Below are 144,179 nucleotides of genomic sequence, written 5' to 3' on the forward strand. Positions count from 1 at the left end.
CAGATCCTTCTGATATTCCGATCATATCAGTAAGGTTTTTAACAGTCCACCGACGATTTTTGAGCACTAACTCCTTCACTTTATTGACGTTTTGGTCATCTGTTGACGTCGATGGTCGTCCGGAGCGCTCCAAGTCATCAACACGTTCTCGACCCTCTTTGAAGTCTTTGTACCACTTATAAACATTTTTCTGCGACATGGTCGAATAACCAAATGCCTTCTGCAACTTGCTAAACGTTTCCGCAGCCGGAATTTCATTCCGCAAACAAAATTTGATGGCACTTCTCTGCTCAATCAAATCAGACATTGTAAAAATCGAAAAATGCACTCTTGGTCGTTTGGTAAACACAAGCGTAAATATATTACTGATAATGACATTCACATGAAAGTTGGCCCAGATGTTATTAACAGTGCTGCCAACTCATGAAAAAAATAACTAGAGCAAAATTTTAATTCCGCTAAGTTTGACAAATAAATTCACCTTACTTTTTGCCCACAGTAGTATATAAATATTATAAAGTTAAGTGTCTAGAATGAAAACGCACTCAATTTTGCATTATATTTTATTTTATTCAACACTGAAATAAAGAAATTTTTCTTGTATAATGGAATTTAATAAATACACATGTATACGAACAGTTCTCCATTTAACGCTTAACTTGCTAACAGTTTTGAATTCCCTTATCTGGCATGAGTAAAGCGGACACTAGAATTACAGAATTATTTCAGCCCTTCAGATTTTAGCCTCAAGTCTCAAGTTCTCGAGCAACCTTTTGCTTAGCATCTTTCTGTGCAAGACTTGTGTGTTGTTGTCAATTTATATTTTCAATATGCACATATTTTTAGAAACCCTAATAAAAGCCAACTAATACTAAAAAATGTTCTCTATACAATTACTATATATAGTATGTATGTAGGTAGTAGTTTTAATGATTTTGCAATCAACAATTAATTTCTTTGGATAAATATATCAGGGTATATGCCATTAAGCTTCGTAATAGGTATCGTAATTCCAATTAAATTTCGATTCGGCTGCTTCGAAAATTCGTTAGTTATTATATTTTAGCATTTTTTCTCACAATATTTATGCTTATAAATGTGTTTTCATCGATTCTTAGTCCACTTTAACATATTATTATTGTCATTTATTAAAAAGTCAACATTCATTCATTTTGATCGTTAATGCAAACTACAACGACGGTTTATTTGACCAGTTGATATAAAATAAATAATTATTTGTATCATATTGGAAAATAATAAAACTGAAGCTCGTGGAGCGCATAAAGTTTCTGCATGAAGCATTTTTTCGTTAATTATTTAATTTTATTTTTTCATTATAATACTCGCATATAATCATTTAGTGCTAAACGAAAATATGAACAATAAATTACCATACAATTTTAACATGAAATTATGCTCTTTCTTACATTCATTAATCTAAAACAAATTGGAGAAGTCGGTATTCAGCTTTCGCCAACACTTCACATCTGTTTTGATGTCATTCAGTGCATTTGTTAAACATTTTTTCCCCAGTAAATAGCAATTTAAATTGTAAATAAGTGCATTTACATTAAAGAGGTGGTAAAGATACGTTACATTTGATTTAACTATAATAGATATTCGTAAAAGTAAAATTTGAGGCATTTTCGTATGAATGTATGCAGCAGAAATCATTTCACATACAATAAAACAATTACATACACACATTCGGAGAGGAGATTCTTAGATTTAACGTGCTGTGAACATTAAAAATAATAAAACTAATACGAGCATTTTCTTAAAGCGCTAAGAGGTACATTGCATACGTTAGCATATTTTCTTAATTATAATACGGTATATGTATGTATGTAGGTCAAGGGCAAAACCACAAAACATGTCTTATATAAGTAAATACTCAAACTAGATAAATCAACTTAGTTAAATAAAAATAGTGACGAGATGTTTGGTTTTTTGAATTTTCGAGCAGCTACATACACATGGAAATTTACATATACTGTGCATGCGTGTATGTATTATAGGTACTTATGCACCTGTATGTATGTTTGTTCGCAGGAATAACGAAGCGTTGCGAGTGAGCGTAAATTACAGCCAACATACTCGTACATTTTGTTTGCTGGGGTAAGCAAATCTGTAGATGCATGCAGGAAATGACGATTTCATCACGGCACCCATTTACCTCAATCACACATACACATTTACAGTTTTGTATATTATTTTGTTATAAATGTTCAAATTTGCATGTTTTTACTGTCGAAAATTCCATTCAAGTTTTAGGTAAGTCTCAAAAGTGTTTTTTCTTTGTATATCAGTAGTTTCACATTTATTATTAATATAAATATTTATATCGTAATATCATTTTAATTGTGTTTTAATTCGAGATTTATTTGTATAAATAAAATTTAACACGTTCTTGATTTTTTTTCTTGTATTATTCCTCATTTTTGTTTCAGCCATGATATTTTGCATTTGTGTTCGACGTTTAGTGATTCCCAGGTATACTAATTTCGTATTGGAAATCACCATACTCCGTTGTATCTATACATATGTATGTAATATGTTTGTAATTTGTTTTTGTTTTTGTGTAATGGACTTCTTTAAATGACGCTAGTTTATATGGGCACATATTTTCCATTAGGTTTGTAGAACATTTTACCAGTAAAAAATCTACGACGGATTTCGGAAAGTAGTAAACGTTTCTCCTTTTGGATTTTCTTTAGGACTCCTTTGTTCTCCTGTGCTCGCCGCGACAAATATGGCAAAACTTCATTCACTGGTCCGTAAGGGATATACTTGTAAGCGGAATACCCAGCTTGACCTGAAATACAAATAGTCAGGAAAAAAAAATATACATTACACATTTTTTAACAAGTTATTCATTTTAAATAATAATCTAAGAGTTGAGATTATGACAATTTTAAGGACAAATAGTCGCCACTGATCTAACACCCCTTTTCCTCTGGTTGCACTCTTACGAAAGAGCCTGTTTCATGGGCCTAACGCTGGATGAGATAGACGACGACAACCGGTGACTTAACTGCTACAACAATAACAACAAGTGCTCACCACTAAATCGTAAACAATTTATAGACCAAGAACTCCATCAACCCTTCATTACTCGAAAATTATCAAGAATTGTTTAAATTGTTTGTCTTAGTAAATACTTTTAGCTCAGGGTGGTTAAGGAAATATCCAAGCTGGGATTAAAACCAATTGCTTCAATATCTAAAGAAATCTATTTTTCATTAATTTGCTTCAGAATGTTTTTTGCAAAAATGTGGCACTATTTTAATTACACATCAGTGAGTAGATTCTTCAAAGTATTTCCCTATGAAATCTCTATGATACCTGTAACTGCATGAAACCTTTCATCTTTTGGCACCAAGAAAGATTCGGTGCCATTATAGAGAATTACATACTCGTGTCTAGACGCACACTCTGGTCGTTTTTGTACAAATTATGTCTTAAAATAAATTAATTGCTTACGAAACAATTAATCAGTTATAGTGGTGTATTCGACTTCGAATACCATTCGATATATGATTTCCACCATTTTCTTATAGTGTTACCATAAGGATGCGTTTCAATTTCACAGTTAGTACTAGATGCAGAAGTTAATTTTATTTTGGCGTTCAAGAAGCATTTCTGGCATGACCACATTTTACTAGTTTCCTTGCATTTACCTGAATTTCAATGCTTTCAGATGCTTGGAAATCGCTATTTCTGATACTCCCAATGATTCTGCAAGTACTTAAATTATAACTCTAAAATAAGCGTTCCAGACGTTATGGGGTTTTAGCGCTATTGCGTCTGACATGAGCCTTCATTAAGTCTCCACTGCCTCCAAATCTTGACGATCCTCAGCAGCTCTAAAGCTAGAACTTTATAATTAACACAATGACGTCTAAACTTGGTGTGGAGTTTCCGTTTAAGGCCACACAACGACCAATTCACAAATATAAAGACGGAGGTTTGATTGTATAGTAGGAGAAATTGCTAAACAGTCTGAAATTGGGACACGATTCATGCTTTAAGAAGCAATAGGACTGAGGCTCTCTTTTTCTGATATGTTGGTTCCAACTTATTCACAAAACCCTTACTGGTCTGAGTAAGTTAAACTATTTTACATAGTAAGTTTGCTTTTAAATTCTTTATATGAGCCAGGAATTCTAACTCGATAGAAATTTGTCTGGAACCTTAAATAAATAAATTAATGAAAGTAAACAACTTCGTAAGGAAAGTCTATTTTCCGACAGAACCCAACGCGAGTGAATTCTCTGGCCAACCGCACAGAGGGACGCATCCGCAACAGAATAATGAGTCTTTGGAAGGTTTCGCCCTATTTCTCACTAGATTTCACCATTCGCAAATATGGCAGAAAAAATCACTTCAACTCTTCAATTTACCTAAGTGTTGTTCATACATATATAAGAATACATACCTAATGGGAACGTGATGTAGTCACACATTCCCAATAACTGGCCAAAGCAGATAACCTTATCCTCAGGTGATATTCCGATTTCCTTCATTCTTTCGATGGCAAAACGTACAGTATCCTCGTTGTGCGAAGCGACCATAATACCAATCTTTTTGGCATCTTCTCCATTATCCTTCAGTAACTTTAAACATATTTTAAAATTTAGTTTCATTTGCTTTTACATTTGTATTCAGCCGCATACCTTTATTCGCCTCAGGCATTCAGTTAATGTTTTGTGATACATATCAGTGGTCGCCTCATAATTGGGACATATCGGATCTGGGTAATTCATACTAGCAGCGCGTTCTCGCTCTTGCTCCATATAAGCACCGCGCACCAATTTAGCACCAAAATAAAAATTCTGACGTTTTGCTTGTTCGAGATCAGTGACCACCTGCAAGAGTTAAAAAATTGAGCAACATTTATTAAATTGCTGAGAGGCTAATATTGTGGAAAGGTCTGAATAAATTATACCTCTCCGAACGTTTCGCGCAAGTAACATTGGTAAGTATTGAATACGATCGCCTTTTCTTTATTGTACTTCCGCATCATTTCTAGAGTAATGCGCGAAATGGCAGGTTGGAAGTAAGTCTGTTCAGCGTCAATCATTATACGGACATCCAGCTCAGCTGCAGCCTAAAAGTGCATAAAGAGGTGTTAAATATTAACTCAAAAACATTATATTATTTTTTTAAATCAATTTAGAGGAAAATTACCTTAACAATTGTATTGACACGGCGAATCATATTCCTGAACATTTCCTCTTCCTTGGGCGGAATTTGTGAGATCAATCGACGCATTTGTCCAGTTTGTGGGTCCGGCACTCGGAAAGTATCACTTAATTGAGAATCTTCATCCACAATACCCGACCAGGGGAATAAGTGTAGAATACTAAAAAGCAAAATGCGATTTTATATAAAAAAAATTTACTTGAATATATATATATATATATCTACATAGACTTTTAACAAAACAATTTATATGACTTTAAGAGATTGTGCTTTAAATTCTGATGTAGTACAGGTTAGGTTAGGTTAAATGGTTACTCTTGCGAGAAGCGCATTTAGACAAAAATTTAAAACTTGTCCGTTGTGATACCATACAGGAGGAGGGGAGGGGAACAAGGAGAGGGGGAGGAACCAGACAGAATCCAGGGCTTGGTTTAGAGGATTTGAGGACGACGACCAACGAGTGGCGATTTGCGTTAACCGCTTCAAACTGCTGATGAATTTCACCAGATGTGTGATATTAAAACCCGCAATATCCGCTGGTGTACTGAAAAAGTGAGACGAGAGCAGGGCTGCTGAGAAGAAGGTGCTGAGATGATTCCATCTCGTCCTTCAGACAGCTTATGCAGAAAGGGCATGAAGCAATGCAAAGCCTCACCGCGTGGATACCTAATGGACAGTGCCTGGTGAGGATACCTACCAAATTCGATAGCTGTGGCTTTGTTAAACTTAGAAGTTCTCTCGAGCGGCCCCGATCTACCCGCGGCCAGAGGGATACCGCGACTTCGCAGGTTTGCGCACTAGCCAAGTGCTCGCTGAGTTGATGCGAGGCCCATCTTTCCATTAGCAGACCACAGATTCTTAAGGGAACTCCAATCCTGTCATATTGCGATGAAACTATCTGAAGGGTCCCCTGTCTGGCCCACTTATCGGCCCAGCAGTTTCCCTCCATGCTGCTGTGACCGGGAACCCAATTAATTATTAAGGCCATATCGAAGTATTCCGATGCAATCGAGAGGGAAGCCAGGTATTCCCCGACTAATTTCGAACGCACAAACAGCGAGCCCAAGGCCCTAATTGCCGCTTGGCTGTAATTACAGAAGCGAGCACCCAATCCACTGCTTCCTTAATTGCGGCTACTTCTGCTTGGAAAACACTACAGGAAACCTAAATTTGAGCTTGATGGGGAGCTCCTCGCAGTGTACTCCCCCACCAACTCTTCCGTCTAAATTCGAGCAATCTGTAAACATATTTGCCATGTCCTGTTTCCAAATGTTACACCCCGCCCACTCTTCCTTTGAAGGAATATGAATGGCCTAGCGAGGGTGTACAATGATCCAGCACTATAGGGATGAACTCAAACAGTACTACAGAAAAATTCAGTATTTTATTGAACTTTTATTAATGTGGATACTAAAGCTGCGGCTGTGAGTGATTAATTGATTAAACATTTCGAGAAAATCAAGCAATTCAGTGCTTGACAGCAAAAAAGTGGTTGGTCGCCTTAAGTTGTTTCATCAAATATATGCAGGCATATTAAACATACCCTTCCTTGTCCGAGGTAACATTCTTCAAGAAATCTTGTACATTTTTACTGTCGCCAAAACTGGAGTAGTACTTTTCCAGATCTTTGATCGTCTTGTGATGAGTCAGAACATTACCTTGTCCGCCAACAAGATCTTCCATGTATTGGCGAGTGCGCATAATCACCTCAGACACTTGTAACTGAGAGGATAATTTCGGATTAGAAACTATTAGAAGATAATTTTTTCAAAGTTAGTTCTTATAAACTCACCAATAATTGCGGTCGGCCAAGGGCCGTGAGCTTAATTGCCGTGATTCCTGTACCAAATGTAGCACCTAAATGGATTGAAATGAATAAGGATTAATTAATTAAGCAAAGTTGTGCTTTGTCTTAGTATAGGTGTATTCGTATATACTATACATACATACACATGTGGAAATGTTTTATTTTTACAAGTTATGACGAACGATTACTATACTAAAATATATGTAGTGGAAACCAACGTTACTCATTGGGCTTACATATGTATGTACAAACATTTATTCATATGCACAGAGTTACGACAATTTTCTGCAATTTCAATAATTTAAAGTTTAGCTTACCCAGCGCAATGGGTCGGGGGACGGTTCTATGATCGTCATCTTTGTTAATAAGTACATAAGTGGATTTTGTTAGTTTTTTGATTGATGCGAGATTGCATTGTTTCATTATTAGTAATTCAGTTTTTGAGTGGATTCATTGGCGGGAATAAAAAATGAATAATAAATTTAAAATAAAATTTGAATCATATAAAATAATCAAAGTACCAATTTGATAAAGCTTGAATAAAACTTATCTGGTTTATTCGATTAGGAATTGGTTTCGTGAGCTGTTCTATTTCTCTGTATAAAAATGTTTCACCTTTTCGGAAGTTATGGTACAAATACCTGTTTTTCATATTACGAAATATAGCAAAACAGGTAGAAAATTAAAAAAAAAAATAGCACTAAACGAAAAAATATTCTATTCAATTTCGGAATAAGATTAAATAATGCAATAAAAAAAGTGTGATTGTACAATAAAAAATAACAATTCGACGGGTCGTTAAGTAATGTTTCATTTCCTATAAAACTACTCAAAAACAAAAAACTGCTTCATTACATACACTGACATGGAACAAAATCAGTCGAAAGGGAATCTATACAAATTTATCGAAGTTTATTATTCTTAGTTAAACAGACTTTTGAGGTTTTTCTGGCACTTTATTTTACTTACAATTGTTTTTTTTTTATAAAAATATAGCGACAATAATGGATTCAAGAGGACTGAGTTAAATAGTTCATTACGACTCAGTGCTCGTTTTATTGGAACAGTAAAGGCTAAATTTATTGTCATTCATTTATACTTGTAGATAAAATATGTACAGTGAATGCCATTAATATTCGGTATCCAGTTTCTACAAAGTGTTTTTTATGTCATATTTTCTTTCGCGCTACATAAATATATGCATTAGGGCGTGTCACCAAAATAATTTGCCGTTCTTTCCCCGGAATTATACAGCCTTTCAAAAGCGTTGACTAGATGTCAGTCGTGAATAATTCGTAGATGGTGCCTTTATGCCATATTTGATATTTGTTAAGTAGACAGATGTACAATTTTACACGATAGAACAACCCGATAAAATTATTGAAACTTGCTATGAAAATGACTGAACTATATATAAAAACCCATTCCAAAATTCATGATTTTTATGGTGGAAATAATCGTCCGTATGACAAAAAATGGTGAAAAGATTTCAAGAAACTGGTTCTGTCGAGGATAGAAAAAGGACTGGCAGATCAAAGACTAGACGTTTTGTTCAAATTATTACTGCTGTAGAGCAAAGTGTTGCTGAATAACCTTCATCATCGATATCTTTACGTTTTCAACAATTAGGGGGTTCATGAATCAACTGTTTGGCGGATTTTACCTGTCAACATCCTCTTCGTCGATATTTAAATGATGTCATTATTCACTTATAAAAGGTATACTTGATAAGAGCTGTATTTTGATTAAGAATAGTGATAGTTTTCAAAAATATATTTTCCAAAAAATTATCAACGACAGCATTTTTAGGTATATCTTTTAAAATTAACTCTTCTATCATCTGAGTTGGATTTTTGGAAAAAAATACTTTTGAAAACTAATTCTATTTTATTTTTAAAATAATTTTTCAAAAAAAAAAATTCGATGCCAAATCGGTTTAGTTAACGTTAAACTTAATATTTTTTCTGAAATTTTAGTTTGCGGAAAACGAGATCCATTATTTTTGCTTAAAATTTTTGCGCAATTGATTTGAAACTGTTTTATATTCGATCTGTATCTCCCCGGCGATGCTACGACTATTAAAATTCTTGACAACTTTGATTATTTCTGTGATTTTATCGACATTTTCTATAACATAAAAAAAGCCTGTGCGGAAACGATGAAACTAAAATTGTACGTAATTAACTGTTACAGTATCGGCACCATAAACACCATAAACACTATTCACAACTGAATGGAACATACAAAAAACACCAAAAGATTTTTTAGAGTGAAATGTCATCTTGACAACGAGCAGAGACTTTAAATTATTTAATTGATACTTTACGAGATATCGATCGCTACAACCATCTACCAAGAAAATAATGGGTTTCTTTCTCCCCAAGCAATATTTGGCGTGTCTAACCCGTTGGAAGAAGAATATCGATTTTTCTTTTGGGGAGAATGATCCATGCTAATATATGTATATTATTTTTAAAAGGTATTGGGAATGGATCCCGTCTGGTCAGATAGTAAATAAAGAATATCATAAATTCAACACTAGTGTTATCCCTAAGAATATTTTTTTATTTCTCTTCTTCTTAATTGGCGCTTTAACCGCTTACGCGATTTTGGCCGAGTTTAACAAAGCGCGCCAGTCGTTTCTTTCTCGTGCTAACCGGCGCCAGTTGGGCACACCAAGTGAAGCCAAGTCCTTCTCCACCTGATCTTTCCAACGCAGAGGAGGCCGCCCTCTTCCTCTGCTACCACCAGCTGGTACCGCATCGAATACTTTCAAAGCCGGAGCGTTTGTATCCATTCGGACGACATGACCCAGCCAACGTAGCCGCTGGATCTTTATTCGCTGCGCTATGCCCATGTCGTCGTAAAGCTCATACAGCTCATCGTTCCATCGTCTGCGATATTCGCCGTTGCCAACGTGCAAAGGTCCAAAAATCTTACGCAGAATCTTTCTCTCGAACACTCCAAGCGTCGCTTCATCGGATGTTGTCATCGTCCAAGCTTCTGCGCCATACGTTAGGACGGGCATGATGAGAGTCTTGTAGAGTGTTAGTTTTGTTCGTCGAGAGAGGACTTTACTACTCAATTGCCTACTTAGTCCAAAGTAGCACTTGTTGGCAAGAGAGATTCTACGTTGGATTTCAAGGCTGACATTGTTATCGGTGTTAATGCTGGTTCCTAAATAAACGAAGTCTTTTACAACCTCGAAATTATAACTGTCTACAGTGACGTGGGTGCCGATACGCGAGTGCGCCGACTGTTTGTTTGAAGACAACTTCGTTTTGTCCTCGTTCACCACCAGACCCATTCGCTTTGCCTCTTTATCCAGTTTGGAGAAGGCAGCGCGGTTGTTAAGGGCGATGATGTCAATATCATCGGCATACGCCAACAATTGTACGCTCTTATAAAAAATTGTGCCTGAGCGATTAAGTTCTGCGGCTCGTACGATGCTCTCCAACATCGGGTTAAAGAAGTCACACGACAGCGAGCCACCCTGTCTGAAACCTCGTTTGGTATCAAACGGCTCGGAGAGGTCCTTCCCAATTCTGATGGCGTTGCTGATGTTGAGCAACGTCATCTTACATAGCCGTATTAGTTTTGCAGGAATACCAAATTCAGACATCGCGGCATACAGGTAACTCCATTCCGTACTGTCGAATGCAGCTTTGAAGTCGACGAAAAGATGGTGTGTGTCGATTCTCCTTTCATGGGTCTTTTCCAAGATTTGGCGTATTGAGAATATTTGGTCGATGGTAGACTTTCCAGGTCTGAAGCCACACTGATAAGGTCCAATCAGTTGGTTGACGGTGGGCTTCAGCCTTTCACACAATACGCTCGCTAGAACCTTATAGGCGATATTTAGAAGACTAATCCCGCGGTAATTGGCACAAATTGCAGGATCGCCCTTCTTATGGATTGGGCAGAGCACACTTAAATTCCAATCGGCAGGCATGCTTTCATCCGACCATATTTTGCATAGAAGCTGATGCATGCACCTTACCAGCTCCTCGCCGCCATGTTTGAATATTTCACCCGGCAGTCCGTCGGCGCCCGCGGCTTTGTTGTTCTTTAGCCACGTTATCGCTATTCTCACCTCGTCATGATCGGGTAGCGGAACGACAATTCCGTCGTCAACGATTGGGGTATCGGGATCTTCACTTTCTCGGTGACATGCGCAGCTGTCACTGTTTAATAGGTTCGAGAAGTGTTCCCTCCATAATTTAAGATTGCTCTGTACGTCAGTCACCAGTTCGCCGTCTTTGTTCTTACAGGAAAACGCCCCGGTCTTAAAACCTTCTGTAAGAATTTTTACCTTTCTGGTAGAATTTTCGGGCGTTGTTCCTGTTGGCCAGCATCTCAAGCTCTTCGCACTCACGTATTTCGGCCTCTCGTTTCTTCTTTCGGATAATACGTCTCTCTTCCTTTTTCAGCACCCTGTAGAGATTCCACATGGTTCGTGTTGCGCCCGATCGCAGCTTGGTTTTATGGAGAGCGTCCTCCTTTCTGCGTCAGCATAACATTCCTCGTCGTACCTGTTTTTTCGGGCTCGCCGGAATCCGATTTCTTCTTCGGCGGCGGTACGTAGAGAACGAGAAATGTTGCTCCATTGTTCGTGGATGCCGGTTTGTTGGGCAGTGCTCTCTGAGAGCAGGAGTGAGAGTCGAGTGGCGAATCTTCTTGCTGTCTGTTGTGATTGCAGCTTTTCGATGTCGAACATTCTTTGCGTAGGTAGATGCACGTTTTTTGCTGCACAGAGGCGTGTGCGCAGTTTGGCTGCAACAAGGTAGTGATCCGAGTCGATGTTGGGTCCTCGGATCGTACGTACATCTAATACACTAGAAGCGTGTCTTCCATCTATCACAACATGATCGATCTGGTTTCGTGTTTTTCGATCAGGAGACAGCCAGGTGGCTTGGTGAATCTTCTTATGCTGGAATCTGGTGCTGCAGACTACCATGTTTCGGGACCCGGCGAAGTCGATCAGCCTCTGTCCGTTACCGGATGTTTCGTTGTGCAGGCTGAATTTTCCGACTGTGGGACCAAAAATTCCCTCCTTGCCCACCCTGGCGTTGAAGTCGCCAAGCACGATTTTTATGTCGTGGCGGGGGCAGCGCTCATAGGAACGTTCCAAGCGCTCATAGAAAGAATCTTTGGTCGCATCGTCCTTCTCTTCCATCGGGGCGTGGGCGCAAATTAGCGATATGTTAAAAAAACGGGCTTTGATGCGGATTGTTGCGAGACGCTCGTCCACCGGAGTGAATGACAGTACTTGGCGACGAAGTCTCTCTCCCACAACAAATCCGACACCGAATTTGCGCTCCTTTACATGGCAGCTGTAGTAGACGTCGCAAGGTCCTATGGTTTTCTTTCCTTGCCCCGTCCATCGCATCTCTTGGAAGGCAGTGATGTCAGCCTTTACTCTCACGAGGACATCAACCAGCCGGGCAGAGGCACCTTCCCCATTAAGGGACCGGACATTCCAGGTGCATGCCCTCAAATCATAGTCCTTATTTCGTTTGCAGGGGTCGTCATCAGTATAGGGAGGTCTCATCCGAGGCTTTTTTAAAGTTTTCATTGGGGGGGATTTTTAAGTGGCGGGTCCCAAACCCAACGCACAACCAGCTATCCTGGAATGTTTCGCCTTCTCACTTTAGCTCACTCCCGAACGGGTGTTCGGAAGCTACCCAGAGGATACGTGGGCTAATCCCGGCCGTTGTGAGCTGCTTGAACCATATGCAGAAGAATCGTCCTGGCCATTCCCAAGTGAATGGCGATCAGTAACTTTCCCCACTTGCGTGGACTTCTACACATGGAACCATATTTTTTTATTTACTTATTTATTTATGGGTCTATGAATTGTTGCAGACTACTAACACAAATTCAATAAGATTATATACAAGATTTCAGAAGGTTAATGAAAACATCATTACACAAAGAAAAATCAAGTTCCATTAGAAATGAGATCTGGTTGAACTCATTAAGAGCGCGAGTAATTGGCGCGGTTCGGACATAATTTGTTTTCGAATTTCGGAGTTCTCTTCTTGGAACATTAAAGTTGTTTCATGTAACGGCAGCACAGCCAAATCTCCCTAATACCAAAGGTTAAGGGTAAAACTGATAGTAGTAGAGGAAGAGGAACGCCTCCTCAGCGTTGGAAAGATCAGGCGGAGAAAAACTTGACTTCGCTTGGTGTATGCAACTGGTGCCGGTTAACACGAGAAATAAACGACTGGCGCGCTTTGTTAAACTCAGCTAAAGTCGCTTAAGCGATTTGATAATAAAGAAGAGGGAGAAATGCTGTTTTGGTTTAATATAATATTATATAAATAAATAAATAAATTTCTGGATCTGGTAGGCTCCAAACCTTTTGCTGACATAATGAGAAGTAAGTGAGTACAATTGAAATTACCACTAATGAAAAGGGATCGTTCGGCTATCACCCAACTACAAATATTTTAACAAAATTGTAACAGCCCTGTTTCACACAATCTATTTTATATATGTACTTAATATATTTTCCAAGTTGTAGTACTTATAGTATTTTAGTATTTTTATATATTTTGTTTCGCAACCTTACTATTGTATATACATTAGGGCGGGTCTATTTAAAAGTCGCTCATTGCTCTGTGAAAATCGTATTCTAGGGATCAAAATAAGAAACTTTGCCGAAGGAGCCATACCTCTAAAACGAATTCTGATGTCCCCCAATTTGGGTCGAACGAAAAATCCCACTTTGACCCATTTAGAGTGCTCCAATCGAGTCCAAATGTATGACCGACCCCCACTAACTTTGGACGTCCGATCCACCCATACCAGTGGCACACCCCCTGGAACTCCCCTGGGGGGTTCCACATACAATCATTTCAAAATATCACCATTTTTGGCCTTTACATGAGAAAAGAAACTAAAAAGTTCGACCCAAATTGGGGGACATCATAATTCGTTTTAGAGGTATGGTTCCTTCTTCAAAGTTTCTTATTTTGATCCCTAGAATATGATTTTCACAGAGTAATGGGCGATTTTTTTGCCTCCCCACAAGTCGACCCGGCCTAATATACATACACTTAAAATGCAACATTACGACGTTCGCTTGCTTTTCGCTTCATTAACTTTCGCTGATCATTTTGCAAATTCAATTGGTTTCAAGCTTGTGCCAAGTGCGGTATTCGTCAGGTATCGCTTCGGACAGTGTCTTGCCTTGTAGCGAACCGAAGGTTATTATTTGCATGTTTTGTATTATTATTATAATTTTTTTCATATCAAACCGCATGAATTACTTTTTTCGAAGCGCAACGAGATCGATACAAAATTTAATAAAACCACATATTATTATTTTATTTACAACTGAATATGTCTTAATATAAAATTAAATCAATTTTTAATGCGAGGAATCTTTAACCTAAGCCCTTGTCATACATCACAAATAGATTTGAGGCCCATATACATACATACATAAATTGCTAGAGTACTTTTAAGCTGAATAAATTATTTTAGCGCCATTAGTATGCACACCTCCCATACGTAGATATATACATATGAATGTATTGTAACTGCTAGCATCTGTCAACAAAGAATTTTTTGCCTTCCTAATAAACAAAATCATGCAAACAACACAAAACTATTTTTAGCGAAATTTTCGACACATAACGAAATATGTATCCACTTTTAAGATTTTGGCAAGCATACATACATATTTTTGTGTGCTAAAAAAATTATGAGTTTTCAATAGGAACACGCGAGTATGCAAATTTTGTATATTTATTTGTAAAATAAACAATTTGTTTAAAGTTTTATACTCGTGCTCACATAAACAGGATGAGTAGGGAGGGAAGGAACGAAAAAACTTCAAAAGTGAAAATAAGTAATAAAAACATTTCTCTTTTTTACCTGTTTTCTGTTTTCAAGTTATACCGAAATTAAAGAACAAAATTCTTAGTTGTCGAAATTTACCGAAAAGAGCCAGATTTGTAGTGGGCTAATTAATGACTTTTGCAGCATGATAATTTTCGTATATAAGAGTTTTTTTCTTTGCAAAAAACACACCAAATGCGTTTGGCAAAGTACAGTACTTGCTTAATAACACCCTGCCGCTTGACTGTTCCCTCTTCTACAAACAATAATGTAGAGTATTTTTGTTTTTAAATTATGCGCCATACCCCAACAACCTACGCAGCTGCATAGAATATAACAAATATGGATAAATAATTTTTGAGTTTTTTATAAATGGACAAACAGGGACTTAAATTTTCAAAATGCATTGCCTAATGGTGAGAATTTTACAGTTATGGTTCAAAAATATCTTTACGTCGCACGGCAGCGACTTGAAGTAGTCACTAAGAACACGAAATTTGATGCCGTTGAATATTTTCTTTCGCTTTTATTTCTGAAAGAGGTGTATGCAAAAAATCAAAGCGCATTTCTGAACTGAAAGCCAAGATTCGATGTGCCATTGATGTAATTGAGTCGGCATTATGCTGTGATCGAAAATTACAAACAGACAAGTAATGGAGCACTAAAGGGCAAAATAAAGATAGCCGTCACTTAAAATTATATTTCTTTCATTGGTAAGAAAAAAATTAAAAAAAAAAAAAATTTAAAATTGGATGATTAATTTTGCGCCACCTGTATACTGAATTTAAAACATCCATTGTTTATTAATAGAACATTGAACAGAGCAGTACTTTTTGCTAAATTTAATAATAGGCGGTTCGTATGAATCAGATTTGCTTTTTTGTTGAGGTCGAACTTAGCAAAAGACTAATTGGCACTGTAAATTTATTTTTATCAATCAACAACGCATTTGGCGAATGGTTTTTTGTAATAAAAGTTATAATAAAACTACTGTATTAAATGTTTATTTTCGGAGTAGTGCAAGTTAATTTTTTCATCTATTGGGATATTTGCTTCTTAATCGATTAAAAAATACTGGGTGTGCCGTGGCAAAATTAGGTTTTAAATTTAAACTTTCTTCTCCGACGCCCGAGCATTAGCTGTCTGTTAGTTAACTAAACGGCAATCCAGAGTATTGTTTACAAGCGCACGGAAGTATTTTGTCGAAATTAAACGCGAAAAAAGAAAATCAGCAATGGATTTCCAACATAAAAGTGTGATTGCGTTATATTTAAAGCAAATAAAGTTTTTGTTTATCGCACCATTACTCGTTACTGGCAGCATCGCGAAACATCATGGAGTTGGTCATCAAAGACTGCAAAGTCATGGTTCAAAAAGTGAAGAAGCGACTTGAACGAAATCCCCGACGAAGTGCTAATCAAATGGCGAAAGAACTGAAAATATCTGACGGTAGCATCCGCCGCAAACTGAAAAATGATCTCAAAGTCATGCCTTACAAGATCTAACAGGCGCATGATCTCACACCGAAGCAGCAACAAGTCAGATTTAAGAGAGCGAAGGAGTTGCTTCGCTTGGCCAAAAGCGGTCAATTTCCGAACATTGTGTTTTCTGGTGAGAAAATATTTGAAATTCAGCAACTAAACTTCCAAAACAATAGGGTTTATTTGAGCGACAGTTCATACGAGAATTTTAGTAATCGATTGGCCACCAGGAGGCAGCACCCGCCACAGGTAATGGTTTGGGCCACTGTAACCCCAGAAGGGTTTTTACAATCGCTTTCTTCGAGCCTGGCGTCAAGGTAAATGCGAAATATTATCAGGAAAGTATTCTGGAGTTTGCTTTGAATCCGTGGGCAGACAAACATTTCGGTGGCAGGCCATGGACGTTTCAACAGGATTCGAGTCATGGCTAAAAAACTACGTTCCGAACTTCACAACGTCAACACAATGGATCTCAAATTCACCAGACGCGAATCCGATGGCTTATTCTCTTTGGGTCATTGTGGAGTGTAGGTTTGAACTAAAAAATTCTCCAGTCCCGAGGCGCTGAAAAAACTCATTGTCCGCGAGTGCGCCACTTGTCTCTTATTCGGGCTGCTTGCGATTCGGTTCTGGACCGTCTCAAGGCCATCGCCAAGGCAAAAGGTGCTCTTATTTAGCAAAAGAAAATTGATTCTTAATTTTGTATTATTTTCACAGATTTTTTACTTTAAATTGCATAAAAGTGGCTTTATAAACTAAATTGATTGCCTTTTTAATTGGTTACAATTCGAGTGCCGGACCCTGAATGCATTTAAAGCCAAATATGAAGCAAAATATTACTATACTTAAGATGTTAAGAACTTTCTAATGCATTTCAATATATACAAGGACTTACAGACTTTTATTGCATTTCATCTTTCTTTTAACTAGCATTTACTTTTCTACTTTTAGTATTTCTCATTGTTTAAAAATTGGGGTATTACACAAAAATTATAGTCCGGTTATAATCGATTGCTATATTCCCCATTAATCATTAACGAACATACTTATGCATATACTTATATTTACATACATACATATAAAATACTAATCTCTATGCAACTTTGGCGCAACACTAAAAACTTTCCATTGAAGTTCATTCAATACCCCAATTATTTGTTTGATTGACTTCTGATGAAGGGGAATGAAGCCGTTAAACTGTTAACATATTGCACGTCTGTGTTCGGATCTATTCACACATTATATGGCAATTAATGAATTAGAACGAAGAGAGTATAGAGAGCATAAAGGCAGTATCAGATATAAACATATATAAAATATATATGTATGTATAATTTATATTATAAGTAAAAGCCTATAGAAGAAAGTTTATCATAACCAACAACAAATCATATGTGTGCTAAATCAGTACCACTACTAAGGCAGATATGCATATGAACTTGCCCATAAGATTGCATTTAATTTAGATAATGCACAATTTAGCCATTTTGGCACTTATGCATACATTTTTATTATATATTACATTGAGAGACTCAGGAAAAAATACGATAACTATGATCGATTTTAAAAATAATTAACCCATGACCCATTTGAATTAAACTTCGACCTCTGTCTAGTGCACAAATACGTTTACTTCTGGACAAATATAACTTCCTATTCAGTGATACGGAACGAATACTTTTTACTCAAAATTCTTCCCTATATATTCACGATAAAAATGATTTTTTTGCAGGAAGATTTATAATTTTTTTAAATGGCGTCATGTGTCAATCATTTTTAACACTTGAGAACTAGACAGCTGCAGTATACAAATAGGTAAGCAATGATGTGCGCAAATGTCAAAATAAAGATTTCCATTACTCAAAATAATTGTTTTTTAATTTAGTAAAATAGTTTTTCAAAAATAAAATGGATGATTGGTTTTGTGAAACCTTTTTGTTAAATTAGAAGGACTCAAGAAGTACATCAAATTAAATGCAGTCTCTTCTAAACTCGATATCCTGAATTACCTTTCAGAAAGTCGGAACAGATTTCAAAAACTTTTTTCCCGAAAAATATGCACACATAAACTTTTTATTAAATTTTCGTGAGGTAATATAATATTTTTAATTTTTCTGAATAAGTAGTAACACAAAATTTTTTAAAGGGCAGAATATCTCTACTCAAGGAAAAAATATACTGATTGTTTCAATTTACAAACCGAAAGAAATACTTTCGAAAGGAGTTCAACATTTTAGACTGGGTCTGTGAAATTATTGTTGAAAACTTAAAATATACATCATTTATATCCTTTCATGGACTATTGGAGTAAATTTCGATGCAATGTTTTCATTAAAATTTGGATGAAATATTAAAGGCGAAGTATTGTGAGTAGAAAATATTTGTCTAAAAGTGACCAAAATATTTAAAATTCACCGAAATGCACACTAATATATTTTTATATAATATTTATTGTTTTATTGTGAAGGATGATGTTTATTTATCATTTAGTGTACAAATTTATTTCTGTGTTTCTAGTTTGCCTTCAATATGCAGCTTTTGCGACACAATCAAGGCGAATCTATTAAAGGTTGTATCGGTAAATCAGCTGATTTGTTTTTTTATTTCGTCATATCCATGTGCCTGTCAGCCGAGAATGAAGAAAGGCGAATTCATTTTTTTTTCTACATTGCCAATACTTTTCTTTGACAATCAAACGTACAAAATATTGTTATTGGTCTAGTGCCACCACCTTCAATGAATGCGCCTAGGTCGCGGCAAAAACATATAGTCGCCTTTGGAGAAAAAATCAAAAACATAATATTGGGAGAAGAAAACGTAAAAAGAAAAGCATCTAAACACATTTTACTCTAAAAAAAAAAAATCATAATATTAACATTAAATTCTGTAATATTGGTGTAATTATTATCCAATTGGTCACATCGCATGACAGGTTCATTCATTGAATAATTTTGGTTTTGTTAGTTGAATGAACAAACAAGCGATTATCTGCAAGATTATGGAGGGAGGTATGAGCTTCGAAGGGATGGGTCAACTCATTGCAGTTATTGCTGCCATTCATACAATTGTAAATAAAAGTTAATGAGAAGTAAATTCTTCTATCAGATAATGACTGTAGGCCTAACAATTTCGTTTATCGATATAATGAGGAGGACTATTTGGTCAATCAAACTTATTCAAAACGAAATTGGTAAATAAATATTTTTTATGCTCTTTCGATGTTTTTAGAATGGACTTCGTACTATGAGTTCTATATTAATGAGCAATACTCGAGATGGATTCTCACTAAGGTAATATAAGGCGACTTCAATACCTGAGGATTCTTTTAATGAAACCGATGATTACGAATGCTTTAATGAAATGAAATCACTATAATTGGAAAATGATAGCTTGACATCAGAAATAACACCTATATATTTCATTTCTTAACGGCGATTTAGTTCGCAGTAATTTAATTGCAATTTGACTTTAGAAAAAGTGGTAATATTTTTAAAATAGACACAAAGAAGACCCGAAAGAGTCATTCGGCAATTACAACAATCGATCTGGTATAAGTGGAATATTTACATATAATTTATGGAATTTTTCAGCACATGGAACTGAGGTCCTTCGTGATTCCGTTATACCATATACATAGTTAGTAGAAATGTATGCATGTAAAAGTAACTTCTACTGTGCAGAACTGTTTTTATTTCCTCATAAAGGTAGACAACTTCTTGGGATATCACAACTATGATAAACTAAATATACAAGTAGTATCTCTCAGTCTTATGGGGTGTTACTGAAATCTATAGCACAAAATAAAAGCGGCTTAAAATTATTCGATTTTGTCCGTCCGTCAACACTGAAATCACAAAGATTGCAGTGGCCCATAAAAAAATAATAATAAATGAATGAAGAACAATATAGGGTTATTCAATAGGTGCGCTTCAATTTTTTTTCGATAGGGAGGGCGAACGATGCAATATTTTTTATTTTTCGCTTGTCATTTGTAAACTTCATTAGTATACATCATGGAACGCTACACACTTGAGCAACGATTGCAAATCGTGCAAATTTTTATGAAAATAATCGTTCTGTTGCTGCTACTTTAAGAGCATTACGGCCATTTTACGGTCCATTTAACAAGCCGTCCCGTTTTGGGGTTATGTGAAGTCATTGGTCTACAGTAACAAGCCGGCGACGATTTGTGAGCTCAGAGCCAATATTGAACGCGAAATTGCTGGAATTTCGGCCGATTTATGCAAAAGAGTGGTCGAAAATTGGGTTCAACGATTGGACTTCATAAAACGTGCACGCGGTGGTCATGCAAAAGAAATCGAATTTCATACTTAAATGTATATGTTCAAACTCGATAATAAAAAAAAAAATAGTTAAAAAAGTCAAACCGTTTGTGTTTTATTCAAAAAAGTTCAAAAGTTGAAGCGCTCTTACTGAAAAACCCTATATAATTTAATTGAAACCGACGGATTAATACGAAGGTTCAGACTAAACCTAGCGATCTCATACTTCGATAAAAAATCTTTATGTAGAGTGAAAATTGTATAATGTTGTGATATTTAAGTTGCTTGTTAGTCATTTGTAACTATTTTTGAAGTAGCCGCAATAAAAAAAAATGTTTCTTTTTTTTTGTGTCGTACTGAAATCTGTGGGAAGGGTTTGTTTGCATTGCATAAAAATAGAATATTGAGACTAATAGTGTAATTACTCCGGATATAAACTTAGTGTTAATATGCTCAAACTATCAGATCAGCTTCCGTATGCAGCTGCATGGCAAATATTGGTTGGAAACTAAGTAATTGCGGATTTCACTCATAGATGGCTTCACTTGAATTTTTAGGTTTGCAGACGTAGTACAAATGTAAAACACATTTTGTTATTTGGTAGTTGGCAATTCAGCTATCAATCAGTTAAACAAGTTTTTTGATCGGTTGCGTAGTTTTTGTTTGGCGTTCTTTGAAAAATGGAAAATCAAAAGGAACATTTTCGTCTTATTTTGCTTTTTTATTTCCGCAAAGGGAAAACCGCATCGTAAGCTCATAAAAAGTTATGTGCTGTTTATGGTGACAAAGCCTTAAAAGAACGGCAGTGTCAAAATTGGTTTGCCAAATTTCGTTCTGGTGGTTTTTCACTCAAAAATGAAAAACACCCTGGCCGTCTAGTTGAAGTTGATGACGCCCTAATCAAAGGTCGTCACAGTATAATACGTGAGATTGCAGAAAAGCTTCATGTATCATATACATACATTGAAAATCTGTTAAAACAACTTGGCTATGTTCAAAAACTCGATACATGGGTTCCTCATGAACTGAAAGAAACGCATTTAACGCAACGCATTAACAGCTGCGATTTGCTAAAAAAACGTAATCATAATGATTCATTTTTAAAACGTCTGATAACTGACGATGAAAAAAGGATTCTTTACAATTACTACAATATCAAGCAGAAAAGATCGTGGGACAGGCCAGGTGAACCAGTTCAAAAAACATCAAAATCTGATATTCATCAAAAGAAGGTTTTGTTATCAGTTTGGTGGGATTACAAAGGAATTGTCTACTTTGAACTCTTGCCACCCAACCGAAGGATCAATTCTGATGTCTACATTGAAGAACTAACGAGATTAAACAATTCAGTTGAAGAAAAGCGGCCCGAATTGACAAATCGAAAGAGTATTGTATTCTATCATGGCAATGCAAGGCCACAACCATCTTTGGCCACTCGGCAAAAATTATTGGAGCTTTTAAGTTTTATGAACGTGATATTATGATGCTGCCTGAAAAATGCCAAAAGGTCATTGATCAAAATGAGCAATACATTACAGAACAACGTTATTTGGTTCTATGAAAAAATTGTCTTTGATTTTCTAAAAAAAAATCCGCAATTACTTAGTTGCCAACCCAATAAATAAGAGAACGCAATTTTTTCATATGTTTTTCTTTTCAGTTTCGTTGAGTTCGATAAATACTCCTAAAAACAAAAAAAAGTAATCCCTACCTCCTGTAATTCGATCTTAACTCTAAGCTTGGCCTTCTGATCTCCTTCTGCTAAACAATACTTTTATTAATATATGTAAAAATATATCGTAAATATTTTGTTCATAATTAGTCTGGACCAAATAACTTTACAATATGCAGTTGTGGCAGCAGTTTTTAAAGATACCACAACAAATAAAATTATACAAAAAATGTATATGACAAAAAATATATTGAATTTAAAAAAATTAATTACATGGTAGCATAACTCTTTCACTGCTCTCAATTTACGAAACTTAAGAATTCAAAATCAACAACTCATGTTTCCTATTTCGCAGGCTGCTCTTAAGTTTGTAAAGTAACGTTTAAGTACATACAAATATACAACGGTGTTCAAACTAATAGGAGCCCGACGAATTATTTGTTTTAACCGCAGATTTAAAAGATGATCAATGCAGTTGCAATAAGTTTTCATGTGGAGGTCAACAAGGGGCAAAGATGGGATTAGACCAGCTATTTGCCCATTTTATCATGTGTTTGCCATTTGGGGTTTTACTCTTTTCTCATCTCTAATCATGGGTTAATTGTGATATGGATCAGGAAAAAGCGTCCAACTCTCCAGCCAAAATTTGGTGCTTTCCAACTAATTCGCTCTCCCACAGGTTTTATGATCGTACTCCTCTGATCAATGCGGGGATGTCCGGTTTAAATCTTGTCCTCCAATTGAGATCTTTCTTTCGATTGATGCTACAATAAACAACAACCTGGATAAATCGAGTTTTTTTTAGCAAAGCGGATGTCTGACGCAAGCTACTTTTGTAATACAACCACCGCCATATGATTTTCTTTACCATTCCACTCCATGTTAATCTCGCGAAGTTTTAAATCAAACTTAATTAAATAAAGTGTTCGCGAATATTAAATTTAAAATCCTACAGAATTAAAGCTAGAACTTTAAATAAAGCGTTCCAGGTAATATAGCTTTCTGCCCTTTTTTCAGGTACAAGACTTGCTAGAAGCCATAGTACCTGCAACGCGAGGTATGGAGTTCTAGTTTTAGGACAGTGCTATGGAATTTTTTTCCACATCTTCGAAATCCATCTACCTTACATTGGGCAGCTAAGAAGCTTTGCGAGTTTGACAGTCTCACATAACTTATCAAAATTTGTCTTATGCGTCTTGGGTATTCAGCGTCGAACTGGATCTGCTAGATACAGGTGTCTGTCGTCTGTTGCAAGCTGGACGTAAATATGCCGTCAAATGATAGATAGGGTATGCCTTAATGTATCCGAAATATGGTATAAGACTTCAAAAAGCCATCACATAAGTATATGACGAAGAGCCAATCGCCAGGGACTACACAAGAGGTTGCAGTGTTCTACGACCCCTACAAAAATTGATAAATCTGTATGTACTATGTATGTACAGTCGGTCAAAGAAGTTTTAGCACAGTGTTTTTTTTTTTAATATTTCCTGTTCATTTTTAATATCTTTTCTGAGGACGGTCTCTGTGTTTTGCACGTATAAGACCGTCACCAAAAAAACAAAAGAAAATATTAAAAATCGACCGGAATTTTGAGCAACATTAATTCTTAATTTTTTTTTACACGAAAATTAAGTAAACTATAAATCTGCATACCAGAAAAAAATTTGAAATTTCGGAGTAAAAAGTTCAAGAATTTGTGGAAAACTTTATGAATTTTTTAATATTATGCAATATAATGTTTGAAATTTTAAAATATGTTACTCTTTTATATATTAGTATAAATGATATTTTTAATAAAAAAAAATGAAAAACTTCGCATGAAAAACATTGTGAATAAAGGAATGGATTTTAAGAAACTCGTTGTGCGAAAACTTTTCTGACTCAGTCTATGCATTTATCAAAACTGCTAACCATTCAGTTACTTAATATCTTGTGCACTGCGACGTACCGATTTTGCAAGTAATTGTGTTTCAATTGTTATTGTTAAAAACAGGCACTCAGACAATTATGGACACGTTTTAGAGAATAATATTACATATTTTTAAAACTCATATCCTCAGACCACTTTATTCATTTACCTGAGACGGCCTCCAAGCATTTCATGAAGATTTCCATATTACGCTCACATGTAGCTTCATTCAAGTAGAAATAGGTCCTAGCACTGCTCACTTTGTAACGACGGTCGGCGAATGACTTATCCACGTGGTATTGCGCTATCGCACCATCATCTTTAATGTCCCCAGCACTCGAAACTGAAGATCTATGATAAAATATAGAAAGAAAACAAAATGGCAATGAAAAATTCATAACATCGAAATCGTCACTTACTCAACTTCACGCTTCTCAGCCTCCTCCTGTGAGAGATCCTCCTCCACGGAATAATCAAGAATTGGTTTGACGCCAAAGGAACGTAATCTGGAAATTTTTTTATATAACAGTAATTGTAAAATTTTGATTTAAATACATACATACATAAATGGACAGGTGCGCAAATGTGCGTGTTGGTTGAATCGATTATTGTGTGAGAGAACATTTTTGTTTTTTCTTTCATTTTACTACTTAGCTATGAATGAAATGATCATCATTACATGGCATTTGTTTGCAAATTACTCACTGTGGCATACTTGCATGAATGGATTAGTTGCGGGTGGTCTGATTGAGCTTGGCACACATTCTACTTTCTATGTACGAGTATATGTTTGTACGACTAGAGGTAGGTATTTATGTGCATACATTGTGCGCTTCGCAAATGTACCCTCAATAGATTTGTGTCATTAAAATGGGAATAATGACTGAGTTAATGGTAACCATTCAGCAATAAAACATGCAATTGTGGTAAGAGGTAGGCGATTTTATAAAACGTACATATGTATGTGTATAAACATGAATGCACACATATTTTCATGGTTGCTATTAGTTATTTTTTGTTTTTTTTTTCCTTCTTTTTTTTCTTGTTAAATTACACCCCTTTAGGGTGTCATATGTTTGGTTTTGTATATACATATGCGCTACGTACATACGTATGAGTGTAAAATATCCAATGCAAAGATTAAATAATTTTTAAATGTCAATTACAAAGTTTTAGTTAAGTTGTCTTTTTTTGATTGCTCAAATCATGCCACATGCTTTGTTATTATTAGGCACACTTTCAGTACACCTTAAATTATTGATTATTCATATGAACCTTTCTAGAGTTGGAACAATAGTACGTCGGGTTTCACCCGCTACAAAGTGCCCATAAAAGGTGGATTTCATCAGTAACCCAAAGAGACGGTCACCTATTAAAGCGCGTGTAATTTTCATTATCTACGAAAAGCAGCAGCGCAGCACAAAAGTTTGAAGCAAAAGGTAGAAGGAAGCATGATGTGGCACAACAATCGTATGTACGAGTATTAAGGCGTATGCACAGGATTACGTTGAAATCGTTGTAGCGGTGTGTGGATTTGGCACATATGAAAAAATAATAAAAAAAAGAGTTTTGTTAGTTTTTTCTGGTTTAAAAATTTACCTTTCTAGTGTTGGGATGATTTTGACTTGATCTTCACCGGCTACGAAATGACCATAGAATGTAGCTTTCATTAGCATTGTAAACAACTTGTCACCGAGCAATGTATTGGCGATCTTCATTAGCTGTGGATATACATATATTTGGATTAAAATCAAATGTGCGATTAAAATTGCAAACGAAATGTATTTTAATAACTTTAAATCGATTTATTAATATATCTCTTGAAGTAGTTAAATCCATTACATAAAGGGTGATCAATTTAGGGGTACCGAATTTTAAAATAAAATAAATAAAACAACGAAAATTCAAATTGATTGCACAAACTTTATTATTTTTGCGTGGAACCATGCTCGAAATTTATTTTTTAAAGATAATTCCTTTTAAATGTTTGTCGCAACTACGCCGTAATTCGGCTATCCGTAAACGTCTATTTTGAATGACTCGCTGGAGGACTTTGGTCAGTATCTCGTGAATAACTTTAGTAATGTTGGATTCGAATGCCTCAACCGCAGAATGCCACAAAGCCTTTAGACTTTACATACCCCCACAAACAAAAGTCCAAAGTTGTGATATATTACACGATTTTGGTGGCCAATCCACTGGCCCGAGACGAAAAATAAATTGCTCAGCGGCACGACGAGGTAGTAAATCCAATGTTTTAGGGGCTGTGTGGCAAGTAGCTCCGTAATTTTCCGGCATTAAAAGTTAGTTTATCATGGCGCGATAGCGTTCGCCATTCACTGCTACATTGGCGCCAGCCTGTCTTTGCAGGAATAAGGGCCGATGATTTCTCCAGTCCATAGGCCGCACGAAACGGTTGTTTGCAATGGATGTAATGGCTTTTTTTGAATGGCTTTGGGTTGCTTTTCAGTCCAAATACGGCAATTTGGCTTATTGGCGTAGCCATTAAGTCAATAATGGGCCTCATCGCTGAACACCATAAGTTGGCCTGAGCGCGCGATTAACACTTTTTGCAGAGCGTTGATTTTCATACTACAATTGTACGATTTGTAAACGTTGTTGAGGCGTAAGTCTTTGCATGGTGGAATGTCAATGAATACGTGTGATCTGTCAAAAAGTCCTATTGAAAAATATGCATCCAATCTGATCACCCTTTATTATATATAAGTGACCCTACACCCTTTATTGCGTCTTTGACTAAGCTCCTCCTCCTATTTGTGGCCATTTGGTGTTGCTCCACAAATGGAGGCACCTACAGTTTTAAACGGACTCCAAACGGCAAATGGTTTCTTATGAGAAGTTTTTTCTTGGTAACAATACTTGAGAAAAACTATTATTAGCAATACTATTTTAAAAGAACTTTTTTTTTCATACGGTGTTTCATGTCCGGCGATTCGAACCCGAATGTTACCGACTTGCTCTCTAATAGTAATGGAAAAACTAACTTTCCCCTCCTGAACAAACAACATTCCTCCCAACCGAGCAATTGGGAGATTTGTTAAAATCTATATGTCCTCTTACCCGAGCACTGTTGGATTCCGGGACATGAAGGACATGAGGGAAATGAAATGGCTGACGACCTTGCAAAACAAGGAGCAAATATGCAACTTACTGGTCCTGAGCCTTTCTGTGGACTGACAAAAGGCCACATTAATGAATTCCTTAGGAAATGGGAGGAAAGAAAACTTGCCGCACAGTGGCTAAATTGTGCCGGTCAGCGTCAAGCCAAACTATTCCTAAGTCCCAACAAAGGAATATCTGACAAACTTCTCTCACTAAACAGAGTAGATCTGCGTCTTTTAACAGGATACCTTACAGGTCACTGCAGCCTGAGGTACCATCTAAACAATATTGGTCTATCCGAGACCAATGTCTGCCGCTTTTGCGAAATGGACATAGAAAGCTCAGAACATGTGCTTTGTGAGTGTCCTGCGTTGGGCAGACAAAGACTTCACCACCTTGGTGGTATCGTAGTATCTCCATGCAATCTTTGGAACAACAAACCCAAAACTGTGCTAAAATTTCTAAAAAGCCTAAAACTCTAGGGTTACAAAATAGGCCTTTCACAATAGATCAGCTCTGGTCGCAGTGCGTAATGGCCTTCTAATAATAATAATAATACCCGAGCACTGAGGGGGTAGAGAACAGAGCTCACGCTAATGAACTTTGCTTTTCTCGTTCATTAGACTATTGCTTTGTTCAAGATTTGTAGACAAAATTTTGCACTTACCGAAGGTGTATCACATGAAAAACATATCGCACTCATCTGCCCGTCCTCTAGCATTATTAAGGTAAAAGGCAAGTGAGTTAAGAAGAAAATCGTGTGCACTTTTGCTTTTTATATCTATTTTCGTTTTAAATATTTTGCTTTTTTCACTGCACAGAATTAGCGTCGGAATGTGTGCAAAGATGCGGGCGAACATAAGTACATAAACCTGTAGTAGTAGTACCTAAGGTATACAGATGGTGGGATGAATAAATTAACTGTTTATCTGTCGGTACGTGCGACTGCCGGAACGTCAAGGCTGCAGTCGTTCACCTAAATTCAACCCATGCCAATTCGCAAACAACAAATTGTCTTTAAACGTCATGTCGCCGAATTTAATTTTTCAGGTTTTCAGATATTTTTTTCATATGAACGTTTGCTGTTAATATATCTTTTTCCCGTGCTAAGGCGTAAATGTTGACTTATTTCAAAGTTAATTCTACTATTGTCTGCGTCAGCATATGCGCAGAGATTTTTAATTCACGTGAGCCAATATATACAACATGGCAGGTTTCTGCATTGACAAAGTGAATAATGATATCCAGCTGTGAATATTCATTGCAATATTATTTTATTTCATTTTAGATACAAGAAAACCTATCACTTTTTTTTAATGAATGCGGGTGTAGGAAATGAGGCAAACTCATTTTATTTGAATTTCCAGTTTCGATTATCCCGCTTTAAAAAAAGTAGCATTACATTTAAAAGCGGTTAATACAAGGTGAAGTCCAAAATAAACAAGACTGAGCTAAAATAAAAACGACAGGCGCTTTGATCTGATAACTTTGAGTTTATTTATTCAAAATAGTCCCCTCTGGCCTCGATAAACTGTTGTGCGCGATCTAAAAGCTTTTCGAGAGGATGGTTTAGGTCATTGCCCGAAATCCGGAATGTCCTTCAGGTACAAGCCTTTTCAATGGCCTCTAGGGACTCAAAACGTTTTCTTTTCATGGCCAAATGCAATTTTCCGAATAGGCAGAAGTCACAGGGAGCCATATTAGGCGAATATGGTGGGTGATTGATGGTTAAAATGCGATTTCTAGTCAAAAAATAACTCACAAGAGTAGATCGATGAGATGGTGCATTACCATGCAATAAGCACCAGCTTCCTCCTTCGCGATAAAACGCCAAGATAGAAAATTGCATTGATGGTTTGGCCCGTTGGCATGAACTCCTTGTGGATAATTCTCTTGGAATCGTAAAAACAAATGAGCATCGACTTGATTTTTGACATCTCCAAACGCGATTTCTGGGTGGCGGCTCGTCTGGTTCCTTCTATTCGGCACTTTGATGCTTAGTTTCAGGTTCATATTGGAAATAGCACGTTTCATCACCAGTTAAAGGAAGTTCCCGTCATTTCTCGCCTCTTTAATGAGGTCTTTCAAATGTTGAATTCCGACCAATTTTTGGTCCTCAGTTTGGTTCCTTCTGCGGAAAAAAACGTGCACAGACCTTTCGTAAACCCAAATGATCAGTTAAAGTGCGATAAATCGATATTTTGGAGATATTCATGAGTTTCAACGATGATTTCGGTTAATTATTGATAAATTTATGAACAATTTCGATGGAGCTTTCGGTCATTACTGATTTTGGGCGGCCTGTATGTTCATTGTCATTTACGTCCTCACAACCATCTCTGAAACGTGTAAACCGTTCCTGAACTCTCGCACAAGATAGACAATCATCGCCATAAACTTTTTTCCTAAATTCAAATGTTTCGGTAAACGTTTTAGCGATTTTAAAACAAAATTGGATACAAACATACTGACACTTTGGACGCAATAACTTCGCATCTACTGAACCCAATATCACCAAGCTTTCACTGGAAGCCAGCTGATGTAACTTCCAGCAGATTTAACTTTCAACGCACTAACTCATTAAAAAGATGGCGCTTTCAAAAACATTTTGATGACGCCAGTTTTGTTTATTTTGGACTTCACCTTGTATTACTTTTTTAATGTATGTGTGTAGGAAATGAAACAAACTCGGTTTAAGTTAATTTCGAGTTTGGATTATCCCGCTTAAAAAAATTGGCGGTACATTTAAGAGCGGTTAGTATTCCGATTATATTATAGTCCTCCATGTCCCACTACTGAGAAATATGTAGGTAAAAACTTTGTTCTGTCTGAATGTATTATAGTAAATATATTAGTTTACAATTTTACTATAAATCCCTATTTGAATTGCTTTCTTTTATTCTTTGAGCTTATTTAAGTGTTTGCAAGCGTTTTATTATGTCTCAGCCGCGACAGCCACTTGTCGCGGCTAAGACAATTGAACAGGGTGGTACTGCTAGCGTACCTATATATACTACATATGTATATACTTAGTCTTGCTATAAGTTCTGAGACAAATTTTACAATGCATACGGCGAGAACGAATTCGCAGAAAAAAGTTCGGTTATTTTTTCTTTTGTTCGTATGCATTGTCTACTCATAAATTGTACTCAGTTTTGTGGCAAATTTCACTTGTTAACAATGGATTGGGGAGCTAAGGATAATCCCATTGCAGTGATTGCATTATCTAGGTGTGGTAAAAGTGCAAGTAAGATTTACGAATTGCTGAAAAAACTTAATATTTCGAGAATGTTTGCTCACCGCACGATTAAAAGACAGACAAAAAAATTAGTGGTCGTCCTCGCGTGGTTCGAACCAGTGCAGCCATAAAAGCAGAAATTCGCAGATTTCCCTTAGAAAGCAGAAAATCATGTCCAGGGAAATGAATGTATCGATCATATCCATGCCAAGACTAATTAGAGATGATCCCCACATGAAAGTTTTCCGTCGCTCAACTGGTCATCTTTTGAGAACGGGCTTGAAGAAAATTAGACTGGACAGTTGCAAGCAACTACTTCGGTGGCACGCGGTCAACGGCCATGAAAATATTCTTTTCACAGATGAGAAAATTTTCATTGTTGAAGGTTTTTAATAAGCAAAACAACAAAATCTATGCTAAAACTTCTAAAGAAGCAAAAAATATTGTTCCAAGTGTTCAGAGTGGCCACCATCCAGCCTCCGTAAAGGTTTTGTGGAGAGTGTCTTATAAAGGCGTTACATCTCTTCATTTCTGCGAAAAAGGGGATAAGACCGGGACAAAAGTGTACCAGGAGGAAGTCTTAGAAGGCGTGGTGAAGCAGTTGAACAATACTCTTTTCAATGTAGGGCGTTGGATTTTCCAGCAAGATTCCGCTCCAGCGCAAAAGGCAAAAACCACCCAACTGTGGCTGAAAAACAATATTCCTGGGTTCATACCCGCAGAAGATTGGCCGTCTGAAGGTCCAAATGTGAATCCATTGCATTACAGGTTGTCGTCAGAAAAGGAGAACATGGGAACAGAAATTTAAAGAGTCTCAAACAGTCTTTGGTTCGAGTATCGACGTCAGTATCCATGGATGGCCTAATGGTGTGAAGGTTTGTGCAAAAAGTATTTTAATTTCATATCTAGAACGGACTTAATTTGTAACAGAACTTATGGTAGGACTAAGTATATATATATATAAGTATATACTAATGTGTATAGACTCCTTCTATTTTTGGTGTGCGCCTTGTTGTGCACAAATGGAGGGTCTTGCAGTTTCACAGTGCAATGCCTTCCAAAGGCACATGGTTTTTTACGAGGATCTGTTTTTGGGATTCAGTTCTGCTAAAAGTAAAGCACGCATGGATTTTTGTAGGTTATAAATAGTTAATAGCGCGGCCGTCGTAGCTGAATGGGTTGGTGCGTGACTACCATTCGGAATTCAGAGAGAAGGATAGGGTGCCAATAGCACAGTGACGCGCTATAACACCTATGAGGACGCTGGTAGTTGATCTGTTGAATTCAAGCAGAAATTTTGTCCTTTTAAGATACAGTTTTGGCCACACGCTTTGGATACCATGTCAGAGACCATCTCTTATTGGTTTCCGCGAAGTGTATAGTTCGCTTAGAAGAAGGCTTATGCCCTCTACCATTCGTTGAAGGTCGAGCTCTGACCATTTCCTTGCACACTCATCCGATCTTGCATTTACCTCCACTCCAAAGTGGCTGGGGCCCCAAATTTTATAACAATCAATAAATTCTCAATAGCACTGAAATGTTCTCAGCATAAGCTTTAAATGCAGGAGGGACATTTTTTAGCATTTTGTTTTTTAATTATAAACATGTTTAACTTACAGTTAAGGTAGCTTTAAGTAAAAAAATAAAAAAATAAAAAAACAAAAAAGAGTAGGTGTAGCGTGGTACACATAACAGAAGTGAAACCTTTAAGGCAGACAAAGAAAGATGGAGAGACCCGAGAGAGAATGAGAAAGAGAGAGAGAGAGAGAGAGAGAAAGAATATATATCTAAATAAATTAACAACAATTGCAGAGAATACAAATAGACAAAATTTACAAAAAACGGAGAAGGGTCGATCGGTGTAGGTAAACGCCGGACACAAACCGTGGCAAGAACGCGCACTACTCCGAGCGTTTATCAGCCGCTCAAAGGCAGCGATTCCAGGACCACAGCAACGGCACAAATTATCGCAAGGCAATACCAATAAATCCGACGCCGGAATGGATAGCACTTTATAGTACGCACAAAACGTAGGCACCAAAAAAACGCCAAAAAAATTGGGAACAAAAACCGTCTCAAACAGTAGGCACCAAGGAAATATAACACCAAAAAGTAGGCACCAAAAATATATTTCCTACAAGTTTGCACCAATAAATAAGCGCTAAAAAGTAGGCAGTGTTATTTCTCACAAGAAATTAGCAACCACAAGGAACAACTCAGGATAAATAACCTAAAGTGTATCTAAGATAAAAATAAGGTATTGTTTTCTCTTTCCTTTTCCTCTGCATTATATCTTTTTTCTCTCGCGCGGAACGAAAATGCCCAAAACGTTGCATGACCTTGAAATTTTACTCTCCATTCCCGCTGGTCCATCGACGCCTACGAAGTTTCAGCATTGAAGGATTCCGAAGGATTCCAATGTGAAAAACCACAATGAAATACCTCAATATATAATGATTTATAATAATGTATGCATAGATATGTGAATGTATTCAATTACTTAACTCTTCACGCTTCAGCTAAAATTAATGAAACGGAGAGTTATACGGTTTGTATCGCCAATTATACCGTGTGCAGCTTTACATTTCAAGTAAATACAAATTTTTTTCCTTTACATTGATTGATTACATACAAATATCATCAATCGACATCAGACAACCACTAAATAACTTTTGGCCGATGACTGATTAGCTGATCTCATAGAATAATAAGCAGGTGCAATCAAGTGGACAGATTCGTAAATTTTCTTAAAAATAAATTTGCACTGAAGAATTTGCAGTATCATCGTCTATATGATTTTTTACTAGAATTTTAGGAGAGGTTTTACAGTTCATAACCGAATTTGCTTATTTCAATGCTATCAGCGCAGTAATATCAGTGTTTTTTAACGTGCATATGCATCTACGTCCATATGCGCTTATGAAATTGTTGCGGATGAAATCAACTTTTTCATCGCTTGAAAATGAGTGTTGTTTGCTCTTTCATTTTAAACACATATAAAAAAGCACGTAAAAAACGAGGTTAGTGCCTATCCGTTTCGTAAATGCCCAGCCACAAAATAAATTTCTGACATATCACGAGCTGTATTTTAACTGTTGAAGTCAAAAAAATCGATAGTTCAAAATCCAAACGCCAGATTGACCACACTTTTTCAGTTAAATATTCATATGCATCTGTTCATGTGGCTACACCGGTCTTATTATTACATACATGAACTTGCCGGTTCTTCGTGTGGTTACAAAATTTCTTAAGAGAACAAAAGGGCGAAACACAAGTTACATAAGCTCGATTACGTGAAAGACTAGTAGTGAATCATGCATTGAATGAGCGCGTCAACGTTCTGGCAAACAAAATAGTTTGTGATAGACATTGAATCTACCCTGTAGGAAAAACGGCAATCAGTGAAAAAAAATCAAAATGTTTTTCATAAAAATCGTTTACTGTTCAAAAATGGCATAAAATTGCAATGGCCTTCATTTATAGGAGGAGAAGTATGATCCGAACGGCTACTCAAGAATGTGTGCGTCGTATGCGAAAATGCAAGCCAGGAAATGTCGATAATTTTGATAAAATCACAGAAATAATCGATGCTCACCGGCATATGAGGAGTCGCAGCATCCCCCAGCAGTTAAAAATCGACTCTAAAACAGTTTTACACAATTTGCGCAAAATTTTACGCAAAAAAAAATCGATTTGTTTTTTCACCCAAATGAATGAATAATTAATGAAAGCAATAGTCAGATTGAAAAGTAAACTCCACTGACACATAAGTGCCACAGTTCTGTGACCCTGCTTTAATGATAATATTTTCCCAGCCTAGGTAGGTAGGTGAAATGGTTGAATTGCCGCTTTGATACCATTATGAGACCTCCAACTGGCAAATATCTACATCTAGTCAGAGCTGTTGATATAGTGGAGAAGATTGAAGGGATTTAGGTTGGCGCACTGTCCCAGGCTGTCGAAGAAAGGAGTACCCAGTAACCTTAATCGTCTAGCTGCCAAGCCCTGACATTTACAGAAAAAGTGCTCTACAGTCTCCTTCTCTGAAAGGTCTCCACAGCATCTGCAATAGGGGTTAAATGGTAACCCTAGCTTTTCCACGTGTGTGCCGATTGTCCAGTGACCGGTAAACACAACTACGAGTTTGAAAATTAAATGGCGAGGAGCCCAAAGAACTTTCTGAGTCCTTCTTATATTGTACTGGGGCTGAAGGGTTTTCGAAATAGCACATGAAGAAATGGAGATCCATCGTTTCTGTGCTTTCCTTCACGGCCCAAATACGATCGGAAATTTTCAAATGTGAAACCGATATTTTAGAAATAAGGGTTATGAATATGGGAGATACGGATTTCCGTTAAAGATATTTTTAGAATTTGAGGATATGAGTATTTCCTTTGATTTTAAATGCATAAATAAAAGGTGTTGATTTGTTTTTAGAAATGAAAAAGAAATAATTGCACTCTTAATATTCCAGAATTTGCAATTAGTTTGGAGACTATATACTTTCCTACAGGGTACAAACACTTATTTTTACAAAACCGCTTCAGCTTTAAAAATATGCATGACGATGACTAAGCATTTTACTCTAAAGCTTTTATATGAAAAATTATTCACGTGATTTTGTGAACTGTTACGATCAACCGCACCAACTACTTACACACAGATATACAAAAAAACAAAGAGAAAAAAAAAACTAATCACTGTTGCCAATATTTAAATCAGACATTGTGGCGAATTTCTATTGATGTGGCGTCATTACACTATAACTTTATAATGTAAAATATCTAATAGCCAGAATGCCAACTAGGCTTTCCCACCCTTTTATATTATATATAATATTATATCCCGGGTGCCATAAATTTTTCCATGTTTAAATTGTTTTCACATTAGCAGCTACGCTTCTGCCACCACGCGACTGCAGTGACGTCTTTTGCTTGTGGGCGTTTATGAGCTTATGCTCTCCATTGTCGGTTGATGCTTAACCCCGTTCGTTCGTTCGTTCGGTTATTACAAATTTATATTTACTCGTTCAGTGTTCGTATTCTCTCGCCAAAGCCCGTTGAGTTTTGTATGTGCCTATGTATGTCTCACCATTGGCTAGTTTTTAGGGGGCTTGTCTTTTGATGGCGTCACCACTATCAAACCTCTGGCACCGGTATCGTCCGCAGCGCTAGTATTTAAGAGAAAATACATACATACATACATATGTACGCTAATTTCCCCATATGACGAGATATAACCTTTACATACGTATATGAATGTACGATAAACTTAGTGTACATAACGAGTATGAAAGTATTTATGTATGAATGTAAGTATGTTTTTATTCACGTTTCACTCTCTGTTGAACTAACATCACACGACCACTAGTCATTACAGACGTAAATCGCTAGGGGCCATGCAAGTGTTACAAATGTGTTTACCTGCCAAATGGCGAAACATCTGACTTATATAGTATATACATTATAATGGCAACAGAAGTGTCATTATATATATACGTATTATATAATATCATATATCGCATATATGTATGTGCATAGATGTACATACATACGTACACCCTATAGGCAAATCTACCATCTCGCATTCATTATCTTCTAAATATGAAAAGCAGTTGTGTTTACATGGCGCTGAGCTAGGATGTATGTATGTATTAATTGCACGATATTTATAATATTATAATTCTTTAACTGTTATGAGTTACATAAATATATTATATTTTTAGTTTCGCCTATTTTAAAGTTCCGCATTATTTGATTCTTTGTCAAGTGGACTCCTCGCGTGGGCAGCGCTTTATCCTATCGTAACCTAAATACTTTGCTTGTTGAGGTAATTTTTAGCCCTCTATATTTTTAACCCTACTTAAATGTCTACGCAAATAAATACGAACGTGCAATACTTGGTGTGAAGTCGATATCTTAATATTGATTCAAGACGCATACTCGATACTCAAAATGCAACTTTGTCTCAGACAGTGAAGAGTTAGAAAGCTTTTCAAGCTTTTTTGCATTTAAAAAGAAGTGTATCGGAATGCAAGAATGCATTCTTACAAATAGAATGCGCCATCGGTGGCACTAATTTTTTCGCAAAAGAAATTGTCTATTTTTTATATCTTCATATTAGCATTTACGTATGGTTTGTAAAGCTTATTACGACATATTATATCTAAATACATTGTTGGGAAAAAAATTAATTTTTTTCCAAATATTCCTATTAGTTGCTTACATACAAAACTCAATTACGGATTCGGTTCTTATACGTTAATAAATAAATAAATAAATAAAATAAAGTGGCTACATAACATAACCTATTTCAAATGCCTACATTCGAATCTACAGGCATGAGACATCAAATAGAAAACTTTTTTTTTTAATGGCGGTCGTTCCTCGGCAGACAATGGCAAACCTCCGAGTGTATTTCTGCCATGAAAAGGCTCATAAAAAAAAGCATCCGGCGTTCGGAGTCGGTTTAAGAGTGTGGGCCCTCCGTTTGTGGGAAAACATCAATACTCAGCATATCTGTGTCAGCAGAACAATCATCTGCACAAAAATTAACATCGAAAAAAGAGCAAATATTAAATTCATTTTAGTCTTAGTACAGATTTTACCGAAACATTTCATTTAAATATTTACCGCATACCAGAGATCAAGAGTGGTTTACGAATGGTCGTGAGGATATAAATGATGATGAGCTTGCTGACCTACTGTAAAAGATATTGAGCAGACATATCGTGCAGTAAGTCTTTCAAAACAGGAAGCTACTCAGTATTTTTTCGCACCTTTTCCATTTTTCTTTTGACGCGCTGCAATTTTATTCGCCAGTTACAGCCTTTCGTTTCCCTACAGCGATTTATTAAGAATATTTATTGTTTTCCATTTCATTGTTAGGAGCTACCTGTTCAATCGACAGTTTGGGTACCCCTGCTCTAAATATAATATTCCTGTTATAGTTTAGAAGCTAAGTGAGCTATTTCGAAGGGTGCCGCGTGCTAACCCACATAAATTAATTTTTTTTCTACTGGCTAATATTGAATTATGAAAACTTGTATTTTTATTGAGAGTACGTCTGAATTATTCACTCTATTCGACTATTAGAAATATATTTTTTGATTTCTATAACAGCTTTGGAAGTTTCTTTAATAAGTAGTGGCAACTGGTTTTGCTTGGAGCACGCTATTGATATGAAGAAAATCCGTAAAATAAAATGTATACAAAAAAATTATTTATTTTCTTTGACAATTTTTAATTAAAATAAAGTTTATGAATTTCTATTTCATAAGGCAGAAAAGTGCCACAATGAAACTACAGCAATGTTGGCTTATTTTATTACCTATAACCTGTTTAGGAATTGTTTTTGTTAACTTAACTAGATGCAGCTCATTTAGCATGGAAATTTTAAGCTACATTTTAAATTTATACATCTTTTATTGCTAGCTTAGAATACAATCAGGTTAAAACACTTTGCCGCGTTTTTACTTCTCAAACGTAGATTTTATTTAAATTTGCTTATTTTATAAAACAAACCTCTTCATACAATATGGGAGGTGGGGAGTTGGGTAAAGCTGTGAGAAAAACTAAGAAAAAAGTGTAGTCGCGGCAATAGCATAAACTATCAAATAGACAGCTGATCTATGCATTTGAAAATGTTTTGAAAATATTTTTTGTAATATTTTACAATTTGTAAGCTAAACAAATGTGAGGAAAACGGGTAATTAAGGGGACCCGGTGGTCTAGAAATTTCAAAAAATCGATTTTTGTTTTTTCGATATTTCGAAAGTATAGTATCTGGAGAATATACTGTGAAATTTTCTTGCGGAAGTTCCCAATATTATAGCTTCCACAGTCCATTAACTAGGTAGAGAGCGGTCCGCGCGCTCCTGTACCTCAAACTTAAAACTCATTTATTACGAAACGACTTTTTTCGGCCTGGTGTTGTAAAAAAAAACTTTTCAACCGGATCGTCTGAAATCTTAATATGTTGTTCACAACATCAATGGCTATCGTCCGTACTATAATCACATTATTATTTCAATTATTTCGTATTTTTTTTATGCAAAAACGGGGAAGAAACCGATTTTTAGAGTGTCAAATTCAAAACCGCGCCATTTTGTCAATGTTTTTTTTATTCTAGTACGAGACATAGCTACAGTCATACTGATTAATATTTTTTTGGTTTTTGCATTTTAGATAAATAGAAGAGCTAAAATGGACAACACCGTCCAGGTCCAATTTTCCGGGAGAGTCAACTTCAGCGTCATTTTTAAAATTATTAAAATTAAAAACAAATTTTTTTTTCACTTTTGTTTAAAAAAAATCTTTTTTTTTTTATTTTTGTATGTAAAAGAAGTTAAATGAAAAGCGTAAAAATTTAAATATCGTTTTTCATATTTTTTATTGTAAAAAAAAAATTACAATAAATACCCTAAATTTTCGAGCTCTAGACCACCGGAACCCCTTAATAAATACAAGGAAATACTGTTTAAAATTATTAAAATAAAATAAAAATTTAATATTTGTATATAAAAGAAGTTAAATAAAAAGTCTAAATACTTAAATATCGTTTTTCATTTTTTTATTGAAAAAAAAAAATTTCCTGAAAATACCCTAAATTTTCGAGCTCTATACCACCGCGATCCCTTAATAAATACAAGCAAATACCTGCCAATTTGAAGTTTAAACTAACTATGGGGTGAATAAAAGATTCAGTTAATGCCAATGCTTTTTGCTGACTAGTGGAGGCTGGTTTTTGCAGCGTTGGCTTGAAAAATGTGAATAAAAACTAGTGAAAACTTACGAGGGTCGTTTGAAAAGTCAGTGCAAAGTCAAGAACACGCACCAAAATTTAGCCAGAGCGGACTATTTCTTTGTGTTTGACAATCATGCAAATCGAGGAAGTCGAGTGATCTTCCTTTTCCTACACGAGAACACAACTGATCACGATTCAGCAATTGCGGTCGCAAAATTTTTGGAAATAGGGTTAGAACTCGTTTCACCTTTTCCCTATTCTCCAGACTTGGCTCTCTTGGATCCCTTAAGCTATATGTTCCCCAATTTGAAGAAATGGCTGGCGGGAAATAGATGTTATTCAAACGAGAAAGTGATTGCAGAAACAAATGGTTATTTTCAGTCTTGGGCAAATTATATTGATCGGAAGGGATCACCAAACTAGAACAACGTTGGAAGAAGAGTATAATCACAAAAGAAGACTATGCCGAGAAAAAAGGTCTACAACTAAGTTGTTTTTATTTTTGCTCGGACTTTTCAAACGGCCCTCGTAAAATTACTACTTTAAACTTTGACTTTTGCAAGCATGTGATTGAGGTACTTAAACTTTTTTTGCAGCTTTATTCGTAAAAATATGCGTTAGCGTTTGTTTTCATTTATATATTAATATGGCTACTTTTATGAAGTTTCGTCAAAGGGAATACCACCGCATGATAAAACTTTTTCGTCCTGCCAATTATTTAGTTCTATATATAGAAGGTAACGCAAAATTAATCATCCAATTGTGTTTTTAATCACTTTTTACTACTGATCGATGTCTTTGCGAATGCCAATTCTGTAGTCTTTGCTATAGCATAGACTTCTGCTTGAAAGATACAACAGTGATCAGACAGTTTGGACGGCTGTCTGATGCCTAGCTCTGCGCAATAGATGCCTGCACCTACTCCGTCCAACATTTTCGAGCCGTCAGTAAATATATTAAGCGTATTAAAGCGAGTGCCGACTTAGTACTTTACATACTATATAGATAACCTACGATTTTATTCACTCGGGTGAATATATTAAAAACGAAATCGTCACAACAAATAAAAGTAAAATTATCGCCAAGAACTATTTAGCGCGTGCAAGCTGATATACTTATATAATTATTTAATTAATTCCCTAATTAGGAATTTCGTGGTATATTTGTTTATATTTCTAACATCTGTTTTTTGTATTTACAGCTGCTAATTTTAGCTAATAATAATTTTTAACTGCAACTAACAGCTCTTTCCCGCTTTTTTGTGCTCTATTTACTCTCGGCTACTAGTTTTTTTGGTGCTAACCGAAAAAAAAATATTACAATTTTTTAAATTTTAATAAAATTTGTATAGGAGAAATTGTTCTTTAGTATACAACACTTGGAGAGCGTTTCGATAAAAAATGAGGGGTGCCTAAATATATTTATTTTCAGCATCGGTTTTTTTCTAACTAGATGAACCAGAAATAATTACAAAATGCGATGTACGACTATTAGATTACGAGACTGACAGGAATATAAAAGTAGGAAAAGTAGAAAAAGCATGTTAGCACTAGCGAACCTTTCTCTTTCTCCCAGTACCTCCGGTTAATGTAAAAAAACAGATAGTCTATCTTTCGTTAGGTTTGAGTTGTTTTTTACGCCGGAAAAATTTAAAATGTGCAAGGGGCAAAACAATATGCCGACTCATTCCATAGTGCCTGACAAGAGGTTTCTAGCCAAGTACCACCAAATCTTGCGCCATGTGACTTTTGGCTATTTCCTAAGCAAAATCAACATGCAGAGAGACAATAAATGGGTCGGTTGAATCTTTGAAACAGCAAGCGGTACTCGTGCTGAAAGTCTTTCGGCACTGTTTTTGTGCACACGAAATAATAGTTTTTAGAACGTCAGTCTTCGTAATTAATAATAGCATCTTGCAGAACAGAAAATAAAATAATAATGATAATAAAATCAACAACAGGACAATATTCATTTCTTACTTAAAGTTATTTTCAAATGTGAGATTTTCCTTCTTAGTAGATTGGGATTCTACTTGAAATTCTAAGAAAAATGCGCCTTAGCCGCCGAATGGGTTGATGCGTGACTACCATTCGCTTCTCAGTAGGCAGTAGAAAACCTCCGAGAGTATTTCTCCCTTGAGAAAGCTCCTCATATTAAAAATATCTGCCGCTCGGAGGCGGCTTAGAACTGAGTGTCTCATCAAGACGCACGCACAAAGCTCGACCAAGCACCCAAAAAGGGTGTAAGCGTAAATTCTATTGTACATCAACTGCATGATAGAAAGAATAATGATATGGCGCCTATCGGGGTACCGTTACTTTGCTCTCAGCAAATTTGAGAATGAGAGACGTCGTATTAGCCAGATTACCATTTTCGTAACTTGATTTGGTACTTGTTTTGTTATTTAGTCTCGAAGTTTTAATTCTTTCTTAATGACATTTTTCTAATCTGTTCTAATTACAATGTAATGTTTATAATTTTGTAAAATATACTTTTTTTTTTAATTAGTTCAATAATTCACTCAGTTTTATTTAGCGATTGCCCGCAATTGCTGTTATGGTTGGTGTTCTTCTCCTTTCAGCAGTCAAATCTCTCTTTCGCTACTGCAGTGTTGCCTAGATTTGGATATAAAAACGCACTAAAATGCCCATTTAAAGAAAATAAAATACCAAATTTTTATAGAATTATGTACTTAAAAAACTTTGCATGTGTGACAAATTGCCTTTAAAATGTGCGTTTATTAAATTTATGAGTTCTTTGTTAAGATAAACTGTTTTGTTTCGAGAACGAAATTTTTGCTATATTTCAGGTTAGGTAACAAGATAAGGTACTCTTTTTGTAAAAATGTCGTTATGTTTTCTTCAAAATTTTCTGGTATTTTGTTGCTCATTTTTACTAATGAATACACCTCTTGATGCCCTATGCCTCACTAAGAACGAACAAATTTTCATTAACACTAAAATCTTCTCTAAGTGACCTTTTTTAACATTCTTTTGTTTAATAATACAGTTTTTTTAACTTACAGTTTCGGTGGCTTTAAATTAAAAAAAAGAAACAAACTTAAAAATTTTCGCGTTTTGGGTATATACCTAAAAGCACTAAATTTATTGCGAAGAGCAAATAGTTGGCAACACTGTACAACTCAGCTAATGCGACGTCACGCACTCTCTTATGGGCGCAATTTTGTTCCTATCATTCTTGCATTATATGTATGTATATATGTATATATTTATTTATCTTTAGTTAATACGAATTGATGCATTAAAGAGAGAGGACGTTACTATGAAAGTAGGAAAATAACGCCGCGTAAATATGTATGTAAATAATAGTAAAAAATGTTAGTGAATAAAAAAAAAAAATGTTGAAAATAAATTTTTTAAACGTCAAATTTAATTGGTTTTAAATTTTTTGCGAGTTTTTGTTTCATTAATATATATATATATTATATAATTGGCGCGTACACCCGTTACGGGTGTTTGGCCGAGCTCCTCCTCCTAAAGGAAAAAATTATATAGAATTGCGTTGTAGCCTCATTTTACTATTCCTTAAATAAACGAAAAGATATCGAAAATAAATTGTTCGTACAGGAGAAGTATCTTTTTGAAGTAAGTTAAGTATAAATTAAACTTCATTTAATCCCGTATTATTTAAAAATAGCTTCCTTTAAAATATAGGAGCTCGAAAGTGACTTCAGAGCTTTATTCTAATGTACTTTTTTTTCTTAGAATTCTATATCAACGAAAAAAAGGGGCAAAAAGCTAAATGAAGTGACATCATTCTCTTATGCAAAAACACTTCCCATACATACTCGCACATCTTCATAGACGTTCATATGAAACCCACATAGGTAAATTTTTGTCGGGATATGTTTATATAATAATTTAGGATGTTTAAGTTGTGATTATTGAAAGCACTTCGGCTATTTACAAATCTACTTATAACATATTTTAACATACACAACACATATAAATCAATGCATATGCATATAAGTATGTAGATGTATTTAAAGAATTTACCTTGAGATTATTCTCCACTACAGGTTCAATGGAACAAACGGTATACACCAAATAGGCGCGTATCAACTCCCATGTTGTTTTGCTCTTGAATGCCGCGAGAGGATCATTGAAACTGACATCCAATGGATCACGTTGAGGATTAACTGGAACATCTGGTTGTTGTGGTGGAGCCTTGTGAGAACGTGATCGTTTTACTTCAGGCTCAGCCTCTTGTCGTGCGGTAACTACAGAGCGACTTAAATTGTTGTTTGTGTATAGCGTATGCCGTGATGTATGAGCTGGCGAAAAAATGATACTGCTGAGAAGTTGACGTTGCTGCTGCTGCTGGCGCCGATGTAATTGACACTTTGATGTTGATGAGTATGTTAGATCGTCTTGATCACGATCAATGATGACATGATGCACGTCCTGCTGGTTTGTTGTCCCTGCTGATGCCGATAGCGGTGCTGCTGTTGTTGTCTTTCCCCTCACTCTCCAACCGGAGGTTGTGTTTCTATTGCTTTTATTACGACTATAAACTAAACTTGATGTGGCACGTTGAGCACAAATGGAACGCAAAAACGCCATTACATACACACACACACTGATATTAAGTTTAAAGTTGTACGATTTGATCGATGTGAAGCAATTAACTGATTATTGCAAATTGGTTGAGCACTAAAATTCGTATTTCAGCTCCGGTTTCGATACACTTGTGCAAATATTGAATAATTTTGTTCAGAAATTGTTCCTCACTTCCGTGGCTAGATAATTATTTAAGAACAATGTGTTGGTACAAGTGATTTAACTGTATCCAAGCACCCCGCAACAACCAGATATAAATAAAAATATGAAATAAGCAACAACAATTTGAGGCTCCAGTAGCACGACAGCTTTATTTATGTTACACGCACGAATTGAGTTCTGCTCTAATTTAAAGCACTTGACAGGCGCATGCGCTTAAACGCCCGCTCGCAAATTCGCGCGACACGTTTTAGCCTCAATAGACTCCGATTCGAAACACTTGCCTCTCGTTTGGACTCAACGCAATAAATAAGTACACATATTTGCCGCGCGGAACTCTAATGTATGTATATGTATATGCTTGATTTTCTATGCTTTCTGCGGATTTCGTAAGTTTTAGAATAGTAAATTTTTCGGTTTTGATTTGGAATAGCAAATGTTTCGTAAAAAAACAACTGAAAAACAAAAAAGAAAAAAAAAAACAATTATTGTCAATCAAGTCGAATCTGTACAAGGTGAAGTCACTAGAGCAACAACAATATTTACGGGCTAAATCAAGCAGAATCTAAATAAACAAGCAAAACCTGTAAATCAGATCGCCTTGACTTTCAAACTACCAAATCGCAAGGAAATCCAAAACCAAATCAGCTGCTCTAGTAACAACACCCTGTATACTTCACCTTGTTATCAATAATTTAGTTTGCTTTTTCGACCTACCTTTTCTATCCTAGCTCAAACTAGAGAGAATAAATTTTGACACTACTTTTTGGCATTTATTCACCGAAAATTATTCCAATTTAAGCACATGCATACATACATACACATATACATACATACAAATGTTCATAGTATTAAAATGAAGCATATTCGTACTTTTAGCGAAAAAAATTTGTGCACACATACATATGTGTGTGTGTGCAAATATATCTACATGGCCGTATGTGCACATTATATTCGTATACGAGAATATGCACATTTATAAATGTGAAGCAAGTACCCACCAAACAAAATTATCAGGTTCCCTGTACCCATATATTAATATCACCAAAGAGCTCTGCGCTCAATAATTGCAGGTGCTAGCTTTTGAAAGGTTTGAGAAAAAAACAGTTAATGCAATAACAACAACAAGTAAATTTGTTCATATGTGATTCAAGAACGTACTCGAGCAATTTCACTCTGTACGTTTTATGAATTAAAAGTGTTGTGATAATAAAAACATCAACATTTTGCTTATGATCGATCTAAATATATCAAAGCGATTAAAATAAAGTTATAGCAGTTGGTTTATTGCGTGGTGAATTTTCTGGGGTGAGTTTTAGTAGAGAAATGAAACGGGGTTGCTACTCTACCGTCTGGTAGCAGAGCAAGCCAAACAAGGCGCAAGGAGCCTAGACAGACGGCGGCGTTAATCGGAATCACCGGGCAGCTAATTCTGATTAAAAAAGTAGTGGACTGACAGACGGTTTTTACGTGTATTAGTGAACAGTTGATTTGCTTATTGGATAGTTTTGTCCGTAAAAGATGGGCATGTAACAAATACGGGTATTAGCTGAGATATATTTACTTATTTAAAAAAAATCTTAAATTGCAATTTCTCAAACAGCTTCGAAATATTAAAAAAATAATGTAATTTCGAAACGTATTATTGCGAACTAGCATTATATCCAATTATCTTCCCTTTACATAGAAGTTTCATTATTTTCCATTCCCAATATATGTATATTAACTGCTACCTTTCGGCAATGTTGCCATCGAATTTAAATTAAATTATGAGAATTAAGTCTAGGTGTCAATCCGCATTAGTTCCACTTAATTCTAGAGATAATTCCGAATTAAGTCATTAATCACGATTAACACAACCGCCTGTCTAGGTTACAAAGGTGATGGCACTAGACCAACAACAACGTTTTGTACATTAGAATGTCGCGGCAGAAAACAATAGAAAAGAAAAGGAAAAGGACCAACTGGATTGAACAGCCGTCATTCATTTGAAGCTAGAATCACACGAGGATAAAGCGAAATGGAACGGCTTTTCGTTATTTCATTTTGTGTAGGCATCCGAATGCACACGGCGAAAGAAAAACAAATCGGCCGGTCTACTGCTATCAACTTTAATAGATGCCCCTTGGAGCCAAATAAGCAAATATGGCATGTTTCAATGAAAATTATTTAAAAATACTATAATAAAGTGATTTACATGCAATCAAGGCGAATATATTAAGGCGGTATCGGTAAATCAGCTGATTTATTTGCTTTCTTTTGTCGTGCCCATGTGGCTGTCAGCCCAGAATTAAACAAGGCGAATTCGTTCATTGTTTTCTACTTTGTTTATACTTTTTTTGACAATCACACGTACAATATATTGTTGTTCGCCTAGTGCCACCACCTTTAATGAATTTGCCTTGTATGCAATTAATATATAAATTAAAAATTTAGATTTTCGCCATATATTCGGCGGAGGAGTGGTAAAGAGTTATTTCTTTCGACGAAAAAAAAAATAATAATTTAGACGACGTAGATGGTCAAACCTATTACTGGTACGATTTGAGGTTAAATAGCACTTAATAAAAAAAAATTAAGTTTGCCGGTGGCTCAGTTATGGTTTGGAGTGCATTCGGTTGCCACGAAAAGTTTACTTTGTCTTTCATAACATCACTAACGGACTCAAAAATGTATACCGATTTATGGGGTTATACGCAGTTATGACTTTCAAAAAAATCGATTTTTTTATTGCATTTTTGTAATGTACATATATTCAAAAGTATACGCACGAAATTTGAAGTAGATCTAAGCAATACTTTCGGAGTTATACCTAAATATGTAGAGATGCCTCGGCACGTTTTAAGGTAGGTATTGAAACTTTAAACGTGGTTTTTTCAAAACGGCATTTTTCAAGTCGGTGTACACGATATTTAAAGATACATTTTCTAGTAATTAATCGTTCCTTTTTTAAATCTGATACTTATTTTCCATTTTATAATCAATTTACGGCCAAATTTTAACGTAAAAATCGAAATCATTTCTTTTAAAAGCTGCCATTTTGTGAAAATTCACTATTTTGATTAGCCGAACGATTAATTACTAGATAATCTAATATATTAACAAAATTTGTTTGGTTTTTCGATTTCAGATAATCCAATCCTGAGTTACGATGTACACCGTAAATCGTCTTTTTTTAAAGGAGGTTCCAGAAATCGCCTGCAGCGCGCTCTATAATCAACATTTTCATAAATAAAAAATTTTGTTACGTTCTTGAAGGATGCTTTTATAACCGCCAAAAATTTCCAAATTAAAATATTCTGAAGTTTCTTCAGGATAAATCCTTGACAACCCGTCTTTTATTTGCTTCATAACTGCGTATAACCCCTTAAGGGAGGATATTCTAAGTGGAATTATACAAGAATTTAAGTTCTAAGAGGATTATATATTCAAAGGACTTCTGCAGTTCATGCCAAAAATATATATTTGGTATTGGCTTGTGAGAAATCCGTACTTGAAACCGATAGGAAATGTTTAGGGAATCCTCTCTACCGGAGTATAAGCAAACGGTAAGCAACATTTGCCCATACGGGAGCTGAAAACTGCCATTCCGCAAGCTTGGTTCAACTTATCAATGGTTGGTGAAATGGTTGAAGTGCCACTCTGGCACTCCCCAAGTAGCCCAAAAGCGCCGTTTTGATATCAATGGACAACTACGTTAAAAAAATAATAAACCAAACTCCAAATAGAATTTTTGAAGTCGAGCGGATGAATAGAAGGAAAAGTAAACATTTAAACTAAAATCAAAACAATTTACCCTCTTTGAATTCTCTAGTTTTTTGTGCTTCTAAGTTAATTTCGCACCCCAATTAAATTTTTACTATCTTTTTGTTATACTTAAATCCATAACAAAGTAAAAAATAATGAGCTTAATTACTTTTCATTAACTATTACTTTCATATTTACTATTTGGAGATTTCATGTTGGGAGAGAATAACTAATATCAGGTGGCACAAAATTAATCACCCTATCGGAATTTCATAGTTTTTGAAAATGACGTCGTACGTCAAACATATTTGACACTTGTGAACTCAACAGCTGCAGCATACTAACAGACCAGCTATAGAGCGCGTAAAGGTCAAAATAAAGATTTCCATCAGTTAAAATATTATTTTGTTTTTAGTAAAAACGTTATTCAAAAAACCAAATTGAACCTGAGCAATGAAAAGTTGAAGTACGCCTAACTACAATAGTTTTCGTCCACTGTATATCTTAACTCGGCTCATTTAGTACATTATTAGCGGATACCATTGTAAGTTAGTTACTTTTCCAATACTTTATTATCTAAATGGAGAAACTAAAAAAATATTACTACAACATTGCATGTACATATTTATATATTATATATACAAATAACATTCCTAATAGTTATCGATAATTAGCACCTGGTGATGAAAGCACTCAGATAAGTGGGTCGTCTAAATGGAATTCACACTATGGATAATATGTGTGCAGATGCAAGAAGAGAAGGCCTTGGTTTATTGGGTAGCTTCATGTGTACACATGTACATATATATTCTGTGTACCTTCAGAGTGCGTGTTTGCAGATTCCTTATATGCGTGCACACATAGAGGGTGAGCTGAAGAAGTTTTGTAGGTAATCACATTTCGTATTATGTATGTAGATATTGAAAGGCTCATCATCAGTATTCTAATTATTATATCTATTCTAAACAAATTCTAAACAATTGACAAATGCATTTGGTGTTTAGGCTTCAGATTAAAGCATTTTTCCGTGAACAATTAAGAAACGCCTGGTATTTACAAATTCGTACTTTTCCATTAATACGTCTGTACCGACAACTCCTCTTCACACAACGCTAATTACTATAATAGACAATTTCTAATCAAGTTTAAATAAAATTTAATTCATGTGATCTGTCACATTTTTTCAAACGTAAATTTATTGCACTTAGTGCGAAGTAATAATATAAATGTATACACAATTGTGCACACTTTTCGACGCGTGTAAGCATTTACGTACATACATACATATGTATGCATGTAGGCGTTTCCGAGGCAAAAAAAGGAAGAGTATATAAATATTACGCTTCGTCATTAATAAGTATTGACCTAGTGTGCATCCCTTTTCGTGATCTAAATGTGATCATTACACATTTTCATTAACTATATTTAAAGCTATACCCTTTATTATTGAAACTTCTTATATTTCGCTCAAATTCAGCAAATGGTGACTTCCGATTATTAAAGTCTGACCTTTTTTTTATCAAAAACTAATATATTTTATAGGGTCCGGCACGCGAAATATAACCAACTTCAGACCGCTCGCACAGCTGATACACGGGCATCAGCTATCTGTTAGTTGGCTAAATGGCAGTCCAGAGTATTGTTTACAAGCGCGCGGAAGAATTTTGCCGAGAGTAAACAAGGGTAAAAAATCAGTAACGGATTTCAAACGTATTAGTGTGATTGCATTATATTTGGCTGGAAAATCACAACCAGCGATTATTCATGAGCTCGAGCACCTTAAAGTAAATAAAGCTCTCGTTTATCGCACCATTACTGGTTACAATGAGACTGGTAACATTGCGAAATGTCCTGGAGGTGGTCATCAAAAGACTGAAACCTCACGTGAAATGGTTCAAAAAGTGAAGAAGCGGCTTGAGCGAAATCCCCGACGAGGTGCCAATCAAATGGCGAAAGAACTGAAAATATCTGGCCATAGTATCCGCCGCATACTGAAAAATGATCTCGAAGTCAGGTCTTATAAGATCCAAAAGGCGCATGATCTCACACCAACGCATCAACAGGTCGGACTTGAGAGAGCGAAGGAGTTGCTTCGCTTGGCCGGAAGCGGTTAATGTCCGAGCATTGTGTTTTCTGGCCGCCAGAAGGTAGCACCCGTCACATGTAATGGTTTGGGCCGCTGTAACCGCAGATGGGCGCTCTCCAATCGTTTTTATCGAGCCTCGCATCAAGGTAAATGCGAAATATAATATTATCAGGAAAGTATTCTGGAGGTTCCTTTGAATCCGTGGGCAGACAAACATTGCGGTGGCAGACCATGGATGTTTCAACAGGACTCGGCCCCCTCTCACAAAGCTCGAGTAAACCAAGAATTGCTAAAAAACAACGTTCCCAACTTTATAACGTGCACACAATGACTCTCAAATTCACCAGAGACGAATCCGATGCCTTATTCTCTTTGGGCAATTTTGGAGAGTAAGCTGAGCTCTTTAACTGACTTCGGCTGTTATTCGGCTCCGAGCTAGTTTGACAGAATCAGCTGATGGGCTGAGCTTACTAGAGATGTGTTTACAAAAACACTGATATTGTGTTAGTGGTATATGAAAAAATACACCAATAATACTTCGTTGCTGTCTGAACAACGCTTGATTGGAGGAGTGAGTGAATATATGTGAAATGGTCGTGGGGAATTCGAATGCCGAAGAATTTGCCATAGTTAAAGAGCAAACCTTCTAAATCTATCATCCTTGGTAAATACAAAATTTTACATTATTTACTCATCATCTCTCTTAACGGCCGGCACTTTTCTAAAGAAACAACAGGGGTTTCGAGCTCGTTGCTTCGTTACTTGCCAGTTTTACGCATATTTGATTTGTAAATCCAGCGTAAGCTAATTCGTAGGCACCAGAAGCCCCAAGAAAAATGAGACTGTAGAAATTGAAGTACATATTTTTATGTCGAAAACATCAAGTTTTATTTATATACTTCCCTAAATGCATTTAGAAGCCTTCATTCAAATGTTTTGCTTTTTATTATTTATTAAATAATTTTTGCTTTTTCGTTATATTTAGGCATTTTTAGTTTTTAATGCGAAAGGGCATTACCAAACTAACAGAAATATGTTAAGTCGAAGAGACCGTTCACAGCGAACCATATTTGTCAAACAGCCAACTAACAAACCGCCAAAGTAATGAAATTGGTATAAGTACATCTAATAGGTCAGGATATATGTACAGGTATAATTGGCTCGATTTAGACTAATCAGTTTCAATACCAAGTACTATTTTTTTTCAAATCAATCAATTTTATAAGTGTCATGGATTTTTTACGTGAATGTATTTGGCATTTATTTTGTATTTGCTTTATTTTTTTTTCATTAAAAAAATAGAATTGGAAATGTACATGCTTCAGGTTATTGCTAACAGAAATATGGGGACCGGTTCGTCAAATCCTTAAATTAGATCCATGCTGCATTTCATGCAGTTTTCGGTGATATATGAATTTTTCTCGCGATTTTCGATTTAGTTTTGCAATTTCGTCAAAATAAGAAAAAATCATGCCAATAATGAGATGTTAATTATACAGGGTGAACGATATGAAGTGTTACCTATTTAAAACACCATAACTTTTTTGTGTGAAATTAGTTTTTATTGATTTCAAAGACAAAATTGTTCAAAAATGATTACAATTTTAACATATATTCACTTTAGCTCGATATGACCACCTTTTGCCTTGACTGTAGCCTTTAAACGGTCAAAAAATTAGTTGCATGCTGCACGAATGTGATCTTGAGGTATTTTGGCCCATTCTCGTATATTTTTTAGGCCTCACCTTGCTCTCCGAAGTGGACCAGAATTCGAAAGCTATTGTGTGGACGAAATGAAGTGTGGAACATGATTTTTTAACCATTCTTGGTTCACACGAGCTTTATGAGACGGTGCCGAGTCCATGGTCTACGACCGAAATGTTTGCGTGTCCATGACTCTAAAGCAGCTTCTAAAACATTTTCTCGATAATAAGTCGCATTCACTTTGACCCCAGGCTCGATAAAAACGATTGGACAGCGTCCATCAGCGGTCACTGCGGCCCAAACCATTACTTGCGATGGAAAATTGCTTCGAGTGGCCATACGTAGGCTCAAATTCTCGTATGAGCGTTCGGTCAACTAAACACGATCGTTTTGAGTGTTTATGAAGTGCTCAATACTTTTTCCACTTAATTTCATCTAGCCGAAACACTGTGCGGCATAGTCGACCGATGCGAAAAATCTCTTTTGAGCAATTTTAAGTAGTAAATTTTAAGATTTCCATGTTATATTTTATACTACCAAAGGTATAAAGTATAAAAATAGTGGAATTTCATTAATTTAAATTATTTAGTCGGTGAAGTCGTCTTTATCCACCGATTGGAGTTAATATTAATAATTTATTATCATTTTAATAAAACAAATCTAATAAATAAACGACTAAGAGCAATGAACTCAACGGCTCGCAAATTATGAACAAATAAGCGGTAAACAATGCATACAACGTCTGTTGAAACAATTCACAACAGATTTCAGGTGTCAGTGTGCCAACGAAGTGGAAATGTTGACATTTTTTTAATTTTTCTGCATTTCAAACAGCTTGCATATTTCATATTGCTACATATATTCGAAATAATTATACTGAAGTACTGATAAGGTGGTGGGGATTTGTTCAATAGTAAAAGTAAAAAAGTTTCTAACCGAAATGCAGGTTTATGTATGTAAGAGGAGTAGTTTTGGTCCAAAGTTGTTTATCTTTAACCTCCTTGTGCAAAATTACGGTTTACATACCAAAATTCAAGTCAATATATCTTAAACTACAGATACAGTAGAAGTTACTCTTATACAACGGATACAAATAAGTTCCTCTAGATTGGCACTTTGGTTCATTGGTTCACTGTGCACCATAGCGATATTGTCAAAATGATTTCTTCATAGGTTTATGCTCTTGTCAATTACTTTCCCGGCCTTTGAGCGCAATCTATCAGTTAGTGTGTACGTAATAAATTTGTAAACAAGTCATTCATTATTAAGTGTATTCTGCGAATTTTGCTGTGTCGAATTTAGTTGAGCAAAAACTCTATCTGTGCTCAGACAATGTCGAAAATAGAAGCATGTGAGGAATTTTAAATAAAGGTCTAATTTATACCCATAGTTTCTACGCGAGTTCATATATATATGTACATATGCTAAAATACCCCACGAATTTTTTAAAACCTGTAAAGAATGGCAACACTTTTTTTAAAATACTCATATTTTAAATTTCGAAAATAACCATTATATAGAATATAAACTTAGTCACTGATGGAATTTGGTCCTTTTGAATAGCAAATAATTTTTCATAAATAAAAATAACTAACAGTGGCACAAACTAAGAGTGGCACAAACAATTTTAAGCGGTTTAAATCGGGTAGAGAATGGCTTAGTGACCATGAAATACCAGATCGTCCACAGTTATATCCAGAAAACATTGAAAAAGTGCGTCACTTCATTTAAATTAGTAATAAGATGTCTTTAAAAATCGTTGAAATGGAATTGGGAATTCCTCAGATAACTGCATATCGAATTTTCACCGAGTTTCCGGGTTAATTCAAAAAGAAATCCATTATTTTCTCGGTAGATGAAATAGTGTAATGATCTATACTAAGTAAAGTATTGGTCAAACAATTTAAAGTTTATGCTCTTGTCAAGGTGACATTGCACACTAAAAAAACTCGTTTTCTGTTTGTCGTTTGTTCTATTCAATTGTGAGTTACAGGGAGTTAACAATGGAAGTCAACAAAGTGAAAATTCGAAACATTTTGCAGTTTTTCTTTGATAAAGGCGAAAATGCATGTCAGACCGCTGAAACTGTGATATATTGAGAGTGGACAAGCAACTTTCTCTTTCGCTTGGCACACTGCTACGATTCTTAAAACAATCTGCGAAGTTGCAGGGAATAAATGAAATCTCAACTCATTAGTCTCTACCTGCCCTTTATCTGTCCATTACAGTCTTTAAGCATCCTGTTTTTGATTAATAAATAAATAAAAAATAAAATAAAAAATTCTCTCTCTGGGTTTCGAGTAAAATGGCCAATATTGCCTGAATAGTCGAAAAATTTCCGCCCATCCACAATTTCATTCCAACGCATTCCAACCTGCTTTGGTATCCTGCGACTATTATCTGTTGCCGAAATTGAATTGGCGATAATATCCATCCAAGCTGCTATGATCAGCATCCTAAGCAACAGTCATAAATAGGTTTCATATAGCTCTTTGAAAACCTCGGATTAACTTGATCATTAAAAAATATTTTTCACAAATAAAAAGGGGTAAAAAGCTCAAGTAATTTTTTGGCGCAGCTAAATTGCTAAATCTTCTTGTTAGAGTGAACATTTTGCTTCATCTAGGAGGCACCCAACTAGATACCGTTATATAGTGTTCAAACGCCCGTTTCGTGGAAAAAATGTGTAATACCCTACTTCATTAATGTACAGAGGTTTAGCAATTATGCAGGTGTGGACAGAACATAACCTAACTTTGCACGCATATTTATAAAAAGTCCATTTACTTATGAACATTAATTTATTAGCGCTCGATTATTTGAAGTCTATTCAATATTTTCTAAAAAGCTTTATAACATTTCCATTAATTTTATTGACCTTCTTTTTATTTTGCTCTGAATAAGATGGTGTTCGATTTTAATCTTCAGCCATTAATTTTAATGGAATGTGACTATTATCGCATATTAAAATTAAATAAATAAACACGTTTATACCCTCATATACAAAGGGAAATGTGAAAGTAATGTTTTGTGTTAAGTATGTATACCACTGTGTGCCTCTGTGATACTGTCATAAAACCGTAGAGTCGTCTGTATATTGAAAGTGTTAACAGAGAATTATTGCGTATTATGTAGGAGAATCATAACTATCATAGCAGAATATAAGTCGACCATTTCTAAATGCTTGCCTGATTGTCTTCTTCTTTTTCTTCTTCTTCTTCTTTCATAGCGTTACAACGCAGGGTGCGTCAAAGCTTCCTTCAATGGGAGGCTTTTGTGAAGGTATCTCGACTTATTGTTTTTTACGTGAAATGGGGGTGTCAGCCCCAAGTCTACGTGCCTTTCAGCAAGTTTGCAGCAGAAATTTTTATCTGCGAAGGGCGACAGCATTTGCTCAGTGCCAGGGTGTTAGGGTTATCCTTTAATCGGTCGACATTGCTTTGTTGGCGATAGCAGAGTGCACCAAGTCTAAAAGACAGTGGGTGAGGTTGTCATTTGAAAAGGAGAGCCTATAGATTTCGCATCACTTTCCCATGCCTGTTTGTCGGAACGGGTTAATCTCTGAAACGGATCAAACGAAGTTGACGGCACTCTCAATGATAGCTAAAGGATGTCCTGAGTAGGTTATCGGCTACTTTTTTTAGAATTCCCTATATAGTGCTGGGACCGAAATATTTATAAAAATAATATTTTTTCTCTTATTCGACAAATATTGGCTAGGAAAATAGATGCTTTAGGTGGCGTTTGTGATGCAATAATTTGTAAAAGGTAGTTTCACTTCAAAATTTTCGGCATAAACAGGGTCAGTTGACAAACACGCCACGTTACCACTCTTACGATATTGAATTTGGGGTTTTCAATTTATTATTTGAGATATTTTTTAAATAAACATTTACGCATTTCTCGAAAACATTTGTAAATTCCATAACTGATTACTTCATTTTTTAAATATATTCAATACAAGCAATGGTAATGGTAATGGTTGTACGGGTTAGGCTAAGACTCTTGTGCACTGCAACCAGATCGATCTATTGTGCGCACCTAATTACTTAATTATAATTATTTAGTATACCGAGGAATCGGACCAGCTCCTTAGGAGGGAGCAATTGTAGGTGTTCCTCCTCTAGTAGGTATGAGCCCAGGATTCTGTGTCTCCTGTGGCCTAATGCCTCACAGATGGTGATTAAGTGTTCCATAGACTCCTCTTCATCACAGCAGAACCTACATAATCTTGTACTAGATAATCCTATTGTGTTAAAATGTTTATTACAGGCAAAGTGACCTGTAAGTGCTCCACAGATTAATCTGAGGCCCTTTTTAGCTAGGGTTAGAGCAGATTTTGCTCTATTGGCATTGAAGTTCAAAAACTTTTTGGAGTGATTAAGGCCGCTTATGCTCTTCCCTGATTTGAGTTTGGATCCATTTTTTGGTTTTCTGTTTTATATTATTTTTGTTAAAGCCGAAAAATGGGGTTGGCCCAATAAATAGCCCTTCTGCCCCTTTTTTGGCATAAAAGTCTGCTTTTTCGTTTTCTGCGTGTCCCTCAGTGAGACCTGATTAATGAGTGGCTAGTTTGGCGAGTGCATCGTTACAATCTGTTAGGACTTTTGACTTCAATATGCAGCTATTCAAGGCTTTGAGAACCGATTGGCTGTCCGAAAGTATTTTAGTTCTTATTTTCTCGAACCCGCTTTTGTATATGATTTCCACTGTTTCCATTATGGCGAAGAGCTCCGCATGAAAAATTGTGGTATCTGGTCTTTAGTCCCAAGATATTCGTAAAAGAAGATGATTATTTAGATACAAAATTTTGCAATATAACTTCTTCATTTAAACACTAAACCGTGAAATTTTATGGGTTATATACCCAGCAATCGTACAAAGTGTACTAGCAGAATAATTGAGATCGTGAGATATATCTATATTTTCACTGATTGATCAGATATTAGCAAAATGGGGACCATACCTTATAGATCACTGATCATGGTATATTTTTCGTGGTAAAGCCCGTCTTACTAGGGAAGCTTAGGGGCTTAACTAGTAGCGTTGACGTGATGCACTACCTCCACGTATGTCAAATGCCACCTTGCTGGTTAAGCTTCTAGAACAGTAGGAGTTATTTCAGATGGTTCGAGGTTGATAGAGTGGTCTATTTTTTAGCTTTACGCCTTCTCCGCTGCACACTCCCTCCGGCCTTCACGCCCAAAGCTGAGAGTCATCTGCTGTATTTACTTCACCGCAAAACGCTTCCCTTGGCAATTGCCTTCACAAGCCTTTCTGCCTTTATTATAAGATTTAATTTCTTTTTATTTATTTAGTATTTTTTTTTATTTTTCCAACGTGAGGACGGTGGATGATTTTAAATAACTTGGACCTACAAAAAATATGAAACATGATTTCTATCAGATATGACGGCTAAGAAAAAGGGGTGAAACGACCTTTAAAAAATTATTGCATCATGGGTAGCATTCGGTTCGCATTTATATTGTGAAAGCAAAAACTCTCCTATGCTATTTTTATTTTTATGAGAAGCAGAGCGCACTTTAAATGCAACAAGCAATTTAACAACAACAATTGTAAACGATAACACCGCTCGCCGGGTAAGTCTAGGGGTAGTATTTTTATACTATAAGTACCTATATTTCTAATAAACCTCAATACATAGGCATAAGTACATATACGAGTATTTGTTTAGCTTTTACTTGGTATTTACTTTTTATTCCATTCATCAAAATGTTGTTGATTTTCTTAACAAAACGATTTAGTAACCACCTTACCCTTTACTATGAGTTCTAACTGACAGGCATGCACTTGTCTTAAAACAATTAAATCTCAGTAGCAGATCGAATATCACTATCACCTGACTTTCAGAAACGGTCGGTGTGCATAGAAATATAGTTTTTGCAAACTACACAAATATTACACAAAATTTGCTTAAATAAACTAATGAGGATATCCTTAATCTCAATACTATGTTTAATATTATTTAATATGAAGTGAGACAATGTCACATCAGTACTCCAACTAATATTTTATCACTAGATCCTTGTCGAGGTCGAGGGTTCCCATAAAGACTGTGCTTCCAGAGTTAGTTCGTCGTCTGGTGCCGTCTTCAAAACGGTTAATTGAGAGATTTATCTTGACACCGAGAGATTCATGGTGCTTATACTTAGTACGAAAAATTTCAAATCATAAAACATTGCAAATGAGAGTTTCTAATCGTTACACCTTTATAAAAGTGTGTCCCATTGTGCCTAGAAAGAGTACTCTTGTTTATGGGCTTGGTGATTCTAAAGAAAAGTAGAAAAGTGTTGCTTCTGATCTTTGTAGAATATTTCACTTTTAGGTCTGCATGGTGGTAGGAGCTCGCTCAAATTGAGATTTGTTTTTGCCAACCATAATAGAACATCTTTCCTCCATTACATGGTGGTACTGCGTGATTTCTTCTCTAGCAAACTGATAAACCATTTCGACGACATATCCTGGTCACCTAGGCGGCCCGATTTTAACCCTAATAATATCCTTGTGGGGGTACCTCAAAAGTAAAGTTTATGAATAAAATCCAGCGACAATCTCAGCACTAAAAGAAAATATTGTATGCGAGCTGAATGGCACTTTGCCAGAGAGTCGTACGGAGTACGTAGATCAGATTCCAAGAGTGTATCCGACGTAACGACCAACATTTAGAGGAAACAATTTCTTTGTAATAATTATTGAAGTAAACTTTAAGCGCCCGCCGTAGCCGAATCGGTTGGTGCGTGATTACCATTCGGAAATCAGAGAGAACGTAGGTTCGAATCTTGGTGAAAGACCAAAATGAAGAAAACGTTTTTTTTTAATAGCGTTTGCCTTTCGGAAGCAATGGCAAACCTCCGAGTGTATTTCCGCCATGAAAAAGCTGCTCATAATAAATATTTGCCGTTCGGAGTCGGTTTAAAGCGGTAGGTCCCTCCATTTGTGGAACAACATCAAGACACACACCACAAATAGGAGGAGGAGCTCGGCCAAACAACCAAAAAAGGGTGTACGCGCCAATTATATATATATATATAAACTTTTATCATTAGTAATTCTTTCTTAATTTGACTTTTGATTCCTAATTCTGCTACCGGACACTCTATATTTACATTTTCATTACATTACAAATAATTGTCTTGCCATAACTCGGCTACTACGTAGGCAAGTAGCTTTTATTTGACAAGTAACTACTAGTGAAAACATAAATATGAGTTAAGTTATAGTTATTTAGATGTCACCCATGACAATTTTGTGGCCGTAGATAATTAGTTAGGTGCCGCCAAAAAGTAGTTATCAAAAAATCAACAGTTTAAAGTTACCGCTAGTTGATTTCAAATCAATTTTTGAGTTATTCTTAAGTCAGATTCATTTTCTGCAGGGTAATTACATATGTACATATCACACACACACTTGTGTTCAAAATAATAGGAGTAGCGCGACGAAGTAGCAAGTTTCAGCAATATTTTTTTAGTATTTCTTTATGTTTTTATTGTAGTGTGGTACATTGTGAAAAAAAAAACAACAAAACTATTTTAAAAATTTAACAAATTTCAAAAAAAATACCTCAAAACTGTCAAATTTTTATTTAGAGCCTTTTGAAAATTTCTGAGTATGCAGTTTTATAGCCCATTTAGTACTAGCTTAACAAAAAGCAAATTTCAAGTGGCTCAATATTATTGTTGATTTTTGAAAATTTTATTACGCTGAAGTATTGAATATTTTCTTCCATATAAAGACTACTTTCCGAACATGTTTTATTTGGGAAAAATTCTCAACATAGTAAGCAAAACAAACTCCTAAAAAATTAACCCTATTTTTGAGCGAATTGAAACTCACATTTTAGCATACTAAAATTGAATGAGCTATAAAACTGCATACCTTAAAGTTTTCCAAAGATTCTGATTCTCATTATTATTATTATTATGAGCGGATTTTGAACTGCGACGTGAAAGAACTGTTGTACCCCTCATAGATTCAGAATATTTCTCTGAGCCCAACTTGCTCAATAAATTTAGTTTTTGCCCTATTTAACTGAGCTTTATGCTTCTACATTGTTTTCCCACTTACGTACCAATGCTGGGCACGATCTCATCATATGTTTGGCGGTTTTATCTTTTGATTTAAAGATTGAAAATTTTGATAACAACTTTTTTAAATTTGTTAAAGTTTTGTAAATTTTGTACAAAGTTTGGAGCTTTATTGTAGAATGCGCTATACTTTTATGAAGGCCTACAAGCAAATTAAATAAAAAAAAGAGTTAGAAATTGGTAATTCGTTGTACTTTTATTATTTTAAACACATTTACCATATACTTTAAAGTATAAATTAAATATTTTATTATGATAAAAAATGTAAAAATCAGCTATAAAATTCTCCTATAAACTGTCTCAAACACAGTAAGTTTTGAAATTATTTGAAATAATGTACTCGTTACCACTCTGACATTTTTTTACTGACAACACTAGTTGTGAATCAGTACATTTCTCTCACTAGATACATATGTATGTAGTTGGGGGGGTTTCTTCACAGGCTATTTAATACATATGCTCGCAAAAGTATACACATGTGCATATACATATATGCATGTATGTATGTATGTACTTATATAAATGTTTGTAGTGCCTTCCACAAATCATTTACTCAGCCTCGTATTCCCGCTGGTGCTGGAGGCGAATAGAGCAGAAACAAATTCATGTATACAAACGCAGTCAATGGATAATTTCAGCATATCTCTTGACTCGATTCGGCTCAGCGACTGAGCAACTTAACGTAACACAAACAACGTGCTACCCACGCCACTTGCTCTAAGTTATATAACTTTTTTGCAGGTCCTTTCAATTTCGCTCTCCCATTTTGTTCTTCTATATATAGAAATTGCCACAAAACCGCTTCATTTGAATATTCTTCGTTACTTTTATAAATCATTAATTAAATAACCGATAAAAAAACCAAAAACATGCCAAAAATCTGCTAAATACAAACGTTTCGCTAAGTCAGCACACTTTTTCGATTACAAAGCCCGACGATTGCGTTTTTTGGTGATTTTGAAAAAAATCAATACATTTTGCATTCTTCACTTATTATACACTGAGATGTTGCGGGGTACTGAAAATTTAAATAACATTTTGTTTTAATTAATTGTAAAAACTGCAGCTTTTCACAAATTAACTTGAAATCTGTGTTTGCTAAAAAAATTTGCGATTGAGAGAATTCGTATGTGGATATACACTGCTATGTATGCGGAGAGTTCTCAGGGTAGGTACATAGCAGGAATATATGAAAGGCAACGGCGAATACCTTTTATTAAGTTTTGGCCTACCGACCAGCAAATCACTAGTCACGAGCTGAACGGCGCACGACTGACTAACTAAGGCCAAGATCTGACGAACTGAATCGAACCCAATTTGCAAACGGTGGTGACGATGATGACGACGACAGCGGCAGCGGCAGCTACTGCGGCGACGATAAAGTCGATATGACTGCAAATTACACTCAGTGAGCATACGAATAATGCATACCATCTACATAAGAGTTGAATACCGGTTCTTGCTTTCACGCTATAAGCTGCTCGCATGCGATGCTCGGCAGGAGGCGGTTGGTCGGTCGGGCGGTGAGAAATGAGACACACTGGCGAGGCATTGATGGTGATGAATTATATGTACTTGTCCGTACACACGTGAAAATTATATGGATATACATATCTATGTATGTACGCACATACCCTGCTGGGAAATCCTGAACTAGTGAAACCTTCTGCTTATCATATGTAAGTAGCGCAATTTGATGAATCGTAAAAGCGGAAAGGAAGAACCCAATTAGCATAGAATTAGGAATTAATTAAAATACCAGATTATGCAGATTGAAAGAAAAATATGACCGCAACCAGATGGGCAACAGACATACTAAGTTAAGTGGGGTTAATGTAAGCCAGGAAGATGATAGAAAGAAAAAGTTGTTTGTAAAGGTAAAGATGTTAACTAAGCTCTACAGTAACTTAATATTTGATTCACTGAAAGATGTGCATATTTCCGCTGTGGGCTCGAAAGTAAAGCACAGTTTCCGATATAAGTCGTGATGTAGAGGATGTGGTTGTTCGAAAGTTGTTCAAAAGATACAAGATAAATTATCAAGTATTAAAGATTACGTAATCTAATATTACATACTTGCTTCTATTAAATACAATTAGTCAAGTTTAATGCAGATTCGAAATTATCACTGATATCTCCTATCTTTCTATGTTTAGCATAGAAAAAAGAAGGGGCGCAACAATTAGTTATGGTACTGAATTCGCTACAAACGCAGAAATTCAGTATTACTGGATTTCCCTACAGGGTATTGGACAAGCATATATACACCCATACATAAATGCATGTACGAGGTAACAAAATATACTTACGTATAAGGAAGGTCATGTGGGTTGGTCGAGAGAAAAGAACAAGAGGCAGAGAAATGACAACGCGCATGTCACCGACTACATCTCCATTGGAAATGGTAACAATTCTTATAGTTTGTGAGAGGTGAAAAATGAAAGTACAAAAGTGTGCACCTCATTGAGTTTTTCGCCGTTTTAGGCCTTATGCACACGATGATTTTTCCATGTCTTATACGAGTTGGATAACACAGGTCCTCATGGATTTGAATGGAGCTTCGGAATGAAAAGTTTTAGTTTGTTGAATGAAACTTTTCGATGTTTTAAGAAGAGTTACTGTTTTTTTTCATATATTTATTTTAAATAAAAAAAAAAAAATATTGTACACTGCACAATAGATCTCTTCAGGTCGCAGTGCACAAACAGCCAATCAAATTGAATTAGAACATTTTTTTTTAACATCGGAGTCTTTTTAATGCAAGAGTAATGATTAGTAATGAAATAAAAATAAAAAATCAAGTTCGAAATTGTGATTTGTCTTTATGTTTCTATGGGCTTTCTTATATTATCAACATAAACCGACAAAAGCAAACTTTTTAAGCTAATAATGGATAATTTGCATTTTATGCATTAAAAAATAAAACATGATTTCTTATTGTCGACTATCAAATGGCTTTTATTTATCCAAAGATATACCGAGAGATAGAGGGGCGTTATTTTTCTAAATTATCTTGAACAGAAGCAAAGTGTTGTTTGTCACAAAAAAGTTAGTAAAAAGCTTTCGAAATTTCAAATATTTTATGGCATACACTTTTGGACGTCTTAGTTTCTCGTGAGAATGTGGTATGAATTATGAAATAAAATGGGAGACACTTTTACCTAAAACTAGTTGAGTCTAAAATATTGGAATGGCCTGATATTATTCCCGACCAAGGACTGTCCTATCAGCGGCATTCCTCACAAATTAGGGGGATAATAATAAGACACGATCTGTGTGCACAAGGTCTTAGATTTGGGTTATGCCAAAGCCAGATGCCTTTGTTGAAATGATTAACGGTATATCATATGGTGTAAATACGAACTCACCAACTAGAAAAGTCCATTTTATTATGACATCCACTTTGAAAATACTAAAATGGAATGTTTATACATGCAGTCTGAGTGTCTGAGAGATAGGCATATATAAATATGTATGTATATTATGTATACACCATATTTAAACTCGCACTAAACTACTCCTAAATTAGTAAACACTAATTAGCTAACGCAATTAGATATGATTATTATTTGTTTAATTAACACGTTGACTGCCAGCAAACAATCAAAGCTGAAGCCATAAAATTTTGTCGTAGAATTGAAAACGAAATGCCACTAAATTTTTGTACTGTGAGAAATTGGTCTCAGAAGCATAGAACAATGAGCTGTATTCAGAACAACGGAGGACATATTTTTAAGGATAGGAAGTATGAACATTTCCTTCATTTCCTATTCCAATTAGTTACCTTATTTCGAAAGTATAGTATCTTAAGAAAATACTGTAAAATTTTCATGCGGAAATTCCCAATATTATAGCTTCTATAGCCCATTAACTAGGTGGAGAGCGGTCCGTGCGAGGCCAACTAATGTCTACTTTTGTAAACATCTGTCATTGAAATTCACGAAAGAATCGGAGCTGTTTAAAGGAAATATTGAAATTTGGTATGAAGGATATCCATAAAAAGGATATGACTGATTGATATATTTTTGAAGTATCTCTCAATACAAAAGCGCATTCAAAACAATATTAATTTTATTAACCTAATCAAGGTTACTGCACGTGTTTCAGTTAGTCTTATGTAGGTAAGAGCTAATATATATAAAAAAAGCATATAGATAAGATACCAACCACTTAATTAGTATTATTCTTCTTGTTCTTCTTGATTGGCACGATAACCCTTAAGCGGATTTGGGCCGAATTCAACCAACGCGCCAGTCGCTTCTTTCTCTTGCTAACCGCTGCCAGTTGGAAAAACCAGCCAGTTGGTGAAACCAAATCCTTCTCCATCCGATCTTTCTAACCCTTTCTCTTTCTTTCTCTGCTACCACCAGCTGGCACCGCAGTGAATACACTCAAAGCCGGAGCGTTTGTATCCATTCGTATAACATGACCCAGCCAATGAAGCCTCTGCACCTTTATTCGCTGCACTAAGTCTATGTCATTTTAAAGCCCGTATAGCTCATTGTTCCATCGCCTGTTCCATTCAAGCCATCTTTACTTTTTTTGACGTTCAAAGTTAAGAAAATTTCATTGAATTCAACTGTTTGTGCATATTATTGACATTTTAGTTTTGGGGAAAAAGAAGTCCATTATTTTTGCGTAAAATTTTTGCGCAAATATTTTAAAATCGCCGGTCAACTTCGATTATTTCTGTGATTTTAACGACATTTTCTTTAAGGTAGTAGTCTGGTCAAATACTAATTTTTTATAGATATTTTTTAGGAATTTTTTTTTTAAAGAAAGTAAAATGCGATCGTTTAGATTTTATAGTTTCTACATATTTTTTTGTTAAAGTGTGGCACCAAAATGAGCGTCTTAAAAAACAGATAGGTGGCTTGTCAACGGGATTTTGGCTCTTCAGAACTTCTGAAACGTTTGTTATTCTGTAGGATTGTCATTCTGGCAAGTGCTACAATGGGATTTTTTTTTAAATAACAAAATGGAGGACTTTTGCGGGATGGCCGGTGGAAAGTAGTATGGAAAGTTGGCCTTAAATCAAAAATGACTGAACGGAATCGGTATCATAAACATCATTTACATTTTCAGCAGCCTCGCTTGCATTTTGCCCTTATCAAAGGAAAACTGTTCACTTCTATTGTTATTAGCGTGTAACTGAAAAATGAATGGAATAAACAAAAAACAGAAAACATTTTTTTTTGGTGTGAAATGTCACCTTGACAACGAGCAGAAATTTTAAATTGTTTGATCGATACTTTACGAGATTTCGATCACTACAGCCATCTACCGAGAAAATAATGGATTTCTTTTTCCCCAAACTAATATTTTTCACCTATTTATTGGGGATACATAATATATAATCCTTTTCTTTTCAAAATAATCAAAGTTATACTATCGAGTACTCCGGCTTGCTTTTGGAAGCTTTAATAGAAATAAAATAAATGCATTTTTGCTTATAAAATATTTCAAGAGTGTACGAACGAAAAGCAAGATGTCAAACGAAAGATTTAAGTAGCAAACGTTTGATGCAGTAGGCTAATTATTTCAAGACGGATAATCAACTAGGAAGCAGATAAATTAGAAAATGTCATTTATTGGCGCTTCTTCCCTTTATTGGGTTTGTGGTGTACGCTTTAATGTCATTCATCTACAGTTTTAAGCCGACTCGGAACGGCAGAGGATTTTTTATGAAGAACAGAAATACGCTCGGAAGTTTGCCATTCCCTCTCGAGGGCGACCTCTATTAGAGGTCCTATTGGTGTTTCATGGCCGGAGATTCGAGCTCGGGCACTTCTGGCACAACGCATTCGGCTATGACGGCCGCCGACGACAAAATGTCAACTATTCCGTATAAAAAATACGGGAATTGGACGATTTTTAAAAAATATAATAGTTGATACGATAATATAGTATTTGTGAAAAGAAGCGTCAACCGGCTAAGTCAAAAGAATTGGGTTCGATGTGATATTCTTCTAACAAAACTACATTTAAACCTAATCCCTATTTCCGGATACTCCGTTTTTCACTTTTTTTTAAATTAACAGCGGCTTTTGATTCGCCTCTTCTCTACTCACTTAAGGTCCTTCCTGTGTCCCGAATGAATGTCGTTGTCACCGATTTTCAATATTCACTAAGCTAATACAGGGTGGAGCAAACTTAATCATCCTATCGGAAGATTTAAAATTTTTGCAAATAGCGACGTACATCAATCATATTTGACACTTGTAAAATAGGCAGTTACAGTATACAAACAGACAAGATTTTCAACACTTAAAATCATTTTTTATTTAATAAAAATGTTATTCACAAACAAAGTGGGATGATTAATTTTGCACCACCTGGTATTAGAACTTCGAGAAAGCCGGGCTGACTCAATTGAAGAAGTTAAAAGAAATTCAACTAAGGATTTGATGGCTATACTACTTCAATCAATTTAAGAAATACCGTAAGTATTAGGGATTGAGCTAAGCGACTACATAATAATATACACCTATGGTCATTAAAATAGGTACGTCCATACGAAAAATGGAAGGTTTTTAAATTAATAATAACAGATATTCAACTTTATTTTTATTTCATAGATTAATATAACAAATGAATATAATAATTCAAGGATCTTTTGAAACTTAAATTTGGAACACAAATATTCGTGTGGCCATTAAAATAGGTATGAAATAGAAATATATACGATACGAAAAGAACTTGGTGGCTTTATTTAAAATGCTGTTTAAATTTTCGATGTTTAATCAATAACCAATGTGTCCACAATAATTGCTAATGACATTTGTATTCGACTTGTCATAGAATTTTTAATCCTACGGCAGGTTTTAGTGAGTGCGGAAATCCATGGCTCATTGATATTTGCCATAAATTCTTCTTGTTTTTGAATGTTTCCTTCCCGATTCGCTGCCTTAAATCTCCCCAAAGATTTTCAATGGGGTTTAGGTTGGTTGAGTGACTTGGCCAATCCATAAATATAACATTATTTTGTGGAAACTATAAGGCGAAGTCCAAAATAAACAAAACTGAGTTAAAATAGAAACAACAGGCGCTTTGTTCTGATAACTTCGATTCTTTTTTTTCAAATGGCCTCGATAAACTGTTTTGCGCGTTTTAAAAGCTTTTTGAAAGAGTGTTTCGGGTCATTGACCGGAATCTGGAATGCCCTTCAGGATATTGGTACAAACCTCTTGGATGACCTCTACGGATGCAAAACGTTTTCCTTTCATTGCCAAATGAAATTTTCCGTATATATAGAAGTCACAGGCAGCCATATCAGGCAAATACGGTGAGTGATTGATGGTTCCTTCTTCGCAGTATTCAGGGCGAATTCGACAAATGCGATGGAACAAACGCTTCAAAACGCCAAGATAGAAAATTGCATTGACGGTTTGGCTCGTTGGCATGAGCTCCTTGTTTTCCCATAGAATCGTAAAAACAAATGAGTATCAACTTAATTTTTGACTTCTCCAAATGCAATTTTTTGGGTGGTGGCTCGTCTGGGGCCTTCCATTCGACACTTTGACGCTTAGTTTCAGGTTCACGTTGGAAACACCACGTTTCTTCATCAAATACAATGTTGTAAAGGAAGTTATCGTCTTTTCTCGCCTCTTTAATGAGGTTTTTTCGAATGTTGAATTCAGAGCAATTTTTGGTCCTCAGTTAATTTGTGCGGAATGAAACGTCCATAGACCTTTCGTAAGCCTAAGCGATAAATCGATATTTTGGAGATATTCAACACCGATTCCATGAATTTCAACGATGAGTTCGGTTATTTTTTTGATAAATTTACGAAAAATTCCGATGGATTACTGATTTTGGGCGGCCCGTATGTTCATCGTCATTTATGTCTTCACAACTATCTCTGAAACGTCTAAACCACTCATGAACTCTGGCACGAGATAGACAATCATCGCCATAAACTTTTTTCATCAATTCAAATGTTTCGGTAAACGTTCTACCAATTTAAAAACAAAATTTGATATTAGCTCTTTGTTCGAAACTCATTTTTGTACCGATGACACAAACATACTGACACTTTAGACTCAAGAATTCGCTTCCACTGAACCGAATGTCACCAAGCTTTCACTGGAAGCCAGCTAGGGATGTAACTTCCAACGCACTAACTCATTAAAAAGATGGCGCCATCAAAAACATTTTTATGACGCCAGATTTGTTTACAGTCCAAAGTATTTACGTACTAACATTAAGTAGTGTTTTGGGTTATTATCTTGAATAAAAAACCAGCGAAGTGGCACATTTTCCTCAGGAAATGGTGACATCACTTCTTGAAGTATGTCCGTGTAAATAAATTTGTCCATTTATTGGATATGAGATGAATAGGTCCTACTCCATATCAAGAGAAGCATTCCCAAATCATTATGCTGCCGTCACCATTCTTGACTGTTTTTTTTGTGGTCCGCGGGGATAACTCTTGTCCTTTAGGGCATCTGACATTTTCCCAGAATTTTTTCAAAATAGATCTATTTTTGTTTCATCATTCCAAAGTTTGTAATACCATTTTTTCATACACTCTGGTCTACACCAAAACTTTTCCTCTCCCTTAAATTGGCTTGTTTCAATAGAGGAACTTTACGAGCTATTCTGGCTGCTAGGTTCATGTTTTACAATCGACGCGGTATGCTTCTTGCTAATACTACAGTAAATATAGTTTTTACTGATATTGGAATTTTATTTGCATTACTTTTACTAATTACTGGAACAAAATTGCAGTAAAAATATTCTTTTCAGTAATCTGGTAATGCAAATCAAATTCAATGTGACCAATGGTTGTTGATGACTTAAAAAGTTCCTTCTTTGCAAGAGTCACAATTAAATTATCAGCAGTGCATTTTTCTTTTTGTGACCACGTCGTTCTGTGGATTTTTTGGACTAAAAGGCATTTGCAACAAAATTTTTGGACCGCCCAAGTGACTCAGTGATAGATTTGTACGATTTTTTTTGTTTTCGAGGATTGGCAGCAAGCCTCTGATTCCCCTCTGTCCAATGCTGCGCACAACCCATCCTTGAAAGAAATTCGTATTAATTATTAGTTATTAAATTAACTGCCTAACTCGCTACTTACGTTACTTTCAATATTTTTCATTATTCACTTAAGGGGTTAGTGGTAGTCAGAGGCCCAAAAAAAAGATGAGTTTCAATCATTTTTTTTTTGCTGGTCCATTGGTTTGTTTTACGAAAATAAAAACATGGCATTAATATACCATATTTTGACTTGACTTTAGCAAAATTTCCAAAAAAAAAAATAATAATAATAATTGTAAAAGTTATCGCTGTTTGTGTGGAGCCCATTTCTCCGGAAGTCCCTTGCAGTGATCATCACAAGTCTTGGAGATTCATCTAAAATCAATCGCACAAGAGAAATTAGTTTTATTAATAGATAATTTTGTGCCTGATCGAATCTTTTTTATTTCAAAATTAACAATATGACGGCCTCAGGAAATATTTTTCAGTGTTTGGGGGGAAAAAAACGACAGTCAATTGTTTAAAAGAAATCGAAATTAATCCTTCGATCAGGCACGAGTTTTTTATGTTTTTCAAAAGCAGTATAAATTTTATTAAAATTCACCAAGCGGTTTTTAAGTTACAGTGATCACCAGTTCAAAAAACATAGTTGTGAGAAAAACGCATTTAAAGTTTTGCTATAGCTTTATATAGAGTTATACGAATTATTTAATTACTTACACTATGTCATCTATTCCTGGGCCATATAAAAGTTCTTCAGCCATCACAGCAGCTTCCAAAATATCGATTTGCTTTTGCCTACGTAGCATTTTACTTTCTCGAGTGTTATCGTTAGCGCGCTTATCTGTCCCTTTCGGCTGCTGGCTACTTGCTCTCGAATGCTCCGGAGCACCCGATCGCCTTCTGTTAATTGTTGAATAAGTCGAAGAGTATTTGTCGGATTCACTTCAAACTTTCACAGAATATTTTTAAGGTATTATACTTTAAGAAAATACAAAAATAAATCCAATTTTTTTAAACTTCTGACTAATCCTAACTCCTTGATTGATTAAAATGCAAAAGTTATCTGCAAAGTACCTACAATATTTTAGTGGCCATGTAAAATTACACTTTATGAAAATAATCGAATCTGTGTAACTTATAACGCAACTTAATATAACGGGCCTTTTAAATTCACAACGAAGCAGTGATGCCATTGGTAAAAAAGCGAAATTTATTCTTTAATAGCTTTACATTTTTTTGCGCGACAAATCCATAGATGAAGGCAGTTTACCGATTTTAATGACCATATGTATATATGGCTCTGTGTAAAAAGAGCTTGCTTTGAAGGTGTTAAAATACACCCATAGTCAAAAGTATTTACACAAAAGTATTCACAATGTTTACTAGAAAGCCTTTGTTTGTTGGTGTTACACAACTGTATTGATAAATGTTGTTGTTAAAATATTTATTTGTTGTTGTTACACAACTGTATTGATAAATGTTGTTGTTAAAATATTTAAAGTACTTGTGAAAAGATACCTACTGCAAATTCAAAGACAACAACGGTATATTTTGCATTAAAGCTTCAATGAATTTGTGTAATTACTTTTCACTACGGCTGTATATTTCGTATACAAATTGAAAATAAGTATTTTATTGATGATACTCGGTTACTTGAGTTAAATAAATTAAAGCCTGACTCGCAGTGGACTTGGCCTTGACTCAAAGTATAAGCACAAAATAAAGTGTTTCGCTTCCAGTGCGAAAAGAGCTGACTATCGCCCCACTCCAGTTAGCTCTACATTAAATGAATAGCCCGAATTTATATACTGCCACTTTGCACTCTCAAAGATGTATGTTGAATATTTTATGCTCTCGCTACGACTGCCTTGACCGTTGAAATTAAAGTTATTTACATAAAGATTTGTGAAAATATTACTATAATTTTATTTCCGACTTTAAACTAATGGTATTAAATATAACTTTCGAAAACAATAACAATTTTTTCATTACTTCTATAAACTAAGCATATGTGAACCAATGCAACAGATTCATGTTTACGATACAATTTCTTTTTGGTACTTATATGGTTGTATTAATGATAGTGCAATGATAACCGATTGCAATTCAATTTGTTAGTTCGGTGCGATTGGCAGCAACCTCGGCCAGAATGAATAAGTCTGAGGTAGACGAAATGTTATCATTGCTTAAATTGCCAAAACTTGCGTTGGTTCGCTGATTGTCTGCCATTGCAACCGTGGAGTTTGCCATTCCCCCCAATAGCAGAGATTTTGATATTGCCGAACCTGCCGACTCATTAAAATAATAACAGCCATTTATGGTACTGAAACTCTTAGCCAATGGAATAACAGACGCGATCTCGTTCTCAATAGCGGTAATGTCACGTCTCGTGATGCTCTCTTTTCGCGCTTTTCTTTTTTGACTACCCACAGCCGGATGTGATTGCGCTTCCCGCATCTTGTTGGTAGTCGCTGTTGGTGCCGTAGATGTTACATTTACCACCCCTAAATTTTTGCTGCTTGATGCGCTATTTGAATGCCGCTTCTTCGATGTGAATTTCTTTTTCTTTTTCGTATTACGTTTGCGTTGCAAATATAGATCTAAGCTGAGAGCTGGCAGTTCTTTAATTTTCTCTTCCAGATCAAAACTTAACAGATCACTGTTTGTATGAGAACACTCCCCAGCGAAAGTTTCAGGTATTTTCACGCTATTTTTAGATATGGGTAAGGTCGCACAAATGGATGCAATATTGTTGGAACCCTCTAACGAAATTTGATTACAATTGTGGGACGGATTCACAGTTTGATGAGTGAAACCGATGGCATGACTTTGTGATTTGGGCGCTTTCACTTTTTTCGAAACAGCTGAAATCTGCCCCGAATTGATAAGTTCTTGATAAATTTTCCCCTTACACGCTCGTGATGATTTTTTAGGTAAAACATCATCTTCACTGCCATTACTGGAGAAGCTGTTCTCACTGAGCAAGCGATTTTTACTCGCTTGACCGCCGTCTGCCTCACAGTTGGGTGGCATATAGGCGTTCAGAAACTGCGATGTTTCACCCAGCGCTTGCTGCAATGCACTCTGGTTCATGTTACTGTTCGCATTGTTGCCTTCCCCATTAATTAACGCACTAAGTTCGCCCATTTGTGCTTCATCAGCTAGTTTAAAGAAGCTATTGTTGCTTTTGGTTGTGTATTTGGGTAGCATAGTGCCGCTATTTTGCATTGCCATCATCGATTTGATGTCATCATCTTGGTCCACAGGGCGTTCATTATTGCCCGGTCGAGTGTTTAGGGTGCGAAGTGGCGGAGCGGGCAGCTTGTACCACTTAAAATTTGGATTCGCGTTGAAAAATGCATCTTTATTCTACAAAAGAAATAAAAACACGGAAAGCTTTTTAGGTATTGCCCACGACAATCTCTAGTTATCGCATATCATACCTGCTGCGCCAAATTCGTGAAGCATTTTTTATCACTGGCATCTAAGGAAGCCCACCAGTCACCCAGTATTTTTGTGATTGCTCTGAAAAGGGAGAAGAAAAAAAAAAAACAAATTATATTAGGACTGATAAATGTTTTCAGGTATCGAAATCAAATAGACGTCCATTTGCGTTTTGCGCTTACCTATTCTCCAATGACTTGTATCTTTCTTTAACGATGGCTCTATGACGTTTACAAAATATTAGAAAAGCATTCATTGGCCTGCGCGCATGATGATCGGGTGTGCTTGCCACCGCCACTCCAGCATCATTTTGCATTGTGTGCACAGTCTCAACATCCACATTATGTTCAGTCTCCTCCGTTTCCATTCTAGTGACTCGCATATTACCCATATTCAGCTGTGCTTCCTCAACAGATTTCCCCTTCCTTGCGGCAATTTGCTTGCTATTCCTTAAATAACGCTCGTAATTTGTAGCGGCATCATCATTGTTATCATCCAAATCCTCATCTAAATCTTCATCTTCATCCTCATTCTCCTCCTCATGCATACTGCTATTGCTACTCTCGTTCGAATAGCTATAACGATCCAACTTAGCATAATTGTGCACATCCTCGATGCGGAGAAAGGCATTTTCTTGGTAATCAGTTCTATAAACGGACGTCATACGCCTATCACTTAACTCCCTATGAGCATCTACCTCTCGAATTGACCGAATAGGTCCATTGCCGACTATTGGCAAGTCCTTGCTACTTTCAATATTCTTGAAAGTATTTGGGATGCTGATGTTATTATTAATATTAGTATTATTATTGTTGTTGTTATTGCTGTTGCTGTTGCTGCTTAAACTAAAGGCACTTTCTTTGCTAATTAAGTTATTGTTGTGGTTTGTTTTAGTTGTACACACTTTTGGTGTAGACCTATCCGTTCCCTTACTTAAATTGTAAAACGTATGCGAACTCCAACGGTTGTTCTGCAAATTGGGGTGAGTTTGTAGATGCTGTACATGGACACGTTGTGGCTGCATGTGAATCTCTTTGGTCTGGGCACTTTGAATATCGGCTCCGTGTTTCTTCTCTGCGGTGTATGGGTAGGGATCAACAAGGGAAGTTTGTATTGCATATGACGTAGTAAATCTTTCTCCACCACTTTGAGGTATTTTCGCAGTGTGCACTAGCTTGCATTTTTCCAATGGCACCATTTCCGACTGTAGTAAGACATTACCATGATTCATAACTTTAAAGTCCACTGTATTCGCGCTGTTGATCATGTTGCTCTGATGTAGTGTATTCTAAATTTAAAACTTAAAATCATAACGACCTGTAAATAAAGAAGAAGAAAAAGAAAGACATTTATTTGTGTTCTCCAAAATATACAAGAAATTCTTATGCTATCCTGCTCCTATAAACATATAAGGTTGTCAAAAAAGTCTTGCGGTATTTCCGCAAGCTTGTCTTTGCAAGCGCGTAGTTCTAGTTGTATTCGTCGCATCGGTTCACGCTAGAGCTTTTTGGAAAGCTCTTTTCACGTGCTAACACGTGTTTGATTAATTGTTGTTTGCTTTTAGTCATTCGTGAGTTATAGCGTCGCAAACATGGAGCAAAATAAAGAGCATATTTTACAGTACTACTACGATAAAGGCAAAAATGCATCTCATGCTGCCAATAAAATTTGTGCAGTTTATGGACCCGATACAGTTTCCATTTCCACCGCACAACGATGGTTTCAACGTTTTGGTTCTGGTGCAGAGGTGATCGAAGATGCCCACGGTCCGGAAGGCCTGTCGTCGAAAATTGCGATAAAATCGCTGAATTGATCGAAAGAGACCGGCATAGTAGCAGCCGTAGCATCGGCCAAGAGCTGGGCATGAGTCATCAAACCGTTATAAACCATTTGAAGAAGCTTGGATTCAAAAAGAAGCTCGATGTATGGGTGCCACACGACTTGACGCAAAAAAACATTTTTGCCCGAATGGATGCATGCGAATCGCTTCTGAATCGCAACAAAATCGACCCGTTTTTGAAGCGGATGGTGACTGGCGATGAAAAGTGGGTCACTTACGACAACGTGAAGCGCAAACGGTCGTGGTCGAAAAGCGGTGAGGCTGCCCAGACGGTGGCCAAGCCTGGATTGACGGCCAGGAAGGTTCTTCTGTGTGTTTGGTGGGATTAGCAGGGAATCATCCACTATGAGCTGCTCCCCTATGGCCAAACGCTCAATTCGGACCTGTACTGCCAACAACTGGACCGCTTGAATGCAGCACTCATGCAGAAGAGGCCATCTTTGATCAACAGAGGCCGAATTGTCTTCCATCAGGACAACGCCAGGCCACACACATCTTTGGTGACGCGCCAGAAGCTCCGGGAGCTCGGATGGGAGGTTCTTTTGCATCCACCGTATAGTCCGGATCTCGCACCAAGTGATTACCACCTATTTCTGTCCATGGCGAACGAGCTTGGTAGTCGGAAGTTGTCCACAAGAGAGTCCTGTGAAAATTGGCTCTCCGAGTTTTTTGACAATAGGGAAGCGAGCTTCTATAAGAGGAGCATTATGAAGTTGGCATTTCGTTGGGAACTCTTCATCGAACAAAACGGCGCATATTTGACTTAAATCGCATTATTATAACCAATTTTATGAACAATTGAAAATTCAATAAAAATACCGCAAGACTTTTTTTGACAACCTTATATTTACTTCGACAGTGTCATACATTACTTTTCAATCAAACCCTGTAATAATAAAAAAAAAAAAAAAAAAAAATTGGAAAAGTATGCGGAAATAACCACGAGTTTTTTTATGCTATGCTAAAAATATATGGCGATATTATTAGATGCAAATATGTCTTTAATTTTTTCGATTATTGATGTAATAAAATACAGCGGCTGCGCTGACTTGGCCACGTCTTGAGGTTGTACGGAAGTGCTCCGGCAGTCCTTCGAGAGGCAACCCACTGGTGGACGACAGCATCATCCACCACAGTCGGTTCTACGTTACCGAAACGACCCGGATTTATATCCGGCCAAGGACTGTCACTCCAGCAGCATTTCCCTTATGTAAGTATGGGGAATGTTTATGTTGCTACAACAACAACAACACAATGTTTTAGATTCTGCCAAACCGACATACGGTTGTAGTGCCATCTAAGCAAGCAAGCTAAAAGTCTCCCGGCGGTCGCTGTAGTCGAATGGGGTGCGTAGGTTCGAATATCCGTGCATTAAAGAGCAAAACTATAGAAAAAGTTATTCGCCCTTCGGCAGGCATTGGCAAACCTCCGCCTAAATAATTTTGCTTTAAAGACTGCTGAATATGCGCTTAATGTGGAAGAAAATTCTCGCCATCGTAAGCGCAAAAGAAGTTGTCAAAATTAATAAGATTTTTGAGCGGCTTCAAACTTACACTTTATTATACAACAATTGAATGGGCTATAAATCGGAATACTTTGAAATTATTGAAGACTCTGATGAAGAAGTAGAACATTTTGATCATTTTTTTTTTTTAATTTTTGAGAATTTCCTACACAGTTTGGAGCTTTGAGTTATATAGTTTTTGCTGTAGAATTCACAATACAATAAAAAAAAAAAATAGACAAAACTTGGTAATTCGCCGCTCTTCCATTATTTTGCATGCAGGTGGAGGTACAATATTTTATCAATGAATAAAACGCAATGAACTTAATGTTTGAACGTACATAATTTATTTTTCGTCAATTGCTTCGACAATCGTGGCAGTCACATAGCAAATGTGAAAACTTTTTTTGTAATTCTCATAACTCTGCGGTAAATTGTACTTGCTGCGGTATAGTTTTTAACCGCAGCGCACTGCATCTGTTTGGGCGCTCCCATTTAATATAGAGTCAGTCGCGGCAACGAATTTGACTGACAGCTAAATACAATAGATTTTTTGTTTTTGAATCGAAAACGCCACATACGTGTCGTACCGTTCGCCGGAAGGCACAAAATCTGCAAACTTTCTACTTTTGCCGTATTTTTTACTCAGAATTTTTAGAAAAATTTCGGGTATGCGGTTTTATAAGCCATTGCATTTTGGGTTGTTTTTTGACCATTTTTTCTGCTGCCGGTGTTGGGTGTTTTCCTCCATATAGAAAAAATGTGGAGTAGGCATTAACTAGAGAAAATGCACAACACCGCGACTAAAAAAATTTTCAAAAATCAGTGTGAATTTTAAAATACTTGAAACTTGCACTCTATCATACTCAATGCTCTATAAATCTGCATACCCAACATTTTTCTCAAAATACTGAGTAAAAAGGATGATGAAAGTTTGCCGATTTTTACAAATTTTATATATTATAAAATTGGAAACTTTGCTTTATACGGTTTTTATTGTAGTATGGACGATATTTTTATAAAAAACAATTGAAATTACAAAGTTAAGAATTATACATAGTCAGAAATTATCAATATGTGGTGTACACTTTCTTTTGACGCTGACTTTTCTATTTTTTTTCTTCTAGTTCCTTTTTTTCTATAAAATATAATAGGCTTAATATTAAGATACGCTAATCAGTGGTAGCGGCCGCCTTATGTGAATGTGTTGGTGCGTGACTACCATTCGGAGGTACGCAGGTTCGAATCTCAATGCATGAAACACCTATTAATAGAAAAAATAGCGGTCGCTCCTCGGCAGGCAATGACAAACTTCCGAGTATATTTCTGCCATGAAAGAGCTCTGTGGTGTGCGTACTAATAGGAGGAGAAGCTTGGCCAAACACCCAATAAAAGGTGTAGCGCCAATTATATACGTATATAATCAGTGTTACCAGCATTAAAGTTATTTGCCGGTAGGGAAACGTGGAGATCTTATCGCGACACAGTTGATTTTTAACTGTCATCTATGAAATAATGAAAATTGTTCACAAAAATAAATGATATGGTGCACTTATGCAAAACTCTGAAAATTTTAGCCAAAGCTTTTGATCAATTATGCTGTTGATTTTTAATTTTTGACCCATAAAAATGTTTCGGAGCGTTCATGTGAGAATCGATCGAGACACTGAGCGAGATAACCCAAGGAAATACGAAAACATATTAAGGAACGGTAAACGAATATGCAAAAAATTCCATATGTTGTAGAGAAGACCATATAAATTTTGTAAGAAAAGCTGTAACGTTAATGGAAACATTATGGGAGCTTCAAAACCGTAGACACGCTAGATCACGATCTACTCATTTAATACCACTCTCTTCTTTGGGCCCGCCCAGTCGAAGCAGCATGTGCCTTGGGCCAACCGTTAGATAAGAATGACGATGATGACCGGCCTCGCAAGGCTTGGTAAACTGCTACAACAACAACATCAATAACGATATTTGCTTTGCTGTCGTCTGCCTTATGATAAGATCTTCAATGATTTTTGTATATGGCAAGACCATATTTTACGTCTGTTGGGTCGGATAATTTTAGGTGGCCGTGAGAGAGCTTCGAGTTTGATGCAAAATGCACGGTGTTCCCCGAGCCAAAGAAAACAGTGTTTAAAAAATTACTTTATTTGCTCTATCTGACTACATCTTTATGTTTACATGCCTGATAAATATCAATTGAGAAGGAAGAGGATATTGGGAGAGCTAAGTGAAGTTTAAATTTGAGGGAGTGCTGCAATTTCCTTCCGGAAATATTTTTACTTGCAATAATTTGCCACCAAGAAAAACAGCTGATTTCTGTCCATACAAATAAGGAAATTGCCTAGAGAATTTTGGAGTTGAAAATAATAAAAAATGAAAAAATAGGGAATAATAATAAAAATATAAAAAATAATAATAATAAAAAAATGGAAAAAAATAATTGTGCAAAAAAAATATGTGTTTGTAATAAAAAATAATAATAAAAAATACAATAAAAGAAAAAAAAATAATAATAAAAAATACAATAAAAGAAAAAAAAATAATAATAATAAAAAGTAATAAAAAACAAATAATAAAAAGTAATAAAAACAAATATTAAAAAAATAATAAAAAATAGTAAAAAAAAATAATAAATTTAATAAAAAAACAAAAAAATTAAATAATTAAAAAAAATAATAGTAAAAAAGAATAAAATAAAATAAAAATACAGTGCACTCGCGATAACTCGAACTAATTAAAACAGGCGCTGTTCGATTTATCGAATTTGTTCGACTTATCAATTGAGTGTGCTATGTTAAAAAAACAGTCATCGATATCGATTTTTCGATCGATTGTTGAAAATGGAAGCCAGTAGAAAATTTCTGTAGTATAGTTTCGTTATACGAATTACATTTTGGTCCATTGGCTGGATCAATGGTGTCACATTCGGCGGCATAAACATAGTTAAAATTAAACCATCCTCGGACTTTAATTCGATTTCTTTGGGATGTGATGGGGCATTATCAATTAGAAGAAGAGCCTTCTCAGGTAGTCCCCATCTTTCAAATTTTTTCTTACCTAAATATTAAAGTCATTTAACTTGGTTAAAACAATTATTTTAATTAATCTGGATTTTACCTGCGGCACGAACGAATTATGAAACCAGTCTTTGAAAATCGCCGAAGTCATCCAGGCTGATTTGGAATTTTTGTACTCCACCGGACAGTTAAAATTTTTGAAAACTCGAGGATTTCTTGCTTTGTCAATAACGAGAAGTTTAAGCTTATGGTTGCCGGTAGCGTTAGTGCAAGCCATAAATTGCCTTATCTTTCTTTTTTATAAGACTTATGGTGGACTTGGCTACCCCATATTCCTTCGCTAGAGAAGTAACACTACGTCCACGTTTAATTTTGTTAAGGACTTCAGCCCTCTCTTTTAATGTTAAACACTTCAACCTTTTACGATCCATTACTCACGTGCACTGATATACTACAAATGACAAATTTAAAGCAATTTGGTCAATGCAAGATGTTGTTCCCAGAAAACTAACGGGATATTAACGCCGAAATATTCATATGGACAATACACTAGTATACATATAATTTATATACATATACTATTACATATGTATCTATGTACAAAATATACATGTTTGAAAAGAATGTGTGTACAAATAAATTTGTTTTTTTGTTCGAGTTATAGCGCTTTTTTATTGTTCGAGTTACAAAGAAGTCAATAGGGGAAAAAATGTGTTCGAGTTAGCACGTCGTTCGACTTAGCGGCTATTCGAGTTACCGCGAGTGCACTGTAGTTTGAAAATAAATTAGTAATAAAAAAGAATAAAACAAAAAAATAATAGTTAAAAAAATATAAAAATAATAATTAAATATAATAATAAAAAAGAATAAAATAAAAATAATAATAAAAGAAAAATAAAAACTAATAATAAAAAAATAATAAAAAGTAATAAAAAAAATATTAAAAATGAATAAAAATAATAATAAAAGGTAATGAAAAAATATTAAAAAGTAATAAAAAACAAATATTAAAAAAATAATAATAAAAGGTAATGAAAAAATATTAAAAAGTAATAAAAAACAAATATTAAAAAAATAATAATAAAAATAATAAAACAAAAAATCAAAATAATAAAACCAAAAAATTGTAATAAAAAAAAATTAAATAAAAATTATAAAAAAGAATAAATCAAAAAATAATAATTAAAAAAAAATAATAATAAAAATAAAAAAGAATAAAATCAAGAAGTAATAATAAAAAAATAAATAAAAAAAAAATTTTTTTTTAAATAATAATAATAATTAAATATGCAAAATGTATGTCGTTTCATTTTTGACAAATCATTTTTAAATTTAATCAACAAACCAATCAGCTGTTCATGAAATGGGCAAGTTGTCTCGAAATTTTAAAGCGAAATTCTCTCAAACTGCAATGACTGGAAAAGTACGCGAATAAAACGTTGCTGCACACTGTTCATGAAATGAGCAAGTTGTCTCGAAATTTTTAAGCGAAATGCTTTCAAACTACAAGAACTCGAAAAGTACGCGAATATAACTTTGCTGCACCCATTAACTTCTTCTTTTAAATTGGTGCATAATTTACAATACATAATTTTTAATGAACCCTTTACATTTTTTTTATTAAAAATCAAGCATTATAATTTTGTTAAATATGGCCATATTTTGCGAAAATTTAAAAGCCCATTTTCTGTGTTTTTTATTTTATATTTAATTATGTACTTATGAGTGCTTTCATTATATTTGCATATGTGTTGCATTTTCAAAACGGTAGTGTCACGTCAACACACAAAATTGAGCGCATCGATGCCAAGATTTTGAGTATGAGAGAGAATAAGAGAAAATTGCAAAGATCTTGTTTACAAACATTGTCAGCTTTTTATTCGTGCCAACACGTTCACAGATGATATTATATACATATATGAAATATATGTGTTTGGAGCGTAAACGCACACCTACACATCCATACTTACTTATGCACGTACATGTCGCACACACGCGCACACACACACAATGTTAATATGGAAGTAAGAGAAGTGATGGCGACACAGGTGAATAAATTGTTGCTTTTTGTATTGCGAATAATTTATGAAAATTATTGTAATTTTGTAATAATTTTACAAAAACACAACAGGAGTAGCAAAAAAGTAGAGTTAATGAAACTATTCACTTTCTTGATAACACAACAATCTATGAAAATCTTTTAGAATAATAAATATATTCAAATACGTATGTATGTAGTATTTACATATGTATGAGAAACCAAGTTGATGAAACAAAAAACAAAAGTGTTGAGTTAAATTGCAAATCTACGCAACAATAACTGCAGTTTTCGATTTTACTTAAAATGGTTAACAGTATGTTTCGATTTTCCAGAAAATACTTTAGTTTTATGAAAAATATATATATGTATATATGTATATGTATACATATATATTCTCTACCGAATTGCCAATAAATTATATGCAAAATTTAGAGGTAGTCCGGCAACAAAGCACCAAGTATAATTATCGAATACGTTTGCTAATCACAATGTCACTCTTTTTGATATTCTTATCTCTCGGTCAGCGATTTATTTTAATTCAGTAATTTCAATTTCAAAAATTCTAAGTATATTTTTAATTCGATTTTAATACTTCGATTGTAGCAATTTTCACTTTCAGTTTGCTCTGTAATTAAATTCACTTCTTACTTTGAGTATCTCGTGAATAGCGATGGTTGACGATGGCGGAATTCGCCGTTGTTTCTGCTGCTGCTGTCGCCTCTCCAATGCGCTACGTGTACGGTCCGACTTGGCGATGGACGCAACTAACTACAACCAACCAGCACTGATACGCTTTTGGTGTCTCTCATCACACATGCACATTGTTATATGGATGGGAATATCCATGCATGCATACATATGCATGTATTAAGTCATTACCTATGTATTAGGCACGTAATGTGTCTGAATACGTTGAGCCTCCCTTTGAACGCATACATTTACACGAACCGTTCAGAAAAGTTTAAACAGACCACAGGGTGTTGTTGTTGTTGCAATTTATGCTTGAACTTGGTTGCTCAAATGGTGTTGTTGGGATTATTACTTATTGCCTAAATATTTTGTTATTGTGCCTATACAGTGACAAAGGGAAAAGCTTTCAATAAGTTTGCTCATACATTGTGTGTGTGTGTCAAATACGTATACATATATGTATGTAAGAACAAATATATTGTATATGAGTATATTCAAAAAACAAAAAACACAAACAAAAAACAAAAAATACGCTGATGTGAAAAAATAAAACATCGGACTAAAGTTTCTGAAACAATTAGGGAGTTCACAAGTCGTGCTGTTTGTTGTAATTGTTTTTTATATTATAATTTGCAATTGCATTAGAACAGTTGCAATCTCGTAAAAGGGTTGTGATGTGTTTTTTCACACATAAATTTATAATATCAACTATGAACGATATGTTTGCAGTGATTCTGCTTGCAATAGCATATGAGTTAATACAGGGTGCTCACACGAACGCTCTAATTGTTTCAGATCAACTCCGTTGGAACCTTAATTCTATAGTTGTTATGTTTTCTTTCAGTTAAGAGAGCTTTGCTAGAACTATTTCTCTGCTCTAGAAATATCAGAAAATGTATAGTTCAGCGAATACAGACGGTTGCGCATTTCGCGCACCGCCACTCGGTTCTCAAAGAATTTGACAAAATCAGATGTTGAGCTGATGCAATTCAAGAATGACGAATTACAACATTACGACATCGATGAGAATATTTCTGATTGTGACGTAAAACGTAGCAAACAAGCAAGAAAACGGCGTAGTTCAATAAATTCACTTCTACATAACCATAAAAATAAAAAACAATAGAACAATAAAATTAATAAAAAATGCCCTCATTTTACGACAGCTTAACAGCTGTCAAATTCAGTGAGAGCGGGATAGCGATTTGCTAAGGTCGCCATGTTCTCTATTCTCTCCACCGTGGGCGCAATTCTAGGTTTCGTTTGTTTACAAAATAACTTTTTTTGCTATTATCTTTCCTATTATCTGCATATCTTGTTCACATTAACCTAACCTCACTTTTAATTTCTGTTTACAAGTCTTGCTTATTTTCAGTCTCATCTTGGCGCTCTCATAAGACTCGTACACATTCAAGTCAAGGCAGATATATTACAAGATTTGGTCATCTGAAGCAAAATTGTGAGAGTTACTTTGACTTTAATGTCATAGGGGATTTGACAGAGAGAAAGGCGATTGAAATGAAAACAAAATGTGTAAAGTGAGGTTTGTTCAATATCAGTCGTTGTTCAGACAGCAACGAAAGAATATGGGCAGTAGTGCAACACAATACCACAATCTCAAGTTTTGGCGACCCCTATTGTAAACATCATCTGTTGCCTCAGTAAATCAGCTAATTTTTTCAAAATCGCTGAGCCGGTTTAACGGCCCCATTTATATTTTCGTAATTTAAATTTTTTCAAATAAGCGCATTTGTTATCTTTACGATTCGTCATAGTTTCTTGCAGAAGCTTAAGTCAGGGAAGACACATTCTAACAAATAAAAATTCCCTTGGTAAAACAGGTTTGGCGAGAACAGCGGGGAAACTTAATATTTCGCCCCTTTCTATTTTTTTTTTTTTGGTCTTCAGGCCAGAAGTGGTCGACTCTACAAATTGTGAAAAAAACGAGAAACCTTCGGACTGAAACGCAAAACGAAGAAGTTATTTGCCGGTATTAAACCCGACTGGATTTTTGCCGTTTGCAAAATTAAAAGGAAAATTATAGAACTCAAAAGAAAATCGAAGAAAAGATGTTGAGAAGAGAAACATACTGTGAAGAAGAAAACCCAATTAAAACAATTTAAATAAAAATGATAAAAAAATATTAAAAAAAAAACAATGAAGTTCTTGAGGAGACAAACTTTGAGAATACCAACAAATTTACTTATTCGAGGAGAATGCTCACAGGTTTTTTCCTATAATTTAAAGGAGGCCAGTATTTTGGTAATCGGCACACGGAAATGCGTTACACTCTGCACAATTTTTTTCTGGATATTGTAGTGGGTTACACTCCTACTTACCCAGAATCGACCCTGACATACTCAACATATGACCGACACTTTAAGGTACCGCGCACGACACTAGCCACCTATTCACGAGCCCCATAAATTCACTCATCTAACACCCCTCTCCGACTCGACCCACCCCGTCAAAACAGCATGGTTCTACCGCTAGGCGAGATTGACGATGTTGTCCGAAAACTTCCCTGTGCTTTACAATCAGCTACAACACCAACATCAATGCATCATACTACCACAGAAAATATTCAACGATCTGACAAAACAATCATAAATGATATAATCATGAATATCGTAATAATCAGCTGATTCTATTATTTTTCTTGTTACTGTATATATGTAGCTGCGTACATGCTATTAAAGGTCGCCCTTTTCATAAAATATTTTTGCACCATCGATAATTCGCTTACCTGCATAATCGAAATTGTAAATAAATTGCCAGAATCTATTTCTTTTTATACTATCTATACCTAATTTAGCTGCTATATGGGAACAAAGGGCCACTAATAAAATACATAATAAATATATTGTTTGACTGGGATGTGTCACATTTCCACAAGTACGCGGAATGTTGGAGGGTCTAGTTTTCGTTCATCAATAGTTGTTCTAAAAAAAATTGTTATTTTTTGGATATCTACAACCACTTCGATTTTATGCTAAATTTCGGTCTCAGCTGGGCATGCTAAATTTATATTTTTGTTTATTCTTATGTATGTACCTATGTATGTACGGGTATATGGCATGCAAAATACGAAAGCTTTATTTTGTTTTTCTCATTGTTTACTAAGCGTTGACAACACGTAAATATACAGTTCAGAGCAAAATGAAACAAGTTCCTTTAAGCAACTGTGCAAATTATGGACGAGTTAAGCTCATCATATGGAATACATAGCATATGCAAAACCAGGAGATATTCACAACAATAAATAGATAAGTTATTTTCTTGGTAGCCCAGCACGACCTAACTTAAAAAAATACGTAAATAGAAAATTTGCCAAAAAATCATTTGTTGAGTGAACATTTCCATATTAACCAACCTAAGATTAATCGAGAATCGAGAAAGAGAAGATTATCGAGTTTACGGTGATGCTTGTTTGTCACATCATAGGGCTCAGTACTGCAATATGAGCTCAAAAAACGCCATGACATAAATGATGAGCAACATATGCCAACCGAAATTCGTGACAACCATGATTCCATCAAAAATATGTGCTTAAATTTAGCAAAAATCAATTCTAATCTAAGAAATCGGTTGTAAGCAAACTTTAATTTAATTTGAATTTTTCCGTCTTACCACCCACATTTTATGTTTCCTATTCTTTCTACTGAAATCTATCCGGGTGTAGTACAATGGTCCCCTGACTGAGTACTTGGACTTGTCCAACCCCCCACAAATGTAATCTAGTCTAATCTAATCTATTGATGGTGTTTCTGTACTATCTCACCGATTGACACTTTTGAACGATTTTGACTAAAAATCTGTTAATCATATTTTATTAACCACTGCTAAAGCATAAACATTTCCTAAATGTTTGGGGAATGCTGCTGAAGTGACAGCCCTGATATAAATTTGGTTTGTTCCGCTAACGTAATATGGAACCGACGGTCGTGGGGACGTTTTTGCTTGAGTTGACAACTTTTACTTAATCGGATGAAAAAAAAGTGTTGTGGATGTAGAAGTCATTCAAAAAGCTTGAACCAAAAACATGAAAGACATCTGGCGGAAAATTGTCACGCACTCATGACTGCCAATATTGACAAAAAACATATTTGCTTTCCTCTTTTTAGAAAACCACGTTTAACCTGAGTCCCTATCTTTCAAGAAAATTTAAATTCTTAAGATATTAAAAAAAAAATAAACTTTTTCTATTACTTTAAGTTTAACCTGAGTCCCTACACTACGATTCAAATGAGGTGCGTAGCAATACGTGCACCAAGTTTGGGCGAATTTCATTAAGCAAAGCAGTTTTCGAGATATTCAAAAGAGGACGTAGTAGAGCCGTTTCAACATATTTCCTGGGTAATATTTATTTTTGTTTTTGGGTTCATCCTTTGTACAAAGTACGTGTAATTTGCTCCATTTATAACAGAGAAGTCACATATTTCTTTATTTCCATAAACAAATAGCGTGGGCGTGGTTCTAAACCGATTTCGTCTATTTTCAATACCAAAACTATCTTGGACAACGAGTAGTGGGTGTACTAGGTTTCGGTGAAACACATATATTAATTTTTATCTGAGTTATCCTGTGCATGAACGGACGGACAGAGAGATATACAGACAAATCGACTCTACTCATCATTCTTAGCTTTTTGGTAAACAGTCAGCGGCAAAATGGAGTATACACCACATATTAGCAAATGTAGACTACGTATTGTATTTATTGAATTATTTGTATTTTTTCTTCATAAAAATATAGTTCATACTGCAACAAAAACCCGTATAATGCACAAGTTCAAACTTTGTACAAAACTTATCAAAATTTGGCAAATTTACATCAAAATTGTAAACATTTTAGTCAGAATTTTAGAAAATTCTGGATATGCAGGTTTCAAGTGGCTAAAAATTAGCGTTGTTTTGAGACATTTTTTTTCGCTTAGGTGTTGCACATTTTCTCCACATGAATTTTGAACGATATTTTTCAAATGGAAGAAAATGCGCACGTGTAGCAATTAACTATATTTTTATAAAAGTTGTCAATTTGTATGTACACTTCAATTATACTACAGACACTACAGTCAAACATTGTGTGAACAAACGGGTATTCCCTTGTAGACAAGCGCGCGCGTGTATGGAAATTATGAACGCCATACAAAGCACGGTAAACGCACTGCTATTAAAACGCTCGTAACTGCATTTATATACATATGTATATAGATATGTATGTAATATGTTCAAAATTTTGAGGTACACTTTAAGTTTAAGCTTAATGAAGTTTCTGATACTAACTCAATTAATGTTTTTTTTTTTAATTCGAAAACGCCATACTTTATAAAGCATCACTTTTTGTAAATGCCACTCTACTTCCGTTCACACTTATTTTTACATATTTTGGTAAAATAAACTGAAAATTTTTATGTTTATTTTACTGTATGCACTTTCGCATAATTTTCTGTTTAATAAATAAAACATAATTATATACTATAAATATATATTACATATGTATATACGAGTACATATGTATGCCGCTTATCAATCACACACGTAATTTTATTCGCCAATTCCGTGAGGTCCGATGTCAAAAAAATACTGGAAAACTGTAATTTCTGTGCTCATTGACGTTGCTTTGATTACATGAGAAATGATTCTAACGCTGGCAGATTATCCAAACATCAACATGTTGTGAACTGATGGAAACAGAAGAGACATAAAGAGAGCGTATTCAGGCACACGATACACATGCATACATACATACATATAAGACGAGAACACATACCAAGAGTATTATAGAGTTGCACCAAGGTGTGCAAGAGAGTCAAGTTATTTATCTCTTCGTTTGGGAGCTTCCTTTTGTTTTTGTTTCTATCGCTTTTGCTTTTGGGGAGCAAGGTTCTTGCCAATGCATTTTCATGCTTTTTATCGTTTTTCCTTTTAACTGTATCGTTGAAAATTTCAAGGTCATGGATACTCGTACTAGTCGTGTCCGCACATAGTATATCTCATACAGCTGTGCTAGTTGCTCGTTAGTGGGTCGGTCGGTCGGTGGGTTGGTGGGTCGTTTAGTCGATTGTTTGGTTGGTTTGTCGGCTTCTTGCTTGTGGTACAAAATTCGTATTCGGGTGCCCACCAGTGGGGAAGTGAGTTAGACAAATTGCAGGTAGAAAGGCAGACGTCTGATTTTGTTTCTTTTTGTGGCTTGTCCGTTTTCAGGGTCAGGAAAATTCGATTTTTTTCATAATAATTTAACTTCAAAAAAAAAAAAAAATTAAATAAAAACAAAAAAAGGCCCAATCAATTTATTATACAGAATTTTCTTGTTGTTTTTTATCTTACTTTTGAATTAAAGCACTTCGCTAATTTGCATCAGAAGAAGGTGAAGAGGAGGCGTTGTATACACAATGCGTGTGTCGCGTTTAAAAGGCGGAAAGTCAGGAGGTTGCCGGTCAAAGACTTTTCAGTAAGTTTAATATGCCGAACAAAAGAAGAAATTCTTCATTTAAAAATAAATATGACGTATATTTCCGTTATACTTATGCATCAATCGAGAAATTACGGAATAAGGAATGATGATTTATGAAATGAAGCCAATAATTTGGAAACACAGCTCTTAATTATATAATTGATTAAGAAACCCACAATTGGTTGGTAAAAAGAATATATGGATTACCCGATTACTTTGAATCTAAACTTACGAAACTCTTTGGTTGCCTCAGCGTACGCGCTAGCAATGAAACCTAATATACGAGGGCAGCCTAAAAAGTCTCTTAATTGACCACTTGAAGGAACATGCTGTTGCTGTAACAGCTTACTAATGAAACTTAATATACGAGGACAGCCTAAAAAGTCTCTTTACTGACCACTGTTAAAAAGGGACAGGATATTCTTATGAAGATCGAAGAGAAAATAGCTGACTTATTAACGATTTCAGGTGAGCGTGTGGAAGATGATAAGTAGTACGTGGCAACAAACATTGGGTATGAAGGAGTTATCCGCAAGCTCACAGTGGACTAAAAACGTAAAGGAATCGAAACTTTGATGCAAGGGCCAAACTAAATGAGTTACACTGTGAATAACTTCCTCACCCGGTGTATAAACCAAATTTGGACCGAAGCAATTGTTAACATACCATATATTAAAGAAACATGCAAAAATGTCGGGGTTATATGAGATTTTCGGCAAATGAAATCTTAAGTGGTAAACTGAGGCATAGTTTGGAGAGTTCAACAAAAAAAACTATTTCTCGGAAGCCATAAAAACGTTGGGACAACGTCAAACAAGTTATATCGCGCTAGAGGAAGACTACATTGTAGTAAGCTACAACAACAACTACGTTGGAATATAAAATTTTCTCGTGAGATTGTTTTTCTTTTAATAGTTCAGACACTTATCCGCCTGCCCTTTTATACATATTATATATTGTAATATTTTTATTTTAAAAGCGAGCAAATGGTCGAAGGCAAGTATCCCAGTAATACTCCCAGTTTCATTAAATGCAAGTTGTATTCCTTCTACATAGGGACAGAAGGATCCTTACCGCAGTTGATGTAGCACTGGTGCAACGATAGATAGACATGAAGACAAGCGACACCTGCAATCCTGTTCTCGTTAACGACTAACCATAGTTCATCAGAACACATGGAGGGAAATGACGGAGAGCCGTGGCAGCACTCCACATGTTGAAGTAGTGTTGTTGGTTTTTGTGAATACATTTTAGTTTTAAGATTACTTATAAAGTAGTAGACGTATGACACATTGGCTGATGGCGAGCATGTCTGACCGGTTATTCGCTCAGGCATCCAGTAAATAGTACGCCATGTTGTTCTTTTGACAGCGTAAACATCCCCCAGAATTTTTTGGGGAATGCTGCTGGAGTGACAGCCGTTGACCGGATACAAATCCGGGTTGTTCCGGTAACGCATAACCGACTGTCGTGGGAACGTGTTCGTCATTAAAGACGCTGCTGTGGTTTTTCAGCTGTTAAAAATTCGAGCTATAAGCAAATATATCAGTCCATAATACTTCTGTCATTGTAAAACTGCGTTTAAAGGAATTATGTCGGGGTCGATTCTAAATAAGTAGGAGTTTAACCGACTACAATATCCAGACCGTAAATAAGCTAAAGTTACGTGGCTGTCCCGAGGCAGCTAAAACTCTTTGTCTGCAATAGGTGGTGGTTGGAATTCAATAACAGCATTCGGGTGTCAATAGTTCAGGAAGGCGGTAAGAGTCTGCCGATGAATGTCGTTTAGTGTCTGCATTTATACTGTGCGGTCCAGTAGTTGCAGTTGTGATTGGTCCTGGATTTCGTCGTTCCAGCAAATGTCTACAGCGATGATTCCACTTTTCCACGATAGTCGGTTCTACGTTACCGAAACGACCCGGATTTATATCCGGCCAAAAACTGTAAGGGTAATGTATAGGCTCCTACAACAACAATAACAACAACAACAACAGGGATGATTACTACGGAAACTCCCAACCAGAAATTGCTTGCTGAGCGTTTTGCTGTTGTCCTTGACCGGGAACATGGAAGCCTCGTTGTGAAGGGGTTGTAGGCGGGACTTCTGGAGACATCCTGTGGTTGTAGCCCACTGCCGATCACTAGAGCCAGGCGGCTAGGCGGGCGCAGCATAATTCAGTACTGGCTGGCCAGTTGCTTTAAATGTCGCCAGCAATATTTCTTTGTCTTTGCCCCAAGTGCTACCAGATAGCCCTGCTTAGTGCGTTTAACATCCTTTATGCGTATAAGGCACTGGTGGGTTTATTCACCTCCTCTTCCACATTCAACCACCATGTCAGCTTGAGGTCTATTATAACCTTTAGGTGTTTCGTAGACACTTAAGAGTTAAGTGTAGTATTTTCTAGTCTAGGGCGAAACTAGGTTTGAATCTGGTATTACTAATCATCAAGTGCTAAATCCATCTAGTCTGGATGACATAGGTGATTGTCAAGTCGTAGATTTTCTTTTGTACCCCTCTTCGCTAATCGAGCTTCGACGTGCTCCTTAGATGATGGCAACTAGGTCGTTTGCATATGCAGTCAATTTCAGTCCACAGTCTCCTATTTGCAGCAAAATTGTATTAACCACTATTTGACACATTGACAGCAAAGTGATATCTTTTTGAGGATAGCCTTCTGAGTATTTCTTGAGACGACCATTGCTTCCCATTCAGCCATGACTTCCTCGCAATTTTAAAGATTTTCGTTTTAGTGACGTCAATTGAACTAATATTCAACAAAAAGGCTTGGCGTATAGACGTTACTGATGGCCCCAGACATGGCAACTATGACTCTCATATTAGGATCCCTGTGAGTATTGTGTAGATAATGGCGAGCAAGTGATCCCTGGTGAGTGATGAATGGTAATCATGAATGCAGTATAAGAACATTAACCTTAAAGTTTGACATTTATTTTATTACCATTTCATAACAAATTCGCACATCTACGACAATGCATATATATGGCCAAAACATACGAATGTATAAATCTAATATACCTTTATATACCATACGTATGTAAATATCTTGTTATGTTATTCAACAACTGCACTTGATACTCAATTCACTTCGTCCGCGTACATTTGTTGCTGTATTAGTACTGCTACTAAAACTGTGCTCTGTCAAGGCGTTCGTGTTTGGAGATACCAATTCACATTTTTGTGAATGTATGCACTTTCAAAGGTACTCGCACAAAAGTTTTAATAAAACAAAATTTAGCAAAAAAAAAAGTGCAATTTTGAGCGAATCAATTGAAACAGAAAAAATAAATACATTCAACTTTTATTCATAAATAGTTTTTTCGAACTGACCTGCTCAACGAGTGTTTATTTTTCAATTGCTTGCCGTTTACAATTTCCGTAAAGCTTATTTGTTTCAATGCGAAATTACACGAAAATAACTTTAAATAAATTGCAGTGACATATGTACGTATATATGAATTAATAGCACTACATACATATACAAATTATATAAATAAATAACATACATACATAAATACATACAGATGCATGCGTATATATGCGAGTCTCAGGTAACGATTTCCTTTTAAATGAATTTTGATATTCAATGTAATTGTAACTGTTATTGATCAAGTGTGCACCTGAATCATCTTTTCTTAATTTACTAATTAACTAAAATAATTCAAACGAGCCATATGTGTAAAATGACTTGATTTAAATTCTAAAATGTACTTATGAGAGGATTAGGCGCAGATAATAAATAAAAACACTTCACTTAAATGCCCGTAGTTTGACTTCATAGGAACTTTTATTTTCTGGGTGTTAAAGAAGACTGTTTTCATTCGAAAATTCCAGTGAACCTCCCCAGTTGTTTGTTATTTCTTTAATTATTTATTTATTGCAAACTGAGACGATAATTAGCGAAATATATGCGGTATATTTGTAGGTACCTACATTGACAAAACTAGATTTAAACAAAAATGCCAAAGCAAAGTTACACTGAGTGTGTACGTATGGGGTCGACTGACTGCGATATCAACGTAGCAAAAATGCTTACTCGTACATTTCATCTCGTACCGAAGCAAACAGGAACGAATAAAGTGAAGGAAGGAAAGAGCAAATAAAATGCAAATAATGAAGGGTCGCAACGAATTATGAAATGCGCTACTTACTGTACAGAAAAATATATGAAATCACTTCAGCAGATGGCATTACCAATGTCAGGCCCAATTAAAGTAGTATATAGTATATAGTAGTATAGTAGTGTGTATATATATATATATATATATTAGGGTGGTCCAAAAAAAATTTGTATGCTGCCGCCCCCCAAAATAGTAAAGAATGAAAAATAAAAAGACCCGTATTTTTTTTTTTTTTAATCAGACCATATTTAATGGTGCCGCCGGGGCTTTGAAATATCCCATGTATTTTGCATGGGAAAAAAATACTTTTTCGTAGATTTCATGTAAAAACCTGGAAAATGAATATATTTTAACCGGATAACTCAGTTTCTCTTCATAATCTTCATATATATATATATATATAATTGGCGCGTACTTCTTGGGTGTTTGGCCGAGCTCCTCCTTCTCTTTGTGGCGTGCGGCTTGATGCTGTTCCACAAATGGAGGGACCTACAGTTTCAAGCCGACTCCGAATGGCAAATATTTTTTATGAGCTTTTTCATGGCAGAAATACACTCGAAGGTTTGCCATTGCTTGCCGAGGGGCGAGCGCTATTAGAAAAAACTTTTTCTTCATTTTGGTGTTTCACCGAGATTCGAACCTATGTTCTATCTGAATTCCGATTGGTAGTCACGCACCAATCCATTCGGCTGCGGCGGCCGCAATTAAAGTAATACCATCTATAAATACTATAAAAAGACAAACGACTACTAATTTCTCATATGAATATGCACCCTTATGCCGTAACTACATTTTTTGCTTGGTGCATGTCTAAATCATTGCTAATGATCAGAACTTTCCACTCACACGACAGTTACCGGAACAACCCGGATTTGTATTCGGCCAAATATTGCAACTTCGGTAGCATTTTACAAATAATTCTAGCGAATGTTCAAGTTGTTATAAACCCAACAATTTTATAACCTTACCAGCTCAAAAGAATTCGAAATACAGCTTTTGTGATTTTTAATAAATAATTTTTCATATAAAAAATTTTAATATTACTGCTCTAGGCATCGGAACTTATTTTGCAAAACGGATGTAAGCCATGAAAATTAATTGTATTTAATTCAAATACAATAGCGGTCCAAATTATAGAAGCGCGACATAGCGGGAAGTTTAAAGTTACTTAAAATTCATGTTGAGTTTTGATTATTTTTTTATGCATATAACGAATGCTGGAAATTTTCTTATATGGAAGAAAATGCGTTTTAAATTGTCAAAAACCAAGGAGAATATCGGGCCATTTTGAAATCGCTCAATTTTATACCAAAATTGAATTGATTGCAAAGAAGATTTTTTTTTAATTCTAACTAAAATTAGTTGCATTTTATACTAAATTTGAAACTTTTTATAAAAAAATACAAAATAAATAGCTTAGCAATGTGAGGGTTGCCTTCTATATTTTACGCTTTTGTAACACTACGTGTCATAAGTTGTAATTCGATATTTTTATCGAAAAGTTTGGCATTTTTTAGCATAAATTTGCATATAACCTTTTTACTTTCTTTTTTTTCAGTTCAACCTACTTCGACTTTGGGCATATCGCGAGAGAGGATGCCTTGGGCATTATTGGGATCAGCATAAATGCAATATTGCATGAAAATTTGGTCATCAAGAACATTTGTTCTCCTTGGATACCATGTAATTTGATAATTACCCAACTAAGGGGTCCTGTGGATTGAATTGAAGAAATTCAGCTGCGGTGGTTCAAAGCCCGTCTATGATCTATGCATATGAGGCGGAAAAACAGTAATCGACGGTATGGCAGTAATACAAGAATACCATTCGCCGAAGACAAATCATTTTTCACTAAGAAAATACGAGCTCTCATGTAACGGCATACATAAAAGAGTTTTTGAGCACTCAAACGATCGAATTAATGGGTCTTCCGCCTTGCAGCCCTGCTTTGGCACATAATGATTTCTTTTTGTTCTCCAACATCAAAAATAAAAAGCGTGATCAACGTTTTTCAATGCCTGTAGAAGCATTTGAAGCCTTTAAGAAACTCGTTTTGGTGGTATGCACTTCAGAGTAGCAAAAGTGCTTGGGAAAATTGGTTCAAGCGAATGTAGAATTCCATTAACTCCCAAGGAGAATATCTTAAAAACCAATAAAGCCATATTCTTTATTATTTTACTGTGTTGTCATTATAAGGCGTAATATTAAAAAGGCAAACCTCGTATGTAGCACTGCTATTTTTGGTTTTTTTTTGACATTCACTAAATTAGATCGAAGAATACAGAAATAGGGATAGAATTTATAATAGATAGTAAATATGAAAATTTAAGTAATATTTTATACTGTAAACAACTAACGTTGTTTATAAATTTTACAGTCTTTATTTAATCTTTTTAAACTTTTTCTTCAACATCCAGTAAAACATTCATATACTAAAGTTTTTTCAGATCGAAACAGTTTTTTCGGCCTTCAATTCACGTAAGATTTACGCTAATCTCCTTCTATCCCCGGAGTGGTATTTTCGGTTTATTATATAATTAGAAGTCACAAGGAGCTAAATTGAGCGAATACGAGTTTCTGGTCGAATTGTCGTGATTAATGAATGCATTGTAAAATGGCTTATATTTCTTACAACTGTTGACAATCGTATGATTGTAATACCGCAATTAAAAAGCTACTAATAAAAAATATTTCTTATTAAGAGACACCATAAACTGTAGGCTTCTCAAGTTAGAAGAGAACATAAACACGCATTGCAGAAAAAGCTCGGTCAAATACCTAATAAAATAAAAGTGTCGAAGGTATTATACCAGATTGCAATAGTCGGATTTAACACAAGTGGAGAACTATTGAAAACGGATTTATTTTATTTATTTATTAGAAATATAATTATGCATAAATATACTTAATAACGAAAGGAACTAGTAGCTAAGACTATCCGATTATTTTGGAAAACACATGCCACTTCTCAGACAGGGCATAGGTTGTGGTACCCCTAAGTGTGGTCATCGAGACTGCAATGTAAAATTACTCAATTTACAAATTAGTCATGGTTTGATATTCAATAAGAGGGCACAAATTTATAAATTTTTGATTTATCTAGACCAACAATAATATTTTGTACGTTTGATTGTCAAAGAAAAGTATTGGCAATGTAGAAAACAAAGAATAAATTCGCCTTGCTTCATTCTGGGCTGACAGCCACATAAACACGGCGAAATAAAACACACAAATCAGCTGATTTACCGATACCAGCTTTAATAGATTCGCCTTGTGCAGAAGCATTCAGTAAGCACCTATAACGGGCCAAATACAAAATAACTAAATATTTTCCAACGCATTACAACGCTTGTTCACCCCGCTTTACAGATTGTCGCCTTTATACAACTGCCAATTTACAAAGATAATTAAATGTGGATGTGAATATCCCTAATTTTCATATATGTAAGTCCTAAGGAAATAGTCATCTTAGCAACATTTATCGCAATACAATTTTTTTCCTCTGACTTAATGCCGATTGTAGAGCGCTGCTGTTGAACAAAATCGAAAAGCTTTTGGCGTTTTACTTTCATTGTTTTATCATCGTCAATTTGTGGAGAGCCTGCCTGTGCCTGTTTATTCTTTGCAAGCTTGCTTAGGTACAAATGTATGCGTAGATCCATGTTAATGTATGTATTAGAGGATGTGTGTGTGTATGTACATACATACATTTTTAAAGTGCAAAGATTGTTTTGCCTTCGAATTTCTTTTATCATTGTATTGTAATATCAAGATTAACCAAAAAGTCATAAATTAAATAAAATGAATTTCAAACTTTTAGGTTTATGTTAACTGATGATAAATTGACATTTCTTTACAGATTCAGCAATACGAAAACAGTTTTCTTTTGTTTTAGTTATTTTAATTACACACAAAGAACTACAAATCATCTGAGTATTTTTTTTGTAGTGTTGGTGCTACCACGAAACGTCAACAAATTGAAAGCTTCGCCAGCTGTTTCGCACAACAACACAGTATTGGTGCATTCACCACAATTGTAAACAAAGTGAGATTTTCCGTTTGAATGAAGAGAGCCACATATATTGAACTCATCTCGCATACTCTCTTTAACAACTCACCAACACTAGGTAAATGTGTTTCTCTAGTGTGAGTTGGAATGTGCCATTGTGTGCGTGCGAAATCGTTCAGTGCAAGTGTGTGTGTGTGTGTGTGTGTGGTTGTATTGTTTTGAAGTTCAGATATATTTCGTTTATTTTTGTAATGTGGTTTAAATTTAAACCCATTTTTAACAATGAAATACACATAAAAGAAACAGAAAAGACTGACAATAACTATGACAATAAAAGAAAGCTGATAAAAAGGGACTTATCACACACTTAATACACACATGCACCTAGTTTCAAGAAGCTGCCTGCGGTTAGGAAATATTTGTTATCAATTTTTGCTGTTGTTTATCACTCAATGTTTCCTTAGGTTATGACGACGATACGCCCTTTTCGTTAAACTCAGCAAAGACTCAAACAATTTTGTGTCTAAAGATTTTTCATAAGAAATGGACAAGGTTTATCATGTTCAAGGACGAATTGGAATAATAATACAATAATTAGACAGGCGTCTTGATAGATTTTTACACCGAATTGCAGAACAATGAAAAAATACAGTTTCATACAGCCTCCGCTGGTGGCTGGTTTGTTTCTTGTAGAAACTTTTTCAAGACAGAACTTTGCGCTTATAAAATGTATCAGTACAAATTTTGTAGTAATCTTTCGTGTTCTGTGCATGAAACCAGGTCCAATTGCAGGCCTGTTAGTCACAAATGCAGCTGGCTAAGGTTGTGTTAGAATTAGAATTTATTGAGGTTATGTAACTATATTCTGTAAATCATACCATTAGTAGTGCTCAAATTGAAATGATCATTACAGGGTTTGATTGAAAAGTAATGAGCCATATTTTTTTTAAGCAGTTTTATTAAACCTTTTGGCTTATACAACTAATATTCTTCAAAATAGGACCCTTGAGCGTCAATACACCGCTGGTAGCGGTCCTTTCACTGCAGGAAACATTTTTTAAACTCATCCGCCGGAATCGCGTTCAATTCGGCTGTGACAGTTTTTTGGATCGCCTCGATGGAGTCGAAACGCCTCCCCTTCAGCTTTCTTTTCAGGCGCGGGAACAAGAAGAAGTCCGGAGGGGACAGGTCTGGGCTGTAGGGAGGGTGGGGAAGCACCGGAACCCCCATCTTGGCCAATGCAGAGGTTCAGAGGAAGGCGGTGTGCGCCGGCGCATTGCCGTGATGAAGGGTTCAATTGTTGACGAGGTCGGGCCGAACACGGGCGACGCGATTTTTCAGCCGAAGGAGCCACCGTTTTACCTGGGCAGTGGACAGAGATTGGTTCCCGGAAGCCTCCTTGAGTAGCCCAATGGTTTCGGTACTCGTTTTGTTTAGCTTTACGCAAAATTTTATCGAGTAACGTTGCTCCAACGATCGCTGCATTTTCGCCACTGCAAAATCCTAACACACTTTTAAAACAGATTTCACGCGCGGAGCGATGTTGACTGCGCTGCTGTTGCCAGCGAACTGCGGCCGGTTTCTAGTGGAAGGTCCAACGATCATTTTCCCCCACCAGCCGATTCGGTTGATCGCTTGGCAGACGCTCCGCGCGGGAAGGCTTATTACTTTTCAATCAAACCCTGTATGTTCGAAATGCTACGATCGGATTCTTGTCCGCCACCACTCATATAATGGAATCCTTAAAAGTGTATTACTTCCGGAATGATTTGGAAAAAATAAAGAAAAAGGAAACGTGCTGCTATTTAACCAAAAAAAAAATATATATATATAAATGGAGGGACCTACAGTTTGATGCCGACTACGAACGGCAGATGGTTTTTTATGGGAAGCTTTTTCTTGGCAAAAATACACTCGGGAGTTTGCCATTGCCTGCCGAGGGGCGACCGCTAATACAAAAAACTTTTTCTATCATTTGGTGTTTAATGCACGGAGATTCGAACTTGCGCACTTGCGAATGGTAGTCACGCATCAATCTTTCGGCTACGGTAGTCAATAAAACAGATATTGCAATACCATAATTGCTTATCGCGATACAAACTAGGAGTGTTTCACAGGATGGAGTAGGTTACGAGCCTCTTTCTTTGAAACAAAGCTGAGAGCTGACTTCTTATTGCTACGGCATTTGATTTTCCAAAAAGATTTAATTAATCCATATCTATATTGAAATTAACAAATTGCTGAAGCCAAAAACATGTAATGCGGCATATATTTTGGTAACTATTTCGAGTAATGGCTTTTGTTGTTATTATTGTAGCAGCATACATGGACGGGGAATGCTGCTGGAGTGACAAGTCCTTACCCGGACATAACTCCGAGTCATTCCGGTAACGTAGAAACGACTATTGTGGGAATGTCGAGTAATGGTTTTAACCTGATGCTTTCCGGCTAGACAGGCACTGCCACCGAAATATCAGTTTTCGGATAATATAGATAATAAATCGTAATTATTTAAATTAATTTATGAAAATATACACACCAAAAATTGAGTATCATTTATGTTATGCCGACTTTCCCCACTTACTACCGCTTCAGTACATTGATAAAAGTCTCATGTGGCACACGGATGTTTGCAAACATTCGCATTTTCTTTTTCCCCTCTGCTTGCTGCTTCAAAAGCTTCATACGACGCGTTACATCGCCACCATACTGGAATAAAATAAAATAAAAGCTTATAAATATGGTTTTGACTAAGATTTGTGTGCTTTAAAATACCCACCAATTTGGCTGTTACATCCTTTCTATACGCCTTTATAGTCTCTCGGGCTAGAACTTTTCCTCCCACACAAGCTTGTATGGCTATTTGCACCATCTGCCTTGGTATAAGGTCCTCCAATTTAGTTACCATTTCACGAGCTATACTACTTGCTTTGGAGGTGTGCACGATGCGGCACAATTCGTCGACGGGACGTCCATTTAGGTGAATGTCCATGCGCACAATATTAGTTAAATGATAACCGTGATCTTCGTAATTGAAACTAGCATAACCAGAGCTTATTGACTTTAAACGGTCATTGAAGTCCAATATTATTTCACTAAGCGGCAATATGTACTTCATTAAAATACGATCATCGTCAATATTGATTGAAGTTTCTTGATGGCCACGGCGTTCAACACATAAACTAATTATTGGACCCAAATATTCTGTGGGTGTTATAATTGTACCTGTAAAGAAACATTAATGTTTTACAAAATTTGTTCAACAACCTGATTGCACTTTTATACTTTAAGCATAAATATTATATGTATAACAACCTTTTACAAGTGGTTCATAGTATTCCTTAACATTGTATGGTTCCGGAAATAGTGCTGCATTAGAAAGTTCCAATGTGTCCGTTCCCATTTGTTTTATCATTTTTGGATTTTTCAAAACAATACGATAAGTTACAGATGGCGCAGTAATGATTGGCTCTGTGCCATACTCCTGTTCTAGCCGCTGACAAAAAACTTCCATATGAAGTAAACCGAGAAAACCTAAACGCCACCCTTGACCTAAAGCCGGACTGGAATCGACCTTCACTGTGACCGCTGAATCATTTAACACTAGCTTGTCAATGGCACTGCGTAAGGCCACATGCTTCGATTGGTCAGCTGGGAAAACACCTGCGTACACCATTGGTTGTTGCGGTTTAAAGCTAACAGCTGCAGTTACATTTTCGTTTTTTAGATGCACCGTGTCGCCAATAATAGACTCTTTGCTATTTCGCATGTTACATGCAATCAATCCTACCTGTCCTGCTGAGCTGCAAAATAGGCAAATGCGTTTTTTTAATGAACTTCTAATAAACATTTATATACCCACTCACATGCTCTCAATCGGCGTTTCACTCGGCTGTAATATAGTAATGCCTTTGACAGGATACGCCTTTTTTGTGACCATCGATTGTATCTCCTGTCCAATGCTCAGTGTACCGTTGAGTACATAAATTAAATTTAAAGCACCACGGTATTTATCAAACCAGCTATCGAAAATCAAAGCGCGGAATGGTGGACTGCGATTCACAGGCGGCGGGGGGATTCGTTCAATGACGCTGTCGAGCACACCAGCTATACCGGTTCCTAATTTGGCGGAAATCTTGAATATTAACAATTTAGCTTTGATGTACTTTGATATATTTTTATTTGTTACCTTTAGGACGCTTTCGGGATTTATTCCGAACAAATTTTGCAAATCTTTGCACACTCGCTCCGGATTCGCGTGTTTGATATCTATTTTGTTTAGCACTGGTATTATTGCCAAATCACGTTTTTTTGCCAAATGGTAGTTGGCCACAGTTTGGGCTTGAACACCATGGCAAGCGTCAACCAACAACACAACTCCATCGCATGCAGCCAGTGATCTTGAAACCTACAATATAACAAATTATATAAGCAAAAATCTATGCTTACATATAAAGATACTATTTTAAGGATTAACCTCATTCGAAAAATCAACATGGCCAGGTGTATCAATCAAATTTAATAAATATTCTTGATTTTGGTAGGTGTGAAATATGGAGGCAGTTTGTGCTTTTACTGTTATACCACGTTCACGTTCCACTTGTAAGCTGTCCAAAACCTGAGCACCCGAATTCTGTGGTATAGCGCCGGTCAATTCCAGTATACGGTCTGCCAAAGTACTTTTGCCGTGGTCGACGTGAGCAATTATACTAAAATTTCGAATACGTTCTATCGGGATATTTAAAAAATCCGAAGATAACTTATTGTCGGCATCCCTACAGGCGTTGGTGCTACTGATTTCCCGTACATGTGACTTGCGAAGTTGTAAATATGCACTAAAAAGTTAAATAAAATCCTTTAATAGAAATGGAAACTTGGGTACCTTTAATATTTACCGGTATTTGGGATGCACCATGCCCACTTTATAAGGAAAAGTAATCAACTTTTTATACATTATTCTTGTAAACTCGAGCATACTTTCCTAAAAGTCTTATGGTCCGGTCCACAAAAAAAAAAAAAAACAATTGTTAGAGGAACCGATAAGGGAACAGCTGATGGAGGAATTGCCACCCACTTTAGGAAAAACAAAAAAAGAACATAAAAAAATAATTCATTAGTATTTTTGTTACCCTCAAAGTACACGCATATTTTAGAAACAAAATCTGCATTCATATTCTTATATAATTTCAATTCATTAATGGCCATTTTATTGTCTCATCTATGTTATTCACTACTTTTGATCTAAGCAGAAATTTTAAATTGCATGGTTGTAGTGGCAACATTAAACCGCAGCTAAGCTCACTGTCTTAAGCCCTGTGTAGACGTTTGAAATACTTGCGCTATTATGATGATTGGTCAATAATAAAGCGAAGCGCACATATTGGTGTGAATCTGACGTTGCGAATACGCGGAGTAAAAATTAAGGGGTTATATAAGTCCAGCAGCGCCAAAAATGCGCAAAAAGAAAAACTGTTTTTAGAAGAGATAACAATAGAAATAAATATAAAAAATTTTATACATTGTTTATTAGTACGTAAACTTTATAAAAAAAATTATTTTAATTTTTCCTTACAAAAATTAGTACATAAAAAATCACGTGACCCAAAGTACATTAAAAAAATGTCGCTCCACGGTGTGTATTATTTCTCCTTGAAACATTAATGGATCTGTAAAAAGCAAAAAAAAAAATCTTGTGAAATAAAGTTGTAGTTATAGTTGTCAAGCCGGATTTTTGAATTCCAAAAAAATTTTCAAATTACGGCATTTTAAAAAGAGGATGCATCATTCTATGTCACAAATGTCATAAATGTCACACTTTAATGATGTTTTTAAAATTTTTTAATAATAATATTAAAAGTCAAAAAAATGCAAAAAATATTAAAAAACTGTATGAGTTATCATGCAGACTGTGCAGGAAAATATCATAAAAAAAAAAAAAAATATCATAGTTTCGAGAAAAACGAGTTTAAAGTTTGAGGTACAGGAGCGCGGACCGCTCTCTACCTAGTTAATGGGCTCTAGAAGCTATAATATTGTGAATTTCCGCATGAAAATTTCATAGTATATTCTTAAGATACTATAATTTCGAAATATCGAGAAAAAATTGATTTTTCGAAAATTCTGGACGTACACTGAAGAGCAAAACTGTAACAAAATGTAATACTTTCTATTTCAACACATTTTTTTTAGACATGTTTTAACAAATCAAATATTTTTTTTGCATAACTTTATTGGCATGTATGTACTCTCTCTCTCAAACCGGTTTGGTGTCAATGCAACAACAACAACACTAGTAGCGCCAACGAAGCCGCTGGATCTTTATACGCTGCGCTATGTCTATGTCGTCGTAAAGCTCATACAGCTCATCGTTCCATTGTCTACGATACTCGCCGTTGCCAACGTGCAAAGGTCCAAAAATCTTACGCAGAATCTTTCTCTCGAACACTCCAACCCTCAATCACCTAAGCTCAATGTGAATTCCCCGGCCCTCCATAGAAAATAAGTAAAATTTCCCAATTTTCATTTAGGTTTCTGTTTATTTTGAGTATATAACGGTTTAACGGTAGAAGTTTATTTAAAATTTATGTACATATAGGCCGAGCCCCTCCGCCTATTTGTGGCGGGCGGCTTGATGTTGTTCCACAAATGGAGAGACCTACAGTTTCAAGCCGACTCCGAAAGGCAGATTTCTTTTATGAGAAGCTTTTTCATGACAGAAATACATTCAGGGGCTTGCCATTGCCTGCCGAGGGGCGACCGCTATTAGAAAAAACTTTTTCTTCATTTTGATGTTTTACCGCGATTCGAACATACTTCTTTCTGAATTCTGAATGGTAGGTAAAATGCATAATTTAATTTAATTCAACGAATTTCGTGCCACTGCGAAACGCTGATACAACGTTTATCTTACAGATGGAATTTCGTGAAGGATGTCCAAAAGCGGCTGTTGTGCCAGAAACTATGGATGCTGTGCGTCAATTGATAAGGTAAGACCATCACCTAACATATAGCGGGATAGAGGCATCCTTGGGCAGTTGTGGGACCAGCATAAATTCAATGTTACTTGAACAGTTGGTCGACAAGAATTGCCCGCGTTGGATACCGCACAAATTTAAAACTGCATTAAGGACCTCTGTCGATTGGTGTAAAGAGATGTTGAAGAAATTCAGTCGCAGTGGTACAGCGTACGTCTCTAAAATCGTAAGAGGTGAAAAATCTTGGATCTTTGCATATGTGCCAGAAATAGCAATCAACAGTGTGAGTGTTCCACGACGAACTTAATCCAACAAAAATTGATCGCGGAAGACGCAACTCAAAGCAAATGGTCGCCATGTTTTGGTTTTTTTTTCGGTTCAATGTCCATGTTAAGAATAAAGGAAAACCAAACGCCGAATATGAATCATCCTTCTTTAATAAAGTGCAAGTTCTCACGTATCGGCTCACACATCGAATTAATGGAACATTTGCCCTACAGTCCTGATTTTGCACATAATGATTGCTTTTTGCTCTCAATGCCTGAAGATGCTGTAGAAACCTTGCACCCCTCGGTTTTGAGGTGTCCACTCCTAAGTAATATAGGACAAGTGCTTTGAAAATTTTTTAGAGCGAATGCAGAAGTGTATTGACTTCCAAGGAGAAATCTTTGGAAAAAAAGAGGTTGTCTGTAAAGCCGGTTTACTGACGATAGTTTAACGTGATAACGTCATAAGAAAATACTGATTGAATGGTTGCATTTTTCAAAAGAAAATTTTAATTTTATTTGTTTGATAGATATTTTGTATGGATATAGAGAATGAGTTAACATTAACATAACATAATATATTGTACTTTAACATAACATAACATAACATAACATAACATCACACAACACAACACAACACAACACAACACAACACAACACAACACAACACAACACAACATAACATAACATAACATAACATAACATAACATAACATAACATAACATAACATAACATAACATAACGTAACGTAACATAACATAACATAACATAACATAACATAACAAAACATAGCATAACATAACATAACATAACATAACATAACATAACATAACATAACATAACATAACATAACATAACATAACATAACATAACATAACATAACATAACATAACATAACATAACATAACATAACATAACATAACATAACATAACATAACATAACATAACATAACATAACATAACATAACATAACATAACATAACATAACATAACATAACATAACATAACATAACATAACATAACATAACATAACATAACATAACATAACATAACATAACATAACATAACATAACATAACATAACATAACATAACATAACATAACATAACATAACATAACATAACATAACATAACATAACATAACATAACATAACATAACATAACATAACATAACATAACATAACATAACATAACATAACATAACATAACATAACATAACATAACATAACATAACATAACATAACATAACATAACATAACATAACATAACATAACATAACATAACATAACATAACATAACATAACATAACATAACATAACATAACATAACATATCATAAAGCATTCACCAACAGCTTTCATTTGATACCCATATTGTACATACACGTCCGAAGGTTACCCGGGTCCACGTTTTGACCTATATCTCGAGACCCTATCTACCAATAGGTATTCAAACTATACGGAAATCATCTTCAATACCTACTTAACAATGTGTGTAAGTTTGGTTTAATTCGGTTCAAAGACACGGCGGGTCCACGTTTTGGCATATATTTCGAGACCCTAGTCATGAATAGGTATGAAAATTGCCCCGTATCAAAGCACTTATCAACAGCTTTCATTTGATATCCATATTGTACAAACACATTCTAGGGTCCACGTTTTGGTCTCTATCTCGAGACCCTAGTCACGGAGCGGATGGAAATACTCTGAACTAAAGCATTCACCAACAGCTTCCATTTGATACCCATATTGTACATACACATCCGAAGGTTACCCGGGTCCACGTTTTGACCTATATCTGGAGACCCTATCTACCAATAGGTATCCAAACTATACGGAAACCATCTTCAATACCTCCTTAACAATGTGTGTAAGTTTGGTTTAATTCGGTGCAAAGACACGGCGGGTCCACGTTTTGGCATATATTTCCAGACCCTAGTCATCAATAGGTATGAAAATTACCCCGTATTAAAGCACTTATCAACAGCTTTCATTTGATACCCATATTGTACATACACAGCCAAAGGTTACCCGGGTCCACGTTTTGACCTATATCTCGAGACCCCAGTCACGGAGCGGCATGAAAAATACTCTGTACTAAAGCATTCACCAACAGCTTCAATTTGATATCCATATTGTACAAACACATTCTAGGGTCCACGTTTTGGTCTCTATCTCGAGACCCTAGTCACGGAGCGGCATGAAAAATACTCTGGACTAAAGCATTCACCAACAGCTTCCATTTGATACCCATATTGTACATACACATCCGAAGGTTACCCGGGTCCACGTTGTGACCTATATCTCGAGCCCTATTTCCAAAATAAAATATAATCCATGTTACTCGTGGAGGATGTAGCTTTCGAATGGTGAAAGAATTTGCAGTTCATTCAATGCAATGAGCAAGGTAACTACATATGAGCAAGGTAACACTAATGAGCAAGGTAACACTAATGAGCAAGGTAACACTAAAGAGCAAGGTAACACTAATGAGCAAGGTAACACTAAAGAGCAAGGTAACACTAAAGAGCAAGGTAACACTAATGAGCAAGGTAACTACATATGAGCAAGGTAACACTAATGAGCAAGGTAACGACACATTTTTTCGTGCGTGCAGCCTGTTAAATCGAATTATAAGACGTTATCACGTCAAAAATTAATAATAATAACATTAAAACAACAGGTATTATTAACAAACTTGGTTTTATTTTAAATTCTTCAAGTGAATCAAATTAATAATAATCAATAAGAAGGCATAGGCAAATACAAATACGTGAATTTATATATGTACATATGCGCATATACATACATATATACGCTCACTTAAGTAGGAGAGAGCAAGATGTCGAACGTTGCCGTTCGTTTGCTTTGTTCGTTCCGCGCTTTCGCTTGCAATTCATTCAAGGTAACGGCAATGAGCAAGGTAACGACACATTTTTTCGTGCGTGCAGCCGGCTAAATCGAATTATAAGACGTTATCACGTCAATAAAGGCATTTGAAAATTCTTAAGCGTTTTTAAGAGAAATTATTTTACGTGGGAAGGATGCGCGAACACAACAATTGCCTGTTAAATAAAATGCGAGCGCGTTCGGTGGTAACTTCACAAGTGATTTATTTATTTCTAAATTCGAGTTTTTATAGTGTCTTAGCCTAACGGATTGAGTTCAAATTTATGTAATTACAGTAAATATGTATTGCTCTGTTACGTTTATGTAATATAGGTGTTTATACATATATAGTGATATTTTTAAATTCATATACGAAAATTGAACAGTATTTTAGAAAACAGTAAGCTTAATATTGAAACGTTATGAGAAATTATGGAATTTAACAAATTATTATAATAATGATTAAAATTAAATTAAATATATAAAATTAAATTAAAAATTAAAATTCTAAGCCATTTGGCGTAACACCGGCCACCTTGAAAGGCTCATGGTCCTTCAACGTCTGATGGCAGTACGGCGAGCTTGTGAACGGGGCGTTTAATTACGCCCGCTTTGGTTGCCACGTCTGCTACGCGGACTTTGCCGTCTTGCCCTGTTACGATTGCGGCGACGCGGCCGAGCACCCATTGCTGCGGTGGTGTGTTGTCTTCCTGAACCAGGACGAGGTCGTTCAGCTCGAGGTTGCGTTTCGGATGCAACCACTTGTTCCTCTGTTGAAGACCCAACAGGTAGTTCCTGGACCACAGTCGCCAAAACTGTTGCTTGAGACAACAGACAAGTTGCCATCTGTCGCAGCAACGCATTGGGTCCATCGATACTTGGGCTGGTGGCAGCGCTCGAAGGGGGCACCCAACTAATAGGTGCGCTGGTGTTAGGGCCTCTCCATCGTTCGGGTCCTGACTCAGTGGTACCAGGGGTCGCGAGTTGAGTACGGCCTCGACCTCGACGAGCAGCGTCTGTAGTTCTTCGGCGGTGAGCAGCGCGTTGCCGATTGCGCGCACGAGAAGGTGTTTGGCGGACTTCACTGCCGCCTCCCATAACCCGCCGAAGTGCGGTGCCCTGGGTGGTATAAAGGCGAAGGTGAATCCTTCGTCCGTTGCGTATTTCTGTACTTCCGGTTGTTGGGCCTCGAAAGCATCCCTCAGCTCGCGAAGCTTGCGATCGGCGCCGACGAAGTTGGTGGCGTTGTCGCTGTATATTTTCCGCGGCATTCCTCGGCGTCCAATGAACCTTTTTAGGGCGAAAATAAAACAATTAGAAGACAAGTCTGTTACTAGTTCTAAATGTACTGCCTTTGAAGTGAAACAAACGAACACTGCGATATATGTTTTTACTGGGGGTCTACCACGTATTTTCAATGTAGTATATACGGGACCACAAAAATCTACTCCACATATTAGAAAGGGTCGTAGTGCACGAAGCCTATCGGCAGGCAAATTTCCCATTATTTGGGATTGCAGCTTCGGCTTATAATGAAAGCAGTGTGTGCAGTTTCGAACGGTACGACTACAAGCTTCTCGAGCATTGACCAGCCAAATGCGGTCTCGGAGAAGCGCTACCAATGCCTTTGCTCCAGCATGGTGATTTCGAAAATGTAGGTACCGTAAGTATGTGGTAACGAAGTGCGAGTTCTTGCTTAAGAGCAGTGGGAACTTGGCATCATATGGGAGAGGCGCATTTAATAGGCGGCCTCCTACTCGGAGTAAATTAAACGACAGCGACAATTCCGAGTAGTTGTGCAAAAATGGATTAAGTTTTTGCAAACTTGAGGGTAGGGTGGTACCTTTGGTGAGTTTCATAATTTCTTCACCATATTCAACATGTTGAACCACCTGAATGACTTTGAGGAAACTTAATTTAATATCCTCAGCCGTCAGCATTTGTGTGAATGTCGCAGATGGGTTTCTAATGCGTTTTATCCATCTTAATATGTAAGCGACAATACGAAGCAGTTTTTGATGAGAAGATACTCTTTTGGTCAGTTCCATAATTGGATGCGATTCATTTGCTTGAACAACTAAAACTGTTGCGTTCCGTTTCTTCTCTAATGCTTCGTCTCCTGGAGAGAGCTGGAAGTGGGTGTTTGTTGGCCATAACGCAGGGTCTTCTAGGAGGAACTGTGGACCGCTAAACCAGATAGAATTATTCAATTCGTCCACGTTACAACCCCGAGACACTTGATCCGCGGGATTTTGCTTAGTTGGCACATGTCGCCAAGTAGCTTTATCCGTCAACTCTTGGATTTCGGACACTCTGTTTGCAACAAAGGTCTGTAGTACAGATGGATGCGTTTTGATCCAATGCAAAACAATTTCGGAGTCTGTCCAGAAGTTTATATTTTCAATTGGCCGACTCAACATTGTCGCTATTCGTGACCATAATTTGGCCAGCAAGTGGGCTGCCGAGAGCTCTAGACGCGGAAGAGATTTAGTCTTCAGCGGAGCCACTCTAGACTTTGCAGTAAGCAGCGTACATTTCGTTCCACCAGCCGAATGGCTACGTATGTATATACAGCAGCCATACGCTCGTATTGAGGCGTCGGCAAAGCCATGAATTTGGCAGCTTGCACTCGACTCGGTGTGTACAAACCGAGGAATGCTTATTGATGGTAGCTGCAGTAGATTGGCTTTGAAATTTTCCCAGCTGGTGTCGAGGTGCAATGGAATCGACTCATCCCAATCTAGTTTTTGCAGCCAAAGCTCTTGCAATAAGATTTTTGCTTTGGTAACTAGTGGGGCAAGTAAACCAAGAGGATCGAAAAGACGAGCCGAAACTGATAATATGTTTCGCTTAGTGGCTCGTAAACTGGTAAAGTTGTCATTTAAGACAAACCGAAACAAATCTTCCTTCGGCAACCAATGGATTCCAAGTGTTTTTGTGGAGTCTGTGTGATTGAAGTTTAAGGCCTTCTCAGAACTCTCACAATCGAAAAATGATGGGTGATTTGAAAACCACTTAGATAAATTGAATCCTGCCGAGTTTAATATTTTAACTACCTCACTTCTAATAAGATCTAGAGATTCGAAATTATCGGATCCTGTAAGCAGGTCGTCTACATAAAAATCTCCTTTTATTGCCTTTGAGCCGAGTGGATACATATGTGTATTGGCATCGCTGAGCATTTGTAAACACCGTGTAGCGAGAAATGGAGCAGACGCAGTGCCGTATGTTACGGTGTTAAGTCGAAAGATTTGAAGTGGCTCAGATGGATGCCGTCTCCACACTACAAGCTGAAAGTTTTTGTCTTCTTCGTGCATGAGAATTTGGCGGTACATTTTAGTAATGTCCGCCGTAAATGCATATTTATGCAAACGAAAACGAAGAAGTGTTGAATACAGCTCTTCTTGAATGGTCGGCCCAACCATCAAGATTTCATTCAACGCAATTTGAGAAGAGGTACGACTTGATGCGTCGAAAACAACACGTAATTTAGTCGTCGTACTTTCAGGCCGAAGAACGCATTGATGCGGAATGAAGTAGTGTGGCTCACTCGGGATCTTATTATTTGTTGGGCTCATGTGACCCAATTCGATGTATTCATTCATGAAGTCCAGATACATTTGACGAAGTTCTGGATCTTTCAAGGTCTTTCTCTCCAGGGCCTGAAACCGCCGAGACGCGGTTTCATAGGAATTACCGAGTAACTTACGGTCATCTTTGAAAGGCAGTCTTACTTGAAGCCTTCCTGAAGGCAAAACTTTAGTAGTTTTTACGAAAAATTTTTCACACTCTATTTGTTCAGGTGTGAATTTTGTCGAACTAGCCCCTGAAGGTATTTCTTCCATCGCCCAGAACCTTTGGACAATGGAATCTATATTTGCTAGATCTTGTTCAGTATGGCATAATGTGCTACTGACTGTGGGAGGAGGACGTTGGTTGGAGGCGTATTTGCCAGACACAACCCAGCCTAAAAGTGTCTTTTGCAATGTTGGGTGATTGGGGCTGGCCTTGATCTGGCCTACAGCTAAAAGCTCGAAAAATGTTTCAGCACCTAACAAAAGATCTACCTTTTGAGCCTTATAAAATTCTGGGTCCGCTAAGCTAATGTTTTTAGGAATTTTCCAGCCATTAATATTTACGTTACGATCTGGATGGCTGGCTGAAATGGATCGCATTATCCAAAACTGTGCCGAAAACTCATAATTATTGACCCGCGATTTTACAAATGTATTTAATTTCGTCCTTACTTTTTTGGTTGCATTTCCGATGCCGATAATATTTAAGGTCGTACTTTCGCGACGAATTCGTAATTTCTGCGCCAAATCCTCTGTCATGAAATTCACCTGAGATCCAGAATCCAGCAAGGCTCGTGCAGGAAGGTACTCTCCGGAGCTACCTTTTACGTTGACTACGGCTGTAGCCAACATAACCCGATCTGGTGTACTCGTCGTGTGCATGGCATGCGAGGTCGAAAGTTGTGGTGCAGTTGCAAAGGATACAGGGTACTGGTGCAGCAACGTGTGATGCGAACGGTTGCAAACACGACACCGATCCGCTTTGCACTTTGAAACTGAGTGCCCCTTTCGCAAACAATTTATGCATAAGGGGACTGATTTAGCAAACTCAAATCGCTGCTGAGCAGAGAGAGTTTTAAAAGTAGGACACGCGGGTATACTATGATCATTTGATTTACAGTGCGGACACACCGGCTGTTTTATATTTGAAGTCACTAAGGCAGCTTTCGTCCTTCCCGCATGAAGGTGGGGTTTCTGAATGCTGTGACTGCTTGACGGCTTGAGCCTCGACGTTGAGGCTTCATCGGCAGATAAATGTTGGTAGCGTTTATTTAATGCTGCCTCACACTCACGCCATAATGGCAGCTTATCATAATCCAACTGTTCCTCCCACTTTGACCGAGTAACGGTGTCAACTTTTGACATTACCAGATGAATTATGATAGCGTTTGTGATGTTTTTCTCGTCACCTAACGACAGCAACGAGTCGTAAACAGCCGACACTGTATCAATCATTGTGCGCAATGAAAGCGCAGATGGCTTTGGGATAGTTGGCAGTTCAAAAAGTTTGGAAATTGTGTCGAAAAATATTAAGCATTTATTGTCATAAACTTTTTTGAGACTAGCCAACGCCTTCGAATAATTTTCGTCCGACATTTGGAAGGCCTTTACCGTTCCCAAAGCTTCACCAGACAGACAGTTAACCAAGTGATTAAATTTCTCAATGTCTGGGATTGTAGGATCGTTGTGCACCAAACTCTCGAACAGACTCATAAAATTTTTAAATTCTGAATATTCCCCTTTAAATTTCGGTAGCGACATTTTCGGTAGTCGCGAGCTGTGAGGTGCAACAAAGGATGTTTCGGCTATTGACGATTTATTTCTCGCCAGAATAGATTTTATAACGGACTTAGTTTCCACTATTAGGTCCTCTAACTCCCCACGGGCTATGTCTTCCTCGTCGATTTCTTCAATTTTCGACTGGCACTTCATAAGCTTATCGCTATGAGAGTTCAAAATGTCCAGTCGACACTCCAATTCAATTGGATCTAACGACATTGTTTTATCGAGGAGACCCGTTTTTATGCGCACTATACTATTTTTCGCAACAGTTCGCTGGCGCTTTAGTGATTTCAATTCCATAATCTCCTTACTTGGAGAGAGACTTGGAACTGCTGTCTTTGGCTTGCTCATTTTGAGTTAAATTATTTAAACTCCCGAAAAATTTGCTCAATGTCCACAGAAACGAAAAAATATCTGTGAGAGTTTATGGCTGAAAAAACGAAAACGAAAAGATGGCTGAATAGCCTGCACAAATCTCAATCAGAAAAACGAAAAATAGCTGTTGGACAAGGCTGTGGTCAGGCCACGAAAGGATGAGCAAGCACAGTAGCACAACACTACGAAAATTGTTCAACAGATTTGCGAAAAATCGATTTTTGTTTAAATTATTTCCTTGTAAATAATCCGTATTTACGAAAAATTTATTTAACTTTATAATAATTTTAATTTAATTGAACTTATTGTTCGAAAAAACGGTCTTCAATCTCTTTAATTTTGTTTTTTTTAAATTTATTGACGATTTCGCATTTAAGGTCACACCCTTTATTATCAAATCCCAACGTACCCTTGTTTCACTTTCGCGGAGTTTTATATACGTATATTTGTATAGATAATTGTACATATGGTACATGTACACATATGGGAGTGTGTACATATATGTATGTATATATATGCAAGAAAGTGAAAAGGGGATGCAAAAAATTGAGAGTGTTTATCAACAACAACCACAACTTTCAATTTATTGCACTTGTTACCTGTATAGGCTTATTGCAAGCCTTGACTTTCCTTTTGCAAAGGATGCAGGTGCAGGTCATTCCTGGCGGCGACAGAACCAGCGGTAGGGATTGCAGCGACAGCGGGCGATGACGGCAGCAGCAGTGACCAGAGTAGCAGCGACGGTTACAGTGATGAGAGCAGCGGCGAGTATGGCAGTAACTGCGAGAACTGTGACAGCGGACAGTGATATATACACGAGGGCGACGAACTGCGAATGAGCAGCGGTGAATTGCACTGTGTTTTTTTTTTTTTTATAAATTTGCCTTATTTTTGGCCGAGAACATTTACATATCACTGTGACCGTTTATATAAGTACCGCACTGGGTATTGTAGTTTATTCTTTTTTATTTATTATATTTTTTTTTTTTTTTAAACTTTTAACGTTTTTTTCTTTTTTTTTTGATAGATGTATTAGTTTTTCTTTTTTTTTTTTTTTGGTTTTTGGGGGCTCACTGTCACTGTGCACTTTTTTGTATATGCATATACATATGTATGTACATATATTAGTTTTGCTGTCTGTGAACGGACCGCGCAGGCAATATTCGTTTAGTTATTTATTCGGCTGGTTATTTTATCACTTTTTACCGATTTCGCACTACTGTCCCTGCTCGGGCGCCATGAAAAATTCTTAAGCGTTTTTAAGAGAAATTATTTTACGTGGGAAGGATGCGCGAACACAACAATTGCCTGTTAAATAAAATGCGAGCGCGTTCGGTGGTAACTTCACAAGTGATTTATTTATTTCTAAATTCGAGTTTTTATAGTGTCTTAGCCTAACGGATTGAGTTCAAATTTATGTAATTACAGTAAATATGTATTGCTCTGTTACGTTTATGTAATATAGGTGTTTATACATATATAGTGATATTTTTAAATTCATATACGAAAATTGAACAGTATTTTAGAAAACAGTAAGCTTAATATTAAAACGTTATGAGAAATTATGGAATTTAACAAATTATTATAATAATGATTAAAATTAAATTAAATATATAAAATTAAATTAAAAATTAAAATTCTAAGCCATTTGGCGTAACAGCATTTTTGTTAATACTTTACTGTCTTTTCATTACAGGCATAAAAGGCAACCCTGGATGAACTATAATATAAAGTAAAATCTTATTTGATTTCTTTTTGACGTGATAACGTCTTATAATTCGATTTAGCCGGCTGCACGCACGAAAAAATGTGTCGTTACCTTGCTCATTAGTGTTACCTTGCTCATTTGTCGTTACCTTGCTTATTTGTAGTTACCTTGCTCATTTGTCGTTACCTTGCTCATTGCCGTTACCTTAATTTGATTTACTTGAAGAATTTAAAATAAAACCAAGTTTGTTAATAATACCTGTTGTTTTAATGTTATTATTATTAATTTTTTTATTATATTATATATGAAGGAAAAAATTTATGGTAATATTTACCACATACCTTATAAGATATGTTGTATACTAATATATGTATATAAACATGCATATACAATACATATACAATTTCGCGCAATTTTCAAAAAGAACAAATCTATATGTAAAGATGCATACAAGTCATATGGACATATCAAATATACGAATCTATTCCGTACGCAAGCAAATGTAAGCTAATGTGCTTGAACTGCAAGCGAGAGCGCGGAACGAACGACAAAGAGCACAATCAGCCCCCGCGTTCGGCAACGTTCGACATCTGGCTCTGTCCTACTTGAGTGAGCATATATATGTATGTATATATATGTATATGCGCATTTGTATATAAATTCACATACTTGTATTTGCATATGCCTTCTTGCTGTGTGCATGGTAATGAACCATTTCTCTGTTGAGAATAGGACGATGATAGAAAAAGTAGGAAATGAAAGGGAGTGTTTCGGGTGTAAAGTGTCTTGAAAAAGGCAAATCGATGATGGTGTCTCTTAGTGTTGTTGACTTATTAAAGTCTGATGCACAATCGAAATTGAAGATATCTTTCATGAATTTGATAAATGTTTCGTCATTTTTCACGTTTGTGTAAATGTAACTTGACCTATTCCATTGCAATTCCATTTACCTCCTCGTCTATATCCATACAAAATATCTATCAAACAAATAAAATTAAAATTTTGTTTTGAAAATGGCAACTATTCCATCAGTATTTCTTTATGACGTTGTCACTTTAAACTATCGTCAGTAAACCGACTTTACAGACAACCTCTTTTTTTTATATTTTTCTATTGAGGATTTTAACAATAGTAACAATAATTCACAAATGCCTTTTTTTTTGTTTCCTTGTTCACCCCTCTCGGGAGCATAGGGCCTCGACAAGACTCTTCCATCGTACACGGTTCTGTGTATGCTAGTTCGCGCAAAATCGACCTTCTCCAAGTGTTTTTTGGTCGACCGAGTCCTCTCCTCCCTTGCAAATTCCAGTCCAGTGCCATTCTCGTGATCGCCACTTTCTGCGTTTGATTTGCCTAAGGATGGGTTTCTCATACGTTAATCTCCACAGTGCGTCGTTACTGATGAAGTTTAGCTAGAATATTCTGCAGATGATGCGGAGGCATTTGTTGACGAAAGATTGTAGCCTCTGGGTAATGGTGTTCGAGACCAGCCGTGTTTCGCTTCCGTACAACAATACCGACTTTACGCATGAGCCGAATATTCGTAGTTTAGTGCGCCTGGAGATTTGCGAGCTCTCACTACTGTATGCATTCGCCCGGATGCCGCCCTTGCTTTGTTTAGCCTGCAGTTAGCTGGTCCACCATCTGCCGTGATAGTGCAACCGAGGTAGCAGAACCTTTCGGCAAATTCCACCGGGCCTCCGTCAACCAATATCTGCTTTGCGTTATTGTGGTTAATTCTCATAGCCTTGGTCTTCGTTATGTTGACCTCCAGTCTGACAGTGCGTGCCAGCGTGACTAGTCTGATCATCGACGAAGTCTAGGTCCTTAAGATGTCTGGTGAAACTCCATACGATGCCTTTTTTGTGCAGGGTCAGTTGGCTCATGACGTCGCCTAGGACAATGGCGAAGAGAAGGGGCAACAGGGGACAACCTTGCCTTACGCCTGGGTTGGTAATGGTTCATTAAAAAGATGGCGCCATCAAAAACATTTTTATGCCAGTATTGTTTATTTCGGACTGCATCTGCATACTTGCATGAAGGACTCTAGTACAAAATGAACTTCGAATTTTAACAAAGTATAGAATGTTTACCCTTAGTTACTCTTATTGGAACAACAGCCTGATTACATCCAAGTGAGGTTCTCTCTTACCAGCCGTTATTTGCTGGAGGTGGTGTTGCAGCCTTCACGTCAGTTTCTCAAGGCCTTCAATATATCAAAAATACTTGTTTTGCTAATAAAGAGTTAATATGGTCATCGTTCTCTATAGCCAGTACTGTACTGTAGTACAGTTGTCTTCAACAATACATTTGACAACCTTTTTGTCACTTACGGTTTTGACGACGGCAAAAATCGGTGGTTATGAGGCGAATACGAGTCTCTATTTCCCTTAGTTGGCCGATATTGTGTGCCTTAAGTTGTATGCAACACTTCATGATTCACTTTCATTGAATACTGTAAAATAAATAAATAAAAAATTGAAATACTGCTCGGGTACTCTTCTATTATGAAATGTCACAAAATACCGACTAAAGGGTAATTAAAGTATAAAATTAAGTGTCGTAATGTATTTCCCTTGGTGTAAAATCGCAAATCATTATGTGCATCTATCAGTGCTTCTATGTGCTACCATTTGCTAAACATAAGTATGTATATATTTCTTTTATTTAAATTTACTACCACACTTAATTCTCTTCTGTAAATTTACGAGAGATTCATTTTTAAAACTCATAATTTCCAGAGATATTTTTTGAATGCTATGCGCAAAATGTCTGCATATTTTACGGGTCAGTAATTTTAATAAATAAAGTAGCACCCGACTTAATTGCAGCAACATTGCAAATTTATATTTTTCCTTCTCGTAAAATTCACTAACTTGAATTTCGGAGGTTTTAATTGATTAGATACTTATGTATGTGCATTGTTACCTTTTCTAATTGTGATATTTACTGAGAAATTTCGTGCTTTCCAGTTTTTGTGCCTTGCTGGTTTCAGTTCACAATGGTGATATTAATATCAGTAACTATTGCCAATCCCGCGATTCCGGGATATGTTTAATATATAGTATTTGTGAATTGGTAGTCGCCGTAGCTAAATGTGTTTGTGTGATTACTATTTGGTAGGATTCATTACTATGTATTCGGTAGGTAGCAAAGAAGCGAAAGCCAAGATGTCTAAACCTTAATTCCGCGAAAGCAAGACAGCAGAAGCACAAAGAAAATGAAGCAATACTGCAATCATACCTCCCGAATAATTTTCCGTCAGGAGACCAACAAAATTCGGGAGCTGTGGCTTTATTAACTTTAGAATCTCGGTCGAGCGCTTTCCATCTACAGGGTGAACGATATGAAACACCCATTCAAAACACCATAACTTTTTTGTGCGAAATTAGTTTTTATTGATTTCAAAGACAAAATTGTTCAAAAATGAATGTTAAGCTCGATTTGATCACCTTTTGCCTTGACTATAGCCTTTAAACGGTCAAAAAATTAGTTGCATGCTGCACGAATGTGATCTTGAGGTATTTTGGCCCATTCTCGTATAATCGCTTTTTTCAGCGTATTCATACTGGCATATTTTTTAGTCCTCACCTTTCTCTCCAAAATGGACCAGATGGAATAGTCCATCGGATTTGCGTCTGGCGAATTCGAAAGCCATTGTGTGGACGAAATGAAGTGTGGAACATGATTTTTTAACCATTCTTGGTTCACACGAGCTTTGTGAGACGGTGCCGAGTCCTGTTGGAATGTCCATGATCTACGACCGAAATGTTTGCGTGTCCACGGCTCTAAAGCAGCTTCTAAAATATTTTCCCGATAAGTCACAATCACTTTGACACCAGGCTCGATAAAAACGATTGGAGAGCGTCCATCAGCGGTCACTGCGCCCCAAACCATTACTTGCGATGGGAAATTGCTTCGAGTGGCCATACGTAGGCTCAAATTCTCGTATGAGCGTTCGGTCAAGTAAACACCATCGTTTTGAGTGTTTATGAACTGCTCAATTGCGAAATTTTTTTCATCAGAAAACACAATGTTAGGAAATTCGACACGTTCGTGCAAGCGCCACAGCTCCTTTGCTCTTTCGCACCGGACTTTTTTTTGCTGGGGTGAAAGATTGTGTGCTTTTTGGAACTTGTAAGCCTTGACCTTGAGCTCATTTTTCAATATGCATCGAATGCTGTCTTGAGATATTTTCAGTTCTTTGGACATTTTTCTTCCACTTCGACGTGGATTTCGTTTAAGTCGAGCCTTCACTTTCCGAACCATTTCTGGCGTTGTTGCGGTTTTTTTGGTCCACCTCCATAGCGTTTTGCAATGCTACCGGTATCATTGTAACGTTTTATAGTGCGACACACAAACATTTTATTCACTTTGTGGTGACCGAGCTCACGAACAATGGCTGGTTGTGATTTTCCAGCCAAATATAACGAAATCACACTATTACGTTTGAATTCCATCACAGAAAAAAAAATCAACAAAACTGAGACGCAAATGCTTTTGATGGCTTATAAATAATATAATGAACTGTCATTAGAACAATTTTGACGTTGATGTCATGAGCTGTTTTATAGATACAAGCAGTGTGAAGTTGGTAACACTTCATATCGTTCACCCTGTACATGTGGCTAGAAAGATTTCGCGATCTAAAAGTTTGTGTACTTCCCCAGCGGTCGCTGAGTGTATGAGAAGTTCGGAATTCCAATAGTAAACCACAGCTACTCAAGGGGATCTCAATCCACTTATTTCGCGTGGAAACCACATCGCAGATCCCTCACCTGCCCACCAGTTTCTTGCAATGCGCGCAGATACGCAGAGAAGTTTAATATTAGAGCTCGGATGCGAACGAGAGCAAACATACACCCATCAGTATCGAGCGCACCGCCCTCTAGCTTAGGGGCCTAATTGCAGCTCGGCTGTTGCATTAGCTGTTTACTTCCCTATTTACAAATATTAGTAATTTACTTCAGATGCTTCTTTGATTGCGGGTTTCTCCGCTTAAACACACTGCAATGGTCCACTAATTTAATTTTCAGATTCATGGCGAGCTCCTCGTAGAATACTTCTGCCTCACTCTTCCATCCAACTTCGAGCCTTCCATGAAGAGCTCTAGCGTACCCTGTCTCCAAATGGTGCACCCTGCCCACTTTTTTCCTGATGAAATTTGAGTGGAGAATGTTCCGCTCGGACCATTCAAAGGTGTGCATTGACCATTCACCAGGAAGATGAGCTCAAAGTTTCTGAAGTTAGTTGAATGCACGTAAATGAGGTCAAGCCTGTACTGTAAGCCTGTCTGATTGCGGTGAGACAGTCTCCTTGATGCCTACTGGTGCCCCATTTAGCGTTGCGTTAAGCGATAATATACAACTCTTAAGCCAAAATACAACTCCAGGCGAGAGGTCCTATCTTTTGTACATAGCACCTCTGCATTCATAAAAAGTAACTGTTGACTGTCTTATCCTCTCTTCAGTATTGGGCTCCTACGTAAGCCTTCTATCAAGGATTAGACCTAAGTACTTCGCCTTGTCAGAAAGTACCAACCGAGGGCCCTCTAACTGTGGTTATTTTCTGTTACTCGCGAATAGAACGAGCTGCGTCTCGAGAGAATTTATCGATAGGCCACAGTCTTCGGCGCAATTGATAACTGTGTTAATGAAACTCAGCATTATTAGCTCGTACATAATATCCAAAATTTTCTTTTTAACAACAAATGTCACGTCGCCTGCCTAAGCATCCTAAATGCCCCACCTTGTGGGGTGCCCCTACTCAGCAGCCGGGATGGAATGCGCCGTCTCAGTTTGCCACAACCGTTCTACCACTAAGCATTCTATAGATACAGTTGATAAGATCGATTCCGACCGCCAGCTTATCCAGAGATTTAGTGATTGCCTGTAAGGGGCAAAAATGATGAACAGCTGAGTGGCCTGAAATCTTTGGGGCAAACGTGTGAGCTCTAAAATTTGAAGACAGTTCGTAGTTATAACTTAATTATGTTTTTTCACTCTGCTGTAGAATTTTGCGAAATTTCATCGCGGCGGTGACAATACTTATGTATGCATTTATCTCTTTACTCCCGGAACCCAAGATGATGTACTATTACATAAAGTGCACCAAGAACTCGGGATTACTATCACACAGAGTTCATACAGATCCGTTTCCTGCATTGAAGCTCACGAAAGTGTGGTACTTATATTTTAATTCAATTTTTCACATACGAATAATTGCGAATCCGCTGCTCTTTAATATCCAGGTAACCGCGAAGTCCACACTGAAGAAATAGAAGCAGTGTCCATACCTACATACACACACTTATACATGCATATAAACATTAATGAACTTTAGGGCACACGGATTTTTTGGTTGAGCAATCATTTGGCTGGTTACGTTAATAGTTAATTGGTCAAAATATTCTTAAACCAGTAATCAAAGCCATTATGGGAAAAATAGATCTCTTATTCTGCTATTCTTCTTTTCTGATTACCTTGATTACCTCAGAATTAAACTTTCTGATTTTCTTCTGCTGGAAACAAAAATACTGATTATAGGAAGAAAGTGCTTCTAAAACCAGCCAGGTCGAAATTATTTGGCTATCTGTATATCTTCCAGATAACTGTTGCTCAACAGGAGAATGTATTTCTTACTGCTGAATGCATATTTATAGTATAAACTACATTACTACAAAAACTGGATCACCTTAATGTGCTGCATTTTCTACCTTCTGCTGTTTGGATGCCAGAGATGTGGCCAATTGGTTTGAGTTACGTGCAAAAGTTATAAAATTTTTGTAATGAGCCTGCTGTGCGACTGGAGTGCTTAATTGCTTCTGATAGCGAGCACATTCGCCATTGCTTTGTCTGCGAAAGTCATATATTCGTGGAACAGTCGTAACAGAATTGTAAAAACGGATACGAAAATGCAGCCAAGCGGAAGTAGACCATTTCAAAGCGAATTTTTACCAGCAAATTTTTGGCTGACTATTGTTTTGTAGGCGATGGTTTTAATTCGATTAATAAATTCCATCTTACAATTAGCTCTAAGTAATTAAGGCAGAAAATTCAGTTTTGACCTGGAGTGTCGGTGCAAATTAGGACTATTTTATAACGTATAGGTATATTTATTTATGTAAATATGTATAGACGAGTGAGGATTAATCTTTTTAAGTTATAATAATCTTTTTCAACTAGGAAGAGCTGTTCAAAAATATTTCTTATTTAACTCGATCAGTAACAAGAAAATCCTATTAAGTTTCTCATTCAGTTTGAGTTCACCATTCACGATGCAAAAATGCTCTTGCCTAGTTTTTGAAGGTTAGGTTAGATTGGACTTGGTTGATGCTGTAGATCGCACATAGACCAGAAATTCATCCATAGTGATACCAAGTGTTTATATGGAGAGTTTAAGAAATTAATATTTTGTCTTTAATACAGTTTAGAGAATTTAAGTAGGCTTTTTTGATCTGCCGCTCTTGCCAAGGTTGAAAATGATGCAGAGCCTAAGCAGTTTATTCGTGTTTTGGTAAAAGCATGGCAGCGGCAGAATAGGTGTTCCAGAGGTCCTCTCACATTGACTTTGTTATAAATTGTGCATGCCTCCTTCTGCACAAGCTTCAGTTGGGCCGCGTACGATGGAGTGAGATCAGTATCGCCACTACAAGTTTTAAATATTTCCTGGGAAGAGATAAAATATAGTTTGTAGACCTGATATTGTGCCTGCATAGCATGATTTTCGCGATCCTGCCATCTTTCTTTGTCATTTTTGCTTTCTTTCTTTGTCATCTTGAGTTCTCTTCTTGTATCATTGCTGCATGTATTGGGTTGGGGAATAAGTTCATAGCGTTTTCATATTTTCTTTTATTTTTCAAGTATTCATTCGATATATCTCTTCCTGCACTACAAAACTATGTTAATTATATTTTTGAGTTATTTAATTTTTTATTATTTTTGAGGCTTACAAATGGAATACCCATCAGACATTTTCGACACCTGCTCTTCTTTGCTTTTCATCGAGTTCAAAAACCTGCCGAAGCAGCCCGAGAAACCTGCAACGTGTATGGAGAAGGTGTCATAGGCGAGACAAAAACTACGTCCAGCTGTGGAAGGCCTTCTGAATTCAATGATGAATGTCTCAAATCACTATTGATGGAGAACGTTCGCCAAACCAATGGTGAGTTGGCGGAAAAAATGAACTGCGATCATAAAACGATCTTCAATCACCTTAATTCAATGAGATTTACCCAAAAATGGGGAACCTGGGTGCTTCACGAGCTCAACGAAAAAACAAAGAAAGTCGCCTTCAAATTGCTTCTCAGCATCTCGCCCGCCATCGAGCCACATGCGGTCATAAACAACGCTTTTTGTATCAAATCGTCACGGGAGATGAAAAATGGTGCCTATACATTAATATAAAGCCACCAAAGAAGTGGGTGGCTCCTGGAGATACGCCAAAGCCGAAGTCAAGCCGGAACTTCATCCGAAGAAGATCATGATATGTGTTTGGTGGGACTGGGATGGCATGATGAACTGGGTAATGGTCGAAAAGAACGCTACAGTCAGCAAAGAGCTCTACATTGCCCAGCGATACCGCGTGAATGAGGCTGTTGACTAAAAAGACCTGATCGACATGGTCAAACCATACTCCTTCACGACAACGCCAGGCCCTATATTGCCCAAGTCATCAAAGTCGCACCCTAAGCGCGCGAATGGGAGGTCCTGCAGCATACGCCGTATTCTCCGGACCTTACACCGACCGGTTACCATATTTTCCGCTCCCTGTCAAACCATATGAAGGACGTTATCTTCGAAACAAAGAGGTCCCTAAAAACTGGCTCAACAACTTCTTTGACACCAGACCAGGCGATTTTTGGCGGAGCGGCATCGAGAAATTGGTCGAGAGGTAGGAAAAGGTTGTAAACAGTAACAGCGAATATATAATTGATTAATTTATTGACATAATTATTGTTTTTTGTTTAAATAAAAGTCTTCGGTAAAAACGCTACGAACTTATTCCCCTGCCAATATATTTAGTGGTTGTTTGCAGAGAGATGGTTGTATACCGGCCGTGCTGGCTACAGGAGGATTAGCGCCTGCTTTGGATCGTATATCAACTTTCTCGTCTTCTTCATCTCTCTTGCATCCTAGCATCCAGTAATGGTGGCTTGCTCCTCTGTTCCTAGCTCATCCAGCCTGTTCTGCCATTATCGTACACAGTGTGAGTTGGTCATTACAACTGCTATTGCTTTAATGGCTGCTTGGTTGTCAATGTAAAAGTTTATTTGCGAGTTCGGAGGAGTGTTCTCTATGGCTAAGTCTGCTGCATAGATCTCAGCTTGGACCATGCTGCAATAGTCCGGTAATTTGTAAGACTCTTCATAATCTAAGTCCGAGCAGAATACTGCGGCTACAACACCCTCTTCCATTTTGGAATAGTCTGTGTATATGTTACAGGTGTGGCGCGTTGAAAGTTGTCCCTTTTACCATCCGTTCTTTTCTAATACTACCTTTGGTTCCCTGTTGAAAATTGCTTGAGGCTTTGAACTAATTTTACTGTTGCCAATAACCTAAGTGCAGACTTCTTTGTAGAACTTTTTGCTACTCAGTTTATTGGGTGAAGGTCAAGTTCCTTGTCCGGTGCCGCTGTAGGAGTTGTACGCATTGCACCCGTTGTAAAGAACTCTGCAACTCTCTCTACTTACTCCAATTTGTTAGCGTACGCCTTCTTATAGAATACTAGAATATCATATAACCTTACTACCGCCGTGTAAATTCAATGTGAAAGTCGTGGAGATAAGTCTCATGTTTTACCGATCAATTTTCTATGGCGCAAAATTGTGATGAATTTCGGGAATTCGAAACTTGTCCATCTAGATTTCTAATACGGTTAACACCAACTTTCAAATGTAACTAATTTTGGCAATTATCTCCTAGCATAACTATAAGCAGAAGTCCCTACCTACTGGAGGTTAGGTAGTAGGTCTCTTTTTCTGTGCGAAATTAATTAAGCTATCTGGTGCTTTTTAAGAGTTGAGAACTTAAAATGATAACATAAAACGGAAATTGTGGAACGAATTTTTTGTACAATATTTTAATCTCATAGATAATTTCATGGCATTTATTTTTTGAATATGATATCGATTATTTGATTCGTCAAGTTGCGCTGACTTGTTGGAACTAAAAGTCGACGATGTTCAACTGATTAATTTTTGAAATAAAAATAAATAAAAATTCAGTAATTTGTTCCTTATTTCGAAAGAAATAAGGACCGATGATGCCGCCAGTGCTCTATGAGTTTCCCAAATTTTGGGAAATGGGGAGGCCACCGCCTCTTTCAAGTTCTTAAAGCAATTCGGTTCAATTGAAGTTAAAATGTGCGCTGGGTATTTTAAGTTCGGTATTTCCTGAATTTAGACGGTCCTATAAGTACTTGTTTACTTCTAATCTTGCGTACAAATCTCTCTGTATTCTCAGTATCTACATATACAAATACACGTGCTTTGTTTATATGTATGTATATGTAAAATAGTTAATTGGTGAATATCCGCTTCCCTTAAACCCGATGATGGCAAACGGCTCGTGCATAAGAGGCTCATAAACAGCGAATATAACTACTCCTGCTTCAGTAGATCACCTGAATTGTGCCGGTCTGAAAGTTACAACTTTTAATTGTTTGTAATTGTTGACTGGACAAATCTCATAATCTGCTTACAAATTCACCGCAAAAACTTAAGTTTGTTTTGCGCAAACGAAACGTACAATTTGAAACTTTCTAATTCAATAATTCCTTTGCGGCTGCCTTGGGTGTAAATATTATTATTGTTATTGGAAATTCTAGCTTTAGAAGCTGATTTACTAATGTCGCATAAGTTCCGTATATGCTTTGATATTTGTTTGTATGATAATATGGAATGTGTACTTATGTGGACGGTATTTGAGTGGCTACGTGCAAATGAACTCGCTCTGTTCGGAGACTCGAAATTGGAATTAAACAAATCATCGCATTTAGTGTACATACATATACATGTATGTGTGTGTATGGATTATAAATTTAGTTGCCTGCCTAAGATAAGAAGTTGATCTCACTAACTTTACCTCAGCTTTATTTTAGTAAAGCAATTAAAGGTATTAAATTAGGATGGGCTCAAGAACTTTTCGTATTAATTTTAAACATTATTTAAAACAAAAAAACACTGAAAGATTAATTATTTTTTGTCTACTAAAGCAAAACATGTATGCTTATTTAGGAAAATAGAAAAAATTGAGTTTCGTGTCTTGATTAAAGGGTTAGGGGTAGTCAGAGTCCCGAAAAAATGATGATTTTCAATAATTTTTTTTTTTGCTAGACAATTGCTTTACTTTACAAAAATAAAAACATAGCAGTAATACACCATGTTTCAACTTGACTTAAGTATAATTAAAAAAAAAAAAATACATAATTGTATTGTAAAAGTTATCGTTGTTTGTGTTTAGCCCGTTTCTCCAGAAGTCCCTTGCGGTGAGCATAACAAGTCCTTGGAGATTTATCTAAAATCAATCGGACAGGAAAAATGTGTTTTATTAATAGACAATCTTGTGCCTGGTCGAAGTTTTTTTTTTTCAAAATTAACAATGTGGTGGCCTTAGGAAATATTTTTCAAATTTTCGAAAAAAAGCCGACAATTAATTGTTTAAAAAAATCGAAATTTTTGAAAAAAATCCTTCGATCAGGAACGAGCTTTTATGTTTTTCAAAAGCAGTATAAATTTTGTTGAAATCTACCAAGTGGTTTTTAAGTTACAGTGATCACCAGTTCGAAAAACATTGTTTTGAAAAAAGCGAATTTAAAGTTTTGCTCTCTTCTCGGGGGCGCCCGATCGCCTTTTGTTAATTATTGAATAACTCGAAAAGTATTTGTCGGACTCATTTCAAATTTTCACACAATATTTTTAAGATACTATACTTTAAGAAAATGTAAAAAAAATCCAATTTTCTGAAAATTCTGACTACCGTTAACCGCTTAAATATGAACAATAAGGTAGGGCGGCCGCCGTAGCCGAATGGGTTGGTGCGTGATTACCATTCGGAATTCACACAGAGGTCATTGGTTCGAATCTCGGTGAACGCAAAAATTAATAAAAACAGTTTTCTAATAGCGGTCGCCCCCTCGGCAGGCAATGGCAAACCTCCGAGTGTATTTCTGCCATGAAAAAGCTCCTCATAAAAATATCTGCCGTTCGGAGTCGGCTTGAAACTGTAGGTCCCTCCATTTGTGGAACAACATCAAGACGCACACCACAAATAGGAGGAGCAGCTCGGCCAAACACCCAAAAAGGGTGTACGCGCCAATTATTTATTTTATTTTTTTTTTAAGGTAGGGCAAAACCTGCTGTGGTCCTATGGATATACACAGCACTTATCAGACCAATTATCACTTACACCTCTGTGGTTTGGTGGCGACAGCCCATGGTTAAGTCCACACGTCAGGAACTATACAAACTACAAAGAAGTGTATGTTTACGGATTACGGGTGCCATGAGTACACTTTTCGGCCATGCCCCAAATGCTATGCTTGGACCATAAGATACAGCTGAAAGCAATAAAAGCAATGTGTAGACTCCATAAATATGGTTTTGATGTCAAATTTCCATTGCGTGAGCAATGAAGTAATTCCGCGGGCATTCAAAGAGGTTTGACCTATATTTTCTTTACCATTCAACGCAGTCGATGAGCTTCAGCTGCCTCGTGAGAAACGCGTAACTTTGACTCAATTATTTTCTGGATATTTTTATTGTTATTGACAGATTAAACTTCTCCTTATCCAGATTCGATATACTCAATATATGTATGTCCGGCATGTGAAGTTAACCCACACGATACTAACCACCTATTTACATGTGCTTTTAACCCCTCTCGCCTCACACTCATATCTTTTTTGAGCAAACGAGTCGAAATATATTAGCACGTTTTCAGGGCCTGCCGTTAGATGAGATAGACGATGACGTTCGGTGACTACACCGTACTGGCAGGGCTTGATGGACTGCTTCCACAATAACAACACATGAACACGTTTAATTAAATGTATCGAGTTGAAATGGGTCAACGTTGAAAAATGAAATAAATTTTCCACAAAAAAAAAAGTTCTTTTCTTGTCAAAGACAGGAAGTTATCATACAGCGTAACTGTATCAATATTTTAAGTATTTTGATAGTGATTTTTATTTATTTTTTTCAAGGCGCATTCATTAAAGGTGCGGGCACTAGACCAACAACACTGTTCTGTACGTTTGATTGTCAAAGCAAAGCACTGAGAAACTGGAAAACAAATAATGAATTCGCCGTGTTTCATTCTGAGCTGACAGCTACATGGACACGCCAAAAGAAAAAAAAACAACTCAGCTGATTTACCAACACCACCTTTAATAGATTCGCCTTGATTTTTATATAGAAAATAGTAGTGACTTAAAAGCCACCTAGACATTTGCCAATTGTACCCCGTTTGATTAGAAGTACAACTAAGTGTAAGTGTTATTTCCCCTGTAAAACATAAATAAATGCTTTGGGTAAATATCTTTAATAAAAGATATTTTTATGGTGGACAAATATTCGTTGAATATATTTTTATTTTACTGCATTAAAGTTATATTATGCGTTCAAATGAAATCCTCTGTTATGGAAAGCGGTCAAGTCGACTGAGAAAAAATATAATGAAAAATGTGATATTCTTAGTTTGCACGTTTTGCACCAAAAATTATAATTTATTTTAGACGCAGCTTAGCTGCGGCAACTGCATTGTGGTCTGCATTGCTTTGAGGTCACACAATGAGCGATTTACTAGCACGTACGTAAAATCATACTCACACATACATACGTACACCGTTCACATTTATAAGCAACGTGTTTTAATTTTGTCGGCTTTCAACAAACCATTCCCTTGTGAAGTATGCGTAGTGAGGATGACCCTTTGTAATGGAAATTATATTTTCCCAATAGTTCTTACCAGTCTGCAGGATGCAATGACAATAACATAATTTAACATCACATTTTAGCAGTTCTATATAAAATAAAAAATTGCTGGTAAAATTTTCGTATACTAAACATCTTTATTAAATCTAAACTCTTTCTGGGTTTTCCATAGAGAGATAGAGCTTCAGTGGAGACAGCGAAGAAAATGCACTGGTTGCGAGTTCATTCAGAAATTCTTTATTGAGAATCAATGTAAAATATATCGAGTTCTAATATTTACGACTCTCGCAATATTATCTTAAAAGGCAGTATTATTTAATATATTTCAAGGAATATTTGTGTGAAACTACTCTCTAGATATAAAAATTTAATACTTTCTGCGATAAATTAGATGAATAGCATGCATGCGGAAGAGCTATTACTACTTTGTCGATAGGCGTCACAATTTTTCTTTTACAGTATCGAAGTTTTCCCAACTTAGTTTCAAATTGATCTTAATTGCTAGATAGATAGAAGTTTGCACTTTGACCTCATGGTCTTCCTGCCCTCTGCGCATCACAGTACCTCATCCAAACCTAGTTCCCTTATTAAACTCAGGATAGAGCTGGGTTGGATTGGACGCATGTGCATCTCTTCTAAGGCAAAGATGCCTTAACCTTCACTGCGCTATAGCGCTACCTTCAATGAGAAGGTGCATTGGAGTCTCCTAGAATTGGTCGTAGAAACGACAATAATTAGTGGACCATGTTCCGATCATGTGAAGATGACTACGCAGTCTGCAGTGGCTTGTAAGAATACCTGTGAGCATTGTCAGTTTATGAGTATCTCTTAGATGGTTATGAGTCTTTTAACCCCTTTTTGGTTGTACACTCCCAATATGTATTTCGTTTGGCGTAGCCCCACAGTTTGGTGCCAGCAAAGCTCCTTTTGCCATAGCTCTTATGAGTGTGTTGTTCCATAGCAAGGAATCGCACAGGTCCTATTAATGCCTAGACTACAGCCTTTCTCGCCAACGCGTCCGGATGCGATTGTGCATTTCTAGTAGATTCGGTTTCTCGATGCACTCAAAGACCAGTGAGAACTTAATCTCACAGGATGATAGAGCTTTGAGTGCCGCTTGACTGTCTGGGACCATATATTCCAGTACCTAGACCTTTCGATGTCTTCGAGCCATATGTGTACCAGTGCAGGGTAGATTCCTGACGTTTCCTTTCTTTTTTCGATTTTGATTATTTTAGTGATATTATCTCTGGGTTCTTGGGTAAGTAGGAGCTACGCCCTCAGCAATTCCTTGTTTTTAGATGATATCACTTTTCCTCTTCCGAAGCTTTCCCTGGCAATATTCAACAGGGTACGCTTGGCTGATTGCTGAATAACTATATGAAGCGGTGGCAGCTCAACCATCACCTCCATCGCAGCTGTAGGGCAGGTCTGCATCGCCCTCATGATGCACACGCATGCTAAGCGCTCGAGCTTGGTTAGCGCTGCCCGCACCGTCGAGAGAGTGGCTCTCAATGTCCAAGCTACTGATTTCCAGGATTTGCCTGCTAGACGTTTGCAGATCATGAGGGCCTTTGTTGCTTCTCAAACAAAAAAAAAAAACAGTGTGTGATAACGGTCAAAAGCACACCCTTACTTTCTGTCTTTTTAGCTGCTCTACAGTGTTACTTTTAAGGAAATTTCCTAATAAAATCATCGTGGCTGTGTATAAAAATTCGTTAGCTTGGTGTGTAAACGTGCGTAGTCCATTTTTTTTTCTAATTTTTCAGGAGGGGCTTTTTGTTGTTAATATTTTCTAAATCTCTAAATGTAGATTTCTTCCTTAATTCAGCTTGTAGCAATACCGATAAATATTCCGACAATTTCAAAACAAAGCTGTTGAAAACTTTAGGCTCTTTTGTGACTTACCACATTTTCTCTATATCAGAGAATTTGTTCTCTTCAAATGGGCTTAGCAAATTTTCTATCCAATCTATCCAATCTTTCTATCAATCAGTTTTTCATTAATTTTTTTTATTGTTAAACAATTTTTTTTGTAATAGATTTAAAATAAAAAAAACAGCCTAATTTCATTGATGTTAACAAAGGTAACGATTTCTATTGATGGTATAGAATCAAAATAAAAATTAAGGCATTGTCTCTCTTTTGCTGATTACCTGTTTTTGGAGCAGTTTTTTTTTAATTTGTTTCGGAAACTAAATGCTTTTTCACCCAATCAATAATAGATCGTTGACCAATGTTTAAAGTATTTATGAAAAAAGTTTTGCACACTCGAATATTTCTACTTTTTGTTCTGAGACCGTATTGGATTGTTATCTTCCTAGGGCATGTAATTCGCTCTCTGAGTAATTCGCGCATTACCCTGTTATCAGGGTACATTTTGGCAACACCCCTATTTGCTGTGAATATTGATGCTGGAGAAAAAAGTGAGTTAAAACCAATATCTTTCAAAAGTGACGCGCAGAATAATTCCTAGATGGTAATTTTTTTAATGTCACCTTTGACATTTGTCAAGATGTCTGGTATATGCAAAAGTTTACATATGTTACAGCGCGTTAAACTTATTATGAAAATGGTAAATCCTTAAGAACGACATATCGCAAAATTCGTGATTTTTTGGATGGAAATAAACGTCCGAATGAGTCCACAATTTAAAGGTTGGTGAACCAATTTCAAGAAACCGATTCTGCCTAAGATATAAAAAGGACTGGCGGACCAAAAACTGGACGTTCTTCGACATCTCGACGTTCTCAACAAACAGGCATTCATAAATCGACTGTTTGGCGGATTTCACCTGTAGACGTGCTCATTTAAATGATGTAGTTTTTCACATATTGGGATCCGTATTTTGTATAAATAAAGGAATCTAAATTTTACAATTCGCTCTAAAAATTTTGTATTGCAAATGACACAATTTGAAGATTAATTGGGAATTGAAGCTGCCATTAGTGGTGCCGTAGCCATAACGCCTTAGTCACAATATTACAGCATTTGTCTATTAGTCATGCCTTAACCGTAAACATCTGATACTGAAGTAGAATTAATGACAACATTTGCATTTTGTCGTAAAAACACGAACAATTTTCTACTAAAGGGTTTTCCAATAAGAGGTGTTATTTTGATATTCAAAGAAAATTGCTATTTTTTAATATAAATGATCTGATGTTTATTTCATTATAAAGAGGAAGGTATGCCGTTAATAGGGAAAATAGCATCAGGAAAATTACATCACGACCACGCATACAGGACAATATCCTTTCATGAAATTTTCCATAACCGAAACAAAGTGGCTGCCCTAAGTCCTCGACAGCCTCACGAATTCCATCTTTGAGGTCTTGAATCGACCCTGGGCTGTTGGTGTAGACCTTCTCTTTCACGTGGCCCCAAAGAAAATAAATAAATAAATAAATAAAATAAATAAACATGGTCCGGAAACTTTTCCCGTAAAAGATCAGCGGTTTCGTTGCTTGTGTGCCACGTAGCGCCGTCTTGTTGAAAATAAACGTTGTCCAGATCAATTCCATCCAATTTCGGCCATCGTCAATCATCTCTCGATGGCCTTTTATATATTTAAATAACCCCTGTTATTGGAAAACCCTTTATTTCTGAATTTTAATAAAAAGGGCACTTAGCACACTGAGACCACGAAATAATTGTACTATTATCATGAATATTTGAATAGAGATTTTATATTAAACATAAAATCTTAAATAGATATCAGTCACAATATCCTGACCTAAAGCCCATGAAAACATATTAAGAAAAGTCGATTTCAAAATATTTCTTAATTTATTTGATTTTTTTTTTAACATTTGTACGATAATAAATTATTTAACAAATAACTGCCTCGCAGCGCTAGCAACAAAGGCCTTCGACTGTCTCTAAATTAAAAGTAGGTTTATAGTGGATTAGTGATTGATATTATATTCATCTTAACAGACCAGTTTCTTTCAAAACGTATACAGCTTATCAATGTTTCTAGTGGTTGTCTCTCTCAGAGATTTCGTGTCGGAATGTGTCAATGTTTTGACTTTCTACCAATATGCATATTGTATTATCAATGCATAATCATTGCGAAATGGGCATTTGCTAGGAGGGGCCCCTAGAAAAATATGAAAAATATCAGCGACTAGATGTCTTGGTGGCAAGAGTTAAAATTTCTTCTCAGCTGACCTGCTTTTAGCTCGCATTGATTAACTACGCCTGCGAAGACAGCAGGTTTGTATACGACGAGTATACGAATTAATCAATGCGAACCAAATGCCTGAGTTATAGCCCGCCAAAACAGGGCAGTTGAGGAATAATGTTAATTCTCGTCGCAAAAATTCCTTGAGGATGAAACCGATTAAGACACCCACCACAGTCGAAAGCTTTAGTAGCATTAGCAGTAGCATCATAATAATCGCGCGACCTATACTTTCAGGAGACAAGGTAGTTAATGCGGTTTAATTTCTTGTTATTGGTTGGCCAGCGAGATGGTCTGGATTGAGGCATTCATGCTACTGTGTGTGAGCAGACTATCAGAAACCATTTAAGAACATTCAATCGACAATCTAACACAAGAAACTTGATGCAAATTACTACAAAAAGAGCTGAATTTGCATCAATTCCGATGGTTCTTACTTGGCGGATATGAGTATTGCTGCAGGATTTGACTTATTGCTTCAAATAAACTTTGTTTTTAAGAAATACAAATTTTAAAAATTATTTTTGGATTATTTTATAAAATTTAATAAAGGGATTTGGAATATTTTTAAACTTTGAAAAAAAGGTACATCTTTCAAATGTCCACCAGGAGTACATCTACTGGTAAAATCCACCAAACAGTCGGTTCATGAATGCCTGATTGTTGAGAACGTAAAGATATCGATGTTGAAGAACGTCCAGTTTTTGGTCTGCCAGTCCTTTTTATATCTTAGGCAAAACTAGTTTCTTGAAATTGTTTCACCAATCTTTCAATTTTCGACTCCTTCGGACATTTATTTCCATCCAAAAGATCACGGATTTTGCGATAGGTCGTTCTTAAGGGTTACGGGTAGTCAGACGCCCGGAAAAATGCTAGTCAATTGCTTTCTTTTACAGAAGTCTCTTGCGGTGATCATCACAAGTCCTTGGAGATTCATATAAAGTCAATCGCACAAAAGAAATTAGTTTATTAATAGGTAATCTTGTGTCTTATGGAAGCTTTTTTTCTTTTTCAAAATTAACAAAATGGTGGCCTTAATAAATATTTTCCAGATTTTCAAATAAAACCAAAAATTAATTGTTAAAAATCGAAGTTAAAAAAAAAAATCCTTCGATAAGGCACGAGTTTTTTTTATGTTTTTCAAAAGCAGTATAAATTTTATTGAAATCTACCGAGCGGTTTTTAAGTTACAGTGATCACCAGTTCAAAAAACATAGTTTTGAGAAAAACGCATTTAAATTTTTCTTTGTTTTTGCCCGATCGCCCTTTGTTAATTGTTGAATAACTCCAAAAGTATTAGTCGGATTCACTTGAAATTTTCGCACAATATTTGCAAGATATTATACCTTAAAAAAAATGCAAAAAAAGAAATACAATTTTTTGAAAATTCTGACTACCCTTAACCCCTCAAAGATCTACCATTTTCATAATAAGTTTAACGCGCTGTCCTATCGTAAAATTTTACATCTCCCAGACATCTTGACATATGTCAAAGTTCACATAAAAAAGGTATCGTCTAGGAATTATTCACTGCTTACATCTAGGCGCACTTTTGAAATGCCTTTTATTTCAAATTTTTTGAGACACTAACCATTTTACTCTTCTTGATAAAAGATAATTTTATGAATTTAAACTGCTTGCGTAAAATAATAGTTAATTAAAATACCAGTCGATTTTTGTTTTCATAATTAAATAATGAATGATTGGGTGGTGCGTTATCATCAAAAATTAATTTTCGGAAACATCGCAGAACGATGTTATGTTTAGGAAAAATTAAGTTCATTACATCAGTAAGAGTGGCTTAGATTTTGCTCAATACTGTGTGCATGTGTCCACTTATGAAATCTACATATGCCACTTAGCTATTTTATGCCACTGTTAGTATATTTATTTGTCACTATTCTGAAGCTTACCAAATTTAATTTGACTTGAAATGAACTTCAAATTTACGATAGTTACCTAGAAGACACAAATAGTTTAAGAGTAAATAAGAGAAAATTCCCCAATGCTACCCGCATTCAAAGCAGTCTTTATTTGAAAAGAATGCGAGATGTTGGCGTTGCTACAACTACACAACACCGTAAATTCTTATCAGCGAATCCACGACGGCGACGACGCCTCGACTGGGTAAGGCAGCGCCAACCTGTCTAGTATTACCGGACATGGCATATCAAACCGAACACTGAAAGAGCAGCAGAACGAAGGGCGGCTATGCGAAAAACGCATGACGGCTCCAATTTCGAATCAACACCATTGAGAAAGCATATGCGTACGCACGAATGCCTAAATTCAATTTATGTGTATGTATGTACGTATGGCCGCACGAACATTTTAAAGGAGCACCAACCGACTATTGTTGCCACAACAACAACAAAGCTACATAGCAACGACAAGTTGCGTTGCCGATTGAGAGACTGAAGCAATTTTGCCAACGTTGTGGGACTTTCGAAAGTGGTAGTTCGAAAAACGTGTGGAACACAATGCGCTGGGCAGGTATTGGGTGGTGATACGGGACATTGAAAGGCAGACAGCACATTTGTTTGGATGCACGACGAAAGCGGCTAGCCGAATCGTGTGGAACTCCGAAGCCACTTGATACATACGGGAAATGTTATGCAGTGCTTGGCTGCGGCGCGATAGTCGGTTATGAAATCTGGATGTGTTCGCACGTTTTAACGGCACTTGCAACGCGGCAGGATAGTAAACAGTACGCGTCGCGACGCCTGAAAACAGACATTTACTAAATAAAGGCAGACAAATTACCAAAATCGGTAGAGCAAAGGGTGGCAAGCAGTGAAGTGAAAGTGTGCTAAAAGGGAATTAAAAAAATGAAGATCAAACAAAAGGTGTGAACTAGTGATGGAAAGTGAAAGTAAATAAATTTTATTAAGTTCTACAATATTAAAATTATTTAAACACAATTGGTATCAAAATAATGCGTATACGCCGAGTGATGAATTCAGTGGCGGCAGTGATGCTTCGCGTTTTTTGTTTGTACAAGTGAGTGAGTGTTCAATCATCAGAGATTTGCCGCATCTGCTGAGCCGAGAAGTCGCCTTGGTGGTTAGCGACCAGTAGTAAATTAGTGGTTAATCGCGCTAATTGTCTAATTAAATCCATTTCAACTCACACAAGCGGACGTATCATATGCACAAATACATGTATAAGCATATACATACATACATACATATGTGTGTATGAGTAAAATTTTCTATACACATTTATACCCCACTCGTGGGTACGCATCTACATACACATACACATACACACACGCACAGCAGATAAGCACGCTGAAGTCACAATGGTAGCAGAATCCCGCAGTCACAGCTTACTTACTTGCAAAATTCTCAATGCGAATGTGTTAATGCGGCAAATGAGCGACAAAAATAGAATACAAACAAATACATATTAATATATGTACGTACTTGTACTGATACCGATACAATCAACAGATAAGCATGCGAGCTTGCATGTGTTAACAAATAAGGATAAGCAATGGGACGAGCGCAGAAAGGATATACCCAAGTTGATGTGTTATGTTACATATGCACATGTGCATGCAAGCTTGTGTGCGAGCGTACTATCCTGTTGATTTAAGTTTCCCATTTTGAGTGCTGGGGCGTGTACTCGGAATTACAATTAAGCGCCAACGCACTCCCGTGCTCTCATGCTTATCATATGTACTTGTACGCGTATGTATGTATGCTTGAATGCCCCTCTTGCACCGCTGCCTAATGAGAATACATATGTTGATGTGTTTCATATTCAACAGCTTTTGGTAATCAACATTTGTCAAGACAATTCGTATAGTGGCAACATTGTATGCGGATGCGAATGCGAATGGGGATGCGGGTGCGTATGCGTAACAAGTGACTGGGTGTGTTCACCACGAATCAATTCACTGCTCTTGGCATAACTGTTGGTCACTTTGTTTAAGGTGTCAGATACACATACCGATGTAAATAAGAGTTCACACACAATAACTTTCATTTAGCTACTTTGTGTTGTTCTTCTAGTTTTGTTTGCCCGCTATATTCGATTTGTTTGCTCAATGGGTGGTTGCGCATGGGTTCGTTTTAGTCATTGCACTTTCCCGTTGCTTTTAAGCATTTTTCCACAAGCAACACTTTTCCGACTCATTTCAGTTCACTTTCGTTAGCGGTTTTGCGGGATTCCCCCTCTCCGCTGCGACCTTGAGCTGCTGATGTGTACACTGTACTGCCACATCTGCGGCTAACTTCAACTCTCATGACCAAAACCCATTAGCTAAAAACCAAAGCAAAGTTAAACAACCAAATCTATACAGAAAATAGATGAAACTTAGTTGAAAGCCGTCTACGTGTAAATAGTTGCGGCGAATTCCACAGTGGCGAAATTGTAATTAGGTAAACTTAACAAACACTTTGTAGAACTCATTTTAATAGAAGGCAAAGGGGGAAAAATAAACTACGGAAGTCATCAGTTTATTTCGCAGGATGGGCGTAATGACAAAGCAAGTTGAAAATAAGAAAAGTTCATACTTATTTTGGTAAGCCCACTGGTAAGCCTAATCGGTAGGTACGCCCAGATGATGGGTGTCCAATCACACAACTTCTGTTCTGCAGAAGCTGTCTAGACGAGTAAGAGGAAGAGACGACCTCGCGCCTTCTGTGCCATTGTCCTGCTCTATCTAGACGTAGGTTTACTATTCTAGGTGGACTATTTTTTAATGAACTGGAAGATCTCAGTTCTGTAGAAGCCACGGATGTTCTCAAATTTTTTAAGCGCACACACTGGTTTTAGGAGATGTTGGGATCAGTTTCCCACGCGGCATCACAATGAGCTATGAGTCTGAGTGTGTCTCACAGGACAGCCGCTTTAACCTAAACTATTTTAGTGAATCAGATGAATTTTCTTGAAATTAATACGCTTTCTGTCTTACATAGATATCTTAGAGATTAGATAGCAGATTATTGTGCAACAAACGTGCAGAAATTTATGGTGCACGATATTTTAAAAAAGTTACAATTTCCCATTAACAATTTGGCCTGGCGAATGAACTTTTTATGAAGACTGCCTCTAAAGTTGTAGAGGCAAGTAAATATCGTCTTTATTTATTTATTGTGACTCAAACGGAGCGGTTCTGAATTATATTTAAAATACCAGTAATAAAATTTTAAAAGATATTTTTATTATTTGCAACCTTCTTTATGAACTTCTTCGAATGTGAAATGCTGCGAAGTTTTGCATCATTAGTCATTTTGTGCGGAAGAGTTTTCCGACAGTCTAAATATTCGAACAAAATGCAATAAATTGAATATTTTGTAATCCTCAATCTTTCGAATTTCAAGGAAGATTTTTCGGTCAATGCAATGAAGTGAATATTTGCCATACTTTATTTTAAAACCTTTGAATTTCAACAAATATTGTGACAGATCTATCAAAAATTCGCATACGGTGGATGCTGACGGTGTTAAAAAAATTTGGGCTAGCCAACAAGCTGCTCGTCATTTATGCACTCCAGAGCGTTTTTAAACCTCGCATACTACTAATGAACTTGTAATGGTTTATAAAATCTTTACCATATATTTCTACTTCAGTTTAAAATTTCGGTAGAGTTTGTCTAAGCCCAAAATAAAACCATTTTCGATGTTTGCGGCTAGTTTTTATAGTGACAACACAAACATATTTTCTCTTTAAACACAACAGTTACGCTTCTGCTCCTCTAAATGCCATGAAATTTAGTCAGTACGTCAATAAGAATATCTATTTCCACTTTTTGGCTGATCCAATTGGAAATATCTATTTTAGAAAGTGGTTTTAGTGGAAGCCAACTTGTAGTTAAATGCGCTCTTTTGTATGTGCGAATAAGTCGAAATTATTGAGACTTTTTCATTGAAATATTGCAAGTGAATTTCACAGAATACATTTAAAGAATAATTGCGCTTAATGAATCATATTTGGCTTGATAGTTTTTTGTATTCTATTATCTTTTTACTAGATTTTTTTTTTGTACCCTCCATAGGCGCTTTGTTGGTAAGTGTTGCTGCAAATACCTGTTGATACTTGCACTAAAGAAATATATTTTACAACAAAGAAAACGTTCTTATGCTGAAACTGATTACTAAAGACGCATCACCATTTTACTATTTACACTTGCCAAGAGTTTTTTCTCAACTATTTAGGTTTCCTTAAGCCACTGCCAGAAATGCGCAAGAAAAGGCCAAAATGTTACAAGCTTCACTCTTTTTTAAGAAGTTCCTGCATTCAGAAAATACTTTTATTTAGCCACTACAAGCATGGACTACTTTCTTTTTTTGTGCAATAGCCAACGGTATTTTCTAGTGTTAGTGAAGAGTGCATGAATTTTCGCCGCTATTATAAATTATCAGTAAGTTGCTTCTATTTTAACTCACTGCTAGGTTCTTCGACTTTGACGGCGGCGAATACGTCAAATCTCTGGCTTTGAAAGTATTTTCTATTGGGAGCTGATGAATGATTGTACTCTCTCTGCGTTCGTAAAATTTATTACAGATGGGAAATAGCTGCGTTGTCCACTGTCATTCGAAAGACCATTTTAAAAAGAAGTAAGCCACCAGATGACAAAAAAAAAAAATTTTAAAAATTAGTGCTCAGTAGCTATGAAACTATCAAAATCGATTAGAAGTGAAGAAGCTGAAGCTCCTTACATTCTACGAAGTTTGGACTTACATTAAGATTTTTATAGTTTTATTGTTCGTATCAAACCTATAAATAATATCTAATATTTATATTTCGGTCTGCCCTCGCCTTTAGCACGATATTCGCTTGATTGGTCGGTTGTTTCAGGGTCATAAGCATAAATCCAAGTCTCATCTCCCCTAATGATGCATTTGAGCTTGTCCTGATAGTCTGAGAGTTTTCGGTACCATACGAGATTTGACTTTTCGTAGGCCCAAATGGTCTTTCAAAATGGTCTTTCATATCAGTAAGGTCTTTAACAGTCAACCGACGACTTTTGAGCACTAACTCCTTCACTTTATTGACGTGTTGGTCATCTGTTGACGTCGATGGTCGTCCAGAGCGCTCCAAGTCATCAACACGTTCTCGACCCTCTTTGAAGTCTTTGTACCACTTATAAACATTTTTCTGCGACATGGTCGAATCACCAAATGCCTTCTACAACATGCTAAACGTTTCCGCAGCCGAAATTTCATTGCGCAAACAAAATTTGATGGCACTTCTCTGCTCAATCAAATCAGACATTGTAAAAATCGAAAAATGCACTCTTGGTCGTTTGGGGTACACAGACGCGTAAATATATTACTGATAATGACATTCACATGAAAGTTGGCCCAGATGTTATTAACAGTGCTGCCAACTCATAAAAAAAATAACTAGAGCGAAATTTTAATCCCGCGAAGTTTGACAAATAAATTCACCTTACTTTTTGCCCACAGTAGTACAGCATAACTCTGAAAACGTGCATACTTAGCCGGTGCATCGGTTATCTAAGTTTGGCCTGGTACTCTTTTAATTGTCGACTATCATAATGTATTTATTTTTATTATCTTTTGCATTTGAGATGAAAAATTATGGCATCACTTGGCATTAATTAGTTCAGTAGTCAGTTTCCTTGCTTTCGTATAATTCGGATTAACTTCAAACGTTTTGAAATGTGGCGCAGTGCTAGTTAAAGTAAACTTGTTTTTATTAAGTAGTGCCTCCGATTTTTCGTTCAGCAAATATTTCAGTTGCGCGGTATCTTTCTCCTTCACACTAAATATCCCCACTTTTAGAGCCATCAAACGAGTGTGTGAGGCCTTTAAAAGAATTCAAGGATATTCAGCCAAAATTTTCCTAAAACATAATAGTGAAGTAAAACTTGCCGTAAGAGTTGTATGGTTAGTTTCAAAGTCGATGTGAAAATATATATATTTCCACGTCAGCTATAAATATAATTTTAACTAAAAAATGAAGTTCAATTACCAATATTTTTTCATGACTTGTACTTACAGATTCGGCACATGCTCAGGCGACATTATTTGACGCATGTGAACGGAACGGAAGATATGTTCTTAAATTAATGCTTTAATGTTTTAATTAATGCTCTACATTTAGAAAACTAGTTTAAAATCTGAAATTGTGTATAATATTAAGTTTTTATTTATTAATTAATAGAAAACTATTCCTCTTATCAGTTATTGAGGCTTTTGGAATTATTTATAACTAATTTTCATTATATTATTTTTCATGCCATACAACATTCAGCGTTTTGCTTCACAATAGCACAACTCAATTCAGTTAATATTTTTTTAAGCAAATCCATCAATTAATGTACTGAGAATCGTATGAAGTATTGAAAAGTGAGACAAAAATTAACTTTTTTGTTATGCAGGTAAAATTTCATATGCACATTAAACTATAGATTTTATACAGTAATACTTTAAGCACAGCTTTCAATTTTTTTATCAATTTCATTTTTGAAAAGATTTTACAGTCTCAAAGTGGCAAGCGTTAACAGAGGCGTACGTTGCGTATACTTTATTTCATAGGAGGAAAGTTTAACTATTTTCTTTATGTTTTCGAGGTACATAATTACTGTATAAGTATATAAGAGGCGGCGCAGAATTAATTACCCTATAGGAGGATTTGTGACTTTGGCAAATGGCGTCGTATGTTAATCATACACATATTTGACACTTGTGAACTAGGCATTTCCAGTATACAAAGCGTAGGCGAGGGAGCGTAGGAGGGCAAAATAAAAATTTCCATCACTCAAAATATTTTTTTTATTTGGTAAACCAATTATTAAAAAAAAGTAGATAAAATTAGATCATTAGTTTTGCGCCACTTTGTTATACCTTTAACATATGCGTTTTCACAATAAGTCATTAGGAAATTTCAAGCTTATTTATGGATACATTTCTCAAAGGACATTATTGTAAGTAAATACCATTTTTTTTGAACAGCTGGCTATATTTTCTTTCATTTATTATTATAAAATAATTCATTAGGAAATTTCAAGAATATTTAAGGATTCATTCATCAAAAGATATTGTTGTCCTGGCGAAGAGTAAAGAATTTTTTTGTTTAAATAGCTGGCTATATTTTCTTTCATTTATTATCCATATTAATATCATGCATTTCTCAAAATAATGCATAAAAAATTTTCAGGCATATTTATAGAAATATTTTTCAAAGGACATTATTGTTCTAGAGAAAAGTAAATAACATTTTTTTGCTTAATAGCTGGCTATATTCTCTCTCATTTATTATCCATATTAAAAGCATACGTTTTTCAATATAATTCATTAGGAAATTTAAGGATACATTCTTCAAAGGACATTATTGTCCTGGCGAAGAGTAAATGTTTATATTTTTATATATTTTTTCTTTAATTTATTTTTCGTATTATTATCATAGAGAGAGCATAAGTATTAAAAACCATTTTTGGAGAATTTGATTTTTTCGGCCTTTAAAGTTCTTTAAAAATTTATATTGATAAGAAAAATATGGAAATATTGAGTACGCATCATTCTTTTAAAAAAATCTATTGTTTCCCGTGCATACAAAATTTCAAATAAATTTTGTCTGCTTATTTTTTTTGCTTTTATTTAAAAAAATTAATTTATGACTAAATTCTTTCTTTCTGTTTTCCTTTTTTTTCTATAAACTCTATTAAAAACTCAAAAGTTTTGAATGCATCTCCTTAACTCTCGCACACTTTGGCACACTTTGTTTCTTGTAGAATTACTAAATTCTTCGAACAGGTTAAAGTCACTTTGACTGCCAGCTGATTCTAGCCGTTTTAAGTGGATTACAAGTTTCACGCTCCGCTAGACGTTCAAGCTAAATCGTCTTCTCTCGCTAATACTTTTTCATTCCCCTTAAATAAGCCACAGCTCTTGAATGTGAAATACATTTTCATGTTCTAGTATTGTATCTGTCACACTAAATTCTTTTCCAACTCTTTCCAACTGATTCGACTTGGCCGTTTGCTTTATCATTCGTTGGAAAGTATGGAACTGCTTTTACACGCACATTTACTGATACATTTGCATATACCTACATATATTTATGTAGTACACACAGTCAGCAAGGAAATTCTATGCACAGATCAGTTTAAGAAATTTATGTTATAAAAAATGTGAAATTCAAACTTTGATACCTGCATTTAATATTAGCGATTGCTATGAACTTGAAGAGTTCGTGGGAGAATATATTGGCTCTTACTCAACCTTTTTTTTTCAACAAAAAATACAAACTTACATAGCAAATTCTACAAACTATATAAGTAGCAAATTCTGATCTCATCAAAGTGGTGGTGGAATTAGGGCTCAGAAGTGCATGCGTGCCACAGATGTGGATAACTACGATCTACTTTTGTGTCATCAATCACAAAGTGTAAAAGTTCTAAAAAATTTTTTAGCTCAGAATGAGCATAAAATTGAAAAAAGTTATGAAATGCTGCAGGGGATTTGTGGTCAAAGGGTCATAAATTGTACCAAAATTGCCAAAAACTCAACTCAGGTGTTTTTCTGCCATGAAAAAGTGCTACCAGCTATTTTTAAGCATCGTTTAAGAATTACCGAGTTCTCTATTTTTGGCTAAATGCTCAGCCTGAATATGAATTAGGCTACGATGGTTGGCAAAACGAAGTTCACTTAGACCAAACGGCTCATTGGGTGTGCTATCAGTACAAACAGAAAGCAGCAGCTACATTTTTCTAATTTTAATGCTTTAAATAAATATATGTTGTTTTTGTTTTTTTTTTGTTAAGAAACAATGGTTAGCTCTAACCGAAGCGCAGAGTTGTACTGCTGAATATATGTACATTCAATGAAGGAAGATAGATTTACCACCATGACATTATTTTCACTATGTCATTCACTTATACACCTACCATCTACAGTATATATGCAAAATATGGCATGTAGAGAAAATATTTCATTTGTATTATTATTTAAAATTGAATTTAAATAGGAAGCTAAGGAACTTGAGAGAAAGTATTAAAATTCTGCATGCACCAATTTAACGGAGTTTGGTTTTCAAAAACTTCGGTTTTGTGAATATTTTGTGATTTATATTCTAGAAGTTTGTATGTGCTTGAAGACGTTTTGTGTTGCTACTGCAATAGGGGCAGGTGTGTGAGATTTTTTTTGTTGGGGCGTAAGGTACTCAAAGTTGTTTTTGCAAAATTTTTTCTTTATATGGAGAAAAGCGTCCGAGGAAAAATTTAACATAAATCTCTGAGTATTTCTAGCCACTTCAAACTTGCATTATATTCTACTAAAATATAAAAGCCTACAAAACTGCTAACCCTATTTTTTTTTAAATTATGATCAAAAAGTTTGAAACTTTGATGAAATATTGTCGAATTTTTTTGAATCTGGTACATAGTTTGGAACTTTGGAGTGAAACACCATACTTCTTCACATAATTCACCAGATATACCTTGGAGAAGTTTTCTCTTTTCTTTTTAATAGTTATTAATCTTACCGCCGTGGCCAAATGTGTTGGTGCAGGACTACCACTCGGATGTGCGTAATTCGAATCTCCGGGCATGAAAAACCAAAGATAGAAATAGTTATGTCTATTAGCCTCCGAGTGTATTTTTGCCATGAAAAAGCTCCTTATAAAAAAACCATTCACCATTCCGAAGCGACATAAAACTATAGATCACTGCATTTGTGGAATAACATCAAGATGCAGAGCACAAATAAGAGTACGAGTTCGGTGAAGCACTAAATAAAGAGTGTAAACGACAAATTCGTCTATAAGTAGATTTCTCGTAGCGAAAATTAGGTTTGCGAGATGAAAAAAATTTAACTTTTGAGATGAAAAGTTAAAAAAAATCAAATTTTGGCCTTCCAAACGCTACGGAAAATTAAAGGCCTAAAAAATAATCTTTCCTTTAAGAAATTATTATTTTTTGTTTCAGATGATAATTCCGAGCTATGATGTAGATCGCAAAACTGTTTATGTTCGATGCGCCTGCGGAGGTTCTCTGTCATTGGCTTAAGCCTCAATATTTGGTTATAAAAATTTTGGAAAATATTGTTTAACTGTGACCCACGTTACTATATAGAAATTGACTGAACAAACTCATCCTAACTGCAGTGACAGAAAAGTTTTTGAACACCTGTTTTTTCACTGAATTAATCTTAGTGATGTTATTTGAAATGAGTTTTGAAAATTTGCATGAATTAGAGTTAACCTGAAGTCAAAATGCAAAGATTATGGAAAAAATATAGCGCATTTGTTGACATGCCATGCTTCTACTGCTCTGAAAAGCACTAATTTGTACCGCGGAGGATGACAGAATATAAGGCTTGACCATTCGTAAAAAAATTCTGACAGTAAATTTGGCTATTTGAGAGAAAGATTCTGCGTAAGATTTTTGGACCTTTGCACGTTGGCAACGGCGAATATCGCAGACGGTGGAACGATGAGCTGTATGAGCTTTACGACGTCTTAGACATAGCGCAGCGAATAAAGATTCAGCGGCCACGTTGGCTGGGTCATGTCGTCCAAATGGATACAAACGCTCCGGCTTTGAAAGTATTCGATGCGGTACCAGCTGGTGGTAGCAGAGGAAGAGGAAGGCCTTTGCCTATTACACCACAGAGATTTGCCCGTTTGATAGTTTTGATAGATTACCAGGTTTGGCCAATCTGATGCGGTGAATCACAAAATT

General features: G+C 36.1%; 4 protein-coding genes across 14 annotated transcripts; all 4 read right to left on the reverse strand.

The window, feature by feature from the left end:
- Nucleotides 1–2,590: 2,590 nt before the first annotated feature.
- On the reverse strand, nucleotides 2,591–61,019 carry LOC128858151 (proline dehydrogenase 1, mitochondrial). 3 transcript variants are annotated; one of them, XM_054094163.1, is made up of 12 exons: nucleotides 60,909–61,019; nucleotides 43,334–44,076; nucleotides 25,487–25,608; nucleotides 24,631–24,717; nucleotides 24,381–24,562; nucleotides 6,998–7,062; nucleotides 6,749–6,927; nucleotides 5,191–5,365; nucleotides 4,949–5,110; nucleotides 4,677–4,868; nucleotides 4,439–4,616; nucleotides 2,591–2,815 (listed from the first exon to the last, which is right to left on the reverse strand). In XM_054094163.1, exons 2-12 carry the CDS (start codon nucleotides 43,898–43,900, stop codon nucleotides 2,610–2,612), a joined length of 2,115 nt encoding a protein of 704 aa, XP_053950138.1. In that variant the 5' UTR covers nucleotides 43,901–44,076; nucleotides 60,909–61,019; the 3' UTR covers nucleotides 2,591–2,609. The 3 variants fall into 3 exon arrangements, with proteins under 3 accessions (XP_053950138.1, XP_053950137.1, XP_053950140.1); XM_054094162.1 differs by lacking the exon at nucleotides 25,487–25,608 and adding an exon at nucleotides 25,811–25,932; XM_054094165.1 differs by lacking the exons at nucleotides 24,381–24,562; nucleotides 24,631–24,717; nucleotides 25,487–25,608; nucleotides 43,334–44,076; nucleotides 60,909–61,019 and adding an exon at nucleotides 7,330–7,350.
- A 9,566-nt stretch (nucleotides 61,020–70,585) lies between these two features.
- On the reverse strand, nucleotides 70,586–101,053 carry LOC128858152 (translation factor waclaw, mitochondrial-like). Of its 9 annotated transcripts, XM_054094174.1 has the most exons (8): nucleotides 100,732–101,053; nucleotides 100,314–100,671; nucleotides 100,026–100,244; nucleotides 99,703–99,971; nucleotides 99,152–99,639; nucleotides 98,616–99,061; nucleotides 98,376–98,545; nucleotides 73,356–73,444 (listed from the first exon to the last, which is right to left on the reverse strand). In XM_054094174.1, exons 1-7 carry the CDS (start codon nucleotides 100,809–100,811, stop codon nucleotides 98,420–98,422), a joined length of 1,986 nt encoding a protein of 661 aa, XP_053950149.1. In that variant the 5' UTR covers nucleotides 100,812–101,053; the 3' UTR covers nucleotides 73,356–73,444; nucleotides 98,376–98,419. The 9 variants fall into 9 exon arrangements, with proteins under 9 accessions (XP_053950147.1, XP_053950142.1, XP_053950145.1 ...); XM_054094172.1 differs by lacking the exons at nucleotides 98,616–99,061; nucleotides 99,152–99,639; nucleotides 99,703–99,971; ... (1 more) ...; nucleotides 100,314–100,671; nucleotides 100,732–101,053 and adding exons at nucleotides 70,586–72,052; nucleotides 72,127–72,208 and having other exon boundaries at nucleotides 72,310–73,444; nucleotides 98,376–98,394; XM_054094167.1 differs by lacking the exons at nucleotides 98,376–98,545; nucleotides 98,616–99,061; nucleotides 99,152–99,639; ... (2 more) ...; nucleotides 100,314–100,671; nucleotides 100,732–101,053 and adding exons at nucleotides 70,586–72,052; nucleotides 72,127–72,208; nucleotides 91,640–91,738 and having other exon boundaries at nucleotides 72,310–73,444.
- A 5,108-nt stretch (nucleotides 101,054–106,161) lies between these two features.
- LOC128858154 (uncharacterized) lies at nucleotides 106,162–112,903 on the reverse strand. The gene is made up of 2 exons (XM_054094175.1): nucleotides 112,294–112,903; nucleotides 106,162–107,252 (listed from the first exon to the last, which is right to left on the reverse strand). Exon 2 carries the CDS (start codon nucleotides 107,231–107,233, stop codon nucleotides 106,508–106,510), a length of 726 nt encoding a protein of 241 aa, XP_053950150.1. The 5' UTR covers nucleotides 107,234–107,252; nucleotides 112,294–112,903; the 3' UTR covers nucleotides 106,162–106,507.
- LOC128857539 (uncharacterized) lies at nucleotides 110,098–111,670 on the reverse strand. Its single transcript, XM_054093290.1, has 3 exons — nucleotides 111,149–111,670; nucleotides 110,210–111,016; nucleotides 110,098–110,121 (listed from the first exon to the last, which is right to left on the reverse strand). The coding sequence occupies exons 1-3, from the start codon at nucleotides 111,668–111,670 to the stop codon at nucleotides 110,098–110,100; spliced, it is 1,353 nt and encodes a 450-aa protein (XP_053949265.1).
- Nucleotides 112,904–144,179: the final 31,276 nt, after the last annotated feature.

This window comes from Anastrepha ludens, chromosome 3 (assembly GCF_028408465.1).
Source record: "Anastrepha ludens isolate Willacy chromosome 3, idAnaLude1.1, whole genome shotgun sequence".
Classification (NCBI taxonomy): Eukaryota; Metazoa; Arthropoda; class Insecta; order Diptera; family Tephritidae; genus Anastrepha; species Anastrepha ludens.

Excerpts from the sequence above, each read along its gene's own strand:
- LOC128858152 (XM_054094172.1), bottom strand. The coding sequence starts at position 73,394 with ATGATCAACAGCGCGAATACAGTGGACTTTAAAGTTATGAATCATGGT. Across the intron at positions 72,209-72,309 it reads TACAAGTCATTGGAGAATAG|AGCAATCACAAAAATACTGG; the intron begins GTAAGCGCAAAA and ends CTCCCTTTTCAG. Across the intron at positions 72,053-72,126 it reads TCACGAATTTGGCGCAGCAG|AATAAAGATGCATTTTTCAA; the intron begins GTATGATATGCG and ends TTTCTTTTGTAG.
- LOC128858154 (XM_054094175.1), bottom strand. The coding sequence starts at position 107,233 with ATGCCGCGGAAAATATACAGCGACAACGCCACCAACTTCGTCGGCGCC.
- LOC128857539 (XM_054093290.1), bottom strand. The coding sequence starts at position 111,670 with ATGAGCAAGCCAAAGACAGCAGTTCCAAGTCTCTCTCCAAGTAAGGAG. Across the intron at positions 111,017-111,148 it reads CTGGTGAAGCTTTGGGAACG|CCATCTGCGCTTTCATTGCG; the intron begins GTAAAGGCCTTC and ends ACTATCCCAAAG. Across the intron at positions 110,122-110,209 it reads TCGGAAATGCAACCAAAAAA|CCAGCCATCCAGATCGTAAC; the intron begins GTAAGGACGAAA and ends GATCCATTTCAG.
- LOC128858151 (XM_054094163.1), bottom strand. The coding sequence starts at position 43,900 with ATGGCGTTTTTGCGTTCCATTTGTGCTCAACGTGCCACATCAAGTTTA. Across the intron at positions 5,366-6,748 it reads GTTACCTCGGACAAGGAAGG|TATTCTACACTTATTCCCCT; the intron begins GTATGTTTAATA and ends TTTGCTTTTTAG. Across the intron at positions 5,111-5,190 it reads GTGTCAATACAATTGTTAAG|GCTGCAGCTGAGCTGGATGT; the intron begins GTAATTTTCCTC and ends ATGCACTTTTAG.